General features: G+C 41.1%; 1 protein-coding gene and 1 long non-coding RNA gene across 2 annotated transcripts in view; both read left to right on the top strand.

Moving 5' to 3' along the window:
- Positions 1–1,542: 1,542 nt before the first annotated feature.
- LOC120586717 (uncharacterized) lies at positions 1,543–62,862 on the top strand. The gene is made up of 5 exons (XR_005648783.1): positions 1,543–1,845; positions 45,253–45,372; positions 46,274–46,364; positions 48,327–48,333; positions 62,851–62,862. It is a non-coding gene; the product is annotated as an uncharacterized LOC120586717 (long non-coding RNA).
- A 17,453-nt stretch (positions 62,863–80,315) lies between these two features.
- The window catches only part of MYLK (myosin light chain kinase), a 159,878-nt gene continuing 118,297 nt past the window's right edge, over positions 80,316–121,896 (top strand). Inside the window, 2 exon segments of the mRNA XM_039843215.1 lie at positions 80,316–80,483; positions 118,084–118,291. Coding sequence (XP_039699149.1) covers positions 80,319–80,483; positions 118,084–118,291 — 373 coding nt within the window. The 5' untranslated portion in view covers positions 80,316–80,318.

Raw genomic sequence — 121,896 nt, 5'->3', positions numbered from 1 at the left:
AAGTAATCTCACAGGTTAACTGTACTTCCAATATTGGAGAGACAGGTGGATACAGAGGATCACAATTTATGGGAGCAGAAATCCCCACAGGAACCAGTGCCGGGATAGAAAAAAATCTGAACTATAATAAATGAATTTATGGAAGCTCAGTGTGAACAAGTCTGACAGTTGAAAACTTCAGGGGGACCCAGACATATAAGATGAGGAGGAGCCCACACTTTTGTGTTTTACCTCCAGTAGCTCAACTTGATTCTGACAGTGAATATCAGAGAAAAGAACCAGGGCAAAAATTAGAAAACAGTAACAAATATGGTAGCTATTAATCCAACTATATCAACAATCACTTTGAACATCAGTGGTCTAAATGCACCAAATTTGACAGAGATTGTCAGAGTAGACCAAAAAACAAGACCCAATTATATGTTGTCTAAAAGAAACTCACTTTAACTATAAAGACATAAATTCAAAGTAAACGGTTGGAGAAAGATATACTATGCTAATACTAACCAGAAAAGTAGTTATATTAATTTCAGAAAGAGCAGACTTCAGAGCAATATAAGTTATCAAGGATAAGGAGGGCATTGCATAATGAAGGAGTCAATTCTTCAAGAAGTCATAACAATCCTTAACATGTATGCTCCTAACAACAGAGAGACAAAATACATGAAGCAAAAGCTGATAGAACTGCAAGAGTAAGAGATTTCATCAGCCCTGGATCTGGTTAGCCTGACAGCGGAGGTGAGTGGGAAACTCTGGTCTGAGCTCTCCAGAGACTGTCTCTATTCTTAGAGCATTCTCTCTCTGCTGTCTATAGCCTCTTCACCCCTTCTCCTTGCTTCTTGCCTCACCTTGATCTGACTGCCTCTTGGCTAAGTAGACGTAGGTCATATTTGCACGTTTAAGCATTAATAATAACTATATTAGGAATCGTCCTAAGAGCTTTACCTGCCACATTTCACTGAAACCTCACATTCCTATGGGTCACTTAGATTTCCCCCATTTTAGACATGAGAAAATAAACAGAGATCAGCAACCTGCCTAACGTTTTACTCCTAGAAAGTGACGAGTAGTATTCTCAATTGCCTACACAATTCTGTATTTCTTCATTTTCTGAACAAAATTGCACATGTTACTAATTTTGAAAGTAAACAAATTTTTCACGATACTTTGCCCCTAAAACAAAATTATACTGTATTCATTTGGGGAATCTACTCGATTATTCGTTGTTTTTGATAGCCACATCAAATAAAAAACTTAATTTAAAAGCCTACAGAGTTTTCTTAGTGCGCGTTCCTCTTTCGTCCTGTATGGAGTGGTCTTCCAGGAGGAAAAAAAAAATTAAAAATAAAAATAAAAAAATCGAGAAAACACTCTGACTGCCACTAGTCCGGTGTGTGAGGAGTTGGGGCGGTGCATGCGACGGGGTAGATGAATCCTCCTCAGGGGCCGGGTTCTGCTCTGGATTCTCAGACTGGGACTCCGGGGAGGAGCGCGGGTGGGCGTGGCGGAAAGGGCCGCAGGTCCATTCCCTGAGCGCTATGCAAATGACATGCAAATCAGCGCGTGTGAGCCGGCGTCCGCAGTTTGAGTCCGGACGTGGAGCGCCGCGCTCTCAGTCGCTTGCCTTTACGCGCGTTCGATCCGGACCCACACTTGCTCACTCTCTCGCCGGGCCGCTCACCCCCACTCGGCTCCGTTCGGTCCCGGACGCGCCTCACCGGTTCCCCGCACCGCCGGGTCGGCAGCCGGCGGCGAAGCAAGTGCTGAGCCTGCGCTGCGCGCTCGCGGCTGGGGCTCTCCCGCCTAGCGCGGTGCCTCAGCTCCCCCGCCGCCTTCGCCGCGCGGGTGAGTGAGCCCGCCCCCACGCTTTTGTCCCGGCGCCGGCCCTCCGAGGGTGGGAACTCGAGGATCGGGGGTCGGGACCCTCCCTTGGAAGCCTGCCCCTGACTCCTCTCTTGGAGAGGGCATCCTACGCGTGGCGAAGAGTTGGGGCAGGGGGCGCGTAAGGGGACGACCCCACGACTCCAGGCAGCCGGGGTTTCCTTTTGGGAGGTGAGGTGCCGGGGGACTGTGATGCGGTTGTCTCTATTTGAGCCATCGAAGGACGTACCTTTGATTTGAGGAGTGCGAATTGCCGCTAGCCCTTAAGTAAAAGAGGTGGGCTTTTCTCCCAGTTCCCCAACCCCTGGCAGGAGGACTCGGTGACGGCTGCCGTGGGGGCGGGGGCGCCACGTGAAGGCCCTCTCAGCCCAAACGTGAGACCGGGAAGGTAGGGCGGTGAAGGCGCTGGCGTGGTCTCAGGCGGAGCTGGGAGCGTCGGGAGTTGCTCTCACTCCCTGCTCCTCAAACCCCTCGCCTGCTCTGCCTCCTTCTCTTCAACTGGGGTTCCATGGTTGAAGGACCCTTGCTTGCAGATCATTACCGTTGGAAAGTTTTGGATAAACTAAGTTCCAGGTGTTGCTGTCAGTGGTTGAGGTAGAATTCCTCCCTGGAACTTGTGCTACTATCAATCTTTCAAGAGTTAAAAGGATTGAATTAAGGAGTGGCATTGTAGATACCAAGATGGGCTGCTGGGGAGAGGTTTTCTAGGATTGTTCTGGTTGGAGAGGGGAACACACCCTCTATATCATAACCTGAAGGAGAAAGGCCCAACTCCTTTGGGGCCTAGAGGGGATAAAAGTAACAGTCTATCCCCTCTAGAGAGCTGGATCAAGGTGAGACTACACCTGGACGGTGGGCTTAATGTCAGACTTCAGGCCACTGGTTTTCACCATACTTCTGAGCAAGATCAGAGTGTGTGCAATGTTCCCACCTCCTCAGTCTTTGGGAGCCTGGCCTGGAGCTTCCTCCCCGTTCCTAGTGGGGCTGTAGGTTCTTCTCTGACTTAATGCAATCCTTTTAATCAAAATGCACAAAATTATTTCCAAATGGGGAGGCTTCAGAGGACCATTTGGGGAACTCATCACACTTCAAAGCATCCAATAGTCACAATTCAAGTCTCTGGAGGGAAATGTAGGTGCTTATGGCAACCTTATTGGGTTCCTAAAAGGCATTTCAGGTTCTAGTAAAATCATTTTTGTTTTTCTCACTTTCTTTCTCTCTTCCCCTTTATCTCCCTTCTTTTCTCTTAAATTCTTGATTTTCCCTTCTGTCTTCTGTGATCCTGTTTTAATCTCTTTCCCTGCCCTGCACACTTCAGGGACTGTGGAGGGTGATGCTACTGGCATCACAGTTTCCTAGACCATTGTGGAATGTTCTTTCCCGTGCCCAGAGTGAAGTTGACCTTGGGTGGGGTGTGGCTGGACACTGGATGCTGGATTGGGTAATGGATACTCTGGGGACTTGCACAAAGCCTTTTCATCAGGATGTGTATGTCTGCCCTCAATTCACTGATGATACAAAAGGATGCTGGTCCTCAACACTATCTTGGAGAACCACTACACAGTGGTGAAGGATTTGTGCATTTGGTTTCTTTTGTGTAGTAACTGGCTAGCTGAGAAGAAAGGTAGCTGGGACCTTGGAGTAGTGTGTGTGTATGTATGTATGTATGTGTATATATATATGTGTATATATATATACACATATAAAAAATATATATATATATTTTGGTATGAGGTTTGCCAACCCTCTATCAGGAGACTTTCCTCAGGGGCCAGATCTTGGGGGACATATACAGAGCAGACTAGGCCCTTGGGAAGTTTTGGTCTTATTGGTAAGGTCAGGTGAACCCACTTGCTGCCTGAAGCTTAGACAGGTGCAGTCACTACAATGCAGGAGCCCCTGGCTAGCAGTTGCAGGGTATTCTGCTGGGAAGCTCCTCAGAAAAGGAGCCTGGCCCCAGATGGTGCTGAGGGAAGAGAGGCCCATGCAGTGCCAAAAGTGAGGGAGGAGTCTCGATCTGGCTAGGGAGGTCTTCGCCAGTCTCAGACGAATGGATTGTGAATGCTCTGGAGTCAGTGCCTACAAGAATGACACCTTGCTTTTCCCCCCAAAATATGAGTCTAGAGTCTGTGAAACAGAACTAGTTGATTTACTGGCTCTTCGTCTTTAAAGTAGGTCAGGAGGTGGCAGTTTGAGAATGCAGCCTGGCCTGTGGATAAGTGTTCAGAGACTCTATGAACATGTGGAGTCTTATTTAATATCTTTACGAGAACAACATTTCTCAGTATTCTGCATATACACAACAAGGCCACTTGAAAGCCTAACTGCCCTTCCCCCAATTCAAACCAACACACACAGGTGGGAAAATTGTTCATTCTTGTAAGCTTCCTGTCCTGTCCTTTCTGTAAATATAGTGACATTATAGAACAACCCTTAGAAAGTAACCTTTCCCAACAGAAGTCATTGTCCTCTCCCAACTAGACTATTGAGTCATTTCCTCTGACCAACAGAAGGTGCACCCGGAGGACCCAAGGTAAGACCATTTGCATGGGAAACATACAGGTGGACACTTGGGTGGCAGGTGGGCTCAGAATCAAGGAACCATCAGCCAGTAATCCAGAGTGAGGACATCACAGATGTCACTGGGATAGACTCAGTGCTATGTGACTCTGCCCTGTCCCGTCATTCCTCTACCCTCCTGCCCCACAATCACAGAAAGGTGAATGTGCTGGTCTGGGGTCTGCTATGTGAGTCACTCACCTCCACCACCTGTTCTTTTCTGCAGATGAATTCTCTGTCTCTTGAGTTTTGGCGTCATTCTTTTCTGTTTGTTTTAAGCCGAGTTGAGCAAATGCAATTTTCCTTACAATCTCAAGGTGGGTAGTAGACCTATGTGTTTGTCTCTATAGGCCAACTGCCTTGCTGTATGCACCTGATGTACCAGAGTTGCAGCTCTTGTTAAATGGACAGTGACAGCAAGGCCCAGTGGGGCTGGGCCAGGAAGAGGGCCAGTAAGAATTGCTCCCTGTTTACAGCTGGTGGCATGGATTTCCAGATGCTCACACCACCTTCTTTTTATTGTCCTTCTCTTCACTGTCCCTTGGTGTCTGAGGGTGAATGCTCACAATGGGCACTCCATTTGGGAGCTGGGGAAATTTTTGTGTAGATCCGGCTTCTCAAATTTCCCATTGTCCTCATCCCCCCCCCATTTGGTACTTCTGTCCCACCTTTCTCTTCTCTCCTATTCTCGGTTTCTGAGTGCAGAGCCCTCCGGAGACAAAGAAGCTGAATGAAGAGAGAGATTTCCTTTCTTTCAGATCTATGCTTGACTACCCCCCCCCCACCGGCCCCCCTCCGCCCTCAGCCTCTGCCCTCCGCCCGTCTGATGCTAATTTGTTAATGCAGGACCTTATGAGTTACTTCTCAATCTTTTGGGAACCAAACACCTATGAGTTTGAGCTTTCATAGTTTTGAATGCTGTTTATCTTTTTTATTTTTGGAGGTTGAGGTTTCTCGTGGAGAGTTGCTTTCCTTCAGATTTATAGCAGGAGGAAGCAGTACAAAGGTAGAATGTGATCTTTGGTGTTAAACTTGGGTTCAGAGCCATCCTGGTCACTGACTGGCTAGATTTTTGTGGGCACGTGAGTGACTTCAGTTTCCTCATCTGACAATGAGGGTGGTTATAAAAATTAAATGAATATGAACATAAATAGACACAAAAGAAAGAATAGCTATTAACTTGCGTACTAAGTAGTGTCCTCTCTGCCTATGGAATGACCTATACGTCAGCCAACAAACATTAATTATGGACCTACTCTCCATCTAACCCTGTGGAAAATTATGAAACAAAGAGTATATTCAAGAGACTTCGGGTCTATATGGGAAAACAGCTAACATGCATGAAGTAATTAGAAAACAAGGACAAGTTCTGTGGTACAGATTCAATTAGGGAATTTATGGGTGGCAAGAAATTCAGGGGCTAGAGTGGTCAGAAAAGGCCTCAAAGATGAGAATGAAGGGTGGGCATGAACAGGGCAAGAGAGAGGAAGGCAGGAACACTTAGCTCCAGTGTTCAGAACTCTCAGCTCCTCCTTTTTTGGAACCAGGTGAAACACCTTTGACCCTGCGGTGAGCTCTCAACCATGTAAGCCTGCTTGTCCTGGGGTGGTTTTCATTCTGGGCTTGTTTTCCCTCTGCTGCCTAGGATATTCCTGGAACAATTTTGTTTTAATTTTATACTAGATCAAAAATAATGAGAAGCAAATCTAGAGTGCGGGTGAAAGCGCAGTCCCTTGGAAGACTTTTGAGTTCCCAGAGCTTTGTGTGCTTTCCTCATGCTTCATGTATTGTAGCTCATTTCCCAGTTCTGGAATGGCAAGTGTTAGGGCTGCAGGAGACCAGTCCACATGACACCTGCATTATACTGAAGTGGAAACCTGGTCTAAGGGGCCAAATGATTAAGGGGCAGAGCTGGAAACAGCCAGAGTTCATATTATCCCACCCTGATGGAGGATGGTGATGGGGTGGGAAGGCCTGACATAGGCCAGAAGAATTGGTTCCATTATGTGCTCTACCTGGTTCTCCAGAGTCCTTGAAGTTTGTTCTCTTTAGTCTGAGGGTCCCTGGGGATCAGGGATGAATGTTCCTTTATCTGACCTGACTTCTGTGATCACTGCTGTCTGTCTGCCTCCAGGTACCTTGTATCTACCCATACAAATTCCACCCACCCTAAAGTCCTCGCCCCCACCTCAATACCTGTGGCTGACACTATATTCTGGGTCTGCCTTGAATCTGGAATGTACCATCCTTCACAGGAATTTTCACCTGTATGAACAGTTCGAGCTTCTGGCCATCTCCACTGACCCTGGCATGAGTGCTCTTCTCCTTTTCTAGGGCTAGACTAGATGGAGTGTCCTCTGAGGTTGTGTGAAAAACTAGGAAGAGCCCACAGTTTGGGGTCAGTTCCAGCAATGTCCAGGTTTCTCTGTGTGCATCTGTAAATGGAGAGAGGAGCCCCTTTTCCGCTTACCTGAGGAGGCTGTGGGCAGATGAACAAGTGTTCGGTTACCTTTACTTGTGATTTAGTTGTAAGGCATGGTGTCCTACTTGGCCATGAGCTCCTGAGGACAAAGGCCATGGTTCATCTTTGTGTCCTTACACTTAACTCAGTGCCTTACACACCACAGGTTCTTGGGCATCCGGTTGAAGGACTGGCTAATGGGGTGAATGGAAGTGCTCAATGAACATTCTAAGGGATTGCCCCTCTACTGCTCCATAAGAAGGTGCTTTCCACTCATCTGTCTCACTTCTCTCATTGTCTTCTTTATGCTTAGGTATAACCATTCTATTTTTTTTCTCCTGAACTTTATGCATTTTTCCTGCTAAGCACCAAGCCTGTTCATAAGAGATGTCTAAAATGGACCCATTCCTACCCTTCCCTATTAGCCAAGTTCCATTTGGTATTTTTGTATTAGTATGAAGAGTAATCATTTTCATAGTCACTTGGTTGCTGACCTTCTGGAAATGAGTATATTAATGAGGAGGCAACAGGTTGTTTCAGAGTGTGCCTGGGGAAGCACAGCCCTACCCTGCAACTTGCTTCTTATTACCAAAAGCTGTCTTCATGGTAGGGCCTCACTGTGGGCATAATACAATTAACGCAATGGCTGTTGATTTTACCCCTTTGTGCTTCAACCAGTGATATTTTAGGGAGTTCTCAGGCTTTTGTAGTGATTGGGCAGCCACTTAGGGCACCAGCTGGTGGTAGATGACCATAGCTGCTCAGCCGCTCCTCCTGTGGGTGTTCTGGTTATCCCAGACAAAGAAAGACTTGGCTTTACTTTCCATATTGCTACTGCTCTTGACCAGACCTTCGCTGGTTCACATGTGGACTAATAACTATGGCCTCTCTGTGGCACAAATATATTTTTACACTTGTTTGCTTTAACCTTAAAGCATAGTCTAATGGTGTCACTCCACCTTCAGAAACCTTCAGTGGCTCCCTGCTTCTCATTGGACAGTCAACATGAAGTTCAATGGCCTCCATATTCTGACCTTCAAACCAATAAGGCTTGTTAATTTATTGTCCCTGAACCCAGTTTACACTTCTCTGTCTCTCTGTCTTTGACTCTGAGTTTATCCTTACCTGGAATATTCTTCGCTTGGCTCTTTGACTGACAAGTCCTTTAATCCTTAAATATTTCTTCGGGGGATAAGTTGTTTCTAATACCTTTCAGACACTACCCCAAAACAGGGGCTGCCTCTGACCTCAGCTTCAAGTTCTCTTTCTCATTTGAATGTCTGAGGCAGTCTCTGTAAAATCTTTTTGATAGTGATGAGTCATATATTATTATGAATGTTTATATCTTTGTTTAGTATTTTTCATGCTAAAATTTTTATATCTACAACTATGTTGAAAAAACTTCAAGGTGAGGACATACCTAATGCCTCCATTTCCTAATAGCATGATTCCAAAATCCAAAACCCAGCTCATAATAAAGTCCCTTTGGGAACCTTGTTTGCAAAATAATTCATGCCTCCCCATTCCAGCACCTAGGTGGGCTCAGGGAATTTCTGTTTTTCACAAAGCTCCTCCTGCAGGTGTTTCCAATGCCAGCCAGATTTGAGAATCAATCTTGGTTGCTTTTTTACTAATTATTTCTTTGATTTGTGTATTAGGAAGGATTATTCAAAATTAATAGAAACCAACTCAGGCTAGTAGAAGAGAAGAAAAAGGTAATAATTGTATGGTAACAGGAGGTGACATTCCTGTATTTTCTTGATTCCAAGTTACCATAGGCTGTAAGAGTCATATCACTTTATAGTTTCTCAGGAAAAAGACCACTTCCTTTAATATACATAATTTTAGAAAAATTTCTTAATTATAATATGCTTTTATTTTTAAAATTATATACCACTTCATTATTATCAGAATCAAAATATTAAAATCCTTCTGAACTGTGTTTGTCTATCAGAATTACACATGATTTCAAGATGAAATGCTGTTTTTCATAATCTGTGTTCATGATTTTCGAATTCCTTGAATTCATCCTTAAGTTTCTGGGATAAATACTGGGTCATATATACAGTTAAAAAATATACCTTGTCGGCTTTGATTTTCTGATATTTCATTGGTTGATTTTTTTTCATTTATGGTTATATGTGAGATCAAACTATTAATTATCTTTGCTTTCCTTGGCCAATTTTGTATGTGCCCATGATTTTGACAAGTTTAGCACCTTTAGGGTTGTCAGAATAATTCAGAGGAATTCTAAGTATACCAGAGTTTTATCTTCATTTCCTTTAGGTTAAACTTAGAGAGTTCTGTTTGTTTTTCTATAAGTAAATAATGTTGCTAAAATTTAAATATCTTCTGAAAGTTAACTGGAGGCTTTGAAAAAATTATTGTTCAGTACTCAATCATGATCTGTTGCACATAAATCAGTCACACCAATTTTTCCTAGTTTTGAAGAGTCTCTGCTTTATTCTGATAAATTTGGCAGTTTCTTCTGACTTTCGATTCCGATGCTCGTCAAGTGGTAGGCACTGTTTTAGGTATACAAGTTTTCTATTAAATGCTGTATCATAATGGAATAGTTTTTTAAGACATTTTTTCTTTCTCATTCAAAAAATTGAGGTATAATTTACACATAAAAATTCACTCATTTTAGTGTACAATTCTGAGTTTTGGCAAAAATATAGTCATATAAGCACCATCACAGTCAAGATACAGAACAACTCTATCACCACCCCCATCACCAAATTGCCTCATGCACCATCGTAGTCAACTCTTCCACCAACCGAAGACCCTGAAACCACTGATCTATTTTCTGTTGCTGTGATTTTGCCTTTCTAAGAATGCCACATAAATAGAATCATATAGTAGGTAGCCTTTTTAGTTCACCTTCTCTCCTCAGCACAGTGTGCTTGAGATTCGTCCATGTTGTTGGACGCATCAGCAGGTCGTTCCCTTTTGTTGCTGAATATTATTTCATTGTGTGGATGTATTACAGTGTGTTTATTGACCAACCGAAGGATGTTTGGGTTGTTTCCAGATAGGGTGATAATGATTAATTCACTATAAATATTAATGTACAGGTACTTGAGTTAGTACCTGGAATAGTGAGATTGCCGGGTGGTATTATAAGTGTAAAATGCCAAACTATTTTTCAAAGTGACTTCTACCATTATGCATTCCCACCAGCGATGTATGAGGGTTATAGTTTTCACATCCTTGTCAGCACTAATTATGTATCAGATTTCTAAATTTTAGATATTGTAATAAGTATAGTTTTATCTAATAGGTAGAGTTTTATCTATCATTTATAGGTTTAAATTTGCATTCCAATAATGACTAATGATGTTGAGCATCTTTGTGAATTGGCTTATTTGTAATTCGTATGTTGTCTTTGGTGAAGTATCTTTTAAGTCTTTTGCCTTAGTTTTATTCAACTCTTCCCTTATAATTAAGATTTGAGATACAATTCTTTTTATATTCTAGACATGAATCCTTTATCAAGTACATGTTTGGCAAACATTTTCTCACTATTTCTCTTAAAATGTCTATTATCACAGAGCAGAAGGTTTTAATTTTAATGAAGTCCAGTTTATCAGTTTTTAAAAACGTATTCTTTTAGTGTTGAATCTAGGAAATGTTTACCTATTATGAGGTCATTAAGATTTTTTATGATACTTTCTTAATGATGTTTTATAGTTTTAGGTATTTTTAGGTCTGATTTATTTTGGGTTATTTTTTCGTACATGCCGCAAGGTATAGATAGAAGTTCTTTTTTGCATATAGAAGTCCAATTCTAGCACCAGTGAAAAGACTATTCTTTCTCTATTGAATTATTTTTGTATCATTGTTAAAAATCTATTGAGCATATATTTGTGGGTATATTTCTGACTATTCTGTTCCATTGGCTTATATGTTTATCCTTTCAGTGATTCCACACTATTTTGATTATTATGGCTTTATTGTAAGTTTCAAAATCATGTATTATGAGTTCTTAGTTCTTCCTTTTCAAAATTGTTTTGGCTATTCTAGGTCTTTGCCTTTCATATATATTTTAGATACATCTTATTGTTTTCTACGTAAAATCTTACTGGAAGTTTGGTATTGTATTGAATCTATAGATTAGTTTGGGGAGAATTGACATCTTAACAATATTGGGACTTCTAATACATAAATAAGCTATATCTCTCCATTTACTTAGATCTTTGGTTTCTTCATCAATGTTTTGTAGTTTTAGCATGTAAATATTTAACATATTTTGCTAGATTTATAGGTATGTACTTAATATTTTTGGTGCAATTGTAAATGGTACTTTTAGTAAAATTCTATTTTCCATCGTTCATTGCTAGTATTTATAAATATAATTGATTTGTTATATTAAGTGATTTAAAAAAAATAAAATCAGAGAATAAAGTAAAGCAAACTAGGTACCTACAGAATTAGAAAATTAATATAATTAGTATATAATTATTGGTACTTAACCAACAAATAAAAATATATAATTTTAAACAATTAGGAGTCTGGGATTTAAAGCTAATTTTCAGCCCTCATCTATCGCTTAATTATTTCCCTGAGGTTTTCTTTTTTAAAAATTAATTTTTATATATTAATCTTATATCTGATGACATTTTTAAACTTATTTATTAATTCTAGTAGCTTTTTGTAGCTTCTGTGGGACTTTCTACATCTATAATCATGTTATCTGCTTGATTTTTATTTTTCTTGCCTTATTGTGCTAGTGAGGATGTCCAGTATGATGATAAATAGGAGTGGTGAAAATGGACACCATTGCCTTATTTCCAATCTTGAGGGGGAAGTATTCAGTCAGATACCATTATAATTGATATTATTGGCTATTAGGTTTTTATAGATTTCCCTTATCAGGTTGAGGAAGTTCCCTTCTACTTCTGGTTTGCTAAGATTTTTTTCTTTTTTTTTTTATCATGAATGGATAATGATTTTTTTCGAGTGGGTTTTGGATCTGTTAATATGATCATATTTTTTTCTTTTGTCTGTGAGTTGGCAAACTTTTTTTTAAAGATCAAGTATCAGTCTGTTCAAGCTCTATAACAAAATACCATAAGCTGGGTAGCTTACAAACAACAGAACTTATCGCTCCAGTCCTATAGGCTGGGAAGTCCAAGATCAAGGTGCTGACATGCTCGCATTTGGGTGAGAGCCCTCTTCCTGGTTCATAGCCAGCACCTTCTCACTCTGTCTTCATGTAGCAGGAGGTGGTTAGGGATCTCTCCGGAGTCTCTTTTATTTATAAGGCACTAATCTCATTCATGAGGGCTCTACCCTCATGACTTAAGCACTTCCCAAAAGTTCCATCTCCTAATTCCATTTCTTTGCATGATAGGATTTCAATGTGAATTTTGGGAGGGCGCAAACATTCAGACCATAGCAGCCAGATAGTAAATATTATAGGCTTTGTGGGCTATAAGTCTCTTCAACTCTCCACTCAACTCTCATAAGGTCTATACTCAATGACTCAGCTCTACCGCTGCAGCATGAAAGCAACCATAGACAACACATAGATGAATAGATGTCTCTGTGTTCCATTAACTATTAACTACAAAAACAGACTGCATAGTTTGCTGACCCCTGCTTTAGTCTGTTGCTATGCTGAGTTACATTAATTGATTTTCAAATGTTTAACTAGCCATACATTCCAGGAATAAACTCTAATTGGTCATGATATATTGTTAATCTTTTTATATATTGCTGGATTCGATTTGCTATCATTTTGTCGAAGTTTTTTGTTTTTTATGCTTATGAAGGATATTGGTCTCTTTTCTTGTAATGTCTGTCTCATTTTGGTGTTAAGAGTATTGGTAGCCTCATAAAATGAGTTGAGAAATGTTTGTTTTCCTTTGCATTTGTATAAGATCATTATTCATTCCTTAAATTTTAGGTAAAATTTTCCAGTGAAGCCATTTAGAGTTTTTTTGTGTGTGGGGCGGGGTTAAATCCTTTAACAAATATAGGGCTATTCAGGTTATCTTTCTTCTTGAGTGATTTTTGATAGTTTGTGTTTTTTTGGTATTTGTCTATTTCATCTGACATGTGGGATTAATGGGCAAATGTTGTTTGTCATATTTACTTATCCTTTTAATATCTTTAGAGATTGTAGTGATGTTGCCTCTTTTATTCTTATTATTTATAGTTTGTATCTTTTTTGCTCTCCGTCATTCTGGCTAGAAGTTTACAATTTTATTGATCTTTTCAAAGGACCAGCTTTTAGTTTCATTGATTTTTCTCTGTTATGTTTCTGTTTTCAATTTTACTGGTTTCTTCTTTTTTCTTTATTATTTTTCTTATGCTTGCTTGGTTTAGTCGCCCTTCTTTTGCCTAGTTTGCTTAGATCATTGATTAGATCATTGATTTGAGACCTCCACGGCTCTCTTTTTCTGGGACAGTTGAGTTGGGAAGTGGAACATGGGGATATAGGACCAGTGTTTCTACTTCCAAGCATTTATTGAAGCTTGTGCCAGATTCTTCCAGAGAGCCCTGAGGCTTCTATTAGCAAAGGGGTGCCAGTGGGAGGGAAGAGCAGAAGTCATACCTTGGACTGCTTTTCTCCTTGGAAGGCAGTTGCCTGGTCTTCCAGTCCTTATAATCTGGCACCCTTATAGTCTACCTCCCAACCTGGTGTGTAGAACAGAGAGGAGAGGAAGTTGGAGTTGAGGCAGTTTGTGGCTGAAAAGGCTTTCTCCCAATAGTTTAGAGCAAGGGTGGGCAAATTTTATCCGAAAAGAGTAAATATTTAAAAATATTCAGCTCTGCCATGGTAGCATGAAAACAGCCATAGAGAATATGTAAATGAATGGGCACAGCTGTGTTTCAATAAAACATTATATACAAAATGGACAATAGGCTGGATTTGGCCATAGTTTGCCCAATCCGGCTTTAGTCTGTTAATGTGGTAAATTACATTGATTGATTTTCAAATGTTGAACTAGCCTTGCAATTCTTAGATAAACTCCACTTCATTTAGAGTATCTGCTCTGTACCTGAGCCCTCCTCTCTTTGCTGCTTAGCTGTGTTGTCACCGAGTTGTAAGCTTCTCAGAAGCATGACCACTATGGTACCACTTCTTATCTCCCATGAAGCATAGAATGGAAGATTGGTAAACATTTGTGCTGGATAGAAACAACTGTGCATATCCGTGGTGCCTCTGCTGAATTCCCTTTATGGTCCCCTTAAATGCCCAGAGAAAGTGGGTGTTGTGTGGAGGAGTTGGTCTCAAGTGCTGTCATTGCAAGCGCAGGCTGATCTTTCATTTTGGAGACTATTTTGGAAACATGACTTAAATTTGGTCTGTGGGGCACTGCTTTCTAATTACCCTCTCCTTTTACTGAGGGTTGTGGTTGGCACAACGGCTGCCAGGCCCAGGAACTCAGGCATCCAGATGTCAGCCCAGTGCTGGTGTTCTGAAAGGGCTCGACTGACCCCTTTCCAGGACCATGGTCTCCTTTTACAGAGGGATGTGCCTGTGTGTGGCAGAGGTGGAGCAGGATGGGCCGGGCCTGGCTGGGTCCTAAATGTGAGCACTCTTGACCTTCATGTCTGTGGTCAGCTATGTGTTACCACATAGTGCCACGGTCACATTGTGCACCAGACAGGTTTTGTATAGGCAGATTGCAGAGTCCATCTTACCTACTTTTCTTCATTGATTGTGAGAACTGGGTGTGTAGTTGATGGGATTCTTTAGGACTTTGCAGCTAACAGACTTGGGTTTGAATCCCAGCTCAACAAATTATTAGATGGGAGAAACTGGGAACTTATTTAACTACTCTGAACTTCTGTTACTCATTTCTAAAATGGAGATTTGTACAACCTCCCAGCATGTGAGGGTTACAATTAACCTGACGTACTCTCTCCTGCTTGGGAAAGATGAGAAAGGACTTTGATGCATATAAAGCAGGGAGTGGTGGGCAAGTCTATAGCGAAATGCTAAACAAATGGCAAGCATGATGGGAAAATCCATATGAAGACTAGGGTGTGGAGAGATGGTATTGGTCACCTTCTCCCTCCTCAGATATTTCTGGACTGAAGAGTAGAGAGGGTGACTCAAGGGCCAAGTCTCTGATTTTGCTCTGGAGCAAGGAGGGGCCCACTGCCAGGTCTGGGTGATGTCTTGGATTGTTTGGTTCTTTTGTCTTTTGTTATTCAGCCTGGTTCACTGGGATGGGAATGGGGTTCTTGGTTAGTAGAACTAATTGCATATTTGCCTGAGATTTGATGGTGCCAGGCCTTTAAGACCTGACAATCATGATAACCTTCCTTTATACATATATAGGTCCTCAACTGCTGGCAGAACATGTTTATATCATTCTTACAACCACCCAGTGAGCGAAGGATGAGGAGAGTCCTCTGCAAATGCCATCAGAACACCCTCAAGTCTTTGTGCGCTATCAGATCTGCGCTTTCCTATTGTTAATGTTTCAGACAGACCCCTTGGTACAGCTGTTAGGGGATGAAGCCCCTGCCTTTCTTGCAGAAAGTCAGTGAGCTAAGCATAGTGCTGCTTCCAGGGCCACTCTGCCCGTTCTCTAGAGAAATCATTCCAGGGCTTTTACTAGAGAGCTTCTAAAACTTGTTGAGGATCAAGATTTAGATAAAATTCCAATTTTGTAACCCTGAGATGATTTTCTATTATTGTACCTTAAAACAACATTAAAACACAGATCGGCTTATAATACTCCTGGTTACAAAACAGTCTTGATCCTTTACTACCTAAAAGATAAAATTCTAGCTGTTGAACTTGACATGCAAAATAGATTATAGTCAGATTCCTGCCACATAAGATAGACATTCAATGTTATCAATAAGTGGCTGTAAGTACTTTTCATTTAGCTAATGTTTTATAGTTTATGTCTTCACACATTTTGCATTTAATCTTTGTCAATCCCTTTTTATAGTCAATGGCTGAAGGCTTAGGTAAGTTATCTAGAATTTACCCAATTTAACATGGCCAGTCAAGTCACTACTTTAAGCAGAGGGCATAAAATAGAAGTCACTTGCTTCTTCTTAGCTGTGTAACCTTGAACAAGTTTCTTTTTCTCTGAAACTGGGATAATACAACTATGTCATAGGTTTTTGTGAGGCATAAACAAGATAATCCAAACAAAACCTGCCATATAGTAAGGGCTTAGGAAATGTTAAGTATTATTATGATGCTCTCTTTTAACTTTTCCACAATTAATATTTTCAGTTTTTATTCCACTATTATGAGTAACTTATTATAAATAACTGCTGTTATTTCTGTCCAAATGGTTTATTTTTTCCGTTGTGTCATTTCCTTGAATTATATACCGAGAACAGCATTAACAGGTTGAAAGGTATGATCCTCTTTTTTTGCTTTTGTTCCATATTGCAAATAGCCTTTTAGTGCAATGATTCCTGTTTAACAGGCTGCTACTAGACCCATGAGAATGATCCATCTCCTGTGGGTGGTACTTCCCTGTGACCTCTTAGCCCTTCAGAGGGCCCATCAGTCATTCTTAATGAAGATAAAAAGACCAATAAATCGTAGAATAGTTGGAGACAAACCTTATAAAATAGATTGTGTCTACAGCAAGACATTGACCAAGCTGATCAGCAAATTGTACTGACAGCTCTAGGAACGGCTGGCTTCTCACTTGCTTTCTGCAGGGTTCTGTGGGGTGTCTTTGCATGTACATTGTAAGTAGACATGAAAAAGTGGTGTTGAGGGAGGCAGGAGCTGCTTCTGAGCACTAGGATTGCAGGGACAAAGACTATATAGGGAGCGCGGGTGGCTCCAGACTTTTTATATATGAGCATGTTCTAGTTTCTTAGGGAGGCTGTAACACAACTACCATGAACTGGTGGCTTAAAACAACAGAAATTTATTTTCACAGTTCTGGAAGCTAGAAATCTGAAATCAAGGTGTTGACATGGCCCTGCTCTTCTGAAGCTCTAGGGGAGAGGATGGCAGGTGGTGTGTGTATTAGGACTTAACCATGACTTTTTGGAGAACACAATTTAACCCACAACAGAGGGGCTGAGAAGAGAAAATGGCAAGTGTCCATTTTCTCTATCACAGGCTACATTGTGGAGGGGATGTTGATGAAGATATTACGGGCAGGAGCAATGCTACTGGTGGCAAGGCTAGCTTTTGTCTAGTGTCAGTGTCGTTTCTATTCTTGGACTCTCCCACCCTACCCACCCTGGAGATTGGTCTCAGACTATGTCTAGTGACAAATGTGGAGCATCAAGTGCACCTGGCTGGGGTGATGTAGCTTAGGGAGGAAGAGCTTAGATGCTGAGGGTTTTAAACTAGAAGCCAGAGGAGAGTGAGAAGAAGAGCACAGGACTGTGCAGATACGTAGATCTCGTGCTAAGCCTTAGGTGAGCTGAAACACTATGGCTTCAGTCTCCCCACTGAAAGATAACGGGTGAGGCTGGATAGCTTCTCAGGGTTCTTCCTGCTTTGATGTCATATACTTCTTATTTGAGAGTTGACGTTTTAGAGACACCCAAGCTCCTGACCCTAAAGATCATTGTGAGTCTGGGTGAGCAGCTGACATGGGAAGGTACTTAGTTGAGGACAACCAGATGAGTCTAGTATTTTCCATCCTAGACCATTACAATAGGACTTTTTCAAGTCACCTTTTCCGTGAAGCCTTTCCTGGGTACCTTGTCTAAAGTTTCAACCCCACCCCTGACATTTCATGCCCCGGCTTTAGTTTTTCTCCATATACTTAACCCTTACCTTACATGGTTTGTATTTTACTTCCTTGTTTGTTTTCTCCACTAAGTGGTAAGCTCCTGGAAGGCAGAGATTTTCATCAATAGTAAAACAGTGACTGTCACTCAATACATATTTGTTGAATGTTGAATAAATGAAGGTATAGTAAACTTGATAAGTGGGGTAAGATTTTAGAAAGGGGTGTACCAGTTATAATCTTTAGGGGATGTCACTCTTTGTTGGCCCCAGGCCCCTAGTCCAGCCCACCCAGGGCCCTGCTGGAAGTAGCACTTTTGAAGGGACTGTTTCAGTTATCCATTGCTGGTAACAAAACACCCCCAAACTTAGCAGAATAAAACAACATTATTAAGCTCAGCATAATAATAGTTACATTTATTATGCTCAGGAGTTCTGTGGGTCAGGAATTTCAACAGGTCATGGTGGGGGTGGCTTGTAAAGATCTGAATGGCTCTGGTGACAAATGGCTAGAAACTGGAATAATTTGAAATCTTCTTCACCTACTATCTGGTACCTAGGCTGAGATGACTTGAAAGCTGGGCTCAGCTGAGACATGTGCAGCCAGCTTGCCCACATGTGACCTCTCCCTGTGGCTTGGGCTTCCTCACAGCATGGTAGCTGGGTTCCGCAAGGGATTGTCCCCAGAAAGAGTGTTTGGAGAATGAACATTCCATGAAAGCCAGGTGGAACCTATCTGGTCTTTTATTACCTCAGAAGTCACAGAGTGTCACTTTCACTGTGACAGACAGTAGTAAAAAGCCTGCCCAGATTCTAGGGAGAGGGAGCATAGATTCCCCTCTACTTTGGAGGAGGAGTGTCAAAACTTTGGGGCCATGTTTTAAAACTGCTGCATGGATCCTACTACATGCTCACCAGCCTCAATTTGGAATGACACTTGAGTGAAATGTCTGGTACTGCCACCTTCAGATCAGGACTTATTATGGTTATGACTATTTTTGTACTATACTCTCTCACGAAATGAGTTTCTTCAGGGCAGAGTCCTATCATTTTACTTCCTTTGTAGCTCATAGCAGATATCTGGCACATAATAAGTACTTAGTGAGTGAGCTAGAGAGTGAGTGAATGAATGAACAAATGAACAAAAAGGGTAGGTGCTTTCTGGGCTAGCACAGCATTGCCAAATATCTATAGGAGGCCTTGAAATTCAAACCTATCAAGGCTGAAGTTTTCTGAATTACTCTTCACTCAGTGAAAAGCATTAGTCATATGCTAAACTGCTAATACCTGCAACTTAGTTTTTGGCCACCCAGAAGTAGATTCCTGTGGAGGAGACAAGGATGTAGAGATGGGAGTTGTGTGTTGTTGTTGTGTGTTGTGTTAGAGGATAAGCAGTAATCTGATTTGACTAGCTAGGAATTTCTGTATTTCCATAGAACGAGGGTAGAATAAGGCTAAAATGTAGAGGCCTTGCTGCAGGCTGAAAGCTTAGAGGTTATTAGTTAATGGAGATTTTGCAAATATTGCTGAGCAGCACAGTTCACATAATAAAAGCTGTGAACTAGGAAGCTTGACCTGGCAGTGACATTAAGGATGGATTGAAGTGAGGGAGACACTGGAGATAAGGAAGACTGTGGGTCTGCTGTCCAAATATGAGACCTGGGCCTGGATCTGGCTGGAGATTGCAGGACTGCCAGCAAGGGGAGGGATGTGAGTGAGTGTGAAGTTAGCAGGTTTTGGAGACTATATGAGTGATGACAGAAAAGAGAGTAACGATATGACAATCTTTTTTTTTTAACTTTTTACAAATTAATTTTATTGGGGTAACATTGGTTAATACAATTACATAATTTTCAGGTGTACATTATAATTTGACAACTGTATATTCTATTGTGTGTTTACCACCCAAAGTCCAGTTTCCTTCAGCTACCATATATTTGATCCCCTTTACCCCATCTACCTCCCCGCTCCTTCCCCATTCCTTACCCTCTAGTAACCACTAGTCTGTAGTCCATGTCCATGAGTCTCTGCTTATTTGTCCTGTTAATTTGTTGCTTTTAGGTTTATATCCCACATATAAGTGATATCATGTGATTTTCAACTTTTTCTGTCTGGCTTATTTCGCTTAGCATGATTTTCTCGAAGTCCATCCATGTTGTCGCAAATGGCAGTATTTCATCTCTTCTTATAGCTGAGTAATATTCCATTGTATATATGCACTACAGCTTCTTTAGCCAATCATCTATCGTAGGACACTTTGATTGCTTTCATGTCTTGGCCACTGTGAATAATGCTGCTATGAACTTCGGTGTGCAAATATCTTTTTGATATGCGTTTTCAAGTCTTTGGGGTAAATACCCAGTAGAGGGATTGCTGGGTCATATGGCAGATCAATTCTTAGTTTTTTGAGGAGCCTCCATACTGTTTTCCATAGTGGCTGTACCAATTTGCAGTCCCACCAGCACTGTATGAGGGTTCCTTTTTCTCCGCATCCTCTCCAACATTTGTTATTACTTGTCCTGTTGAGTTTAGCTTTTCTAACAGGTGTGAGATGGTATCTCATTGTGGTTGTGATTTGCATTTCCCTAATAGCTAACAATGTTGAGCATCTTTTCATATATTTGTTGGCCATTTGTATGTCTTCTAGGGAGAAGTGTCTGTTCAGGTCCTCTGCCCATTTTTTGATTGGATCATTTGGGTTTTTTTGTTGTTATTGAGTTGTATGAGTTAGTCTAGTATGAGTTCTTTGTATATTTTGGATATTAAGCCCTTATCGGAGGTATTGCTTGCAAATATATTTTCCTATTCGGATGGTTGTCTCTTTATCTTGTTGACGATTTCTTTTGCTGAGCAGAAACTTTTTAGTTTGATGTAGTCCCATTCATTTATTTTAGCTATTACTTCCCTTGCTTTTGAGGTCAAATTCATAAAATCCTCTTTAAGTCCAAGGTCCTTGAGTTTAGTTTTTACATTTTCTTCTATGCACTGTATCGCTTCAGGTCTTATATTCAGGTCCTTAATCCATTTTGAGTTAATTTTGGTGTGTGGTGATAGACAACAGTCTAGTTTCATTCTTTTGCAGGTGGCTTTCCAGTTTTCCCAGCACCATTTACTGAAGAGGTTTTCTTTCTCCGCTGTATGTTTTTGTCTTTTTTGTCAAAAATTATTTGCCCATATAAATATGGGTTTACTTCTGGGCGATATGACAATCTTATATTGTAGGTACTGTTTTCTACAATTTTATTATGAAAAATTTTAAATATGCAGCAAAGTTGAAACAAATGTACAGTGAAAACCTAGATACCCTCCACTTAGATTCTAAAATTTACATTTTACTGTATTTGCTTTGTCACATATCTACCCATTCCTCTATTATCCATCAGATGGTCTTGTTTTCGTGGTATATTTCAAAGCAAATTGCACACATTAGTACATTTCCCCCTAAATACTTAAGCATACATACCATTAATTAGAGTTCAATGATTATTTATATTATTTTTCTTTTGAGGTAAAATTTACATACAGTGAAGTGCATGAATCTTAAGTGTACCATTGTATAACTTTTGAAAGATGCATGCACAATGCAACGCAAGTCCCTTTCAAGATTTGGACATTAACAGCATTCCAGAAAATTCCTTTACATTCCTTCCCAGTCTCTGTCCCCACTCTCCAGATTAGGCCTCTGTTCTGATTTTTAAATCGTAGAGCCATCGAGCCTTTTCTAGAACTTCATATAAATGGAATCACACAGTTTGTATATTTTGGTTTGAAGTTTCTTTCACTCAGTATGTTTCTGAGATTCATCTGTGTTGTTGTGTGTATTAGTAGTTTGTTCCTTTCTATTTCTGAAGAGTATTCCATTGTATGGCTGTACCATAGGTTTTTTTCTCCATTTATCTGTCGATGGACACTGGGCTGTTTCCATTTTTTGGCTGTTCTGAATAAAGCTGCTGTGAACATTCCTGTACAGGTTTTTTTTTGGGGGGGGGGTAGAATCTCACTGGATCATAGAATAGGTGTAGGGTTAGTTTTGTAAGAAACTACCAAAGTGGTCGTACCATTTTTATACTTTGACAAAATGTATCAGAGTCTTGTTCTGCGTCCTCATCACCTTTGGTGTTGTCAGTCTTTATAATTTTAGACATTCTGGAGGATATGTAGCAGTATCCCAAAATGGTTATAATTTACATTTTTCTAATGATTAATGATACTAAGCACTTTTTCATGTGCTTATTGACCATTTATATATCTTTAAGTGTCATTCAATAATTTTGCCCATTTAAAAATTGTTTTTTCTCTTTATTATTGAGTTTTAGGAATTCTTTATTTATTCTGAATACCACTTCTTTGTCAGCTATGTGATTTGAAAATATTTTTCCTAGTTGTCGCTTGCCTATTTTCTTAACAGTGTCTTTTGATGAACAGAAGTTTTAAATTTGACAAAATCTCATTTACCATTTTTTTGTAAGGCTATTTTTTTGTGTGTCCTAAGAAACTTTCGTTGACCCCCATATTACAAAGATCATTTCTTACGTTTTCTTTCAGCAATTTTATAGCTTTAGTTTTCTTTTTTTAATTTCTCTTTTTAAAAAATTTATTGGGTGACATTGGTTAATAAAATTATATAGGTTTCAAGTGTACAGTTCAAAAATATATCATCTATATAATGCCTTGTGTGTTCACCACCCGAAGTCAAATCTTCTGTCACCATATAGTTTTTCTGTTTAGATCTATCATCCATCTCAAATTAATTTTTGTGTATGATGTGAAGTGAGGGTCAAAATTCTTTTTTTCTTATAGATATACAGTTGTTCCTGCCCCATTTGTTGCAAAAATGCTTTCTTCCTTTCTTTTTTTTTTTTGTGTGTTACATATTGTTTTTATCCTCATTTTGCAGATGAAGAAACTGAGAGAGCTGGAGTAAGTGACTTGTTAGAGGTCCTATAGCTGGTAGAGACAGATCAGGATTTGAACTCAGAGACCATATTTTTAACCACTGTCCTCTGTTTGCTTCTCATGATGATGGCACTGAGGCTTTCAACCTGAGTATCGGGCAGCTCAGTGTAAAGCACTGGCAGAGAAGTCATGAAGGAGGATGAGTTTAATTTGAGGTTGAGTTGAGGAGCCTGTTGGATACCTGACTGGGTACATTGGGGAGAAGATAGAAAAGGAAGGGAAGACCAAGTAGGGATCTAAGCAAAGGAGGTGAGAGGCAGGGGCTGCCAAAATGTGACATGATTAAGCTCAACCTGAACTTTATCTTTTTGTTTAATGTCAAGAGATAGGTACTATGGTACAGCCAGGGTTCAGAAGAGCTCGTGGAATAGGCAAAATCCAGTTAGTCTAGATCTTTTCAGTTGAAGTAGTAAGGGTGACGTGAGCTAAAGTCATAAAGCTAGAGAAGAGAAATAGATTAAGTGCGGCAGGGAGAGTCAGCAAGCATCATGATTAGAAGGGCCTACCCTGTATCAAATAAACCTGGTATAGGTCTTAACTCAGCCCTGGAGCTCACTAACTATGTGAGCTCTAGCAGGTTACTTTGTTTCTGTGCCTCATTTTCATCATCTATAAAATGAAGGTAACACCAACCTCATTGAATTAAGTTAGACAATGGATTTAAGTCACTTAACATGGTGTCTGACATATGCTAGACTCAACAAATGGTTGAGATTCAGTATTAAAATTAAGATTCAGTATTTTAAGAATATGGCGAATACTTGGAATATAGAAGGCCCTCAGGGAAGCTTACTAAACAAACAAATGACCTCTAGAGACATAGAATTTTCCAACCTAAATTGTACAACTTGGCAGTTTTAAGAACACATGATCAGGAGGTCAGAATAAGAAGCTAGGATTTTAAACTGGAGCTGATCTCTGAATACTCAGGGTGGCACAGAAGGCAGTTTAGATGGCTGGTGCTGAGCCAACATGGCCTTAAAGACTTCCTTGGGAAGGACACGGACTGCTGGCCCAGATTCTGCATGGGGTCCCCATAGACCTGGATCTCTGCAGAGGGCAGGGAGGATGCTCCTACTGGGAGTGACAGATTGCTCCCAGACAGTGAGTAAGAGAGCACCCCTGCCTATGGAAAGGATGGCACCTTCTAGGGTGTTGTTGCCCAATAAATCACAGAAATCCATATCTGTCTCTGGTTTTGATGAATTTGCCCTGCAAGATCTAGCTGCACTTCTAGAAAAGCCAGTTTAAATGGAATTTGTGTCATTAATATTTTGAGTCCAATTCACTCCAATTATGAGCAGTAAGCAGAGTCAATCAAGTAAGTATTTGTTGAGTGTTTACTGGGGACCAGATTCTGTGCTAGGTTAAAATAGTGCCTGCCCTCCAGAAGCTCACAATCTAGTTAGGGAGATGACACAGACACAGAGATGTACGTGATAAGTACCAGATGTAGATGGCCAAACACATGAAATGGCCAGAAGATAGCTTGGGCAGAGAGTTTAAATAAATGCCTTCTACATGGGTTGTCAAATCAATGATAGGCCCTCCAGCATTCCCTTCAACCCCACCACCTCCTCCCCACAGTGGCAACAAATAACATTTGAGTGCTTACTGGGAGGGCAGCTCAGGATTAACTCATTTGCCCCTTATGATGACTCTATGAGGTGAGCTCTGTTAATATCCCTGTATTTCAGACAAGGAAATGGAGATGCCAGGAGATTTATACACAGTCATATAGCTGGAAGTGATGGTGCCAGGGTGTGAACCCAGCAGTCTCCCTCCAGAGCCTGTCTTGTTAGGCCACAGGGCCCAGCTGGCTAGTATTTTATGTCTCTCCTCTTGCAAATATAGAGCAGGTAGGAGGATTATTGACATTTTTTCACGACCTTAACATGTAATCACATAGAGTTCAACCAGTTTTTAACTAAAAATGGCCTTCTGTACATTTTGCCCTGGCACTAGTTCAGCTAAAATATTCTTAACTTCAGGAGAGGAGGCAGCAAGACTGAACCACAGTGTTTATTGACCAATTTAGACTGTCTCAGGACACAGCTTTGAGGATCAGAGCATACTATGAGTGAATATTTTAACAATCCGTGGCAAGATGACAGCATCTTGGGCTCAGACACAAGAATTATTCTCAGACAGGGCTTTTTTCAGTGTCATAAATTTAACCAGCTGGAATTCTTTTCCGTCCTATTCAACCTCCAGAAGTCAAGAATTTTGCCTTTTATTGGGAAATCTGCATTTCATTGTATAGATAGAACACTATGTCCTTGGCTCGGTGGTTCTACACTGAGCTGGGTCTTTATTTTATTGCAGGCGCTGGTGTTCTAAAGGCTCAAATACCAGCAAGTCTATTTCAAGCATGAGAGGTTGGAGACATAGCAGTACTCTGATCAAGAATGTGAGAGGCAAACCATACAGCCCAGTGCAACCCAAGCCTTGTACATGAGAGTGTGGGAAAGAACCACAGTAAAGAAGAGAGCGGTACTGCTGCTCAACTGAGTGGTTAACACCAAGCCTCTGGTTAGGTGCCCTGTGCTGGGCTTGCCAGGGCATGGGTGCTGCCATGCCCTCTGAGATGGGACTGCAGAGTTGGAAGAAGGGTGGTTTTAATCAGTACTGGAAATCTTTGTCACAATCACTGATGTCCTTCAAAATAGTCCTCTTCGGAGGGTATTACCACCTCTTATTCTAGTGATGCTGCCATTGCTCAAAACGTTTTTGGAATTTTAGTTTTAGAATAGTGTTTAATGCTCAGTACAGTTGCTTCTTTCTGAAGGAGAGTTTTGCTTTTTATTTAGCTGCATCTGAAAACATTGTTAATCATCACTTAAAAATTGATTTATGTATATGAACTTATTGATTATACTACCTACAGGAAATTACTGGTAACAGTTTGGTGCCCACACGTTACCAAAACCAGTTGTTTAAACTTTTGTCAATCTAATGGGTAAGAAATACTATCTCATTAATTTAATTTTTACTTCTCATAATATTGGGCATGTTCCATGTTTTTTGGCTATTTGTGAATTGTCTGTTTTTGTCCTTGGCTCAATTTTCTATTAAACTATTTGTCTTTTTCTTCTTAAGTTATAGAAGGTCTTTCTTTATAGGATAGTGAAAATTGGACAGTCTTTTTAAAATCTCGTGTTGTAACACAGCTTCATCTTTTGAATGTGGATTAGATTTTTGGAAATGACTGACGTGTCATGATTGAGTCAGGCTGAATTATATGTGAATTTGGTTATATAATTTAATAAATACAATTGGCACAAACATTTTTGGGGACAGGCCTGCTGACAGCTTACCTGGAGGAAACAGAATTGTGCAGGTGGACTAGAGAATAACCTACTAGCCCTGAGCATTCAGCATGACGTGGCATCAGTTAGTATCTGTTCTCTTAGAGGGAACAGAAAGTGTTGGCTAAAAGGGTGATTCTGTAAAGTGAAGGTTATTGAAAATGGCTTCTACTACACCTAACATTTATTGAGCGACTGCTATGAGTAAAATGTGCTGTGTGCCAGGAACCCTTCTGTCCTCTCCAACTGAACAGGCATTTCTTAGAAGACAATATATGGAAAGGTCAATGAGCATAACATTTTCACCAGTCAAAATATGGTGTCATAACCCAATCCCCCCAAATACTTATAACTAATGATGTACATATAGAGAGTTTAAATCCATCTTTTCTGGTTTGTACTGTGGGGCTATTTCTATAGTAGTTTAAAGTACAGCCTCTGTATCAAACTGCTTGGTTTCAAATCGTAGCTCTGACATTTATAAGCTGTGTGATTTTGTGGATACTATGAAACCTCTCTCCCTTGGTTTTCTCGTCTATAAAATTAAGATAAAAGTAGCTGTACCTCATAGGATGTTGTAAGGATTAAATGAAACAATGCACACCAAGCACTCAGCACATTTGGTTTCAGCATGGGATGGGGAGAAACATTTTGGTGAACTGAAGCCTATGGCTATTTCAAGCTATCCAAGGAATTATTAAAGAGGCCAAAAGAATGGGTGAAAAGTTAGAGCCTGTCCACAGTTCTGGGGAACCAGCTCCAATTTTCTTTTTCTTAGTACTTTGAGGTCTCTCTTACTCTGGAGACCTCTCAGTCCTTTCAAGTTCCACTCTACATTTTTCTGCCTATTATACCATCTTTAGGGCCAAGGCCAATACCACAGGATCTGGGCACCATTGCAAGTGATAAAAATAAGCTCGACAAGCAGACAGATCCCTAGAGCTGCAGCAGCAACAGCAGCGGCAGCGGCAGCGGCAGCAGCAGCAGCGGCAGCAGCAGCAGCGGCAAGAAAACTACCAAACCTCAGGGCCCTGACTGACAAGGGCCCAGAATCCAATACCACCCAAAAGTTCTTAGTGCCTGTAGTTGAGAGTTGTCGGGCTATAGCTCCAGAAGCACAAATGGCAGGATTGTGATTGAAGGTAAAAATTAGTATATACAGGCCAGGTGACAGCACTAGCATAGGCTGTTTTATGCTGGTATTGCCTCAATTTGAAAACTTAGGGTCTTTGCACATAATATTTTTTTATACCAAAAAACAGATGTCCTCAGACCAACCTGTGTGAATTTGAGAAAGCACTGATAAGGAGTTGATATTGTCATTATCAATAGATGCTCAATAAATATTCGAAATGGATGGTGTAGCTAAATAGCAAACTAGCTCTCTTAGGGTAGACTTGGCAAAAGCAAGAACAAAAATAAGTACACATGCAAAGTAGCCTGCTGGTGGTTAGCGTCTCATCCCACCTGGTGCTGAGACCAGTGTACATGCAGATGTGTTGACCCAGCGTAATGAATCAGAAAGCTTCACTAGAATTAAATGACAAAGTTTTTTATTTGAGGGTCTTAAGCAAGTGATTTGCAATTCTGGAAACACTGCCAGGCAATACCCAGAGTATTCCAAAAAAAAAAAAAAGGAAAGCTGAGAGTCTTTGTGGTAAAGGTACATTCTTGAGAAGAATCATTCTTGCATTTTTAGCTTCTTCCAGATGTCCAGTGGTGATCTTCCAGATGTCCAGTGGTCTGGACACATGAACATCCTTTCCTAGTTCTTCAGAGGGTTATCTGTAGGATTTATACATCTCCAGACATGACACACAACTGAAAAGTTCAAAAGTCCAAGTTCTCAGGCTAGTTTAAGCAAAATAAAATTGTTTTCATCATGTTTTAGTCTACTCTGATTTTTGTTAGTGACTCCATTTTGATTCTTACTCTTTTCTCAAATGAGAGATTTGTAGTGGTATTTTATATGGGAAAGTTAAGTTGAATTGTTCCAGTTGGAAGCTAAAATTTCTCCCTACGTGCTCAGAGGCAAGGAATAATCCCCTTCCGGGTCAAAGGGAAGGAAAGCTACTTCAGTGTTGTGGGTTCTCCATTTATTGGTTCCAGACTAAGTGATGTCCCTTTATTTGTCTGTTACTGAGTAAGGACAACATCATGAACACTGGAAACTCAGGTGCCCCATGACCCAATATACCAAGTTCTGTTCTGAAACAAATGGACTTGTAGTTTTGAGATATGCCACATCAAAATATTTACTCTTTCCTCTTTTCTTTCCATTTTTTCTACATAATGTTTTTAGCCTTGAATGAAGGGGAAAGATTATGTTAGTATTTTAAGTTCTTGCCAAAGTCCTCTGTTCTAGCTGGTTTGATCAGTGAATAGCTTAGATGTAAAAGAAGTTCCCAAATCTCTAGGGTAGGTGGTGGCAGAGAGCAGTGGGTCTATTTGCCTTTATCACCACACTTGCCTTTTGGAGGGAGAGGCTTTAGTGAGGTGACGATTGTTCTCTGGTTCCGGAGAGAAATAAATATTGGCATTCACAAATGATCCCCTCTCCTTTTTTTAAGTTTCATGTTGGGGGTACATGTACCTTGAGAAGGAGGACCAGGTTGTTTACATTTTGTACCTTTTTAAAACTGTCTGTGCTCCAAACTCCTGTCTCTGATGGGTGAAAAGAAAGAGAAAACAAAAAATAGATGTAAGCAGCCTCAGACATGAAGTAATGATGTCTGCAGATCATAAAAGAAGAAAATTGCAAAAAGGCGATCAGGAACTTAAGCATGTTGTACTATGGGTTGGAAGAAGGCACTAGCTGCGAAGAGTTTGGCTCCTATGAAATAAAGAGACCAAAAATGCTCCATCACAGATGTTGAGAAACCAAAGTAAGGCTTGAAGCCGGGGAATGAAGAAGAGCTCACCAAGTCGTGAAAGAAGCCCGAATGTGAGAGGGAAGAACTGTCAGCCTGCTGATTTTGACAGAAGTTGTGGGCCAAGCAAGGAAAGCAAAGACAAGCACATAGCCTCACTGCCAGGAACTAAGTCCAGCTACTTGATGGCTCTGTGACTATGGCTGCCATGTTCCCGTGGGGCTGTAACACCCAACTACTACTGCATTGGAAGCCTGGAAGGTCAAGGAGAAATGGGGGGAAGAGAGAGAGGGACAAAATAACAAAAGTCAGAAGAACACACTCAAAAGGAGCTTACAAGTCTAAATATTACAGCAAAAACTATCCTGAAGATTCTAGGCTCCCTTTCAGTAGTGTCATGAAAAAAACAAGGATGCCCTCTCTCACTACTTATATTCAGCATTGTGCAGAAGGTTCTAGCTAATGCAATAAGACAAGAAACATGATGTGAATATTAGCAAGAAAGATGAAAATGTTCTTATTTGCATATAATGTGATTATTTGCATATAATATGATTAAGTGGAGAATATATATTAAGAGCTTGTAAATTTCCCTAGACACAAAATTAACATATCAAAATCCTGTTCACCAGTAATAACCAATTAGAAGAAAGGATCCCATTTTTAATAGTAATAAAAGCCTCAAGATACTTAGAAGTACTCACTAAAAAATGAACAAGGATATTTTTAGAGAAAATTAACAATATTGAAATAAAATACCCTAAATAAATGGAGAAAAAGCCTGTGTTCATGAACTGGAAGACTCATTATAAAGATGCCAGTTCTCCCTAATTACCTTATAAAATAAATGCACTTCCAAGCATGATGATGATGTGGAGTATCAGAATCATTTACTGCTTAAAGGAGTGTTAATCAGCATAACAGCTTTAGAAAACCATTTGGTTACACCTTTTAACCCAGAATTGCACTCCTAGATGGAGAATCTTTCTTGTGTACATCAGCAGACATACATTAAAATGTTTATTGTAGCAAAAAATAGGAAACAGTCTAAATGTTCCTTAGTAGGATAATAGATAACCGTGGCACACTCATAGAAAAAAATACTATACATATTATATATAGCAATAAAAAGAATTATAGCTATATTTCTTAACACATTGCAAAAACAATGTTGAATGAAAGAAGCAAGTGATGGATATGAAAAGAATACTATTTATATAAGTTTTAAAGCCTTGAGAACAATACTATATAACGTTATTGTCCTTTTAGGATTCCGTGCAAACATGCCTGGGAATGATAAACAATGAATTTATGACGGTGGTTACCTCTAGGGAGAAAGGAAAAGGCATGAAAATGGGAAGAGAGGGTTCATGAAGAGTCTTAAGTGTATCTGATGTTCTTTTTAATAAAGATCTGTTTGTCCCTAATTTAGAAATCTTTCACCATTAAATGATGTTTTACCCTAAATATAATGAAGTGTCCTGGATTGGATCCTGGAACAGAAAAAGGACATTAGTGGAAAAACTGGTGAAATCCAAAGAAAGTCTGGAATTTAGTAAATAGTAATGTGCCGATGTTGGTTTCTTAGTTTTGACAAATATACCATGGTAATGTAAGAAATTAACATTAGAGGAAATTGGATAAAGGAGCTCTCTGTATCATCTTAGCAACTTTCCCAAAAATCTAAAGTTATTCCCAAATAAAGCATTTATTTTAAAAGTGGGCGTTGAGTTTTATTTTTTTAATGGCCCTCACAGGTATTTCCCCCAATCCCCACTCTCCTCACTGACTACCTAGACCTCTGTCCCTGTGTGGTTTCATTCCTGACAGGTCTTTGTAGTCAGTCCTTCTTGGGTTTAATGCTTCTGGTCTGCTTGTGTCCTGCACATCTATCTGCCCAGCTTTAGAATACTCCTAGAGGGCAAGATTAGTTTCTCTGCAAAATCCAATTTATTCTAATTTCATGGGTTGTTTGATATTCAGCTAAGGTTCAGAGATCTTAGAGCAGGAAAGGACCCGATTAGAGCACTCTTACCGCTCCCTTTAGCTCTGGGGAGGGGTCTGGGACTGGAGATTGACTTAATTACCAATGGCCAGTGATGTAATCAATCATGTCTACGTAATGAAGCCTCCATAAAAACCCAAAGGGCGGGGTTTGAAGAGTTTCTGGATTGGTAAACAAGAATCCATCTATGTGCTGGGGGTGGGGTGCACACTAAGCTTCTGTGGTTGGGATTCTCCTGGACATAATCCTAGCATCTCTTCATCCAGCTGTTCATTTGTGTTCCTTGATATCCTTTGTAATAAACCATTAATCAAGTAAATATTTCCCTGAGTTCTGTCAGTTGTCCTGGCCAAAAAAAAAACAAACAAATGCAAGGAGGGTATTATGGGAACCTCTGATTTATAGCCGGTTAATCAGAAGCACAGGTGACAACCTGAACTTTGGATTGGCATCTGAAGTTGGTGCCATGTGACACTATCTCCAAGTAGTGTCAGAATTGAGTTGAATTGCAGGACAGCCAGCTGGTGTCTGAGAATTGCTCAGTTTGAGGAAAACCTACACATATTTGATGACCGGAAGTGGAGTGTTATTGTAGAGAAAAACAAAGGGGAGTTTTCCCTTTACACCTGTTATAGGAAGCCAGGGCTGACTCTAAGAACTTATGATTAAGGAAGACCCCTCTGAAGGCAGGGAGGATAAATTCCCCAGAGCTGACTGCTACTCCTTAGAACAGTCGGAGCTGGGAATGACGTAGAACATGAGCCAAGACAGAACAACAGCCTGGAACAGGCTGAGTAGAGATTCAGGGGTTGCGAGAGGGGGGAGTATCAGGCCTGCCAGGGCTACAAGCCACTACAGATTCTTTCCTCTGGAAGAGAAAACGTCACCTAGATTGGCTCCCCATTTCTCCTACCCCTCATTCCTCTGTCTCATTCCTGCTATAGGGCTCGCGCCTGCTAGTCTTCCCGGGGATGCCTCCCTAAAACCAAGGTCCTCACTTTGTTTAGTTGGTGTGGAAGAGGCTCATGTGACTGAAGAAAACTCCTCAGGACTTAATTGAGGTGATGTGGATAAAAGTAAACTGTAAATCACTATGTAAATGTGGTTGGCTGAACAGAGTGTAAACCTGGGAGGTTTGTGGGGGCAAAGAGGAAAAGTGTCTCTTAAGAGAAATCTCCCAGGAGAATATGAGATTAGTTGAGGTTCAGTGAATTCCTTTGTTGGTAACTCAAGAAGCATATTCGAAGGGATAAGCCCCCTCACTTAGAGCAGAGCATCCCAGACTTGTCACCATAGTAACAATGCTCAAACAGAGGCTTAAAAACCAGAAAACACCAGGTCAGAGGGACTCCTTTGGAGCCATGATTCTCCAGTAGAGGACTCAGTTATTATGTGCTATGGAGCAGAGGGGGCAGGGAGTTTGAATAGTTTCCCTTCCTTCCTGTCTCTTGCTGTGGGGCTTTTGTTTTGGATTTTCTCTCTGGATTGATGTAGCTTTTGGAAAGAGGTGCCTCCCTGCAGAAGGAACTAGTCTTCATTAAAATCTGTGTCAAAGTTGGAGGCACTAACAATGAACTATCCAAAAAGGAAATTAAAATAATCTTATTTACAATAGATTCAAACAGGATAAAATACTTAGGAATAAATTTAACCAAGGACATGAAAGGCCCATACACTGAAATCTGTAAGACTTTGATGAATGGAATTAAAGAGGACACAAATAAATGGAAAGATATCTAGTGTTCATGGATTAGAAAAATTAATATTGTTTAAATGTTCATAGTACCCAAAGTGATCTATAGATTCAATGCAATTTCTACCTAAGTTCCAATGGCATTGTTCATAGAAATAGAAAAACAATTTAAAAACTTTTATGGAACCACAAAAGATCCCAAATAGCCAAAGCATTCATGAGAAAGAAGATCAAAGCTGGAAGCATCACACTTCCTGATTTCAAACTATATTACAAAGCTTTAGCAATCAAAACAGTACTGGCATAAAAACCGATAGATAAAGAGAAAAGAATAGAGAGCCCAGAAATATACCTACACATATACAGTCAACTAATCTTTGCTCAGGGACCAGAATACACAATGGAGAAAAGAGAGTCTCTTCAATAAATGGTGTTGGGAAAACTGGATATCTACCTGCAAAAGAATGAAACTGGACCCTTATCTTACCCTATACAGAAAAATCAAATAAAAATGAATTAAAGACTTAAACATAAGACCCCAAACTAAAACTACTAGAAGAAAACATAGGACAAAAATCTCCTTGACGTTGGTCTTGGCAATGATTTTTTGGATATGATGCCAAAAACTCAGGCAACAAAAGCAAAAATAAACAAGTGAAATTACATCAAACTAAAAAAAAGCTTTTGCACAGCAGAGGAAACGATCAACAAAATGAAAAGGCAGCCTATGGAATGGGAGAAAATATTTCCAAACCAGATATTTAATAAGGGATTAATATCTAAAATATATAAGGAACTCATACAACATAAAAGCAAAAAACAAAACTCCAAAATAATCTGATAAAATATGAGTAAACATTTTTATGAAGGTGACATCCAAATACCCAATGGGTATATGAAAAGGTGTTCATTTTAACTAATCATCAGGGAAATGCAAATCAAAATATCACCTAACATTGGTAGGAATAGCTATTATCAAAAGATCAGAGATAACCAATGCTGGTGAGGGTGTGGAGCAAAGGGAACCCCTGTGCACTGTTGGTAAGGATGTAAGTTGGTGCAGCCATTATGGAAAACAGTATAGAGGCTCCTCAAAAAAATTAAAAATAGAACTACCATATGGTCCAGCAATCTCACATCTGGGTATATATCCAAAGGAAATGGAATCAGTATCTGGAAGAGATGTCTGCATTCCCATGTTCACTGCAGCATTATTCATAACAGCAAAGATGTGGAAACAACCGAAGTGTTGGTTGATGGATGAATGGATAAAGCAAATGCGATACACACACATACACATGGCACACACACACACACAGTGGAATGTTATCCAGCTATTTAAAAGGAGGGAATCCTGCCGTTTGTGACAACATGGATGACCCTAGATGAAATAAGCCAGACAAAGAAACATAAACAGTACAATCTTGCTTATATGTGGAATCTAAAAAAGCTAAAGTCATAGAATGAAACAGTAGAATGGTGGTTGCCAAGGGCTGAAGGTGGGGGTGGGGGGTGGGGGTGGGAAAATGCAAAGATGTTGGTCAAAGGATACCAACGTTTAATTATAAGATGAATAAGTTCTGGAGACCTAATGTACATACAGTCTGATGACTAAAATTTAATAACACTTTACACTTGAAATTTGCTAAGAGTAGATCTTATGTGTTCTCACCACACATGCACAAAAGTAACTATGTGAGATGACATATGTGTTGATGAATTTGATTGTGGTAATCCTTTCGCAATGTGTGCATATATCAAATCATCACATTGTACACCGTAAAAAATAAAAGAAGCTTGGAGGCATCTCTCTTTTCCAGGCCCTCTTCTTTCTTATGTATACTGTTCACCTGCCATTTTGGAACTTCACAGAGTTCTTTGTAAAGCCAGTCATACTTGCTTCTATGCCTGTTAGAACATGGATCTATTTGTAGAAAGCCATGCATATTCTCCTCCTTGTCCTGCCCCTTAGCTCAGAAGGACCAGCTTTTCCTTCCTACCTTACAGGGGAAAGATAACAGAGCCTTACAACCAGACTAACCTCTGGAATATGGTCACTTGGCTTGTCTGGCCTCTTTAAGCTGCACCTGAATTTTCAAGGACTAATTTAGAGAGAGGATCGTTTCTCATGATTGTTTCTCATGTTCTTCATGTCTTCCTGTTCCTTTGACATCTATCTGGTCTGCAACTCTGCTTTGATAGTTTTGTTTCTAGACTTGGGCCTGCTTTCACCCTTGGGCTTGCTTTGACACTGAAAGTTGACCTGTTGGATCACCAATGGAGGGATGGTAAGGAGTGTCTGGGTTCTGTCACTCATCCTGGTCTCAGATCCTTCCCTGATGAGCCATGTTCTTCTCCCACCACAGTACCCCAAGACCATGCTCTAAACACCACTGAGCCCTCTGTCTTCAGTATCAGAGTTTGTAGGTTTTACGCTGCCAGAACCAACATGGTGTCTGGCCCAGCAGCATATTGGGAGCCAGCCAAATCTGTGTTAGGCTACGTCCTGTCTTAAGGCACTAGTGGTCTATTGATAGAGGTGACACTAGAATGTAAGCTCTTAAAAGGAAGGATGTTTGTCTGCTTTGTTCATTGATGTATCCCCTGTGCTTAGAACAGTGATTGGTATTTAAGTGTTTAATAAAAATGTATTAAATTAATGAATAGACACAACCTCCATATATAATATATAAGGAGATGAGCACAAAAATGAATAGGGGAGTTTCAGAGGAATGAGGTATTGACAGAGGAAAACAAAAGACAAATTGATCTTTTTTATTAATGTCGACTATATGATTCTTTGGAATTTGTCGAGACTTGCATTATGGTCTCTTGCAGGTTAAATTTTGAAAATATTTCCTGTGTGCTTGAAAAATATAATTCATATTTTGTAATTATCTGATATAAGGCCCTGTATGTGTCTATTAGATCAAGTTTTGTTGCCCATGATAAACTTGGGTGCTTTCACACAAATTATTGTGGGATTGAATTAAATTGAGCAGAATTAGCCTGATTCTGAGCTGTTGTATTTGGATTGCTGTTACTGGACACTTGTTCCTAAAACTAATGCTGAGTATATTCTCTATGCCTTTATCTCATTTCTGTTAGCATTTTGTAGTGATTGTCTTTCCTGATTAATTATATTAAAATCTGTTTTGTCTGATATTATTTTTGCTGCTCCAATTCTCCAATGGTTAGTTTTTGCCTGACATATTTTTCATATTTTCCCATTTGTTTCTTTCGACCTCTTTGTGTGCTTTAGGTTCATCTTGTGAAAAGCATATAAGTGTCATATGTATATATTTCAACACTTCTCTCAATAATTGATAAAACAGGTATACAGAAAATAAGTAAAGATATAGAAGAGTTGAACACAACTCTCAACCAGCTTGACTAACTTAACACTACACCCAACAAGGCAGAATACTCAGAATTGTTTTCAAGTGTGCATGAAACATTCACCAGGATAGAACATATTCTGGGCCACCAAACAAATCTGAATCAATGTGTGTGTGTGTGTGTGTGTGTGTGTGTGTGTGTGTGTGTGTGTGTGTGTGTCTCCCTGTCTGTGGCTCTCTCTCAAATATCACGTGTATATGTATATATGTGTGTATATGTGTGTATATATATATGTATATATGTATACACACACACACACACATATATATACATATATATAAAATTTGGTTCATTTATATTTATTGTGATTTCCTATGCAATTGGAATTATTTGGAGTTGGAGTGATATGAATGTACAGGAATGGAAGAATTGTTGATAGCCATCATGGAAGACAATCTACCACAACAGTGTACCAAAAGATAACTAATCAATGTCAGTTCTCCTTTCCAACCCCTTCCTACAGTCTCCGCCTAGTGCATATTTAGATAATTTAAGTTGATTTTTGTCTGATTAGCTCTTTGAGTATAAATGCTGTGTCCTCCTGATGACATTCTTAACACCACCCCCCAACCTCCAGCATTTTGACCATGCATGTGATACTTAAAGGAACTGATTGCAGGGAGTTAAAGAGAGAGGGTGTGGAAAGGAAATTGGCAAGAGGTGTTGATGACTCATTGAAAACATTAGAGTGGAAAGGAAGGCTAGATATAGGGTGGTAGTTGGAAAGAGCAGTATGTCTAATTGTGGGTCTTTTTCAAGAGGGAGTGTCTGGAGGCAGAGAAAAAGAAACTGACAGAAAGGGAATGGTTGAAGATATTAATAGGGCAAGGAGTAATCTATCACTTACCTGCCTCTGTAATATGGTAGCAGGGAGAGAGAAATATACAGAAAGAAATGTTTGTACTATAGCAATACATATTTCTACTAAATTACCAGTATAAGCTATATAAAAATAGGCAATATGATTTTTAAAATCTATGAGTCTCATACTCCCTTATTTGGCTCTTAATAAACATTAGTTAAGCCAACTGGATTTTCTTTTTCTATTCTTTCTTACCACTAGAAAGAACTTTCAGTGTCATCGAGTTCATGTTCTTTACAGCATCACTAACAAATAGCTGTCTAGGACATTTTGAACACTTGTGGTTTTAAGAAACTTACCACCTCAAATGGGAAACAGCTGCTTTTGCCTAGAGGTCTGATAATAACGAGGCTCTTCTTTTATTGAATAGAAATCTGCCTAAACGTAACCATCTCTCTCTGGAACAAGTATATCATGAATGTAATTCCATTATATGTTTGAAGACTCTGTCATCTACCTGTCCCCTCATACTCCATCTTCTAACATCACCTGAGACATTTCTCATGAGAGGACTTCTGGATTCCTCAGGAAGCTTTTACCTTTTTTTTTTTTTTTTTGGCAAGGTATTCTAGTGCTTTGTGTTCTGACTAAAGCAGTTGCTCAGAACCATAAATGAAAATTGAATTTTGTCAAATGCTTTTTTTGTTGCTGCATCTAACAAAATGATTATATAGTTTTTCTTTTTTAGTCAGTCGATATGATGAATTACACTGATTTTTAAATGTTGAACCAGCCCTAAATTTCAAGTATAATCCCCACATGGTAATGATGTATTTTATATATATATTTGATTTACTAATATTTTGTTAAGGATTTTCGTGTTTATGATCATGAGAAATATTGGTCTGTGGTTTTCTTGTAATGGCAATGCCTTTAATTATATCCAGTAAAATTTTATTAATTTAGGTTATCTATTTCTTCTTGATTTAGTTTTGGTAGTTTGTGCCTTTTAAGGAATTTATCTAGTTCATCTAAGTTGTCAGATTTATGAGAATAAAAGAGTTCCAATCAAGATGGCGAAGCAAGTAAACGCTATGCTTCCCTCCTCCCATGACCACATTAAAATCACAACTAAATTATAGAATAATCAACCTGGAGAACTATCTGAAGACTAGCTGAGCGAAAGTCCTATAACTAAGGATATAAAGAAGCAGCCAGGTGGAGACTGGTAGGAAGGACAGGGACACGAAATGAGTTGGCTCCAAACTCATGTATGGCAGTTGAGAATTAAGAAGGATATTTCAGCTGCAGTGATCCCCCCTAAAGAGCGAGGGTTCCCAGCCCCTCACCGGGCTTACCCTAGCCTGGAGCACCAGTGCTGAAAAGTAGAGCCCCAGCAACATCCAGCTTGAAAATCAGTGGGGATTTCATCTGTACAGGTGAAGCAGAGGATCAAATCAGTGATTTAGAAGACAAGGTATTAAAAAACACCCAATAAGAATAGCAAAAAGGAAAAAGAATTTTTTTAAAAATAAGGATAGTTTAAGGGACCTCTGGGGCATATCAAGGGTGACATTTGCCTCATAGGGGTACCAGAAGTAGAAGAGAGAGCAAGGGATTGAGAACCTAGTTGAAGAAATAATGACTGAAAATTTCCCTAATCTAGTGACAGAAATAGACATACAAGTCCAGGAAGTGCAGAGTCTCAAAAAGATGAACCCGAAGAGGCCCACACCTAGGCACAACATAATTAAAATGTCAAAGGTTAAAGACAAACAGAATGTTAAAAGCAGCAAATGAAAAGCAGTTAGTTACCTACAAGGGAGCTCCAATAAGACTGTCAGCTGATTTCTCAACAGAAACTTTGCAGCCAGAAGGGACAGACATGAAATATTTAAAGTGATGAAAAGCAAAGACCTATAACCAAGACAACTCTACTCAGAAAGGCTATCATTTAGAATCAAATAAAGAGCTTCCCAGACAAGATATAAAGGACACTAAACCAGTATCACAAGAAATGTTAAAGAGACTTCTTTAAGAAGGAGGAGGAGAAAGAACATAAATATGAATAATAAAATGGCAATAATTATGTACCTATCAATAATCACTTTAAATGTAAATGGATTAAATGTTCCAATCAAAAGACATACATAGCTGAATGGATAAAAAAACAAGACCCATATATATGCTATCTATAAGAGACCCACTTCAGATTGAAAGACATACACAGACTAAAAGTAAAGTGATAGAAAATGATATTTCATACAAATGAAAACAACAAAAAAGCTAAAGTAGAAAAACTTGTATCAGACAAAATAGACTTTAAAACAGAGGCTATAATAGACAAAGAAAGACATTCCATAATGATAAAGGGATCAATTCAACAAGAGGATATAACCTTTGTAAACATTTATGTACCAAACAGGAGCACCTAAATATGTAATGCAAATTTTGATGGACATAAAGGGAGAGATTGCCAGTAATACAGTCATAGTAGGGGCTTTAACAGCCCATTGACACCAACAGACAGAACTTCCAGACAGAAATCAACAAGGAAATAGCATCCTTAAATGACATACTAGACTAGAGGGATTTAAATGATATTTTTAAAGAATTTCAACCAAAGGCAGCAGAATATACATTCCTTTCAAGTGCACATGGAACATTTTCCAGGATAGGCTACATGTTAGGCCACAAAACAAGTCTCAATAAATCTCAGAAGACTGAAATCATATCAAGAGTCTTCTTCAGCCACAATTGTATGAAACTAGAAATCAATTACAAGGAAAAAAAAACTGGAAAAGACACAAACACATGGAGGCTAAATAATATGCTACTAAATAATGAATGGGTTAAAAATGAGATCAAGGGAGAAATCAAAAGACAACTTGAGACAAATGAAAATGAAAACACAATTACCCCAAATCTATGGGGCACAGAGAAAGTAATCCAAAGAATGAAATTCATAGCGATACAGGCCTACCTCAAGAAACAAGAAAAATCTCAAACAATCTAACCTTACACCTAAAGGAACTAGAAAAAGAATAGCAATCAAAGCCCAAAGTGGGTAGAAGGAAGGAAATAATAAAGATCCAAGTAGAAATAAACAAAATAGAGTCTAAAAAAAAGTACAAAAGATTAGTGAAACCAAGAGCTGGTTCTTTGAAAAGATAAAATTGATAAATGTTTAATCTCATCAAGACTCATCAAGAAAAAAGAAGACCCAAATAAAATCAGAAATGAAAGAGGAGAAATGACAACTGACACCAAAGAAATACAAAAGATTATAAGAAAACACTACGAACTGTAATATGCCAACAAATTGGATAATCTGGAAGAAGTGGATAAATTCCCAGAAACATACAATCTTCCAAAGCTGAATCAAGAAGAAACAGAAAACCTGAACAGACCAATTACTACTTACAAAAAGGAATAAGTAATCAAAAAACTCCCAACAAACAAAAGTCCTGGACCGGATAACTTCACAGGTGAATTTTACCGAACTTTCAAAGAATTAACACCTATTCATTTTGAACTATTCCAAAAATTCAAGAAGAAAGAAGGCTCTGAAGCTCATTTATGAGACCAGCGGTATTCTGATTCCAAAACCAGACAAATATATTACAAAAAAAAGAAAACTATAGGCCAATATCCCTTGATGAACATAGATGCAAAAATCTTCAACAAAATATTAGCAAACCAAATTCAGCAATACATTAAAAAGATCAGACACCATGATCAAGTCGGATTTATTCTTGAGATGCAAGATTGGTTCAATATCCACAAATCAATTAGTGTGATAATGCCACATAAGCAAAATGAAGGCTAAAAATCGTAGTAAGTGCAGGAAAAGCGTTTGACAAAATCCAGCATCTATTTATGATTAAAAAAATACTCTCAGCAAAATGGGAATAGAGGGAACATACCTCAACATAATAAAGGCCATATATGACAAACCCATAGCTAATAGTATTTTCATTAAGATCAGAAATAAGAATTTTCACTTTCACCACTTTTATTCAGCATAGTATTGGAAGTCCTAGCTACAGCAATCAGACGAGAAAAAGAAAGAAAAGGTATCCAAATGGGAAAGGAAGAAGTAAAACTCATTATTTTCAGATGACATGATACTATATAGAGAGAACACTAAAAATTCTATCAAAAACTATTAGAACTGATAAATAAATTCAGTAAAGTAGCAGGATATAAAATTAGTAGTCAGAAATTGGTTGCATTTTTATACAATAACTAACTATAAGAAAAAGAAATTAAGAAAACAATCCCAACTACAATTTCATAAAAAAAAAAATAGGAATAAAATTAACCAAGGAAGTTAGAGAACTGTACTTGGAAAATTATAAAACATTGAAGAAAGAAATTGAAAAAGATACAAGTAAATGGAAACATACCATGCTCATGGATAGGAAGAATTAACGTCATTAAAATGTTCATACTACTCAAAGCAATCTATAGATTCAGTACAATCCCTATCAAAATACAGATGACATTTTTTACAGAACTAGAACAAATTATTCTAAAATTTATGTAGAGCCATAAAAGATCCCAAAATAGCCACAGCAAATCTTGGAAAGAAGAGCAAAGTTGGAAGTATCATGCTACCTGATATCAAATATACTACAAAGCTATAGTAATCAAAATGATATGGTACCAGCATAAAAACAGACACATAGACCAATGGAAAAAAATAGAGAGCCCAGAAATAAATGCATACCTATATAGTCAGTTAATCTATGATAGAGGAAGCAAGAATATAGAATTGGGTAAGGACAATCTCTTTAAAAAGTGGTGTTGGGAAAACATATATGCAAAAAAAGATTAAACCAGACCACTTTCTTATATATCATAGTCAAATATACACTCAAAATGGACTAAAGACTTAAATGTAAGACCCAAAACCATAAAACTCCCAGAAGAAAACATAAGCAGTAAACTCTCTGACATTACTGTTAATAATATTTTTTTCTGATGTATCTTCTTGGGCAAGAGAAACAAGCAAGCAAACAAACAAATGGGATGACATCAAACTACAATGTTTTTATTTCTATCACTCTTTTTAAAATTTATTATGGTGACATTGATTATCAAAATCCAATAAGTTTCAAGTGTACAACTTAACAATGAGTCATATACACACACACACACACACACACACACACATATGTGTATATATATATATATGTTTACCGCCCATAGTTAGAAATATGCTTACTGCCAACACAATTTTTTAACAAACTAAATGCTCCAATGATATAAGTAAAAATAAATCAAATCTTATTCTATAATTAAACAAAAATTAATCAAGAAAAAATAAAAATAATATGTTTTTGCAAGCGAAGGAAACCAACAAAATGAAAAGTCAACCTAGCGAATGGGAGAAGATATTCACCAATGATATATCCGATAAGGGGTTAATATCTAAATAAAGAATTCATACAACTACACACACACACACACACACACACACACACACACCACACACACACAACAAATCTGATTAAAAATGAACAGAAGACATGAATAGATATTTCTCCAAGGAGGCCTATGGATGGCCAATAGACATGAAAAGATGTTCTGTGTCACTAATCATCAGAGAAATGCAAATTAAAACCACAAGGAGATATCACCTCATACCTGTCAGAATGGCTATTATCAATAAATCAACAAACAAGCGTTGGCAAGAATGTGGTGTAAAGGGAACCCTCATGCACTGTTGATGGGATTACAGATTGGTGCAGCCACTATGGAAAACAGTGTGGAGGTCCCTCAAAGAAAGACAAATAGAAGTACCTTATGACCCAGCAATTCCACTTCTGAGTATTTATCCAAAGAAATCCAAAACACTAATTTGAAAAAAATATATGTACCCCTATGTTCATTGCAGCATTATTTACAATAGCCAAGATATGGAAGCACCTTAAGTGTCCATCAACAGATGATTGAATAAAGAAGAGGTGGTACATTTATACAATGGAATATTACTTGACCATAAAAGAGAATGAAATCTTAACCATCTGTGATAACATGTATGGACCTAGAGGGTATTGTGCTAAGTGAATAAGTCAGAGAAAGACAAAGACCATATGATCTCATATATGGAATCTAAAGAACAAAATAAATGAACAAACAAAACAGAAACAGACTCATAGATGGAACAAACTAATGGTTACTAGATGGCAGAGAGTTGGGGGGCTGGGTGAAAAAGTAAAGGGATAAGAAGTACAAATTGGTAGTTACAAAATAGTCACAGAATATAAAGGACAGCATAGGAAATACAGTCAATAATATTATAATAACTATATAGTGCCAGGTGAGTACTAGACTTATCAGGAAAATCACTTCCTAAATTATGTCTAACCATTATGCTGTACACCTGAAACTAATATAAAATAATATTGAATGTCAGCTGTAATTGAAAAAAATTATGGGCCTAGAATCATTAATAATATTTATTTATCTTTTTAATGTCGGTGGGACATTAGTAATATCTCCTCTTTCATTCCTGACAATTTTAATTTGCATCTTTTTTCCCCCTCTGATCAGTCTGGGAATAGACTCATCAATTTTATTGATCTCTTCAAAGAACAAACTTTGTTTTTTCCTCTTTAAATTTCATTGATTTCTGCTTTTATCTTTGTTATTTCCTTCTGATTGATTTAGATTTAATTTGTTCTTTTTGTAATTTTCTAAAGCATAAGGTTAAACCATTCATTTGAGCTTTTCTTCTTTTTCTAATATTAGCATTTAATGGTATAAATTTCCTCCTAACCTTTAGCTGCTTTAGCTGCATCTCCCTAAATTTAAAACATAACGTTTTCATATCATTCAATTTGAAATGTATTTTAATATTCTTGTGACTTCCTCTTTGATGAATAAGTTATTTAAAAGTATACTGTTTAGCCTCTAAATATTTGAGGAATTTTTCAGATATCTTCCTGTTATGAACTTCTATTTTAATTTTATTATGGTCCTAGAACATCTCTATATGATTTTATTTTTTAATTGATTCAAGTGTGTTTGGCAGCCCAGAATATGGTTTATCTTGGCGAATGTTTTATTTGCACTTGAAAAGAATGTGTATTCTGTCTTGTTTGGTGTAGTGTCAATTCAATTGAATTGGTTGATAGTGATGTTCAGCTCTTCTATACCCTTACTTATTTTCTATATTCTTGTTTTATCGATTAACATAAGAGGAGTGAATTTACCTAGTTATCCTTTCAGTTCTAAGAGTTTTTGAATAATATATTTTGGGTCTTTGTTGTTAGGTACATACACATTTAAGAGTGTTATACTTAGTGGCCTTTTTTTTTTCATCTCTTTTGTTCTTTTTATCTTCTTTTTCTGCCTGCCTCTATATTGAGAGTCTTTATTATTTTATTATTATGTACTTTATTATTTATATATGTTTTTAAAAATTATAGTGTTTGTTCTAGGGCTTACAACATGCATCTTTAAGCAGTCTACCTTCAAATAATAATGTGACATTTCACGTATGGCATAAAAACCTTAGAACATTATACTCTAATTTCTTCCCTCCCAATTTTTATACTGTTGTTGTCATATATTTATTTATATATATCCTACAAACCCACAATACATTGCTACTATTTTTACTTTAAACAGTCAATTATCTTTTAGAGCAATTAAGAAAAAATTTTAATGTCTTTTATATTTACTTCATTTTAACCATTTCAGAGATTTTAGTTTATTTATATCCAAGTTCTGTCTGGTATATTCCTTTTTCCTGAATAACTAATTTGAACAGTTCTTATAGTCCAAGTCTACTGGTATTGAATTCGCACAGGTTTCATTTATTTTAAAAAGTTCTTATTTCCCTTTTGTTTTCAAGAGATATTTTCATGAGTGTGGAATTCTGGGTTGATTTTTTTTTTAAAGATGTTTTCAAGATATCGTTTTGTTGTTTTCTGGTTTGCATCATTTCAAATGAGAAAAGTGCTTGTACTGATCTTTCTTCCTCTGTAACATGTTTCTCTCTGTCTCTGACTGCCTTTAAGATTTTCAGCAGTTTGAATATGATATGTCTAGATATGTTTGTTTGTTTTGTTCTTTTTGGAATTCTCTGGACTTCTTGGACCCATGATTTGATGTATTTCATAAGTTTTAGAAAACTCTTGGATATTATTTCTTCTTCCTTAATCTGTTTCTTCTCTTTCTAGGATTCCAATTACACATATGCTAGACCATTTGATAGTTTCAATAGCTCTTAGCTGCTTTATTCTTCTCACTCCCCACAATTTTTCTTTCTGTTTTGGTTTGGACCAATTTGGTAACCTGTCTTTAAGATCACTGATATTGTTTCTTCAGTTGTGTTGAGTCTGTTGACTAGTCTATTGAAGTATCCTTCGCCCATAGAAACAGAAAGTAGATTGGTGGTTGCCTAGAGCTGGAAGACTTGGGAATTATGGGCAGTGACTGTGGATGGGCACAGGATTTCTTTTGGGATAATGAAAATGTTCTAAAATGCACTGAGGTGATGTCTTCACAACTCTGTGGCTATACTAAAAAAATTGTACATGTTAAATGGGCGAATTATATGGTATGTGAATTATATCTCAATAAAGCTGTTATTAAAAAGAAACCTTCACACTTTAGGTTCAAAGGCTACATTGATGAAAACCTGGCAGGAATCAAAGAAGGACAAGACATCTTACTGATAGTGCTGAAGGACACAACAAAAAGTAATTCTGAAGGAAATGCTACTATAACAAACTGGTAGAGGATAAACATTATATATATTCTTGTATTCTGTGTTATATATGTGAGTGTTGAAAACTGACTTGTATTAAATGTTCCTAGCTAGTTCCTGTCTTTATCTTTTCATATATTTTGTTAACTTTTATAAATCGAATGCAATTTAGCATCCTCAGTCTTAAAGATAAAAACTTTCAAAGTCCTCTTGTTTGTTTGAATTCTCTCCAGTGTTCAAGCTCCCCTCTGCTGTGTATGTTGCTTAAGATACCTGACCCACTGGGTGCTGGTGTTATCTGGTAATGTTAGTGTTGGATTTTAATGACCTGAGAGTTTCTTTCTGTGATAAGACAACATTCATGTCAGGCCTGTGGAGAGTTATTCAAACCAAGAATTTTAGGACCATTTCCCTACTGGGGGGCGTCACTAAGAAATCCACAAGAATTATATGATGGCCAAGCAGATGCTCCTTCCTTGCAGGGAAGATGTGCATAACTCTGAGGTGTTGAATGTTCCCAGACGTCCTCTAGGGGATTCTTGATGTTTCCGATGTGGAAAAATCCTTGAAATACATAAAGTGAAAAAGCAAGATATGGAACAGTTTAAATAATATGTTATCATTTGTATTTAAGTTAAAGTGGGGATAAAAAAGTGTTTATAACATATCCCTAGAAGACGCTGGTAACATAGCTGACTCTGAGGAAGGGAAGTTGGAGCTGGGTACCTAGGAACAAGGGCAGATGAAAGACCTTTTACTGCACACCCCTTTGTATCATTTGAATTTTGAACCATGTATATGTGTTGGCTATTCAAAGAGAAATACAAATTAAATTAAAAACAAACGCTTTCTAGGATGATTAATCAAACATGAGACTTAGATTGGCCTCTGATAATTTATTCTTCTTTCTCATTTCTCCTTACTTAGGTCTTCCCTCTTCAAGCTCTCCACCTCTGATCATTTGCCAGCAACATCTCCCTACTTCTCAGAGTCTGGAGAAGGTCTAACAAGTTCTCAGGTGCTGCTAGTTGGGAACCACTGCTCTAGACTAAAATAGTTTCTCCTGTGATATGTTGATATGCAGTTTTGGTATCCCAGCTGTGTCCTCATTTACATATATGAAGAAATAAGAAATAGGAGAGGTCAGTTCTTTCCAGGGATATACTTACAGCTCACCATTGTCCAGCTCTCGGTCTAGCCAAGAGTACCCATCAGGCCCCAACCTCTTCATAAGATGATATACATGTCACTACCAACATGACTTACACATTAGAAGCCTGGCATTCCCCCTTCATCTGTATTTCCCAGAGCAGACATTCTTGTGATCACTGCTGTCAACTCTCTGTGAAGACTTAATTGGTATTTAAGATCAGGCATTAGAAGAGTCTGCTAATTAGTGATTCCTCTTCCAGTGTTTCTCAACAGGGGCACTATTAGCATTTTAAACGAGACAGTTTTTTATAATGAACATTCTGTTTAATGTAGGATATTAAGCATCTTTGCCCACTTCTTCTGTCCTCATTCATTATGATAATCAGTAATCTCACTGCACCTCCCAGTACTGCCCCTCCTCCCACCTTTCTGTCCCCCGCCTTCTCCACAGAGTGAGTGGTGAGGGCAGCACAGCTTTCCACTGAGGACCACTGTGTCTTGTGTTTAGCAGCCAGACTTCTGCCCAAGCCACATTGCTTTAGCTCCCTGCAAAAATCCCGAGTCATATTTTTAACATTTTCCTTGCTTTTATTAAATGTTGATATTGAAAGACGACCGAATTGTGAACATTTCTTTGTGAAAACCCTATGGGCAGAATTGTCCATCGTGATGTTCAGTCCTCTCTGTAGGGATTAGCACTGGAGGGTTCTATTTCTGATGAAGTGGTTTTACATCCTTGACTGGCAAGGAGAATTATGTGACCCACCCTGTTTGTTTTTTTGCCATGAATGTTAGGGAACTTTGGGATAGATGTAATGCTTGATAGGGTTGCAAAGTTAAGGGGTGCAAAGTTAGCTTACATTTTGCAAGTGTGTGATCAGTTTTTATACAGTTTGAATTATTAAATAATCAACAGCTTACTTTTACATTTCCTTGTGAGTAACTTCAAGTCTTCATAGTAGAAGTCCTTGGTACAGGTTGAGTTATGAAAGGATTATAGGCAGGAGTGGCCTAATCAGCCAGGCAAAAGAACAAACATAATGGAGTGGTCAGGGCTTTGTGTGGGCACAGGACCGGTTGTGGGCCTAAAGCACAAGAGGAACAGCAGGCAAGGAGGCTCCTCTTGCTGGCAGCTGGTGGAAGGGTAACTGGTAAGGATGAGGTGCCAGGTGTGCTTAAGCTGGAGGTAGAGTCAAGATGAAGGAACTCAGAGCCAAAGGTATGCCTGAGTCCTCACCAAGGGTAAAGAATCCTTGAAGAGGGTGGCAGCAGATGGGCCGAGCTTGGTAGGTCAGGAGAAGTTCTGCTGGGACTGACTGACTTAGCCCACAAAAGACACAGGAACTGTTACTTATAGAAATTCCATCTTGCTTCAGCTCCCATTGGTCGTGTGGCCAGATTCCCAGAAACAGCTGGGAGCAGACGATCTGGCATTTTGGGATCAGCTTTCTGCTGAAGCTCCAGGTGGAAAAGAACATCTAGCTGTGGACTGTACTATGGTGGGGATTCCACCCCATCCCACCCCACCTCTGAGGGCCCAGTCACTCCCATTTCCTCGTCAAAGTATGCATCAAGGTGTGGGGGAACCATCATCCTAGACCGAGGGGCTCCACCCTCAAGTCTCCTGTTTGATTTAAGAGATGTATAAGGACCTTTTGTTCTGAATGTCTTTCTGCTGAAATTCCATCATACGAGTTGATCTCCTTCGTATTAATTTGTAAACTAACCTTTAGTTTTGTAATTTGTAAACCTTTAGTTTACAAATTAATAGTTTTCCTGGAAGGGTAGCACATAGAGAGCTCAGAGACAGGTCATTTGTACCTTTGAGAGAATGGGTTTACTATTTACCATAAGCATTTATTCCCTGCTGAAGAAGTATGTGAAATCTGCTGCTGGAGGGAAACAGAAGTTTCTGAAGGGAGAAGGGGTGAACTGCAGGAGCCGGGGCCAGGCTGAGGAGTGGGCCCTGTGGGCTGCCTGAGAGGGGTTCTGGGGGGCAGGAGATGTGGGCTGGGCTCTAGGGCAGTGGGGCGGGGAGGTGTTGGTCACTCACTTCTGAGGACAGTTCTATCCCAAGTGTGGGCATTTTCTTCCTGTCAGCTCCTCCTTCTCCTGGCTCTGTCACTAAAGCAGGGCCCCTGATTGCCCAGGAGCCAGCTCTCTCCAGGGGCCCCAATAGCCACCTACCTGCTCTACAACCTTCCTCTCTCACCCGTGTCAGGGCCTCTCAGCTCCACCTTTCTTGATTCTCCCATATCTGTCTTCTGTGAAAGAAGAAACACCTCATTCTTTTTCTCCTTGTAATTATTGTCCTAAACTCTAAACCTATAACCCCTTAAACACGGCAATAAAAGCAACTCTTGGCTCTGGGACATTTCCATGTTTTCACGCAGTCTCTCTGAGTGATGTGCTCCTCCCAGCTGCTCCCACCCCCTTTTGCATGTCTGTCCCTGGCTTGGCTTTCCTTTCCTCCTTCCCACCAGGCACCAGCCAGGTGGTTCCCAAATTGGCTGCCTCTGCTGCAGTTCAGAACAACTTCAGTAGCTACCTGGCTGAGGGCTCCCCGGGCCCACAGGGAGGCAGACTTCTTTCCTTGTCCTCCCAGCCCAGTTGCCACAACAAACAGAGGAGGAGACGGTGAATGAGCAGTTTAAACTATGCTGTCGACCATTCCTCCTCAGTCTGCCCTGAGGAGGCTGCAGGGAAGGGAGCTGTGTGTCTTCCTGGGCTCCGGGAGAGACTGGTGCCCCCAAGGTGAGATGATACCTGGCCAGGTGCCCAGGCAGATGGGGTTGAAGTCAGCATGCTTTAGCATTATCTGTTGACATTGGTTTAGCTGGTCAGAATTCTAGAACTGGTGTTGGCGGGAACTGTCATTGGAGCTAGCCAGGAAACCAGGGTGATTAAGTGCCTACTGGATGCCCTGGCCTGTGCTAGAAACTGTTCATGCTGTCAAACTTTGGTACCCTATCCCTCCAAAGTGGCCAAAAACGTCCTCCTGCTGTTCTAGGAGGCTGCTCTGATGAATTCTATTTTGTTTTTATTTCCTTTGACTTTGCGGTTCCTTAATAAGCAAACATTGTCGGGGCTGCTGCACAGGTGGAATTCTGTGCTAATTATGGAACCAAGTGATTACAGGTCCTGACCAAGAGCTCCCATGGTCCCTTCTTTACAAACGTGGTCATCTTCACTCTGTTCATTGAAAGCAACGTTGAGTGAGTCTGTTTAACAGAGATGATACCTTCTGTGGGCAGCTATACAATAATATTCTCAATAATATTTCAAAACTGTGAGTGATCTTTTGGGATTTCATATGTGTAATTTAGGGGCAGGGGTCCATTACTTTCCGCAGCTTTAGCTAGTGAGGAAGATGGTTATTCTCTGCCACCCTCGGCCGTCTTCCTAGGGTTTTACAATTAACAGCACTTCGGGGGTCCTCGGCCAGTGTCATCTTGGAGGTAATCTGTTCACTCTCATGGCAAAGGAGACTGACAGGGTCACAGCCAGTTCCAGTTAAACAAAGAAAATGAGGAAGAGGAGGGGAAAGAGGAATTAGTGAAAGGAAGCATGGCCTGTGATTTTATAACACTGATTATTTCCCGCATGGTTCTAAAGCTTCTTTGAACTATGGCCCCAATCTTTTCACTTCAGTGAGAAAATAGCTTTTAGACTACTTTGAAAGACAAAACTAAATATGTAGGTTCTGCTATTCGTTAAGAAAATCAATCCTGTAACTTTAAAGGAATTTTTTAAAAGAGACTATGAGGTTGAACTCTAAAGTGGCTGATAAAGGGAAAAAGCAGTGTTCTATTACTGTCTGAAAAAAATGTAAAACCTGTGGCTGGGATGGGAGGCACTATTTTGGGATTCAAGTCGGGCTAGATCAAAGCGAACACTATATATATATATATGAACACGGTTCCCTTGAAAGGCAAAACCTTAAGGCACTTTGACATTTTGAAGCACCAGAGGCAGAACTAAGGATGTAAACATTAATGCAGGTCTCTTTGATTTAAAGGCAGGTTTGCCTTGGCTAAAATCAGGGTGAAGGCAGAACCTCTGGTGCTGAGGAGTAGGCAATGCAAGAAGCTCTTTCTGTGTGGTTACCAACTTTATGCTTATGACAGAAATTTGCAATGAGGAAAAGAAGACAGTCAAATTTCCGTTGTAAACCTAGAGCAGATGGGACTGCAGAAATCATCCAGTACTCTTTTCCCTTCTTGATGAGTAAACAGGGCCTCTTGAGCAAAGCAATAGCAACACATCTGTCAGTGAAGAAGTGGTTTAAAACTCGGTGCCCTTCTCTAGAGTCCCTTAAAGTCTGAGCTGATGGGCCACTCACAGATGATGCATGAACTTTTAGCAAGATAAGCTTCTTTTTTTCATTGATTTTCTAAAAAATGTATTTATTTTAGTTTCAAGTATACAGTATATTGGTTAGACATCTATATAGTTCATAAAACGATCCCCCCAATTGCTCCCTCTCCAACCCTCCACCTAGCCAACATATTAATGCTAACTGCATTCCCTATGCTGTACTCCCCATCCCCATGACCATCCATCAGCTACTAATTTGTACTTCTTTAACCCTTCACCCCATTCTCCCAGTCCCCCAACCCTCCTCCTCTCTGTCTGTCACCAAATTGTCCACTATATTTGTGAGTCTGTTTTTGATTAGTTTGTTCTTTTTATTCCTTAGATTCTGCATATAAGTGAAATCATATAGTGTTTATCTGTCTCTGACTTAAATACCTTCTAGGTCCATCAAAGCAATATCTTTTTCTATCCCCTTCCTTTTAGGCTCTGTGTGTCTCTTAATCTGAAGTGAGTCTTATAGGCAACAAGCACGGGTCTTGTTTTCCTGTCCATTCATCCACTCTGTCTTTTGGTTGGAGCACTTAATTCTTTTCCATTTGAGGTACTTATTGATAGGAATGTAGACGTTACCATTCTTTATTCCTATTTTTGATACATGATTTTTCTTCTTAAAGAAGTCCCTCCAGCATTTCCTGTAATACTGGCTTGGTGGTAATAAATTCCTTTAGCTGATTTTTGTCTGGGAAACTTTATCTGTCCTTCAACTCTAAATGATAGCTTTGCTGGATAAAGTATTCTCCATTGTAGATCCTGGGTCTTCATCACATCAAATATTTTGTGCCAAGGCCTTCTGTCCTGCATAGTTTCTTTTGAGAAATCAGCTGCTGGTCTCATGGGTGTTCACTTATAAGTAACTATTTCTTTTTCCCTTGCTTATAATATTCTTTCTTTGTATTTAACCTTTGGCATTTTAATTATGATATGTCTTGGTGTGGTCCTCTTTGGGTTCCTGTCTTTTGGGATTCTCTGAGCTTCCTGGGGTTTTATGTCTATTTCCTTCACCAGGTTGGAGACGTTTTCCATCATTATTTTTTCAAACAGCTGTTCAGCATCTTGTTTTCCGTCAGGTACGCCGATCAGATGGATATTTTGACCTTTAATAGTGTCTCATATGCTCTTTAAATTATTTTTATAGTCTTGGCATCTTTTTTCTTGCCATTCTGATTGAGTGTCCTTGGCTTTCCCATCTTCTAGATGGGTCATTTGATCCTTTTCTTCATTCAGTTTGTATTCCTTTGTTTACTCCATTTAACATACTTCTTATCTCAGATAATGTGTTCTTCTTTTCAGACTGGTTCCCTTTTATAATTTCCATTTCCATTTTTATGTTTTTTATCTCTTTGTTGAAGTTCTTGCTGAATTAATCTACACTTACCAAAAGTTCATTGAGCATCTTTATAACCAGTGTTTTGAACTCTGTATCTATTAGATTACTAAACTCCATAATATCTGGATCTCTGTTCTGTTCTCTCATATGGTTTCTGCTCTTTGTCTTCCCATTTTGGCTGCTTTTCTGTGTCTTTTTCTATGTACTAAGCAAAGCTCCTAAGTCTCTTGGTCTCATTAGTGTGAATTTGTGAAATAGGTGTCCAGTGGCACAGTCCTGAGAGGGGTTCAGCTGCAGGCCAGGTTTAGCCTAAGCCTCTGTTCCTCTGGGGCCACCTGTTAAGATTCAGCAAACAATCCACAGATGCTATTCTTATAGTTGCCTCAAGAGGCCACACCAGAAACCGAGGCCAGCTGCCACCAGTGTGAGTCTAGGCACTGTTCAGCAAGGAGCACCTGACTTGCTGAAGGTATACCTGGATGTGGCTTGGATGGGGCTGCGAGTTGGGGTAGGCAGGGTTTTGGGGAATCCTCTGGGCAGAGCAACATCTGTTATCCAGTTTGATGACATCTTGGCTATTGTGGTGCTGTGTCTGCGCACTGGGAGGGGTGAGAGCTCAACAGGAAACAATAGATACCACCGGCACTTCTGTACAGAGCAAGTCTCACCTCGGCCCTCACTCCAATAATGTCTCCCTGTAAGGTCCTGGTGCCTCCTGCGCACAGCTGAATTGGCCCTAGTGCTCAAAGTAAGCAAGTCCGTCACCGTGAAAATTCACTAACAGACGCGGCCCCTTTAAGAGGCGTCTGCTGCTGCCACAGCCTCCATCTCACTGAGCCACTGGAGACGGGGCAGCCTCGCATCCTCGCCCGGTCCTACCTTCTGCCATTGCATGGTGATTTCTTGGATTTCTCCCTAATTGTATGGATTGTTCATCTAGATCCCAGGCGATTTTTCCTTTCTGCTTGCCCCTTGTTTCCGTCACAACTTTGATTTGATCGCCAGAGGGATGAAAAGAGCGTCTGTCATCTATACCATTTTTTTTCCCTCCAAGACACACTTCTTGATAGACTTCTCAACAAAGCAAGTAATCTTTAGTCCCATCCACACACTTTCTTCAGATATGCTGCTGGAAAATCCCTTATTTGAATTCCATGTCCTAATGATGTTCATTCTGCTTTTGTTAAAATTTTCAACAATAAATGGTGATACTATATCACATCAAATTATATATACTTAGGCTTTATTGTGATTCTTCTTTTCTAGTGAAAGCACATATTTTAGAAAGCTTTATGTTGCATGATATGTAACTCGTAATTAAGTCTGAGGTTTAGTCATACAGTAGTTCCCCCTTATCCACGGTTTTGCTTTCTGTGGTTTCGGTTACTCATGGTCAACTGCAGTCTGAAAATATTAAATGGAAAATTCTAGAAATAAACAATTTATAAGTTTTAAATTGCACACCATTCTGAATAGCATGATGAAATCTCATGCCGTCCTGCTCCATCCTGCCGGGGATATGAATCATCCCTTTGTCTAACGTGTCCACATTGTATATGCTTCCCCACCTGGTAGTCAATGAGTAGCCATCTCAGTTATCAGATCAACAATTGCTGTATTGCAGTGCTTTTGTTCAAGTAACCCTTATTTTACATAATAATGACCTCAAAGTATACGTTTAGTGATCCTGGCAATTCAGATATGCCAAGGAGAAGCTGTAAAGTGCTTCCTTTACATGACAGGGATAAAACATTGTATATATAGGGTTCAGTACTATCAGTGGTTTCAAGCATCCACTGGGGGTCTTGGAATGTATCCCCCATGGATAAGAGGACACTACCGTATTTGTTTAAAAGTTAGGAATCAGGGCCTTGATCAGTATTGTAACCATCCCTAACATTATTGTTTCTATGAGAAATTCAGTCCTCTTTCCCCAAAAAAGAATGTAATCCATGTCGATGTGGTTAACATTGATCTGATTATGTATCAGACGTGACATTCATTTATTCACCATATATTCCTTGAGTGATGCATGAGGCAAATCCCTTGCTCTCATGTAATTTTCTTATAGTGAGAGAGGAAGACAGTGATGCCTGGCATTGATTTTAATGTGCAGGAAAACAGAACTGGGAAGATTGGGCCTGGGAAGATTGAGGTAGAGAATTATTTAATATAGGCTCATCAAGTAGTCAAGGCGGGCCTCTTTGTGGAGGTGAGATGTGGGCAGAGAACAGAATGAAGTGAAGGAGTGAGTCTTGAGAAGATCTGGAGGAAGAACTCTATTCAAGGCAGAAAAACTGGCCACTGCAAAGGCTCTGAAGCAGGAGTAAACATGGTGTGATTGGAAGAACAGCGAGCACTAAAGTGGAAGGTGAGGAACAGCATGATAGCAAGCGAGTTTGGAGCACTAGGCAGGGCTGGGTGAGGTAGGGCCTTATAGGCTATAGTAAGGAGTTTGGATTTTATTCCATGTATAATGTGCATTCATTGGAGGGTTGAATTGGGATGTGTCATGATCTGACTGCTGTGTAGAGAACTGACAAGAATGGAAACAGGAAGGCAGTTAGGAAGAAAAAGAGGAGAGTACGGTATCCCAGAAACCAAGGAAAAAACATCTTTCCAGAAGGAGGGGGTGATTAACTGTGCCAGTGAAGCTGAGAGTATTTATATACATTATCAAGCTGGAAATAGTGTCATCTTGATGATTTCCTGGTCTCTTATGTGCTCTTGGGCCTTGTCTTTCCCTGTTAGACCGGAACTTACTGAAGCCATGGATTATTTCAGCATTCTTCTGCTTGTACTTGGAGCCACTCAAAGCTGTGTTTTAACCACCTATTGGCAAAGCTCTGCTGTATGGAGGTTGAGGCCTTAGGGAACACTTTCTTGTAGGGACTCTGTTTGGAGTTGTCCATCACTGGGGCCATGGGGATACAGTTAATGAGAAAGGGGCAAGACCAGTCCTCCTCTAGACAAAGAGGATAGTGAAATCCTAACTCTGAGTAGAAAGAGTTGGATGGCAGAGGAGAAGACAGATGGGAGGAGCGAAGGAAGCACAGAAGTTTCTCTTTGTTAATTGTTCCCAATTTAGGGAACTGTTAACCCCTTAAATGTAGTCTTACAGCACCAACCTGAGGAAGGAAGGCACCGAAGAGTCAGTATGAGCTCTTTGAATGGTCTTTGATCGATGTCACATTTAGATTTTCTACTTTCCATCTCTGCAAAGTATATATGGCCCCTGATGTGGCTGAAGACAGATAGAGGAGCCCCTCATGGCTTCCCTCGTAGGTACCTGACTCAGGACCACTAGTTCAGGTCTTGGCCAAAAGCAAAGTCCAAATGGGACCCATGTCTGCGGAGGAATTCTATAGGCAGTGCTTCAGGACAGTCATAGTCTCTTTGGGGTTGGGGTGAGGACTCAGGCTTGAAGGTCTGGCCATCTCTGACTGGGGGGACTGTCTGTAGTGGAACAGCCATGAAAATTCCTAAGGGCTGGGCACACTGAGAGTTAATCTGCATGGGGAGAGAGATGAGTTTTTTGGCAGTCGGGAGTCTGAGATAGGGTTTGGATTCTGCCCCGTCTCTTACACAGATTTGGTGAAACCAGAGGACCCATACGATTATAGGAAAGCAAAGGAATAGTCTCTGGTTGGGGCACCATGAGAACTTTGAAGAGATGGAAAAAGTCATCTTTAGGAGGCAGGACCAGAAATTGAGAGCCCTTACAGCACAAAGGAGACACTGAGTGTGGCATGTGGGTGATTCCTGGTCCTACAGAGTTGAAGCTGGTGATAAGCCTGCAAGCCAAGTGTTTATCACCTGGAGTTATTCTGGGAACCCAATTACTAAACTTTTCCATGATCCCCGATCATGAGGCCTGATAAAGCCTAAGCTTACTGCTAAAACTATGTTAAGATAAAAGCTGTTTTTATTCATTTGACATCCATTAAGCCATCACAGATTAATTATTTTTCAAAAGAAAGAAAACTGTGCCATAGTTCTGCAAGTAACTTATGACCAGATGTTGAGGTCTTGGGATAGCCTGTCGTGCTTAAAAATATTGTAAGAAATTTTCAGACAGTAAAATCTAAAAATAAACCCCCCCAAATTAAAAAGATGAATAAGAGAAAAGCATTGTAGTTGAAGAGATTTATTGGCTTATTTATTTTTATTTATTTTTGAAAAGAATCATAAGTTATGACTTAATACCAGATGCTGAGATCTAGATATACAGTTTTATAGTGGAGAGGATTAATTATAAAATGCAAGAAAGTATCCAAGGAAGAAAACTATGAGAATCACTGGTAGTTTAGCTGAATAGTCAGTGGGTATCTACAAGTTAGAGTTTATCATACACATGAATCTTTGATCTGAAAATGAATGATGGCGGTAGTGGCAGTGACAGGGGACAGTGGTAAAGATCATGTCCCACTAACCCATGGTGTCTAAGGAAGATTTTGAACCACTGACAGCTTTTATATCCACCAGCTTACCACTAAGCTGCCTGGGATATGTTGAAATTGTATTGGGTGAGTTGAAATCATATTTCATAACATTATCCCTGACTGTGTTTCTTTCTTTCTTAGTGCCTGAGGTGAGTCTAGAGCACATCCATGACAGTGTTTGTACTCTCTGCCGCCATTCACACAGCTACCTTCTCAGATCTTGGCTTGCTCTGGTTTACAGCTTTAGTGGTTCTAGGGCAGATTGCCCAGAAGGACACGGATGTTTCTAACTATACCAGCTGGAGTCCTGACGACCTTTAGCCATGTCATATCCATCATGTCATGTATCTCTATCTTTTTGGGGGTTGGAAGTGGTTAGTATGAGAGGCCTGCTCAATGCTCTCAGTGAAGGGTGAAGAGAGATAGTGAAGAGCATCCTAGGATGATGATAGAAATTATAGTTCTCTTACCCACAAATCAAATGAAGGTAGAAGCTTGTCATGAGTTTTATACAATACAAACCCAGTGCCTGATACTATGAGTGAGAATCTAGATTAAGACAGAGGGTCTACCTGGTCTGGTGGCAGAAATGAGTAGAATGGGAGGGAAGACTATGGCCTGTGCATCTCAGAAAAGAGAACTTGAAAGAGGGACCTTCAAGTTCAAAAGGTGTCTTCCCCCCAAAAAAAAGCTTTAGAAGGACCTTAAATGAATGGGATCGTCTATTAAAATCAAAAAGGTGAACATCAACATGAATAAATAAGGAAATAAGGAGAAATCCTTCACTTAGAATTTTTTTAAAAATCAGCTAAATATGAATAGAATGTGATGAAGATTGATGACCGTTTAAGAGAAGGACTGTGTGTGTTTTGCTACCATCTCTTCTCTAGTTTGTTGTTAATAACTGTGGAAGTTCTGAGATTTTACCTGCTTACAAGCTAATGAGTTAACCTGCTACAGTTTCATGAATGCTGGCAGAAGATAAGACTCATGGGTTAGGGAAAAAGGACTTTTTGATTCACAACAACAGTGACCAGGGCATCAGCATTTTCTCTCATTGGTTCTATGAGCTCCAGTCCCCATAAGATGATGCAGAAAGCCACATGGCATCTGCACACACAATAAAGAGAAATCCTGAGCTTAGGGAACTCAAATGTTTTATAATGGACAGTAAATATGCCTGCACTTTACTCCAAAGGGAGATAATATTTCTCTCTTCTAAGGTTGTTTATGATACAAATATTCTTGAAAAGATAATCTGGAACAAAGGCAGTCAGTGCTTCTACTTGCAAGATGTGCAGAACTATGGGAGACCCATGAAGAATGGCTCTCAACTGTGGCACCAATACAAAGCTAAAGGAAACTAATGTTTATTGCCTCCTTGTTATGCACCAACCACTCACCAGGAGACTTCTTGGTTCCTTACCTCATCAAAGCTCAGAGGTGGCATTGTTGTTTTATCAGTAAAGAATGTGGTGAGTAATGAAACTGTAATATGCAGTTGCAAGATTTCTGTAGGTATTGCATACTTCTTATATGCTAAACATTGTGCTAAAAAAAAAAAAAAAGCTAAAACTTAATTAGATGCTTATCAGATCCCAGGCACAGTTCTAAGAGTTTGCCATGAATTGATGTATGTAATTCTCATGACTAAGATTATCAAGTGCTCATTAGGAAACAGCACAGTGAGTAATGGGATTGGGATCCAGACCTGTGCATTTAACCACTGTACTCCTGTGTTCTTTTTTTCAGTCCTCAGAATCACACCAAGGGGGACATGGTGAAACCAGTGTATGCCCAGAAGATGTGGAAGGGTTTGGAAAAAACACCAAGTAGGAATAGTTGAAAGGGCCAAGTATGTTTAGTATGCAGAAGGATAAAGGATAAATGATGACTGTCTTCAAATATTTGTAGGTATGTTTTATGGAGTAGAGTTTGTTATATGTGACCCTGATTAGGGAGAAGCATATCATGGCTCAAAACATGGTGGAATGGGCTACTTGTGATGATGGGAGCTTCCTTTTGCAAGATTTTCTGGATGATTAAATTTTGGGATGCCCTGGCTGGGATCTGTCAAGGGCCCCACAATAGCCCCTCTGTTTCCATTCTCTACAGAAGCTGTATGATAGAGGAGGATAGATAGCCCTATTGAGGTGCTCTAGACCTTTCCTAAGAGAGCAGACCCTGCTAATCACACTGACTTCCCCCGCCATCCTTTCCTGTCCCCTCTCTGAGGAATCTCTACTGTCAGATGTGCCCAGAGAAGGTTCCTGCATGAGTGAGGGGAATGTCCTAACTCTGCGACATTGGCCCACCCTGCAGGGGCTGAAGGAATTCAGCTTAGCTGCATCCCCATTCCTGCAGCTTGTGGCACTTGTAGGCCTACTCTGTCTCATCAAGGGTCCCACCAGGATCTTGGTTAAATCCTGCCTCTAATCCTGATAGATTTGGTCTTATCCCTGCTGCCAGCCTATACTCACCAGTTCATGGCTTGCCTAGCCCTGGCAGTTGTCCACACACACACACCAGGCCCTCTATTGCCCCGTTTCGGACAGAACGAGATTCCTCTATTGGATAGGAGGTTAAATTAGTAGATCTCCATGTCTCTTAACTGTATCTGTGGTTCTATGATTCACTCTTTCCTTGTCTATAGTCTAACACTTTAAAAAGCAAGTGGAAACAGGTGCTTGGGTCCAGCTCTACTCTGTAAGGACCTGGCTGTGGCCCCATGGTCATTCCCCTGGCTTTGGGCAGCTCCAGTCCCGAGCAGAGCAGGTCTGGTCCAGATGCAGTCCAGGGAGGAACCCTGGGAAGGTGGGAAAATGAATTTGGGAGATGGTGAAGAATAGGAGTGGTGGCAACTGGTTTAATGGCATCTGTTCTACTCAGCCAGAAACATCTTTTATTGGAAGCCAAAGACTCCCTAAATGTGGTCTCAATTAGCCTGTGCATATCTTTAAAATAATTACATTCTCATCAAAGGGTTTTAGAGAGTGATGTTTAGCCCAAAGTAAAGGGCACGATCAGGATCTGATCCCGAAATAATGCCTCTGCTATCCCAGATGTCAGGAGTACTAAAAATATACTTAAAACTCTGAGGAATTCTTGGTTTATTGGACCCATCTCTTTTCTCATCCTCCCTCCAGAAAGTGAGAGAGTGAAGAAGTGAGCCAAAAATCTTTAATTATCCAATCTGCTGACATTATTTTATCTGCACCACTGATATTAAATCTGTGCAGCATTCCATTTCAATCACAGAGCTAAGAGCAACTTCTACAAATTTGGGCCTTTGTCCTTCTGCTGGTTGTGGCCAATGTTGTTTTTCTATCCCACCTCACCCTTTTCAGACTTCTTCAATTCCAAAGCTCTCTGTGGCACTTAAATTACCTGTCTGTGGAATGTCCATACTTCAGGAAAGTTTCTGAACTGTGTATGTTTATCCTCAGTTCCACAATCTTCAACTCATCCAGGCCATTTATGGTTGAGTTCTGGCATATGCTCAGCATTGGAGAAACCTGGGTTTGACAGGAACATTTTTGCCAAATTTCTATGACTGATATAAATGAAATCCTATCATTTTAATCATTGATATCAGTGGAGAAGGAAGAGAAACTCTGGCTAGTTTTTTTCTTTTTTTTCCTTCCTATACAAATTTAATTTTCTCTGTTAAATCCTTAGTTTTCTGGCCAGTGAAATGACTCTTCAGTTTCAGTTGGGTTTAATGTTGACACATAGTCACCTCTTAGCTGGTTTTTTTTTTTAGCACCCGTTTGATGCTGTTGTCATTGCTACAACTAGGTTCATTTATTGTGGGCTTTTTGATGCGCCAAGCACTATGTTGAGGGCTTCAATCTTCATAGCATCTTGTGGCAGGTATTATTACCATCCTTCCTGTTTGACAAGTGAGGATGCAGGCTAAGAGAGACGAAAGAATTTGCTGAAGGTCCTGGAGCAGAGCTGGGATTGGAAGCCAGACAGTGTGGGGCCTCCATACTGCCCACAGGCCCCTGCTGTATGTGCAACAAATGTCCCCACTAATCCTCCGGAAAGTGTTGGTGTCTTTATGAAACCCTGTCCTCAGAAAATATGTGCAGGACACTCTTCCATGGAGATATAAAGATATATAAATCTGAGTTCCCCCAGAGGACACTATGGCTGAAGAGAAAAAGCTGCCATAGTTGGAGCTCAAGATCTGGGTGGGGGCTCTGTTTTCTTTCTGGCTCAGCCTACTGATAGTGATGCTATTGGCTGGAAATGCCTGGAGACACTCACCTGGGTCCCATCTCCTCTGTGGTGAGCCCTCACAGACATTTTCCCAACCTGAGCAATGTTGTGCCTGAACCAACCCTTGTGGTTCTTAAGATTTCACCATTCATCAAAAACTATCCACCCAAGCAACAACTGTCTGGGAACTTAGAAAATATAAGGTTTATTACTCACAGGTCCTGGTGGGTACGTTGCATGCCTAGGACCACACAGCAAGGTTGAGGGTGAAGAGAAAGAAGGAAAGAGGTGGGGACAATTGCAAGCTCAGACCTGGAATTCTACTTTTATTGGGATGGAAGGTGAGGTGCCTAGGGATTCATGGTAAACTCTTTATTGGTGAATATAAAACATAAGAGCAGCAATTAAAGTACCGGAAGAAAAAAGCAAGTGGTTAAACTGGTCAGTTATCTAAGACAACCAGAGTTCTCTAAAGACAAGGCAACTTCATGGGTGAGGTAGCCTGCATCTTTTTCTAGTCCTAAGGCTGGCAATGTATTTGAGATGGATCCCTTTGAAGTGGGTGACCTGACAATCAAAAGCTTAACGTTAGGAGCTCATGTTACAATGAAAATTGCTCATTGTCAAGGTTCACTCAACAGGTACCTTTGTCTGTTGTGTTCACTGTTGTGTCTCCTGGAGTCTAGCAGTCTAGTACCTGGCAGGTAGTGAGCTCTCAAAAATATGTGATAAGTGAACTAATTAAACAAAGCCATGACATTTTTATAAACATGTGAAGGAATACATTAATTCCAAAAATTCTGAAGGACATCAACTGAAATTAAAGGATAGCCTTTAAAACTACGTTCATTGAGCTATATGGAAAAGTCTATGCGTTGTCCTCATTTTTCGTATTTTATCATGGATTGGTGGAAGCTTTGTTCTGGATGGGTGCTTGTGAACCCATGTCACAGATCCTACTGGGAAGGTCTTACAGAAGAGGAAATCTTGAGTTAAGAACAGGACTTGGCCAGGTGGGAGAGATTGCTGAAGGCATTTCAGAGCTACCCACTGGCAGGATTATGCAGGAGAGGGCAGAAGGCCTGAAGTTTTACTTGATAATAGCAGTTGTTTTGAACTTCATGACTCCTTAGTATTGGATCCTTTCCTGTCTTGCTCAACATTTGCCTTACTTCCCAACTTTGCCTAACTTAGTCAGAAATTTAAGTGCACACATCCCTTCTAACTGTGCAGAAATCCCAGACCTGTTTCTTGCCTGAGACTTGGTCCCAGATCAAGGAGCTCAAGCTCAAACTGAGCTAAGGAAGGAAAGTAAAGCATCTGGGGAGCCATGAGTTGGCCCCAGGTAGTAGAAATCGAGAAGACCTAAATTCAAGAGCTTTAAAAATTCCATGTACTTTGACTCAGTAATCAAAATTCTTGAAATATATCCTGGGGAAATGATCTAGAATGAAGGGAAAGCTGCGTTCATGAAACTGTAACTTGCGATGTTGTTTTAGTGGAATTGGAAGCAACCTAAATGGTAAATAACAGGGGCATAATTGAGTAAATTATGGTTTATCTACTTGATGGAATATTATAGAGTCATTAAAAATGAGACTTATGAAGAGTGTTCTGTAACCAGGAAAAAGTTTGTGGTTTAGCCTGAAGTAAGAAAATAAAGGCAATGATATGTGTATATATAATTTTGTTTTTAAAAGTACATATATTGAAAAAGACTAGAAAATATGTATATAGAAAATGATAGTATTTATGTTAGGAAAAAAACTCATTTGTAATCTTCATAACAAACCAAACTTTCAGCAAATGTTGTTTATAAACAATGACAAAAGAGGATGGAACAAGGGAACTGGCATGAGTTCAAAGTTCATGCAAAGAATCAGCAACCAAGACACTGTTTAGAAAAGGAGCAAGGCCACACATGAGAACATGTCCAGATATAACCCAGTGTGTGAAGTAACGTAACAGTTCCCTGGACTGAGGGCATGTGAAGCACATGCTTGTCCAGAATAGGGTGAATGTGGCCAGGGAAGACATCTTTGAAGTCACATCTTATGTCTAGACTTAGGAAGACTGTGGAAGTGACTAGGGTGACCATATATACATCCTGGTTCCTCTGGACAATCCCAGCATAAATATTAATAGGGCCCCTCATCATTCTCAGGAGTCTTGGTTTGGATAATATGTCATATGGTCACACTAGTTATTGAAAAGGGAGGAGGAGGACATTCTAGGTTGAGGGCATTTGCCTTGCTGGTTGCCTCTAGCACTTAAGAGCTGGTGAATTAAGATTCTCTATTGCTGAGGTAGGCCTAGGCTGATGGAGAAGTGACCCAGGGACAACATGTGAATGTATCTCTGCTTCTCAATTAGTTATAGGATAATCCAGGAGGTTATGCCAGAGTTACCCCAGCACGTGGATAGAGTTCGTATTTCACTCTAACTTAGGAGCATCTCTTTTCCTTGCATCTTTCCTCACCTATCTCACAAATCCAATACATGACCATTACCATTTTTAATGAGCAGAAGCAGCAAGAGTAGACAACTTACCAGCTAAGCTTTTTCCCTATTTGTGTACCTGGGAACAGGGGTCCAACCCCTGGACTGGGGACTGGTACAGGTCTGTGGCCTGTTAGGAACCGGACCGCACAGCAGGAAGTGAGCAGCGGGCCAGGGAGCAAAGCTTCATCTGTATTTGCAGCCACTCCCCAGCGCTAGCATCACCACCTCAGCTCCACCTCAGATCATCAGGCATTAGAATCTCATAGGAGCACCGGTCTCTGGTGCCAAAAAAGTTGAGGACCACTGCCTGGGGGCATTTCTCCCTAGAGAAGTTCTTGACTTTTAATAGAAAAGCCCACATACGGCTAATGTAGAAATACATTCAAATGGTGGAATATGGTAACTTTAAGCAGATAGGGACTTGGCCTGGGTTGGCTCTGTTTACTTCTTGGTATCTGCCCTCTGTTTTGTTCGTTCTGTCAAGACTGGCCTATTGGGAACCATGTTACTGAATAGCCCACCAAGTTGATCATCTGTGAGTCAGCCTGGGAGCTGAGCCCAGATTCAACTTCAAGAAAAGTAGGGTGTGATTGTGCCCATGGGAGGATTGGTCTGACCCTGATGCCTGCTTGGACATCATGAGACTGGGAGAGAGGAGGCATAGGACCTTCTTTAGGCAGTGTGTCCTAATAGTCTCAGCTCAGAGCGGGTTCCAGTCAACAGAGAAGCCAGGCAGATGCAGCTCACTCTACATTTGAGCAAACAGATAAGTTCTTCCAGGATTACCAAAGTGAAAAGATATCTAGACTTTTTGTAGATGTTTTGTCCTATTGTTTGGTTGAGGGTCATAGGTGGTGAGTGTGGGAGTAAGCTCTCTTTGGCTTTTCCTGGACTTAAGCAAGAAATTGCTTTCAGGCCCCTGGATACTATTTTGACTCTCTAGTTAAGACATAAAGAGAAAAGCGTTACCTCACTTAAGAGAGAGAGCCCTCTGCTTTGGAGGCCAGGCCATATGCAGACTTGCCAGGAACCTTCTAGCTAAGGGAGGACACCGGCACAAGTATGCATTCATGCCAAATTGCACTTCCCATTGTGGTCCAGTGGGGAAAGAACTTTTTAATGGACGAGGGGGAGGGGGTTGGGTACCATTGTGAAAGCTTAAATTGAATGGTGTATGCAAGACAGTTCTGATCTTTCTCTCGTTTCATCATAGCCATACCACAGAGAACAGGAGCTGTCAGTAGTGAGGTCCAGTTTTTCACCTGAGATGGACAGAATCTGAGAAGGACAATGCCAGGGAGACAGAACCCAGCCCTGAGTAGTAGGTATGGGGTGAGCAGAGTCGATGACAAAAGTTCTTCAGTATAATGTCCTAAATCGCCCCCCACCATCAAACCCTGGAATCTAGGAAGTCCCAGGGGTGAGAGTAAAACTGATTCATTACATTAAGCATTAGTAATAAAAGCTCCATATGATAGCATTTTGTTAAATGTTACGTAACAGTTAGAAATGGAATTTAGTAATTAGAAGTGCATTATTAATTTAATAGACGTAGTTGGTATAGATAAACACATTAAGTATTCCTTTTTTGGTCTAATCACCCGCACCTGGAGAGGCCTTGCTGATTGGCTGCTGTGCCCACTGGATAGAAGCTTACCTAAATTGCCTAGAAGAAAAAGTTCTAACAACTCGAATGGCCATTTCACAGCTTCGCAGTGATGATAAACAACATACTTTTCTTCAGAGTCCCATACCATCTTTGTTACTGTGAGAGAGAGAGAACATTAGACACCCAATAAATACCAAGACCACACAACCCTCTGGGCTGAATGCCAGAAAATGGACTGCTGCTTTTGTGTTGGCTGTGTGTCCTGAGCAGGGTGCAGAATTGCTTGGATCAGGAGTGGAAAAAACATGAAGGGTTTAAGGGCCTGTGAACAGGCCAGTGCTCCAGAAGCTGTTTTATTTCCAATCCCACTTTTCTGGTCCCTGGGTTTCTATTATTTTCTTCTCTAATCTGGCCTCTTCAAAAAGATTTTAAATCCCTTTTCCTCAAGGTCTGTGCTCCTCTGGCCCATTGTTAGCCCAGCTCATACTTGGGAGTGGCCCACTGATCTTCCTACTGGCCTACATCAGCCTGCACTTCCCTCTCTGGCAGCCGATGGTGCCTCCTGTGGGGGAAATCTTTCCTCCACGTGTAAGTGACCCTCTGTTTCTCAGAGAAGGTTGGGAGGGATAAGTGCTCTCTCCTACCCATTGGGAGCCAGTTGAACTAACACTTCTGAGCACAGGTTCCTGTCTCCAGAAGGTCAGTAACCTTTTGCTGTGTTCCTGCTGATAACAGTGCTTGCCCACGCCTGAAATTGGGGCCCAGAGGCCCAGGCTTCAGACCCAAGGATGCCCCATTCACTTGTGGCACTGAAGGGCTGCAGTTGAACTCTTCACCCAGAGAGTGGCCACTTCAACTGGAAAGGAAAAGTAGGGGCAGGTGTGGGAGAGCAATAGGGTGTAAGGGAGGGCGATCATGGAAGCAAATGGAGACGACTGGCAGAGTGAGGTCCAGAAGTAAGGTGTGCATCCTCACTCTTCCTACAGTGCTAATGTCATTGTACTGGGAAGATATGATGTTCACCACATTCTGTTTAACCTCTCACCTTATTTATGCTTGCAGTGGTCCTTGTAGGTGTTCAGTAAACACACAGCGATAAGTGTATGGACAGTCTGTGCATTCTGACCCTTAGGCTGAGTTCTTCCTGCTCTACTGGGAAGACAGACTTGATAAACCTGGCTTGATTGGCATACATGATCAAAATGGAAACCAAGGATAATGTAAATATTCTAAATAGTCAAGAGAGAGTTGCATCTTCTCAGCATGCTTTTGTCTAGCCATGGAGTAGATATTTTTGATAAACATCAGTAGCCTAGGGAGTTGGGATCTAGAAGAAGATTCTTATAGATGCAAACCACAGGGTGAATGAACTTCTGGAATTCCCTTGCTAAGAGGGATGCGTATGCTTGTGGCTGTGGCTTTTGGCTACTACTGTACATGTTCTGCTTCCTGGAGTACAAATCTTAGCTAATTACTAGCAGACTAGGTAATAACTTCAGAACCGGAAGCGACTAACAATTGTCAAATGAGTTTTCTTAACGGCCCTGTCCAGCTATCTGGCAAGAGGTTAAAAGTAGCTTGATTGAGCTGCTGTCTGCAGACCAAAGTTTGTGAGGGCCCCCACAGGTTCTAGGGCTTACAGAAGCTGACTGGATGTATACATCAGATTATAAATTGATATATCCAAGGGGGTTTTCTAATCCTAAAGAGGTTAAGACACTTCCCCAGGACCCACTGTTAGCAGATTCTTTCCCTAAAATTCAGTGGTTCTGTCCTTAAGCTGGGTCCTTCTCTCTGGGCCTCAGTTTTCTTATCTATAGACTGAGAAGGTGAGCTAAGGCCCCCTTAGGTTCTGTGGCTGTGTGTAATATAGTGACAGAGCCAGGATAAAACACCAGGACCTTGGACTCTGACCCAATCCCAGCTCCTCCCCGTGGCATCTCTGATAGTGTGATGTTGTTCCCAAGGGTCTGAATGTTGGAGTCAGAGACCTGGATTCAAATCTAGCTGATAAGAAGTCGCTATTATTGTTAGCTCTGTGACCTTGGATATATTGCTCAACTTCCGAGTCTTTTCTTCATTTTTTCAAATAAAAATAATACCTATCTTATAGAATTGCTTTGAAAAGGAAAGTTAACTTAGGTAAAATCCCCCAGTATAGTACCTGGCCCCCAGTAAGCAGTCAATAAATGGGTTGTTTTTATTAGCAACAGTATATATTGTGGTTCACAGTCATTTCATTCATCTGGAACTGAGGTTACCTTTCTGTGAGACAGGAAGGTTGAATAGGACCAGTGCTTCTCTGACTTTGCCATCCCCAAGGGAAGTGGAGGAAGAAGTACATTTTGCGGGTAGGGGCTTGAATTGTAGCCTGAAGCAGCTTGCAGAAAGCATAGCATTCTTTCGATGTCCTATAGTTATTTGTAAAATCTACTCATAGTTCTATTCAGCTGTCATTCTATACAATAATGTGACTTTAATATTAAAATGCTTCCTCCAAATCTTTGAGTATACTTGATGTTCCAGGATGAGGTGGCCTCAAGTATCCCCAAAGAGCACATAGGTACACCCCTCTGGGGATGGAAGTGGGATTGTATCATTTCTTAGGCCCCTTCCAGCCCTGATATTTCATGTTCCTATGGTGAGTTAGTCTCCTCTGCAAAGGACCTGAGGGTGGTACCCAAGAATCCTGAAGGAACCTTGGAGAGGCAGGCTCCCCTGTGACCTTCTCCTAAGGACTGGAGAGTGCTAGGCAGGGGTGCAACCAGCAAAAGGGATGCAGCCTCTTGGAGTGAAGAATGAGGAAGCTGAGAAGGAGCAGGGCTGTGTCTGAGCTTGACTTTTGGCCTTTGGGCTGATAAACCTGGCTGGGCTGGGCTGGAAGCTTTTCACCACCCCAGGTGAGTTCTAGGAAACACTAAGCCATTGTTTCTCATCCACAGCTAGAGGCTGCCCTAGGACTAGGCCCTTATATCATGAGAGGGAAGGTGAGGGCAAGGGGTGAACTACATGTGGAAACATAGGGCTTGTCACACAGCCAAGGCATCCTCCCGTCAGTTCTGATAGAGCTCGCAAGGCTGAGGTCTGGGGTTGTGCCCAGCCAGTGGGAGGAGAGTTGAGGGGAGCCTGGAGAAGAGCAGCAAGCTTTGGGGGAAAACAGAGATTTCTGGCCCTTGAATGGGAAGAGAGAGCATCTCTGTGTAGGGGGAGAGGTATATCTATTGATGGTGGTGGTGAGCCTGCATAAATTTGCTAGAGATTAGCCAGTATGCATGGCCTTCCCTTTAGGCCCGAATGATTGAAATGAAGTCATCTATTTGTTAGGACAAATATAAGGGACTTTCCCTGGCCTAAGGATTGACTACATTAGTCAAATTTGTACCCATGTACCCATCAGATATTTCAGTAAAAGCTAAGGGAAGATTAAACTGTTGTTATGCTGGAAGTTTCCTGTTGGGCATGGTATTAATATAATTATATTGCACATATCTTGCTAAATCCTTCCTGCATATGTTACCAAATTAAGCCAAGATTTGGAGTAAAAAGGACTGGATTCTAATTGACTTGGTTTTTGAGCCTCAGATTTGCCATCAATAAAATGGGGTTATAACATATCTCAATATGTTGTGAAGAGGAGTAAGATCTTGACTGGGAAAACATTTCATAAGTTATCAGTAGCTCCATGTTAATTTTTTAATAAAAACCCTTTTGGTAGCATTCTCTAAGAGCATTGATTGCTATTCTAGGCCCTCCACAGCCTAGTCTCAATTAGTTTGATGACGATCTCTGAAAACTCCCCGTGGCCGGTGCTTTCCCAGATGAATTCCCTTGCTCTTAGACATACAGCACCAAATGCCCAACCCAGCTCAGCTTCCTACTGCAGGGCTCACCAGCTCAGATGGTTGTGGCCCTTTCTCTGTGCCTTGCAAACTTCAGAGATCTCTGCCCCACTAGATCCACTCTGGGCCCCTGTGTAAAATAAGGATGTTGGACTAGATGATTTCCGTTCCCTTCCAGCCTCTACATTCTGTGATCCAGGTATATTCCATTATGCTAACATTAATAATTTGGGAGGGTGAGAGCAATGCATGTTGTCTAGCCAATGACAAGTAACTGATAAAAAGAAGTCAACAGAAGAGAGTGAATTAGTAATCTACTCTTTATGATAGAGCAATATTTATAGCAATATTTAAATGAACTAGAATATCTAAGTGAAATGTGATACCTCTGATTCTTCAGCATAATTGACTGTTATCAGAGAGTTACCATTTATTGAATGCTTGCTATATGCCAGGCATTGTTAGAAATTCATATTATAGTTGCAATGTATTGGATATTCTGAGTGACTACTTTGTGTTAGATACTTCAGTTGCCTCTAATCTCCATACAAAGAGCCATGCAAAGCAGATTTACGGGTGGGAAAATTGAGGTTTAGAGAGATTAAGTATATCACCCAAGGTCATCTGGCTGGTAAGTGGCAGAGGCAGGTTTACATTCAGGCATGCCTAACTACAAAGCCTGTGATTGAATCTCTCATTGGAGTCCACTGGCTGGCCATCACCACCTAATTTAGTCTTAGATTGTCAATATATTGTCGCTAGTGTCCTAGGACTGGTGGTTACTCCAGCTCTGGGCTTGACCCTAAAGTAGGGATTGGTTCCCTCTTTCTCCAGCTGAGGTGACCAACCTGAAAATCACACCTGGGAAAATTGCATTAAAAACACCCCTCTTCCAGCAGGTTAGAGACTCCCTCCTTATTCCCCTTCTGTGTGGACCTGCTCTCTTATCTCAGTGCTGACCAAGAATGGAAGGAAACTAGAAATATATAACATTATTTGCCAGGCCTTTGGCTTTAGCCAGAGAAACAGATCGTGTTGGTAGGAGTAATTAGAAAACAACTACAAACTCAAATTTCAAATCCAGGAGCCTGTAGGAGTAAATAAATCAGGTTAGCTGTGACTTGTTTTCTTGTGCTGTGTCATAGAGGGGAGGATTTGCAAAAGAAGTATCTTCAGGCCTCTCATTAAGGGAAGCTTGAATGAGCCATGACATGCTAGTGCCAGGTGGGTGTGGGCCCCAGGAGGTCCAGAAGGAACTGTGGAGCTTGTGGCTGAAGATAGCCTTCAAACTCAGCCTTTTCTTATCAGTGTCCCACATCTCTGCAGCCCCTTCTAGTCAGGTGCTTCCTGCTCCCCCTTTCTTTGGAAGACATCTTCCAGCCCAATGCCTGAGGCTCTCATGTGGAAAGGCAAGACTCTCACAGAATTGTCTTCCTCTTCCCTCTCCTCAAATCATCCAGGCATTAGTCTAGCCACAGAGCTAATGTTTTCCCAGAAGAAACAGGCCACAGGAAGCTGGTATCTCCCTTAAACCGTATGGAGAGAAGCAAGGACCACGTTCCGTAGCCAGGCCTATGTGAGCTTTGCTCACAGTTCAGCTGCATCTGTGTTCTCAGAATCTAAGGGGCCTCCCAGCACAGGAACCTCCAGGCCTGTCCCTTCAGTTCATCAACATAGGGCCAGCTTCCCCCTAAAAAGCAGAGGGGCATTGTGTGCTTCAGATGACTCAGAAGGGGTGGGACATTCCAATCTGGAACTAGAGAAGCTGCTCAGAGTCCCTTTCAGGGCATGGTGTGATCAGCAGAATCATGAGGCTCCTTTCTTTCCTGGGCCTTCTTTTTCAAAGTTTTCCTAGGCTTCTCTAAAGACTTGGAGGGCAGGGGCAGGGCAGATCATGGCAGACTCCCTCTCTCTCTCATTTCTAGATCTCTCCTCAGCCCTCTGACACAACAGCACACCCATACCCTATGGGCTGCCCAAACCCACTTGCTAGCCCTCCCACCTGCTCCTCGTTTCCCAAGATTCGTGTTTCTAAATAACTGGGGGAGGGAGAAGGATAAAGTAATAGAAAGAAAATGAATATATTCCATTTACTGAATGATACTCTCCATTGATTTTGCTATTAATATTTGCTGCTCTGCTAAGGGATTAAATGAGGCAAGTCACCTCAAATACTTACTTCGATGTCTGGCACATAGTAAGTGCTCACTAAACAGTAGCTATTATTGGTTGTCTCTTTTTCTCCTTTTTTTTCCTGGAGTTTCCCCCTCAGCAATTTCAGCCCCAGCCCCTCTGTAGGCAGACCTGGGGGCTGGCCAGAGGGCTGAGAAGTTAGAGTAACTTCATAGGTGCCTGCTATAAGCACTGGCTCAGTCTTCAGCATCTTCATGGCCTATCCTGGGGTCTCACAGTTGTACGTTGAGGATCAGGTACACCTGCCTGATTTGGCTGTCAGGCCTGTGATACCCTGTATGGTGCCCTCCCCCTCCGCCCCCCGCCCCACCCCGAGCAGAAATCTGTGGTAGGAGGGCTTTACCTCCTCCCTGGTGTCCTCCAGTATCGTGTTCCAGCTCTGGGCTTGTCTCCCCGTTGCTGGACACTTTCTTACGCGCCCAGGGGTTCTATGGAGAGCTGGCAGCAGTTCTGGAGACAAAGGGGCACTAGGGCAAGAAAGGTCCAGAGAGGCCCTTCAGGCCATGTAGAGGAGACTAGAGAAGGGAAGTGACTTTCTTAAGGTCACACAGCAGGTTAGGGTACAGCCATAGTAAGCACTAGAGTCGCTGACTCTTCTGTGCTGTTTTACCCTCTGGTACTGCCTTCTGATTTCTCCTGTGCTGGCCTGCTCCTCAGCCAAGGCAGCTTCTCTCCTCTGAGCCGACAGAAATCTTAAAAGAGCAACATTAACAACATCAGCCATGATGGATTGAGCACTTATTCTGTGCCAGTGACTGGAATGGGGCTGCTTTTTATGCACACTGCCGACCCTCATGGCCACCCTGTAGATGGGGGACGGGTGGGTGATATTAATAGCAGCCCCATTTTACAGATTAGCAGCTAAGACTTTCAGAGATGGTCACTTACCTCAGGCAACATAGTTTAGCAGGGGAGAACACAGCTTCTGACGGCAGAGCAGACTTTCTCGCTGCCCTGACCTGAGTACTCACAGTGGTCACTTCATAGAGTTTAAAAAACTAGGCACAATTGGTATGGCTTAGCAGACTGGAGGAAGGAGGCCTGGTGTTTGAGAAAGGGATCCAGATATATACACTTGTGACCCCAAACTTCCTTCTACAGGGATGATACCTGATAATGAAGTTAGTGAACTCTAGGATTATTGCTAGATTGTGCATTTTGCTAATTTAATTATAATCAGGGTTTCTGGCTTTGATTTCTCCTTGCATGTGACTTTTATTGCCGAAAGCTTCTCTCAGCCTGTTCTTGTTAAATCTCAAATTAAGCAAGAACCCCAACAGGAAGAAAGCAGCTCCAGGAGACCAGGCCTCTCTCGTTCACACTGTGTGTGTGGTTGGGTGTGTTTATTTGATTTGATCTATGTGTATGTGTCCCTTTTGAGGAAATTTAAAAATAACTTTCTGCCAAAGATGTGGGCACTCAGGGTTGTGTCGCTGAGCAGACGTCCTTCTCCCACCCGCGGTCTGCTGCTCTGCCGATGTGGCCTGGCTGACGTGGGCAGCTCATCTGCCTGCAGAGGCCCAGCCCCTCCTTTAATGTGTTTTCCAAGAGGAAAGGCCCATGAAGCCATGGGGAGGATGCCTGGTACTCAGGGAAGAACTCAGCTGTGGGAGACAGAGCAGGCTGGCTTCATATGATTTCACTTGGGAACCTAGGGACCTGGACTGAGTTGCTCAGGGATGCCAGCAGGAAACACAGAGTATGCCCAGGGTAGAGCATTGTTATGCACATTTTATACACAGGAAGACTGAGAAGCAAAGAATAGAAAGAACGGACGAATTACATGCCACGTTATAGCTAGACTGGCACCCATGCATCTAGAACCAAATACCTGTATGCCCCAGAGGGGTAGTAGATATTTTATTGTTGTGACTTGTTCACCCACTGCTTTCCCTATGTCCTCTTTCTAACATTCACAAGGTTCCCTATCCAACAAAATTAAGTGGTGTCATAGTTTGGAAATGATTTTTATGTTTTTTTTTTTTTTAATTTTTTTTTTGTTTTAGCCCAAATGTCTATTCATTAATATGTTCCACAAATATCTTTTGAGAATTTACTAGGTGCTCCTCAGTATTCTAGGCATTGGGATATGGTAGTGAGCGAAACACACAGGACCTGTGACTTGGTGGAGCTTGTGTTCCAGTGAGGGAGACAGGGGTTAATCATATAACCACCAAACTGCACACACGTCTGCCAACTATGATGTGTGCGACGAACACAGCATAAGGGATTTGGTGCATGTTTCAAACATGGGACCCGGCCCAACGTCGTTGGGGCCAGAAGTCTTTGTTGAGTGTGTCTAATCATCCATTTTGTAGTTGGGCAGTTGTTAAGTTTTCGTTTTTGAGCCTAAGTATAGGAACTTTAAATTTGTGCTTTTAAACATTTTCTCAAGCTCTGGTCTCTTTTGCTGATCTTTCAGGAGTCTGTTTAACATCCGGCATGTTAGCTGTTCCCACTCGCTTAGTGTAACCCACAGGTTTGATGAATACACCTTTCATGGTTTTATCCAAATCATTTTCCTCAGTTCCATCCAATTTAAAATGACTTTCCAGTTTTGTTGCCCACTACCAGAGACCTCTGACTAGGAAGACTTAGACTCAGATTCATCTCCATTCCTCAGTGATGAACAGCATTGTTTTTTGGATTTATTTCTTTCTTATTAGCCACTAAAATATTCAAAATATCTACCATCTGCAAGCTCTTCCAGAATCTGAGATGTACATTCAGTTTTAGCCAAGGATTTAATTGACTTAATGGCGTTCTCTTCATCAGTGTCTGTCTCAGGCTTCAAATCTCTCTGGTCCACATTTGTTCAACCATTCTCTTTGGAAGAAAAAATGGAATCAAATTAGGTGTTGATTCACCCTCTTCTCCACCCGTCCCTCAAAGCTGCACACCATTACTCCTATAAAACCACTTTTCTCTTTCCACTTACGTATTTTAAGGAGAACAGAAGTGAAAGCAGATGACAGGGAGAGTAGGGGAATGGGCTAAAGCAACGATTATCAAAATGTGCCCTGTCCCAAGGTGTGAGTTGCATGAGAGATTCCTCTGGAATTATGGAAATTGTTCCGACCCCTGGAAGAGAGTTACTGGGCTGGGCATCACCTTATTACCACATTTTAGAAGTATGCTCCAGGGACCTCTCCTGAGGCTCGCCAGGGACCTCTCCTAAGGCTCGCCAGGGGTCAGGACCAGCGCTATTGGATCCTGTGCATGATGTGAACACAGTCTGTGGAGGCTAGTTCAAATCTCAGCCCAGATTCCTTAAGACAATTGCAGTCTGGAGTTCCCCCATCCATCTGCTCTCTGGGCTTGCCTCCCACTCAAGGGATCATAAATGGGGCTTCCTCAATTTAAGGAGAAAGAAGCTGGGTCTCAGGACACAAATGTCCCACGAGACCTGGATGGTGATCCTAGGCTAGATGTGCCAAGGGGTGAGTAGTGTTCCAGGCCAGATGTGGAGTTGAGAGTGTGCCAAGCTCAGCTCTCTGCTTGACAGCGTCCTCCCTTTGCTCCACACTCAGATTGGAATCTGCAGCTCTGTAAAAACCCATGAGCTTCCACCTTTGGTTTCCCCGGGACTCCATTGACAGCCTCTGCAGCTGGCAGCCAAGGGTTTCAAAGGTCACCCCAGCTGGGCGGATTAGAACAACAGATCTCCCTGACAGGGTGAAGCTGACTGCCCAGCGGAAGGCAAGTTGCAACATCTGCGAGCAAAGTCAAACTCTCCTTAACTTTTTCAGTCTGGCTCTGGGCTCAGTGGCGTCCCTGTCTCTCCTTCCCTTTCCTCCTTCTTTGAAGGACCTTGGTTGGACAGGAATCTCTGCAGTACAGTGTGGTAAAGCGTGGCTGCCCAGGCGTCTTGACTCATGTGAGAGTTGCCACGGTAAGGCATGTCCGTTCTCTGGTGTGTGGCCCTGCCCCACTCTTTGCTCCTGTGCATCACAGCAAGTCAGCCTGGCACAGCCCACAGCTGAGGAACAGCCACCCAAGGATTAGGCGATTAGGGAATTTGTCAGGATTTGAGTGCGCTGCTGAGAGAGGATTAGATGGGGAGAGCTAAACTGTCATTGCCTGGGGTGTTTGCACCTGGGTGGTTTGTTGCGGCTGACATGTGCTGTGGCTGGTTGGTGGGTTCACTGCTGGCAGCCAGGCTTCCAGTACAGATCCTGCCAGGAGCCCTTTCCTGTAGGGAAGGCATGGTATTTCCAGAATGCCTTGCTGAGGGATCAGGTGCTTAAAGACTGGATCATTTAAAATGTATGCACTTTGTGTAGGGAAGGGGACAGCTGGTTTCTCTAAACTTGTTCTGCCATATTTGATCCTTGATTTTTAATTTTTTTCTGAGTCTTTTTTGCCTCAGAGTTGCACTCTGTTTGGGCCATAGTTGAAAGTATTCCTTTCTGGGTTCAAGACACAATTAAAATCCTTCTGATCAAATTAAAGTCAAATTAATTTAGTGCTGCTTTGAATGATTAATACATTTTTTTACTTGTGGAAACCTTATTTGGAGGGGAACCTTGGCCCAAGTGTTGTGTGTGTGTGTGTGTGCGTGTGTGTGTGTGTGTGTGTGTGTGTTGAGGGACAGGAGGGCTTCTTCCAGTTCTCAGACCACTGCTCTTTTTAACCCTTTCTTCCATTTTTTTCTCTTCTCTGGCCTTTGATTTGGGTGTAAGTGGCATTGAATGAACTCCCCTATTTGGTATGTTTGAATCCAGCCACTGCTGAGTGCTGCTCTGCTGATAGAAAATATTGTGGAAGTTCCTCAGCCCTCTGGTGTGCTCAGTGGGAATGTGGTCACCAGGCTAAACAAGAGATTAGGAGGGACAAGGATGGTTTGGTTTGATTTTTTTCCTTCCTTCCTTCCTTCCTTTCTTCCTTCCTTCCTTCCTTCCTTCCTTCCTTCCCTTCCTTCCTTCCTTCTCCCTTCCTCCCTCCCTCCCTCCTCCCTCCTCCCTCCCTCCCTTCCCTCCTTCCTTCTTTCCTTCCTTCCTTTTTCTTTTCTTTTTTACTTTTTCTTTCTTTTTTCCTTTTGATAGAGCATTATAAATATGTCAGTAACCATTAATTGGCAGTGTAGACAGAATTTGTTTATGTTGCTGATGGCAGTGGGCAGGGCGATGGGCTGAGTAGAGCTGTTTGGTATGTCTGGCCGATTAGGACTGGGCTCTGGTCCTGCTTGTATGGTAGTTAAATACCTGCCCTCCACAACTGCCTTTCAGGGGACTGGATGTTTATGGCTATATGGACTTGCCTATTCTGTTTCTAACCATAAAGCCAGACCTTCCCGAGGGATGGATGACTTCTGTCTTCTGTGTTCTTGAGGCCAGGCATGTTCCTTTTGATGATAGTATCTGGGGCTTTCAGAAGGTTTGGATGGATCTCAGAAGGTCTCGGATCAAGAGGATTTGTAGAGAAGGTCCTAGGCCTGATGTCACTACTCCTAGTTTCCAGCTCCCCAGAAAGCAGAGGTGGAAGAGATTTGTGTTTTCCAAAGCCAGGCCTGAGAACAGAAGGGGAGTTGTGTTCCATGCCCCCTGCCTTCCTCTCTGCAACTCCTAATATTTCTCTCTACAATAGACTGCCTACGGCATCTGCCTTTACCGGGAATAGCAGGAAATGTCTCATCTGGGTCATGGGGCCTTCCAGGAAGTCCACAGGGTATGACTGCAATCAGCCTATGCTTTGGTTTCTTCTGAGCTATATGACCCTGGGCAAGTATAGTTGGCTTTCTGAGCCCTGGTGTCCTGCATAGTCAGAACTGCCTTGCAAGATATGGCAACCAAATGAGATTAGTGCCCAGAACAATGTCACAGGCACACACCCTGCCCATTAAATGGTGCTGCTAGAAAGGACCCGACAAGTCCTTCTTTCCCACCTTTTCACAGAGTTCTGCCATCCTACCACTGTTATACAGTAATCTCACTCAGCTACCCTTGCCCTGAAGATAATTGGGCTGGCTTGAGGGTCTTGTTGTCTTTGGTGAAAAGAGTCTAGGTCCTGTAGGGTGAGGAAAATGGTTTTCCTTTGGGAGCTGGATGATGATGTTGACAGATACTACTTATTAATCCCTTTTATGCTGTACTATGTGTTTTATATGCACTCTCATTCAAATCTTACCTTCAATCTTGTGAGGTTGATATTATCATTCCCATTTTACAGAAAAGGAGACTGAGGCCAAAAGAGTTGAACTAACTTGCCCAGCTCACAACTGGAAAGTAGCAGTGCCCGGGGATTTATGGCAGGGTCTGACCGACCCTTGTGATACCTGCCCCCATCTCCACCCTGCTCCTTGTGCTGTCAGCACAGAGTGTATCTGTCACCTCACTTTAGTGGCAGTGGTGGAGGGCAGAGGAACCAGTGTCCCCTCTGGGGTATGGTCCTAGGTAGCTCTACAGGATGTAGGAACCCCATTTCTTCCCTACCCATGTTACCACATTTACCACACACGCGTGACTGTTTACTGCTATATCCCTAGCACCCAGCTTGACACGTAGTAGATGTTCAATAAACATATTTTAATTGAGTGAATGAATATATCCTGATTCTTGCCATTAAAATGATATCACGATTACTTTGAAGTAGTTCTGCAAACACACTGATATAAATATGGCACCATGCTAATCGTTGAATCTAGGTGATATGTATTTGAGGTGCTCCTTTTATCATCCTTTCTACTCCTCTGTATGTTTGAAATTTTCTATAATAAAACTTATTTTTAGTTTAAAATTTTCATATTATTAAACTATCATTATTTTCCTTGTAAGTATATACTCAAATAACTGCCTGATAGTCCGTTGTATTTAACTTTAGATATTTAATTTTTTTATTCTGTTTCTATTTAACTGGATTATTTTTCTATTTCTTTTGCTATAAATAATGTGATTAGCTTTCATATATATAAATTTTGGCTGCATCTCTGATTGTTTCTCAATCATACATCTTCAAATGCAGGACTACTGGGGGAAAAGGTGGACATTTTGTTCAGACTCTTTTTGCCAAGTTGCTTTCTAGAAAGATCATATCATATTCTCTTGGGTGGGTATGAGTGTGTCTATCTCACTACATCTCACTGCCATTTTATGTTATCTTCCTTTTCAAATGTCAGTTGGGTTAGTTTTTTAAAGATAATAGCTCATTCTTAATTTGCATTCTTGGGTTCTTATTGTGGCTAGGCAATGTCTATTTGTTTAATGGTCTTTTGTCTTCTGTGAACCAACCATCTAAGGCATAGCTTCTGCCCATTTACCTGTCAGGCAGTTTTCTTCTTATATGTAAAGTGTCCTAGTTATTTGTTTTTGTTGCAAACATTCTGTATCAGATTCTTATCCATCTTTTACTGTTCTCAGTGATATATTCTGACAGAGAAAAATCTTAATTTTTATTTATGTGGTAGCAGCTCTTGACTTTCTCTTGTGTTACCCCAACCTCATGCCCCCTTCCCACCAGCCAACTCTGACTGCTTGCAGGAAGTGAACCGGCACAGTGGTTAAGAATAGGGGCTCTTGTGCCAGATGCCTGGGTTCAAGTGCCAGCTAGCTCTGACCCCTACTAAATGCTATAACCTTGAGCAAATTTCTTAATCTCACTGCACCTTGGTTTCTAATCCATAAAACAGGGATGATGTGATTATCTGTCTCAGAGTGTTGTGCAGAGAAAATGAGCTAATATTTATAAAGTGCTTAGAATAGTTCCTGGTGTATAGTACTGCTACATAAGTTTTGTTTTCATTGTTACCTACTGCACTGAAACTGTGAGTCTTATCATTTGGAAAGGATTTTGTTTGCAAAGCTAATCAGTGAAAGAGAAAGCTGGATTTTTTCAGGCAGGGATGTGCCCCGTTACAAACAAATCTAGGTTTTTGTTGTGTTAACTTGAACTTCAAAATATTATCTCCAATTTATTTTTGTTAGATGTTATTAAATTTAAGCAAACTAATTACATGCCTCACGTACCACAGTTTACTTGTGGCAGCTTACCCCACTCACAGTGTGGGATTTAAGTGTGTGACTGAAGAGCCCAAGAAAGTGAACAGAAAAATAAAAACTAGGAATACTGTTCCTCTTCAGTGTAGCAGATGTTTTTTGCATGCCTGCAATAGACCAGTCACCATGGATTTCATAGAGGATAAGACATGGTCTCCAGCCTGGAGCCATCTTTGCCTTGTGAGGCTTTTACCTGGACTTGGAACCTGGAACAGGAATCTTACGATGTATTCTAATGTGGCCACGGATGTCCAGTGACCTTGGTTGGGATCTGACACTCAGCTTCTCTCAACTGCTGCCTGTTTGCCAAGTCTCTTTCTCCAGCTTTTCCTGTGGATTTTGGGGAGCTCCCCCTAACCTCCATTTTTCTAACAGATCCCATCTCTGTTTATGAGAGCCAGAGTCAGTTTCTGTAGTTTGCAACCAAGAACTCAGATTCATACCTGTTACTGATTCTACTTCCACAGTCCTGAGGAAATCCCTTTGTCACAGCTAACCTTGCCAGTCCCCATCGACATCTTGTCTATTCCCAATTGGGCCCTGGACCAGGAGTCAGGAACCTGAGGTATTCTTGCCAGTGATGCCATCATTTTGCTTTTTCTCTTTGGGCAAGTGACTTACCCTCTCTGGGCCTCAATTATAAATGGAAGAATTAGCCTAGATAATCTTAAAACACTCTCTTCTCTGAAGTTCTGTGACCTTTGAGGCTTTTCAAAATTTGATCCCCAGAGGTAGGATGTCCTCTCTAGACCTTGCTTCTTTCCCTTCATTCAACCACACACAATCACTTCACCTCGGATCCTTGCCGTATTAAATCCCAAACTACTTTCTTTCTTGGAGTATGGATCCTGTTTTTCTTTAGCCCGTGAGCTCTCACAGTTCAGGGAAAAGCAGCTTTTATTTTCTACTACAAGTGCCTAATTTAGATGTTGATTCTGAAGGATCAATGACTAATAAATACTGATTTTAGATACCATTGTAAAAACTCTGAGGACCATTTTGTTTCTCTGTTCTTGCCCCAGTTAACCCTTTTCTAGAAATTCTCCATGGGGATTTGGGGAGGTTGGGGCATGGCCCTGGGAGCTGGCATCTGGGGCTGGCTGGGCCTCACCCTGGCAGCCTTGCGTGTGGAGGACACAGAGCCTCTCGTTCTCAGAGAGGAGCTCCAGGCGGACCCTAACCTAATAGGTACTTACTCCCTGTAAAACCCACAACACTGGGGCCCAGACAGCACACTGGGCCCACTGCTGCCTGAGGGGAAATGGGGTTGTACTTTTTGTTTCATCTGACCTGGACTTCCTTCTTCTTTGCAGACCATGGGGGATGTGAAGCTGGCTTCCTCGACACACGTTTCTAAAACCTCCTTCAGTATGGATCCCTCGAGAGCTGGCTCCATGCCCCTGACCGAGGCCCCAGCTTTCATTTTGCCCCCTAGGAACCTCTGCATCAAAGAAGGAGCCACTGCCAAGTTTGAAGGGAGGGTAAGAAGCACAGCTGGACGGGAGGTTTGGGGGAGATGGGAGGAGATCGGCACTCCTTCTTGAGCCTTTTCCTCAGCAGGCTGGATCTGGTAGAGGACCTGGTTTGTTTTGGACCCACATATAAAATGAATATATACCACTTGCCCTATTTCTTTTGTTTATGGTTGATTTTGGTCTGTGTTGGAAAACTTGGGGATGGGGAGGGACACTGGAATATTTTGCTATTATTATAGGTTATGGCTGGGTACGTGCTACCTGATTATAGAAGAAGAAGATGTGGGCTGGTGGCAGGAAGCATACAGCTCGGGTTTAAATATGTGCCCTCAAATATGGACAGTTGAGAACTGACTATAATTTTCTTTCACTTCCTCCCTGGAAGGAGTGTTTAGTTAACTAACCTCCTTGTGTATCCACTTGATACACCCAGAGCGGTGGGATTAGATATAAGACTTTTTATCAGTTCTGTCACTTTTCGCTAATGAGCATTGTTCTCTTGCTCTTACAAGGGCTCCATTTCTTCTTCTGCAAATGGTCATGATAATACCTTGTCCACCTTGTATTAGAAAGGTGAAGAAGATGGGAACAGTGAAGACTAGCTGTCCGAATATCCGATGTTAGGCCCAATTGGAAAGAGTTTTAGTAAGCTGCTGGCTCAGACCACTAGAAAGTCAAATCGTCAAGTTGACATGGAGAGCCGTGCGGAAGTTGGGGGAGGGGTGCAGGTGATATTTGTCCTGGGATTAAACATGGCGGATCTACCCCAGGCAATGCTTTAGAAGCTAGAGGGCTTTGATCTGAGCAAAAGACAACTGAGGTAATGAGGAATTCGTAGGTTGCACTATGAATCTGCAGTTGACCCTTGAACATCACGAGTTTGAACTGTGCAGGTACATTTATACATGGATATTTTCAACAAATATACAATCAGCCCTCCTTATCCCTGGGTTTTGCATCTGCAGATTTAACCAACCATGGGTCAAAAATAGTATTTTTGATTCGCAGCTGAGAATCCACAGATACAGAGGGCTAAATACAATTATACACAGGTTTTCAACTGTTTGGGGGGTTGGTGCCCCTAACTCCTACATTGTTCAAGGGTTGACTGTTCAATTCAAGAGCAGGCCTCTGAAAGCTTGTAGAAGGAAGAGGTTGAACACATCACTCTTCCCGGATGACACTGGTCCTTGCTTTTGTTTAAGTGCCAGATTTGGCTGGGTGCTCATCTGGAGAGTGTGCAGGGGCTGCTGCTTTGAAATGGCCTGGGGCTGCACTGCACTATGTGCTTGACACTCGCCTGTCTAGTTAAGACTCTTTGCTGGTAGATGCGACATATCTTTTACCTGAAGAAGATTGTGGTGATGGTGCTGAGGGATCTGTTTCTTCTCTCTGGGTACTACCCTGATGAGGGTTCTTTTCTGTTACCCTGACTGTAGTCCCCCGTTCCCACTGCTGGCAGGAAAGAAGCAACAGGAAGAATCCCTGGGAGCTTAGAAATGGTTTAGATAGCTGTAGAAAGGACTGAAGTGCTGATACATGCTTTAACATGGATGAACGCTGAAAACATCGTACTAAGTGAAAGAAGCTGGACACAAAAGGCCACATGTTGAATGATTCCATGTATGTGAAATGTCCAGAATAGACAAACATATGGAGATAGAAGGTAGATTACTAGTTGCCAGGGCCTAGGGAGGAGCAGAGAATGCTAATTGGTACAGGGTTCCTTTGGTGGAATGATGAAAATGTTCTGAAATCAGATAGTGACAATGGTTGCACAACTTTGCAAATACATTATAAAACATTGAATTTACACTTAAAATTAAAAATTAAAAATGAACTTTTAAAAAATGGCTTAGCAAAATTGATCTCATCTCCATACCCACCCTCCCTCCCTCTACCCCTGAGAGATGACCTCCTTCCTCAATTCTGACAGACATGGGAAGGAGGAGATGAATTTGCTTCCTTACAGCATGATGATGCACTTGCTTCCTTTGCTGACTTTGGAGGTCACCAGGGAGCCATTCCTTTGAGTTATTTGATTTAGAACCTTCGCAGAATGAGTACTGGCCCAGGAGTCAGCACACTGGAGTTCTTTGTTGCTCGTCATTCTCTGGTTGTCAGGTCATACCTTCTAAGGACCTAGGTTTTCTTATTTGAGAAGAAACAACCAGTCGCTTCTATATTTCTGGCCTAAAGGGATGTGAAAAGAAAATGAGTTGAAAAATAAAATGGTAAAAGCACTTTATAAAGTTAAAAGTATAGTAATACAGTATGTTTTTAATAAAGTGAAATTCACATAACATAAATGTAAGCATCTTAAAGTAAAAAATTCAATGGCATTTAATGCATTCACGATGTTGACTGCATTATTCTTAAAGTATAGCATTCTCTATGTAAAATTTTTATTTTGTTTTTTATTTTGATGAAAATTTATATAGTTGACATCGTATATTACATGAGAACTATATGTCAAAATGAATGTGCTCCTTAAAAGTCAACCTGCAGAGCTACTTTACCACTTACCACCTGACTGGAATTAACCCAGAACAACACTTTGGCAGCATGCTGCTACACCGTGAATACAGAAGGAAGACTACTCCAGAGAGATTTTAGATAGTATCTGGCTCCATCTCAAACTTGAAGAAAGAGAGGTAGAGGCAGAGGCTGTCATAGAAAGTGTTTTGTAAACTAGCATGCTGCAAGTGTGTATTAGTACTATAGCAAAGGACACAAAGGGAAGTTTTGCATCAGGGCAAGGCTACCTCAGATGATTATAGAATGAGGAAGCTGATTGTTTTGATCAGGGGTTTTCCTGATATGGTGCCCTCAGAGAAGGGAAGAGTACGGTAGTGTTAACCTGAAGTGACATGGGCTTTGAGTTGCTAGTTATAAAAGACTGGGTTCCAAAGGAGTCGCCCACTGAGCATGGCCAGGGGTTCTCTGCCTCCAATGCATGATAGGCTTCATTGCTTCAGCCACTTGATTCTGCCTGCAGCTGACTTCTCCCTTCAGGTCCTGGGACACATCCTGTTTCAGATGCTCATTCTGCAGCAAACCAGTCCCAGGTCAGTCTTGCAGAGGCCTCAGGACTTCAGCTCTTCAGTAACTGGGCTCTTGCAGAATCTCTTACAAATGAGTGATTTTAAAATAAAGCCTTCAGGCTACATTTTTGGCCTAGGCTGATGTCCACTGCAGCCAGCAGGAATCCTTTTCTTTCTTATAGTAGTCTTTATTTAAAGTTGCTACCAACAGCTTGAGCCTTGACTGGGTGTGGAGGGTACTAGGATGTCTCAGCTTCTTCTGAGGTGGCACAGCAACCCTCCCATCACTGTAGAAACTATATGGACACCACACATGTGAGAAAGTTATAAATGTTTGTTTCCTACTGCCTCCTGAAGCTGGTAATTAGAAGTTGGTTTAAACTTGTGCTTTCTGTTTTTATTCCTGAAAGAGGTAAAAACTGTTGCCTGCCCTGCCCCCCCATTTCCTTTTTATGCCTATTTTTAGGCCGAGGACTTAATGAACCCCTTCCTCCAATAAAGCCTCTCTTTCTAGCAAGAAGACTTGGGTGACATTTAGGTGGGACCACAGGTGGCCCTTGTGGTTCATGTCTTTTTCTGAGAAGCCCCAAACTATGAAATGTTCGACTCTGTGGATCTCAGTCTCTCACATCAACTAAGGTTTTTCTAGTACGTGGTAGATACTTTGGATAGCCAACACATAACCCGTTATAATCCTCTTTACCCTTACACTTTTCACTCTAGAGGACACTGTAGAGACTTCCGTTGAAGCTAATGGTGTCACAGAGACACATTCTGGCTGAAGTCTGTTAGGGATTTTCTGGGAAAGTTCTTGCTTTTCTGATAAAAAAAAAAAAAGTTATCACTGCTGCTCCCTGCCTTGAATGTAGATGTGATGTCTGGTGCTCAGGCAGCCATCTTAAAACCATGAGGCAGTAAACCAGAACACTAAAGATTGGTTGGGGTGGATGTGAATGGAGATATAGTAGTGGAGGTAGCATAAAGACCAGCAGCTAAAAGACAAAAGTCCTAAGGCTTAAAGACTTTCCCAGATATGATCTTTGGCTGAGATTATTCACACAGGAAATTTTACAAAAAAAAATATTCCTAACTGATAAACATCTAATAAGATACATGTGGAGATATCGTCCCTATGGAAATAAATTGGGGAGAAGACATAGCACAGAGAAGAACTAAAAAACTCTCATACCCTTACCAAATCTACCAACAGTGAGGGGAATACCTTATTCTGAGTTGAATGTGGTCCTGCAGTTAAAGCATTCTAGAAGAATTTGTTCTTTCTTGGCTGTGGGCATCTGGCATGAACCAACAGGGTCTAGGGTTTCTGAGAGGAAGTCAACCATGTAGGGCAAGTAGTAAGTTAATGTCATTATAGAACACCTATTTGATCAAGTTCATTAATTAGGCTGAAACTATCCTCCTCTTTTGGCTCTGACAGCCTAAACCTTGAGGAGATTATATTTTCAGGAACTCATAAAACTTTGACTCTGTATCTCATAAATACCACCTTTAGACCCAGGCAACCTGTTCTAGCCCATGTCTTAGAAACCCCTGTTTCCTCATCTGGCTGTACCTTCGCCTCAGAGCATGGGCTTGGGTACTCAAGGGATATGCCCACTGGAACCATACTACTCCCCATGTTCTGGACACCCAACACCCCAGAATTCTTTACCAAATGGTACTGAGCCCACTTCCAAGGCCTGTGTGGGCTTCTTCCCAGGAGATGTTATTAGGCCTGAGTGGGGTGGTCAAGGGGCACCTGTTTGCTTGGGGAGATGAGAATGTAGTTGAAACTTGGACATGGGGCTTTGTTGTCCACCTATATGTGTAGGAGAACTCCCACAGTGCAGGATGCAACTAGGACGGAAAGAGTAGTACGTCGCACTGTGCCACTGCCTGGCGAGCACTGCTGGGCCACGGGCAGGCCTCCATGTATTGATAGCCAGGGCCCCACAAATGTCAGGGGCTGACTGGAGCTCTTGCAGCTGTTCTATTGCCCATGCAGGTGGCTGAAGTATCAATGGGCTCCTCCCCCACCACCACCACAGTCAAGTATGAAAGGAGCGAGATGGTGGGAAAAATACTGAAATTACTGGAGATATCTTCCCCTCTGCCCTGGAATTCATTCTTATCAGAAAAAACAAACATGGTGATAGGTCCTGGCTGTTCGGTGAATCAAATGAGCTGATACTTCAGTGTCTCTTGAAAAGTACAGCCCAAATGAGGTTTCAGTACAGGCTGAGATACTCGGTGTTTACTGGCATGAGCTTCACAATCAAGAGCTAGCCGGGCCTCATCAAGGCATGTTTATGTTTAAGTCATGGAAGATAGAGGAAAGGAACATGAGAAAACCTGACTCATGAAAGCCAGAATCATTCCTCAATTTCTACTTTGCCAATAGTAGTATCCTTCCCCTGAATAACTTCTTCCCAGTTCACTTCTAACTCAAAAGCACTCAACCACTTTGAGAAATTTGAAAAGTATCTGGTCTGCTTTCTGTCCTCAGAGGAGTCTTAATGGTGTGTGGTTCTGGAGAAAAATATGTGCATAAAAGCAGTAGGATATGACAATGTATATAATTGGATGCTTAAATAGTTCAATAAATAGTTTGTATTATAGGAATTTATAGGTGATTAAGATAAGGCTAGAGTGGCTTGAAAACTGGTTTCCTGCTTCTTGATATCTCTCTTTCCAATTTGTCCTTCCTACTGCTACTTAAGTGATCTTCCTAAAATGCCCTTTGCCTATGTCATCCCCCTCATAATATCCTTGAACCTCAAAGTGCTTCAGCACTGCCTAAAAAGGCCTTTTACAATCAGCTCCTAGCTCTCCAGCATTGTCCAGCTCTGCTCACCCAGCCCACACATATATAATAGATACTTTGTTCTGATAACACTTTTGTTGAGAAAAGGTAAACAAAAATATTTTATCTTCCCTATCAATTTGGGGTTAAGAATGAGGCAGAGTATAATAGGAAGAGAACAAGTATTTGCTGATGCCCTCTTGGGGCCAGGCATGTAAACTTAGTCATTTTATCTTCATGGTAAGGTAGCTTTATCTTTATTTTTTGTAGAGGAAAAAACCAGGTCCTCAAAGTAATTACAGAACTTTCTAAGTTCACATCAGTAAGTGATAGAAGCAGTTCTTCAGGATCCAAATCTTGTATTCCTCACACTGTATGATACTACCACTTTCACATATCCATCTGGTTCCTTGAACTCGTGGCTGTTTCTTATTTATCACAATGCCCACCACATGGTGAGTGCACAATAAACATTTGGTTACCCCGAGAACCAAGATGGTAAGTAGGGTCTAAGACTCTAGACCTCTTGCCAGTCAAGTTCGTAGGGTTTGGTCCCATGCTTCTTATAGTGGCTTATCTCCCCTTACCCCATCCCCACTCCCTGCCCTCACTGTTGCCTGCCACATGCCTGCATCCCTTTCCTCCAGCTATGTCTTAATCTAGAATGCCCTTCCATCTCTCCATTCTGTCCAGCCATAAGGTCCAATTTAAATTCTACCTCTTTCAGGCTACTTTCCTTAAGTATATATATATTTTTAAAGCATTTTATTAGAGGAGAGAGGAGCCATGGTAATAGGATGTGGAATATTCCCAATAATCACATAAGGTCATTCATGAGTAATAACCACAGGAAAGAGCTGACTGCTTTGGCCTTTTTAAAACGTATTATTCATTAGTCATCTCTGTGCCTATAACTTTGTTATAAAGAAAAAATGATTTAAAGGTTAAATGATTTTTAAAACAAAAATGCGAATAATGTAAAAAAGTTCCTTGCCTTTACCCTTACTTCTACTCTCCAGAGGTAGCCACTGTCAGCAATTTGGATATCCTTCCAGAAATGATCTATGCAAATATAAGCACATATACATGATCTCTCTCGCTCTCTCTACACACACACACACACACACACACACACACACACACACACACACACGTACGTGGACCTACATACACATACTGATCTGCAACTTGATTTTTTTACTTAACATCTTTTGGCATTTTTTTTTCACATGAGCACTTAGGTCTACCTCATAGATCTAATCTTCTAAGCTTTCTAACCCTTGATTGCTCCCTCCTCTGTTACATATATTATAGGAATTATATAATTCCTATACTTACATATATGACTCATTTTTACTTTTTATCAGTTTATAATTTTATTAGTTATTGTTTATTGTCTTGTTTCCTCTATGAGAATGAGTTGTTCCAGGTCTAGAGCTACATTATCCAATAGGATAGCCCTTAGCCACATATGACTATTTAAATTTAAGTTAAAATTAATTAAAATTAAAAATTTACTTCCTCAGCCACAGTAGCCACATTTTAAGTGCTTAATAGCCACATGTGACTAATGGCTACTGTGTTGGGCAGCACAGATTATTGAACATTTCTGTCATCACATAAAGTGCTATTGGGCAGGGCTGATCGAGACTACTCATATATTTGATTCAGTTCCCATATACCAGAGAGCCATAGCTAGAAGATATGTTTAAAATAGTTATTCCATTCACAATAGAAATAAGACATTGAACTCTTGAAAATTTACTAAAAGCACAATATTCATTTGAAGAAAAATGTAATCTCTCGATGAAAGAATCTTAGTCTTCCATTTTTATTGAAGAATGGTACTCTTGGTGTCCCAGCAAGCTTGAATGTGCTCCCCAAATTTCCATAGCCGTCTGTTCCAGAAACTCTCATGGCAAGGATGCTGGTGGCAAGCTGCTCATGTATCACAGTTCCTGAAGTATTCGAAGGAAAAGCAGCGGGATAGGAAATGATAGGACAAGTATTGTTGAAACTACAATTGTCAACAGTTGGTGGCCACTTCTAGTTCAAAATGCCAGACTGAACAGACTTATTAACTCTTCTTCCTTCCCATGCACTGAAATGAACCTAAAGTGTTAAAAAGAATGAATTCAGAGCTGCACCGAGAACAGGAGAGAGGACTAGTAGATGAGAGATGGATATCAAAGGGATGAAAGGGATGGAAGACCCACACCAGCTACCTATGTTTGAAAACTAATTCTTTAATAATAGGTTGTGAACAGTTAATTCATGGCCACATGATATTTGAAAAAAATATTCGTACAATATAATATTGCTATCAAGAAAATTCTTGTTCCATTTTTTAAATCAATCCATAGACAAAGCTCAAAGCTGTTAAGTTATAGTTACAGAACAGAAAGTAAACTCTGTAAGCTTTAGCAAGCCAAAAGTAAAGGAATGGTAAGGTAGAGGTGGGAAAAGAAAGGAAGAGAAAACTATAAGGATGCCAATGTCTTCATCTTACAGAGTGGAAATGAGGAGATACCATCTAAAAACAGATGATCAAATAACAGAAGTTTGAGTATATTACTTAAAACCATAATGACAGAGGTCAAAACTGGTCAGCTCATTGGCCATATTTGGTACACAGACCTTTTGTCTTTGGCCAGTGGTGGTCTCAAAAAATTTGAGCTAAAATTTACAAAAGACATGCTTATACATTCAATTCATTTCTGAATGGCTTTTCTCAAAAAATAAGATCTGGCAACATTTCCATGTGGCGACAGTTGGTCAATGAGTACTACCCCTGCATCTAAGCATGTCTCTGCCAGGTTGCTATAGTTCCCCCCATTCCTAGTCATCACCCCACACATGGGCAAGCATCTGTGGCCAGTGTTGACTGCTTTTTCTCAAACTATGTCCATATAAATAGTGGGAGAGCAAAAGATGGGTAGGAGGGCCTTGTGACATTTCTTGTCCCTGCCCACTTTTTATACTTTAGTATCCTGCCAGACACTGTAGGCATTTGAATTTGTCATCTTACCATCAATGTCCAATAGAAGATCAGAAAATTCAAAACAGGGGCGGTGAGAGGGGGGCAGTGTAAGTCAGCAAAATTCCTTGTAACTCATAGCAGGAATCCACTAAGCTTTGTCTAAATTCTTAAATCAAGAAATAGATACAGAGTATATTATCTAGAATTACAGATTTTAATAATAAGAATAAAAAGATGATTTCAATGGTTATATCTGGGCAATGATACTATTGCAAGGAAGGGAAGAGTAAGAGGGAAAGGAACCTTTTACTATTTTATTATGCCCTCAACTTTCCCCTTTTACTTTATATACATTCTTCTTGCTTGAATTTTTTAACAATAGATAGGAATTAATTCTGTTTTTTTTTTAAGTACAATAAAATTGCCTGTAAAAATGCTTGACATATCTATCTGAGTTCAGTGTCCAGATTGTATTTAATAAATGGTCAAATACGAATTCATGATTTACATTGAAAGAAATGTAGACAAAATCTGGGCATGGAAGAATATATAGAACTGCATCAAAATATGTGACACGACACTGCAAGCAATTAAACATGTGGAGATTAAAATACCTTTAAAGTACTGAAAAACTAGCAAAATAAAAGATGCCAGGGGCACACTTGTGGGGCTTTGAGGAAACAGGTAAAGGTTTCCTTTGTGGGAGCTCTGATTATTGATTCAGCCTTTCTGAGGCTCACATTGGCAGAATGTTACAGGGACGATAAAATCCTTGATATGTTTTGCCAAGAATTCTGCTTTTTACTCTATAACTTAACTCTTAAAGGAGAAGAACAAAAGTAGTTGGTACAAAAATGTTCAGAGCACTATGTAAAATAACAAGAAAGAAACTAGCTTGTACTCAAAAGGAGATAATTAAACAAACCCATCAATATGGCAGATATTACATAATCACATACTGGTCATTCTGGGAGCTACGTTCATAAATGGAAATGTGTGTGAATTAATATGAAGTGGAAAGAGAAGCAGAGCAAGAACGCTGTGTATGGTCTGATCACCACCGCATGAAAGCATCAGTGTGTTCACTACCAAAAATTAGAAGAGGATATGGAACCATGTAAATAGATTTTTTTTTGTTTCAAATTATTTAAATGTTTTAATACTGGGAAAGCAAAAAGATGGACAGGAAGTTCCTCATGACATTTCTTGTTTCTGCCCACTTTCTATAACCACCAGGGAAGAAAGAGAAGGCTGGTACTGTCTAGATGCATCTATCTCTCTAGTAATAAGACCTTTAGGCTCCCATTATTTTAGCATGTTTTCAATCATCTTGACTGTCTGCCTTGAAGTGGAAATAAAGTTGTGTGGCAAAATAAACATTGAGCGACGGAGACAGCAGTGTAGGCTTTTCTTTCTCTAGTGGTAGCTCCCGGTTGCCCGAAGGACAAGGTATGAAGTGCCAGGTTTGGCATTCATCAATGTGCATATACATAGGCATGGGAGATGTTATCAAGATCTGGCTTATTTTTTCACATAGATACAATTTTTGCAGAACCCAAGATGTTCACATTCTTTGTAAAATGCAACTTCTTCCCAACTTTAAATGAAATTAATAATTAGGCACTACTTTCTTAAAAGTTGGCCAATACAAGTTGAGTTTCCTCTGTGCTCTGGATAATGGGACAACAAATAAAACTAAAATGCGATTGCCAACATCAGCAATCTTGCAACTAATGGATTATCAATTTTGGTAACAAAATTAAACTTTTCCTCCTCTCCGAAGCCTTTTCTAGCTCTTTTATCCCATTGTATTCTTTTGCCACATTCTAGGAGGATTCTGTTCTGCACTAGACAATTTAGAATTTAATTAGATGATTAATATAACATGTGGAAAGAACACTGGACTGGGGTTCTAGTTCCTACAAAGTTGCCTTAGAACTTTTGACAAGCCACTAAACTTCCCTGAGTCTCCGATTTCATATAAAAATAGTGATTTAGATGATCTTTAAGGCCCTTTGTGATCTGGAATTCTGTGGTTTATATATTTTAGTATGCATTCCTTATTTCACATGTCAGATTTAAAAAAAAAAATGCTTCTCAGTCCCAGCTCCTGGTAGAGCCCACTAAAAAGAGATTATTTGTTCAATCTGTGAATTTTCAAAATTTTAATCTCTTGCATTGTTAAAAAAAAAAAGTAATGTTCTGCTTTTATTTAAGGTAGACTTCAAGTGTTTGGATTTGATTCATTCAGCCAATGTTTTTTAAGCACTTTATCACAAGCCAGGAACTATTAGTTGTTTAGGACTGGATGTGTCTAAGAGGACTGTACCATCATTTGTGAGGACTTTAGTATTCAGGAGCTATAAATCAGGATGGGAATTGGACCAAATGATCTTAACAGTTGTTCCCATCTTTAATATTTTATTATTTTATTCCATTCCAATATCTTGGTGTTGGAATTTTCTTTGTATTTTGTTCTCATCACATCTTATTTTAAATAATGTACCCTACATTTGTGTAGCATTTTATAGTGTACAAAGCTTTCTATGTTTGTAGGAGGGTAGAAAGTGCTAATTACCCTGTCTCTCATTTTTAAGCACTTGGGGAAAGATAGGCAGAATTAAATGAAGTGAAATGTATGAACAGAGGCCCAGTCACTCCCAGAGCACAGTGCTCTCAGGGAGAACTAGATTGAAGAATGAGGCCGGGCTTCCAGTCACTTTCCCTGAGTTAAATCTGCCTATCCACTAGTGGGCAGTGGAGCTGAAAAATGCCTGGCCTCATTTGAGGGGTGAGATCCCACCCATGGGACTGAGCTCACCTGCCAGGGCTCCCAGGAGCTTCTCCCTCAGGCTCTTCCAGCCTTCATCTGCTGCGAGGTTCTTCTTTGAGCACTTCTCAGCCCAGACACCCTCCGTGGTTTTGAGTCCAGGCTCCTTGCCTGTCATTTAGTGTTCTCCACAGTTCAAGCCAGTCCCCTGGACCAGTGCTCTACCCAACTGCCTAAAACCTGGGCCCCACTATCCCTGAGCAGGTCTTGGGCTTTGCCTTTCTTACTTCCGTCATCTTTCTGCCTGGAGTCTGGGCCCCAAAACCACCCGGGCTCTTCTAAATGTCACTTCTACCAGAGAGCCTATCCTGCTACTCTTTGCCAGTTATGGTCGCCTCCCTTCTGAATCCTGAATCACCTAAGGTTTATACTGTATTATCTTTGGCTTTATGTCTGGTTATTTATGTATTTATCACTGGAATGAGAGCCCCTGAAGGGCAACTTCATACTCATTCTTGGGTTCTCCGCAGAATCTAGGACGGTGCCCTGCCCGTGGTAGATTTTCAGTAAGGCCTAGTTGGATCGTAGCTGACAAGAATGAATTTAAATACACTGCAGTCAGCTGGGTGAGGCTAAAATGCTGTCCTTGGCAAATTTCTTTGCTTGACAATTTGCTGTTCATCGTAGGGGGTGAGCTGCTCTTAGGACCAATGGTGTGACACTAGGAGGGCTGGCCTGGCAGTCGTGTGCCTGGGTCTTTCCCTCTAACTTGCTCTGACCAAGAGGCTTTAGTTTCCTCATCTATAAATTAGGAGGTCAGACCAGATGACTCTGATGCCTCTTCCTGCTCTAACATTCCATGACTCCATAAAAATAAAAAATTTAAACAAGATTTTGGTTTTATTAGTGCCCACCAGCTGACCCCAGTGCTACATGAAGTTGTGACACTCAGGAAGGTTGATTTGAATGGGTGGTTTACAGGTTAATTCAGTTCAGCAAACATTAGCTACATGCAGGATGTATACCTGGGATAAAAAGGTGACAGAGAGGACCAAGAGACTATGCCTGCATTCAAGGGATTCACATTCTCAAACAGCCAAGACTATGAACTCACCCCTCCGCACCCATTACACACACACACCAGCCTTTAGTGCTGCAATGATGTCTGGGAAGGTAGGACGTGAGTTCTGACATTACATGTCAGACCTAATGGCTCCTTCAGGTTCAATTCCTGGCCCCTGTCTACTTAAGAACACTCTGAAACGAAAGTAGTTGGGGACACAGTGATGGTGAATAGATAGATACCTGTGTCCTGACAGAGCTGGCTGGTGAGGATAAGAAATAGACCTGCTCATTTTCTCTCGTTTGGTGACATGCTAGGTCCCTGAGCAACTACTCAAAGACAGCAGTCCCCAACCTTTTTGCTACCAGGGACCGGTGAGAATCTAATGCCTGATGATCTGAGGTGGAGCTGAGGTGGTGATACTAGCACTGGCGAGTGGCTGCAGATACAGATGAAGCTGCAAATACAGATGAAGCTTCGCTCGTCCACCCACTGCTTACCTCCTGCTGTGTGGCTCAGTTCCTAACAGGCCACAGATCTGGTACAGGTCTGCGGCTCAGGGGTTAGGGACCCCTGCTTTAAGAGAGGCACGTTTGTTCCTCTCAGAAACTCCAGCAGGATTTAAGACAGGCCAAGGTGATGGGAACAGGGTGGGGGCCTGGGAGGGAGGGTTGTCTGTGAAGTGTGAAGGACTTGGCTCACAAGGCCCCTAAGCCCTGGGAAGCCTGACAGGGAAGTGAAAAATGAGCCTGGAAGAGTTGGAGCCAGGAAGGCAAGGAAAAAGCAAATCAAATCTGGATCCTGATTTAAAAGGCATTAGACTGAAGGGAGCCAGGCACCTGAACATACTTTCCACAGCCTGTCATGCTGGGCTTGCATCATCCATGAGCAGTGAGGGAAATTGAGGCCACTCGGGGTAGACAGCACCGCATTAAATGTCATACTCTGTTGGGCCAGAGAACGAGGAGACCTGCCACAATTAAGTCCAGAAAGAATAGAGGAGGCACTGATTTCTGGAAGCTGTGAACATAATGACCTAATGCTGGTCAGTCCCACACACATATAATGAAAACTGGTACTTGATTAATGACTTATCTGAGGCAAAGCTTTTCTATAATAAAGTCAAACCAATCACAAATCCACCCTTACCCCTTCATTTTTAGCAAATAGAGTGTGACTCTTTGGAGTTTGGAGTGCGATCTGGACACCTAGGTGCCTGAGTCATTAATGGAGACACTATGCAGAGAATGTCTCTCACAGTGAGGCCCATCAGAATCCACTGGGGTGCTTGTGGCTTCTCACCTCAGACCCACTGGGGTGAGACCAAGGAATCTGCATTTGCACACACCATTCCTACACAGGTTATTCTGTAAGCCACTAAATGGAGACTGTTGGTCTCGAAGGATGGAACGAAGGTCACAGTTGGAGGTTTCACTGCACGTGAGGGACTACGTGGGAATGGCTGAGGCAGTGGAAGGGGGTGAGACTGGACTTCTGCATCTTGTGTAATTTTACTTCTGGGGACGATGTGTCTGACAACCTCATTTCAGAAGAAGGTGTTCCCTTTATCAATGGGCCGCTCAAGAATGCGATTGATTTGTATAGGTCAGTGGTTCTCAAAAGTATACTTGGCATCTGTTTATGTACTAGATGTATATTTATACATATGCTTTATACATAGCAGGTAAGAGTTTTTGCCCCCTCCTCCTGAATCAATTTTCACCCCCTTAGGGGTGACATTACCACATATAGGGTAAATATCATAATGCTTAGAATCCTCTCCTGGGGCGGAAGTGAGGGATCAGAAAGAACAAAGGAACGATATGGTAGGAAATAATGATACGAAATCAGAACAGCATACAGAAATGAGTGCTGCACAGTCATGTATCATTGCTAGAGGTAGGCTACAAATTCGACTATAAGCTTCCTGAAAATCTTGATCAGGTACAAGAACCATTTTATCCTTAAAAAGTAAACCCTTTTGCTCAGGAGATGCAATCACAGGACAAAACTAGTGAGAGTTCTCCAGATGGTATGTATGTACCTGTGGATTTGTACCCATTTCCTGTGCTACCTAGATTTAAAGACAGCAAGAGATGCTATTGGGACAGAAGAGTGGAAGACTCTGATCTGTCATTGTTATCTGCTCTGCGATCTTCTCCTCAACAGAACACCACTGTTGTCTGCCCTTCTTTGTTCATAAACTGACTCAGGCCCCTGCCAGTTTTTCCTCATCTCATCTTCTTTGTGGCCCTAAGAACTCTGTTCTATATTCAGTCATGTTCCCTGAACCTCTCAGTGCCTACAGCCAGGTGAGAAGCGTGATCTTTCCAAAGTTTCAGGGATGGAAGTGGGAGTAGGGAGATGGGACTCTACCTGTGGCGGAAGGTGGGTAAATGCTTCCAGGAGGCCTAGTTCACCTTGACTTAGGAAGCAGTGACCAGCCCTATGCTTATAAACATGTGCTTGCCAGAGCTCAAATGGTCATAAAATGTCAGGGCAGGGAACCAAGAACCTCTGAGCTGTGGGGGGTGGAAAGAAGAGTAGAAACAGTACAGGCTATGCAGCCAGGAGATCTAGGTTTGAATTTCTTCTACCCGGTTCGCTAAGCTCCACAGGTGAGCCGAATATAATAATTCTTACTTTATAGCAATATTGGGGGAGGGACGTTTTATGTAGCAGAAGTGCACTAGTATATAGAAGTTGCCTATAATAAAATGGTAGACATGTTAGTAATAAGAAAGGATCTCTGATCTATTTATAACACCACTTTTAAATTTTTACTTTAATATTTTAAAATAAAAATACATTGTGCTATTTAAGAAGCTTAGAAAAGAAAAAAGAGAAAAAAGGTTAAAACTATCCATAGTTCTATTTTGCTATATAGTCACTATTTTAATTTCGTTTCATAGTTCTGTCTCGTGTTTCTTTGCTAAGCTGGGGGTTTCTTTTGCTATCAGTTTAGGGATAACTGCAGTATTTTTAGGGGTAGGGTGGCTTGCTGGAAGATGGCAGGCTTGGAGTCTGGCTTGATTTGAATTCATCCATATCCTTTACTAGCTGTGACCTTGAGTTAATTTGCCTAGTTACTCTCTGAGTCACTTTCCTATCTATAAAATAGATTACCTATATTATGGCATTATTTAAATGAAGTCTCTTTACTACATATGTAATATAATAAGTGCTCAGTAACTTTCAGTCAAAATTAAAATTGTTCATACCATTTTGAATCTTGCTTTTTTTCATCCAGCATATCATTTTTCAAATCACTCTGTAAATATAATTTTAATGGTTTAATTGAATATTCTATTAAATTTGATATGCTACCATTTACTGAATCATTCCTCTATTTGTAATTATTTAGGTGGTTTTCAGTATTTCCATTTATGAATTAGATTCTGATGAATATATTTATATAGGAAGGTTTAAATTCCATATTTAATATTATTTCCTTGGGATCAATTAGTTTATATTGCAGGGATTACTAGAACAAAGGCTTTGGGTATTTTTAAACTTGAGTGCTTTCCTCCCACTACCATCAGTAAGGGATGAGATGTAGCACCAATTATCATGACCCATTCGCTCCCCAATCTGTGAGCTCTGTGCGATCTTACATCTTGGAGCACCCCTCCATTAGCTTCTTCCTGCCTTGACTTGGCTTACAGTCTGATTATTCCCTTTATCTGCCAATCTGCTCTCCAAACTGAAATCCTTCACTAGACCTCAGTGTACATCTTCCCTCCAGCTTAACCTCCTGGTGCCAACTTCTTTGTCCTAGTGTCAGACACCAAGTTTCATGCTGAGAGATTCCTCTAATCACATAGGATCAAGTTTCGAATGACAATTTGCTCTTCTTTTTCTCTTCTTTAAACATCAGGTCTTGGGCCACATAGTCATTAATTTTAATCTTTCCATTTGAATCATATCCTTATTCAGAGTGTATTTATCAATTTGTCTTCATTTGGTCTCAGATGAGGAGCCCTTATATGTGGATACTATCTTCCCCGATAGAGAGGGAGCTTCCTAAGGTAGGGGCCATGCCTGTTGTACTGATTCTAACATAGGTGTGCAATAGATACTGGACCAGGTCCTGTGGGATGCGAAACACCGAGCACTCAGTGCTTATTCACTAAGCACTGATGCAGCCTGATCGAGTTGATAAAATGTATGCACACAGTTTCACTTAACTTACACTTGTTTTATAAGATCTATGTTGAATCTGTCTTCTCTATCTCCTCTCTAAGAGTAGGTGCTTCCTGAGTGGAGACTAGTCCTTAATCATCTTTTTATCTCCTACGAATATCTAGCACAGTACAGAGAAATGTGCTCTGTCAGCCTTTGTTGAATGAGTGAATGAACAAACACTAGTGAACAAGAACCTATGCTCTATGGTCAGAGATTAAATACTATAAAATGTGTGACGAAGGTATAAACAAGAAGCAGTCAGAAGACTTCATGGAGAAGGTGGAATCCATCCTCGGCTATTCTAGGAGTCACTGATTTGTTCAATTACAAAATAAGGATGTAGTACTTAACCTATAATCTTGAGAATGCCCCCTGATGGGCACTGGCAAAATATCTTGCCAAAAAGACTAGATATCTTTTATACATCTGGAAATTTTTTGCTCACGATCCTGTTTGACTTCTCTGAAAGGCTGTAATAGAAAAAGCATGAATTTGGGGACCTTGTACAAATTACTTCTCTGAGCTTTATTTTTCTTTCCCATAAAATTAGCATAGTAATGCTGACCTTCTAAGGCTACTGAGAGGATTAAATGAAATGATGTACATAATGTGGAGTGTTTGTAGTGAGGCCAGATGTCCAACCCCTCCATCCTAGTGCAGCAGGAAGAAGAGCTGTAAGTGCCTTGGGGGCCTGTGCCGTGGTCTCCGTTGACCCTGCAAAAGTGTTGTAACCCCTGACTGACCTGCTTGTAGGTTGCTTAGGAGAGGAGCGGAGAAGTGACAGGAAAAAGGTTTCATGTGCAGTTCATGAGTTAAGAGAATATTACTTAATTGTGGGTTTGATGGAAAACATTCTATGAGGTTGGTTCAGATCTTTCCAGAGGTCTGCCAGCAACCTCAGAAGTGGAGCCTTATTGAAAACAGCTGGGAGGAGGTTGGCGCCCAGCTGCTCTCTGCTTTTCCATGCCCCAGAGCTGTCTCACTCTATGGACAGAGCTCAGCCTCAGGACTCTGCCAAGGACCTGGCAGCCTCAGCTGGGGACTGGCGGGGACTCTGCCCAGCGCCAACCTCCATCACAAAGGTTGAAAGTAGTTAAACCTGAGAGAGTATTTGGCCAGAGCTGCCAGTCGGTATTTCTTTTAGGGCTTGGAGCTAACCTCTGACAAGTACTTGCAGGATGAGTTAACCAATACAAGATTCTCTGGGCAGGGGTACAGGCCGCCAGCTGGGCGAGTGATGATGAGCTCCATTGTCCTTTGACGTCCTCTTTGCAGTCCTGCTGGTGGGCACCAGTAGGGAACGGGGACACTGCTGAGCACATTCACTCAAAAGCCTTACCACCTCGTGCTGCAAAGGGCCTTCCGTGGAGCATTGACTGCTAACTCTGCTACAGCTGAAGCCCATTTATTCTTGTTCCCATTGGTCCCAAGCTATGCCCCCATTTCAGCTGAATTTTCTTACAGACAAGTATGGCATGCCATTCCCTCAGTCTTCCTTTCTGAGAGGGATTTCTCTTTTTTAATTTACTTTCATAAAAACGTGCTCATAGCAAATTTACATAATTTGAACTTCAGTAAGTTAAGATTTAAAAAAATAAAATATGTTCATTGTAAAAAAAAATTGGAAATACAGAAGTCTAGAAAACAATCCCACCACCCAAAGTTGACAACTATTTATATTTTGATAGATTTCTTTTTAATTTTTCCTTTTATAACAGAAAGAAAGTATATGATTGTTAAATATCATATATTGCATATTAAATGACTATACTTTATCAGCTGTCTTTTTACTTAATATTTACTGAACATTTTCTCATATGCAAGATTATTATCTTAGTCGTATAGTATTTTATCTTATTGTTTTACTATAATTATTTTAAATAGACTATGTTTTAGACATTTAGATTTCTAACATTTGATCTTTTAAAGAACTTAAACTTACATCCTTCATTATGGAAACTTTGATAATTCCTAAGGCAGATGTTAGACATTTTAACCTTTTTAAGTCTTTTGATAGCTGTTTCCAAATTGTTAAGATAGCCATGTAAGATTAATATTACTGTACTACCTTATAGGTAAGAAAGATGAAGTTTGAATTGTTACCCTTGCATCAGCAATGTTTAAGAATTTGTAATCACTAGTCATCTCTAAGCACTACTAATCGCTTTACCTATTAAATTAACAAACTTTAATGAAAGATCACATTTTATTTTACATTTGCTGGATTACTTTTAAATTAAACATTTTTTATGTTTGTCCATCTCATGAACTTATTCATATCCTATACTTCTTTCTTTAAGTGTTCCTTTTATTTAGTCATATAAACTTTTTATATATTAAGAACTTTCACTTTTGTTTTTTACATATAATTCAAATATTTTTAGTTTGTTTACCTTCTAATTTTGATCAAAATAATTTTACTTTTGTACAAAAACAAGAATTTTAAATTTAAGTAGTTTCTGCCATTGGTGTCACGCTTGGAATCTCTAAGATTATATCTGCATTTCTTCTAACTTATTTTACTTTTAATATTTTAATCAAAACAGATGTTTCTATGTAGAATTTGAGGTAGGAATCCTAAATATGATTCCTCCCCCAAATTATTCATATTTCCTAAATAATCTATCTTTTCCCATTTGTTTGAAGTCACTTTTATCATGTAATAAAGTCTTATGTATAGAGTTTGTTTTTCTGGGCTGTCTTATTAATCAATATGTATATTCCTGTATCAGAATCAAAGTGGTTTTAATTATTGTAGCTTTTTACCGTTTCTATATCTAATAGTATAATCCCACTGATTACGTTTAATCCAAGAACAAAGTATTTCTCTTTATTTATTCGAGACTTCTCATATTGAAATTTTTATTATATGAAACCTTCAAAGCTTTTAAATTTATTCCTAGATGAAGTGTATGTGTGTATATATGCCTTTTCTACCTGGTAATAGCTACTAGATATGAAAATAGTTTTATGTTTTGGGTAGTTAGATTATAACTAGCTAAAGCTAATATCAGAAGTATATCCATAGCCTTTAACGCTTTTATTATTGAACAAAAATACTGAAAATTAATGAACCAAGCATTCAACTCACAAAATCAAAGAATAGAACAAACCAATGGAAAGCAAGAGCAAGATATTTATATAAAAGCAGAAATGAGTTCATTACAAGGTAGAAAAACTAATAAATAAATTTAAGGACTAGTCTTAGAAATAGGAAATGGGGAAACCTAACCTGGGCAATCAAAGAAAACATAAAATTTTGAAATGAGGTGCTAACCATTTATCTGGAGTTGATAAAAATGAGATTTTTGGGTTCAACTCTGATAATATATTTGGACATCTTAAAATAAATAGATTTTTTTCTAAGAAAATAGCAACTGCCAAAATTCACTTAAAAAGAAATCGAAAAACCTGAAAAGTTTCATGGAAGAAACCGGAAAGATGAGGAAATACTTCCTGAAAATGTGCTGGATCCAGATAGTTTTGTGGGTAAGTTCATTAAACCCTTCAAAACATTATTCCAAGCTCTGCATTTTTAGCACAAAGGTCACTTATAGTATAAGTGAAATATTTCTTTTATGTTCTCTCTCATCTTTATGCATTCAGTTCTGTTAAGTTTTTAGAAAACTAGGGTTTGGCTTGGAAGGCATCTTTGATAGTTTCAGGGCTTCCCTTGACAAAAACCCAGCCAGATGGTCCTCCAGCCTCTTTATGAACACTTCTGAGGATGAGAGTCTTCTGTGTTATACTTGATCCCTTTGCTTGTTGAGGCATTGTTATCCTTCCTTATATGAGTCTAAATCTGCCTCCTGAGATTTTGGACCAATTCATCCCTGTTCTGTCTTCTAGAACTATGCAAAATATAGACTCTTTACATAAGAGCTCTTTATATATTTGAAGACAGAAATGTCCTCCTTTTGATGTGCTTTATTCCAGACTAAATATACTTACTTCTATCAGTTAGACTTTTGTCCTTCAGTAAACATATTTTGAGTACCTGCAAGGTGCCAGTTGGGCAATGAGCTTGTCATCACCTTACAGATCATGCACCTCTTCATCAGTACCCTGTTAACATGAGGCACCGGTGCCTGGAAGCATTCTGTCTCTGGTGGTCAGACAGAATGGGACTGCCCTCTCCTTGTTCAGATACTATGTTCAGCTTAAGATTTAATAATGTTTAGGAGACTCTTACCCAGCTCCTTTTACACATGAGCTGCCACCCACTCTGATTTTGTCTAGTTGATGATTCAGAACCTTCAGGAAACTTGTTCTTTCCTAAGTTTCTTTTTATTTGGAACTTTGTTCTTTAGAATGTTGATTCTGTTAACCAACATGTTATACCCTCAGTATTGATGCTAACTTTAGTTCTCAAGTAAATAAAAATGTTAATGTAAAGGAAAAATATGGAGTTCTGGGACCTACCAGAGAGGACCATGTTATTAATTTAAAAATACTTATCAATCACTTGCTATGTGCCAAGCAGAGTGCTGAGAGTTGGTGAGCTAAATTATTGTTGTTCCTTCCACAGACAGTTACAGTCTAGTGTTATGAGACAGGTGAGAGTAATAGTGTATACAGATGAATTATAAACTGTGATGAGACCCACAGAAGGAAGAAATGCAAGGTGCCATGACAGCATAACAGCAGATTTAGTTTGGTAAATCAAGAAAGGTATCTCTGAAATGATACTTGAGCTGAGACATAAAGATTGGTGAGGAGAGACATCACTCAACCATCCACTCAGTGAATGTAAATTTAGTAGCCATGATGGGCATGGAGAGAACTTCAAAATAGGTGTAATGTCTGGTTCCCCCTCTCGAATAACTCATAGTCTTGTAAGGAGTTGTGCCAAATATGTCTGGAATAAACAAATGCATAGCCTGTGTTACTGGTATAGATACTGTCATCTCAGATTATTGTGAGCCATTGTGATTTAAAATATTCTCATTTTTTCCAGTACAGTCATCCAAATAGCCTTAGAGTTCTAATATTTTGATGTTCAGACTTTTATAACACCAACTCCTTGTACCTGGAGGCTGCCTATAAATCTCTTGTTAGATAATATGTCCTGATTTTTTTTTTTTTATGGAAAATATTGTCACTGTGCTTGCTGTAGGGCAGAAAGAAATATGTAAGTTGATGTAATGGTGATTAGTTGTCCCACATTTTCTGGGGCAGGCCTGATTTCAAATGGTCTGCACTATGATCAGATAAATGTCTGCTAGTTTTAAAAATGTGGTCACTTTAGACAGTAGTATAAGTGCTGAAACTTGGGAGGTCGGAGAGATCAGAGGGTACTAGATAACTGGGGAGGCTCTGTGTGTGTGGTGAGGTTGTGGGGGTGGGGGGTGGACGGTGAGTGGTCCTGGAGGTGTGGGCAGGGAGGGGAAGGGTGTAGCATCTCAGACTTGCTCCTTGCTTGGTTCCACTAGCCATGCACATTTCTAGGGTATCTATCTATTCACCTAGCGGTGTATGGTGAGGGTTTTTAAAAGAGACAAAATTAGGAGGAGAAATCTGAGATATGACACATCCTGTGGACAAATAGAAATAGAACTACAACGATCTCCTTTTGCAGCAGGGAAATAAGTGAAAATAGTTTGTACTGGCATTTGGTCCTGACTTTAGGATATTTTTTTCAGCTTTATAAGTAGATGCTACCTATTTAGAGATGGAGCTCTCTTCCCAGTACCCAATATGCAGGTATGTTTAGAAACTAGGTCTTTTTGTGGCTAGGAGACAGGAGCAAATGTGGCCTGAACCCCGAGTGGTGATAAAGGTCTTTGCCATAGAGAGGGCCTGGGTGAGTCATATGGGTCAGTGTTCCCCTTGTTCCACCAGTCTTCCCTTCAGGTGACTCAGCTGAGCAGTCAGAGCTTTTTCACCTGTATCCATGGCTTGCACATCTGCTCTGGTGGCAGACCCTGCCAGGGGCAGTGAAATCAGTTCGAAAGAAGTCGAGGGCCAAGCAGCATTGGCTTTTCCCACTTCTCCCTGTCCAGCAAAAGGAAGAGAAACCACCAACCTTGTAAATAGGACCCTGGCCCTGGGCTCATCTATGAGGCTCATAAGACAGGATAAACATTGCTCTCATACATACTTGAGTCCTCCCGCTGAAAATGAAGGGCTCTTGGGCCCCAGGCATGCTCGTTCTTTCTGGGCTGCATACTGGCCTGGCTTTCTTTGGCTTCTGGAGCAAGAACCCCCTGACCTGCTCAGGCTGTGTCAGGCAACAGTGTCAGTGAAGCAGCTACTGTGGGAAGTTGTTGCGAGGAGGCAGGGGCTGTTTCTGGCATTCCTAGAGTCTAGGGGCTCCCTGAGAAGGTGAGTGATGGCGGTAGAAGGAATTATGCTTTTCTAGGATAAAATGGGCTCTCTAGGGTTGTAACAAATTTACAGACCCTTCCAGTACCCAACCTAGAGCTGATTCTTTTTAACCACACAAAACAAAGTATGAACCAGGCCATTTCTCAGGAGCTACCAGCGCCAATCTCAACAGCTTGTTCCAATGAAGGCACCATTTTCCCCTAGGAATTGCTTCTCCCTGCCACTTCCTGACACTTCCCATGGGACTGACATCCACCCACTCTTACCTCTTTCTTACCGCTCAGGCCCGGAGGTGACTGTAGTTGACTTGCTTAATTTGGTAAAGACCCTCCTACTTAGGGCAACCCTGGTGCCTGCCAGCACATCCACTCATTTTTAACAGCTCAGGCTGCACCTGGAATTCTCTGAGCTGGGTGGTCTGAGCAGTTATCCACACTGAGGCCAAGGCCGGACCCCACCAACAGGCTTCTCAACCCCGATTAGTAACATGACCTTTTATCTAACAGTGGCACTTATTTAATTTCTTATAGTTTTCTGTGACTAGAAAAGGAGAGCCAATGCCCTGGCTTTTTGCAGACTGCCTGTTTACGCTGCTCCTTTCATTAAGGATATTCTAGGAAGTGAGGAGAAGGGCTGGCGATTCAGGCTGTAAAGCTCCCAATGAAAAACTCTTGAGCTTCTGCTGTAGCAATCTGAGAAATGGACTGGTTTCGAATTACCTCTACCAGCCAGGGGTTGGTCAGGCAGAAGTAGGCTCCACTGACCCTGCACATGTGGCTTTGGGTCGTGAGGAGGCACCCCAGCCTTCTAGCCAATGACTGTAGCTACCATTTGTGGGGCTGGCCTCCACTCAGGATGAAGATGCTCTGTGCCAGCTCAGCTGGGCCCCAGCCCCCATGGATGCCTGAGGATCACATAGTTGAAAGAGACATTGGCAGGAGAGGGAAAGGAAAGTTTGAGTTTTATTTTTACTAAATAACTGGGCAGCTTTTCCCTCCATTTTTCCAGATGCTTCTTCAGAAAAGAAATTTCAATGGCTTAGACTGGGAAGTCTAAATCTGCTTTAAATGTCTGCTTTGCACCAGGACTCAAACCCCTTTGGCATTCCCCTGCCCCCAACACCCCGCCAACAAACACTCTGAGAAGCACCATATGCCTAGGCTTGCTCACCAAAGGACCTTATTTGTGGGTGTCTGGCATTATATTCTTTCTTCTGTCCCCTGGGGCCCTGCCCTAAAATTCCTGAACAATAGCTTGTGTAAGAACTATACTGTGTGGAACTAAATTGGCAGGAGCAGTATATCAGGCAGAAGTGGCCAAGGAAAGCTGTTCTGCTGAGCCTGGAACTGTCTGTGGAGAGAGATTGGAGTAGAGGAGGGTGTCCCAGGGCTCCTCCTGGCTGTACTTGTACTGCCCTGGCCTGGAATTCTTCTGGGTTCACCTCTCCTTGAGCCCATCCCAGTGTAGGGTCCCTAAGCAGTGACATAAGGTCAGCTGAGCTACTGGGAACCATCTCTTGTCTAGTCCAACTTGAGTAGTTGGTTCTTACAAAGCCAGTCCTCTCAGTCATGCCAGCCCAGCTCCCTTGGGGCAGAGCGCTATAGTGTGAGGTGACCTTGGATTCCTGCTCAGCTTGGGTCCTAGCTCATCTCCCAATAACACCCTGCTAAGCTCCTCCCCACCCTCCTCTGTGGTCCTACAGCACTAACTATGTGCTTTGGTGGATAGCATACTCCTGTCATCCAGCAGACTGGAGGCCACTTCAGCATAGAGAACCTGCTGTCTCCATCTTATTTCTTGGCCCAGAGAGATGGCCTATGTGGCAGTAGTACAGTGGACAAGGACAAAGTGAGGAAATAGGCAAGGGTCAGGTGAACCATGGTAATTGGATTTTATTCTTAGTGCAATAAGAAGCCATTGGAAAATTTTTAAATAGAAAAGCAACTTTGGTCCAGTTTACAGTTTTTCAAACTTTTTTTTCCTTGATTTTAATACTTAAAGCTATTGTGCTAAGGACAGTGTAGTATTTGGCAAAGGGATAAACATACAGATCATTGAAACAGAATTCAGAAATAGATTCATATATATATGGCTCACTGATTTTTTATTATGTCAACTATATATAGCATAAAACTGACCATTTTGACCATGTTTAAGTATACAGTTCAGTGATATTAAGTACATTCACATTGTGCGACTATCACCACCACACATTTCCCAAGCTGTTTTCATCCTACAAAACTGAAACTCTGTACCCATTAAACAGTAACTCCCCTTTACCCCTCTTTCCAGCCCCCGGAAACCACCATTCTACTTTCTGTTTCCATGAATTTACTACTCTAGATACCTCACATAAGTAGAATTATACAGTATTTATCCTTTTGTTACTGGCTCATATCACCCAGCATGATGTTATCAAAGTTCATTCATGTTGTACAATGTGTCAGAATTTCCTTCCTTTTTAAGGTTGAACAATATTCTATGGTATGTATATACCACATTTTCTTATCTGTTCATATGTTGATAGACACTTGGTTTGCTTCCCCCTTTTGGCTTTTGTCAATAATGCTGCTATGAACATGGATGTACAAATACCTCTTTTAATCCCTGCTTTCAGTTCTTTGAAATATATACCCAGAAGTAGAATTGTTAGATCATATGGTAAGTCTTTGTTTAAGTTTTCAGGAAACATCATACTGTTTTCTACAGCAGCTGAACCATTTCACATTCTCTCCAACAGCGCACAGGGATTCCAGTTTCTCTACATCCTTGCCAACATTTGGTATTTTCTGTTTTCTTTTTCATAATAAGCATCTTTAAAATTAGTTTTTATAAAAAGAAAATGAAAACTTATAAACCCATGAGGACAGATAGGAGAGAGACAGAAGCAGGTGAGCGATGTCAACAAATTGATGGACAATAGAAAGTGAATAGATGATTGGCTGAGTTGGGTTTTAGCTTTCAATGTTGTGCTATACCTGTGGTGAGGAGAATGGGCAACAAGAAAAGTAAGCCTGCTTGTGCCAGAAAATGCTTGAAAAGGCTGAGGAATTGGAAATATCAAGTAATTTCGAAGCCTGGGTTGTGGACTGAAGCTGAAAACTGGAGGATTGGCAAAAAGTGTGTGTAATAGGAGCAGTTAGGCCCCAGGTCCCCTTCTGTAATAGAGGCAGATGGGCTCCAGATCCCCTTCCGTACTCCATGTGCCAGGCCACAAATCCTCCCCAACACCCAGAAGGATAGAAGGCTCTCTGTAAGGAGACCGAAACTGACCAGTTCTCAATTTTTGGACACAAGGCACAGCTGCAGGTAGGATTGAGGTGTTGTACTCGAAAGGGAGAGGGGCTAGGTGAAAGTCGGCATTTTGAAGTGAGACCCTTTATGGTCTTCCCTCACTCAGAGTCCTAAATGCTTATAGACAGACTTAATTACTATGTTCCCACTCTCACCACCAAAGCAGGAAATTGGAAGATTCCTCTTTGTGGAATCTGATCATCTCAAGAGAGAAAATCACAGATACTGATAGCTGAAGGTTTTTACGCATTTGCTCTACTGGGAGGTCCAACAAGCTGACAAGACCTCACCTGTGTGTGTGGAACTTTTAATTTATTTACTCACATATATGAAAACCCAGTGAAGAATCATCAGATGTTCAAGGGAAGCCTTTGTTATGAGAGAGACAAAAAGAACCAAAAAAAAAAAAAAAAAAGGAATAAGAAAGAACCAAGTAGAAACAGAAGACTACAGAGAACAGAAAAATTCAAAGAAATTTTATCTCACCTGAGAAATAAGATGTTGCTTCCACTAAATAAGAAGATTATTCAAAACAGTTTTGAAAAACTTAAAAAGGATTTTTTGAAGTTAATGATAGACAAAATAATAACTAACTTCAAAAGACTGGTTTGAGATAAAGTCGGGGAAATTTCCCAGAGAGAACAAAAAGATAGTGGTGGAAAAGAAGTGAGAAAAGAAATATAGAGAGTCAGTCTAGTGGAGCTAATATCCAACTCATAAGAGTTCCATGAAGAGAACATAGTGAAAAACAGTGGAGAAATAAATTGTCAAAGCACAAAAACTTTTCAAAATTGAAAGACATGCATTGCCAGTGAAAAGACTTATTTCCAAGGGTCCAACCCAATGAATGAACAAAGACCCACACCAAGGCAAATCATCATGAAATTTTAGAGTATCAGGAATAAAAAGAAGATTCTAAACGTTTGAAAGGAAAACACACACACACACACACACACACACACACGCACGCACGCACAAATCAGAGGTGAAGGATCAGCATGGCGTTGTACCTCTTAGCAGCAACACTAGATGCCAGAAGCATTTTCTTAAATGACATGAAGTAATGCCTTCAAAATTCTGAAGAAAGAAAAAGATTTTCCATCTATAATTTTGTTCTTAGACATACTGTAAGTTGGTTATAAAGAGAGAATATTGACACTTTCAGAAATGACAGATTAAAATTTAACCTTCTATCTGTTCATTGTTAAGAAATCACTGGAGGAGGACATGTTCAACAAAAATGGTGGCATACACCAAGAAATTTCTAAGAGGATGGTGAAAGAAAGTTCCTGTGTCAAGCCTAGAAAGCATCAGTTTAGATTAGAGGAAGATAATAGAATGTTCCAGGAGGGATATTTGATAAGTTTATTTGACCATTACTGAGAAGAATTTTATAGTTCTCTTGAGAAGTTGGGGTCCTTTAAAAAATTAAGCACACCAAAAATATGATAGTTATTAATTCCAGGAAAAATTTAAAGTTCCAGAAATTTAATTGCAATACTATGTAGCTTTGACATAAAAACTGCGATGTAATTATTAGGGGGGTGGGTAGGAGAAAGGTTTATGTGGGGGATGGTGGTGAAGATTTGAAAGCTAAAAGCTCATATTCTATACAGAGAAGTTAAGAAATATGTCTCAAATTAAACAATAAAATAGTAGTTGTGTAAGACTGTTGTTTAGAAATATGGAAGAAAATACCAGGAAAAAAATAGCTAAAGGAGTTGAAGACAGTTGTCTCAAAGAAATAGAAATTTGGGGTGAGATGGGTGGAACAGAGTCCTGCTTTTGTTGTTATTGTTGTTGTTAATGATTTATAGTACCAGTTGACATTTTGACCATGTACATGTATTGCCTTGGTGAGAATAAAAACAATTTAAGAAAACATACTTGATTGTGCTTTTCAAACTGGTGGGCAATCAGACACTGACACTGCACAAGGAGGAACTTTTGACTCCTTTTCTGTTACGATTCTCTGTGTGTCTCAGCATTCCTTTGGGCACCTGGGGCCTGGGGAGATCATTCTGCCTTAAAGTAGCAAACTCACATGGCTGCTGTCTGTCCTGTGTGCCAGGTATTTCCCGACACTGTCCCAGAGTCACTCAGGCAGTTTGAGGGGTCCTACTTCCAAAACCCCACCTGCTCACACCCCCTCCCTCGCATCCTGCCTCCTGGGAGAGTCCAAGCAGAATGCCTGCTTTGTGCAGTGACATGTGCGCGTGGAGCAGGTGCTGGATCACAGGGCAGCCTGGAGAGACCAAAAATCAGAAATTAAGCCACACGGGCCAAATCGAGATGTTCTCGGGTTGTTGAGACCTTTGGGTCACTTTTGCCCACCTCTGCTTTTAAACAGAATTACCTCATATTCTCAGAGAGTCCTCATAGGCCAGGACCTTCCCAGTACAATCTGTGACCAGTTTCAGAGTCTTGTGGTATCTGGGCTCTGCCGTTTGAGGAGACAGGAGGTATTGCCAAATGGTCTGTGTGTTGTTTGAGGCGGAGCCCTCTGTTCTTTCCCTTCTGCTAGTGAGGTATGTCTCTTTCTCTCTCCAAATCCAACTGTGACTGACTAGGAACTCCAGACTTGTTCCCTAAGATTTATTTCCTTCCTGAAACTCACCCATGCCCTTGAAATTCCAGGGCTGCATTAGTCAGTGAGGCAGAAATCAAGAGGATGGTCTCTGTCTCAAAGGTGCGCATGATGTTACAGGAGTGGAATGACAGTACAGTCAAAACTACAGACTGGATATTTGTTTTAAAACGTGCTTTACAATGTTACATAAAAACAATGATCATTTTTCTTATGGAGTTTACTCTTTAAGTAAAAATAATAAGCCAGTTCAGCCAAGGTAGAGGTTGTTCTCAAACTGTTAGGTTTTTATCGAAGAGCGTGATGCCTTGAAGTTGTCTATAAGAATATAAGTTGTGTAAGATGAGGCCTAGCAAGCCCAGAAGTTCATAAGTACTCATATTTCTTGGGGAACAAACAGTTTCATGCTGTTAACAAACCTGGTTGCTGAATGGATTCCAGGGTACCTTATTATAAAGAGTTATTGATTTTGAAGACAAGAGGATCTAACCTTTAGAGTTTCTTAATGTGCTAGTGTACATGTGCTGTGTCATTCAATCATAAATTTTTCCATGGAAGTGGGTACTGGTTTCATCCCATCTTACAGTTGTGTAAACTGAGGGCCAGATAAATTAAGTAACTTGCCCAAGGTCAGGCAACTGGTGGTTGTTGCAGCCAGCATCTACACACAAGTCTGTCTTGATCCCAGAGGCCATATACCTTCCTGAATTAGTAAGGACTCTTTTCTGCATGTGACAGAAATTAACTCCATCTGGGTTGAGCCAAGGAGATGTATTATTTCCTCATGTGACTGAGTGGATCTGGAGCCCACCACAGCTCTGTCAGGCAGTGCCTCTATCTCTCTTCTTCTTCACTGTGTACGTGACATCTTATTTTGCAAATGGCTTCCTCTTCTTGAGTGGGGGCAAGAAAATAAGGGGCAAAGATGAGAGAAGATGGCTGCAGAGAGCTTCAGGCTTACATCTTTCCAGCTTGGGATCCCTGTGAAAAGAGACAATTTTGTCTCCCTTTATTCTTATTTGAAATTATAGTGAAGAGCTCTGATTGGTAGGCTTGGTTCATATGCCCATTTTTGGAGACACAAGCACTTTGGCCAGGAGGCAGTTGACTGCTCGCATCCCTACCAGACGCTCACTGCGGTATATAGATAGAAAGGGGGCTATTCCTCAAAGGAGGGGTTATGGAGATGAAGAACCCTGGGGAAGGTGGGCAGGAGATCCTGAGCAAAGTAAACAAACAAACAAACAAACAAAAAACAAGCCACAGCACTAATTTGTTAAACCTCTACAATGCCATTCGCCTCTTCTTAATATTTTAATATACTTGAGAGTGTATCTTAACTTGGTAGTGAAATGAGAGAGTAAGCTCCAGGGCCAGCCTCACCAACAGATGTGTCCTTGAGAGGGAGTAAGCCAGAACCCCAGGACTTTGTGTGGAGAGGTTCCCAGTAAGGCTGGGATCCCACAGCCATCCCAGAGGAACTGGGAGTTCAAACAGAAGGACACTTGTTTTTATATGAAAACTATGAATTGGGGAGAACTAAGAAAACATCGATATGAGAGGTTCACTATTAAACAATTAGAATTCTGTTTCTTTATTGGACTGCTTCAAAGGCTTGTAGGTGCTTGCATTATTAAAAGGGAATCAAAAAGTTGCATGCATGGTTAAGCTCGATTTAGCTAAAAGGAAATAGATCTTTTTTTTTTTCGAAAGATTCAAAAGATGAGGTGCAACCCAAGTCTGCCAAGCTACAGCCTGCCTCGTGTTATTAGTGGGAGAAATCAGAAGTTCTCAGATTTGCAGATGCCGGGGTGTGGCGAAGTCTGTGTCTTGGGCTATAGGAAAAGAAAACTTGCCCTAGAAAATAAGAGCGGCTGATCACAAAGAGAGACTTTCATCATCTGTCCCCAAAGACCCACGTGGCATTTGCTGGACCATTTTGAGGAATGATTCTCTACATCTGATTTTATTTTTCATGGAACCACTTTTGCCCTCACTGTTTCACAACTTGGACCAGCGACAGGGAGCATCCAGCAGTTTAAGCCTCTCACTAATTGCTGTTTTTAGCTGGTATGATCTCTTCCTGATGGATTCTGTGGGTTCACTTAAGGCTTTTGACGGTTGGCAACGGGATTATTCAAAGCCTTAATTAAGTTCCTGCCCGTCCAATAGGCCATGTGCCAGTTGCTGACACAGACATAGACACAGGCCCCTAAGCTTGGTCATGCCATGCCCATGGTTCACCCTTCACTCTTCACTCTCATACTATATCCATGATGTAAGTTTTATAGGCATTTTTTTGTGGTCTAATTTGGGGTGTTAATGTTTTAATTCTTCTTTCTGTACTCCCATGTCCATTTGTTATTTGGGTGAACTTATACTTGGAGATGGAGCAGAGGATTCTTTGTCAACTAATTCCTCAGCACCATTGGTTTATTTCCTGTTATTTTTCAGTTTTCAAATCACCGCCCTATTCTAGTCATTTGTCATGGAAGAAGCTGCCTTGAAACAGGGGTGAGAGTTCAGAGCAATGTGCTATAGGCAGGCAGGGAGGCGGTTATAAGCATATAGACAGTCATGTTGCAGGATCAGCTTTGTCCAGTTTGGGGGAGATGGCTAACAGGTTTCCTTAATGTCCCATCCTCCAGGCTCAGCCTTTCCCAGCATCGATTCAGTCACTCAACAAGATTCAAATAAATACTTATTGACAACCCCTTCACTCTATTGTGCCTGGCGCTAAGGATTTTCAGCTCACTGCTGACATTTACTTTGTGTATCTTCCCAACTCCCCAGTGTCCTGCTGTGCGGCCTCAGCTCAGTCCTGCTTTCTCTCCTTCTGGTCTCCCTCCATCCCTGATGTGGACAGAGCCTCAGTTGCAGCCCCTGCCTAGCTATGCACTGTAGCCGTGTGGGCTTGCAGTGAGCATACAGGGACAGGCCTACCGAGGAACAAAAGACATGTTGTAGGAGATCATCAAAAACAGCAAAACTACCCCCTTTCTACCGTTCATTGAGCTAAGAAGAGGGCAGATGTGTTGCTCTGAGTCTTGCAGGGGTTATGGAGATGGAGAACCCTGGGCTCAGGCTCCAGCAGCCTGACCTAGGCAACTTAGATTGACTGAAAGCCCTTCATACAAGAGACTTAGTGCCCTTAAGAATGTTTCACTTTTAAGTCATTAAGTAAATCTCAAGACAGCACCAGATTCTGAATAACTGTCCCTCAAGTATGACAGGTAGATGGAATGCAGCAGGGAGCAGCTGCCTGCCTGCCTCCCAGCTTTCTCTTCACCAACACATGCAGAACGAGCCCCCATTCCTTTTAGAGGCCCTTTGAGGCCATAAAGGTTTTTGAGGACATTTTATAGCGCTGGAACACAGTTTTACTATTTTAAATTATTATAGGGGTTATGGTTACTATATATTTATTTTTATGACAAGTTGTCGGTTATGCCCTTGATTTATTTGAACCCGGGCTTTTGTTCAAGAACACAACCTCCAATTAAACGTGGTTACTGTGGCAAAAACATGATTGTCTTTAGAATGACCCTCTTTGGGGCTGTTTCCAAAAACTCATTATGGTGAAAAGTGAGGGCTGCCTATTCACGTTCATGAGCATTTCTCCTTGTGGTCACTTGGTTTTCCCATATGGAGGATTAGAGGGGACTAAGGCTGTGGGCTGGACCTGGAGGAGACTGGAGGCAGAGGAAAGATGCTTCCTGTGGAAGCTAAATGGGTCACTGTTTAGAACCATATTACTTCAGAGATGAGAGGGACCTTAGATATCAAGAGCTGTTTTCTCTTCAATGAAAAGAAGAATGACAACTTGAAGAGTCCAGGAAGTCACACCAGACCCAGGACTCAGGCCCCGGCTCTCACACTGTCCTTTCTGTACCCCACTGACTTTCTAAGGGTGTCCTGGGCACGTGCATAGCACCAATCCTGTCTATCTTAGACTCTTGGGTATTTCATCTGTAACAGAAATACAGACTAGGTCGCTTAAGCAACAGAAATTTATTTCTCACAGTTCTGAAGTCTGGGAAGTCCAAAATCAAGGCACTAGTAGATTCGAAGTCTGATAAGGTCCCACTTTCTTGTTCATAGATGGCTGTCTTCTCACTGTGTTCTCACACAGCGAAGGGGTGAGGGAGCTCTCTAGGTTCCCTTTCACAAGGGCACTAATCCCATTCATGAAGGCTCTACTCTGATGTCCTAATCACCTCCTGAAGGTCTCATCCTAATACCTCCTAATAACCATCACACTGGGTTTCAACATATGAATTTGGGAAGAACACAAACATTCAGTCTATAGTACTGTCCGGTCACTCTAAGAAAATAGCCCAATACTTGCTTATGGCACAGCCATGTCTTTTGTGAGCCTTTTGACTTTTTCTCAAAGTGGAGAATAGATAGTGCTTTAACCTAGAAAAGATTTAAGGTGTATTAGAGATAGACAATTATCAATGCTTTGGGTTCTATGGTATTTGTCTTGCCAAAAACATGAGTTTATAATGAAGCACAGAGAGACAGCCACTCAACTTGGAGACCAATATTGTGGTCCCAGATTTGCCCTTTAATCTGCCATGTGAGATCACTGGCAAATCACCAACTTCTCCAGGCCTCTTTCCTCAGCTCTCTGGGCTTAATAATGATTGGCTTTGTGTACTGTCACAGATGCTGTTGGTGCCCTACCCAGAACCCCTTCACCAGGGGGGTACACCTATTCTCAGCTGCTGTATTGGCTAAAGGTTCATGGACAGGGTTCCCTGAATCCCTATTTCAGGTTCTGCTTCTGGAGAGGCCAACCTGAGACACCTCCTGTTATGGTGTGAACGATTCTGAGACCCACGGAGCCAATTGAGATTAATTATGAGCCTTTATTAGCCGGCTGGCGACTGACTCTACCACACAGGGTTAGAGGAGATGAGCCCGAGCTTTCAGAGGAGGCAGCTTGATAAAGCTTAAGACCATATCTTGGTGGTCTCCTGAACAAGCAAGCAGATTACAGAAGTGGAAGTTGGCCGTTAGCATATCTTTACCCAGAACAACACCCTTAATTAACAAGTAAATGGATTACAGAAGCAGACATTCGCCATATCTTATACAATACACTTCCTAAACCACACACAAGCAAGTAGGACAACTTCTGGTATCTAAAGATATTTCTTCCCTGTAGCTGACTTAGCTAGTTGGCTCACTTGAAAATATTCCACCCTTAACACTCCCTAAAAGTGTTGGCCCTCTAAAAACTAAAGTATCAATGGGTTTTTAATATGATCTTGGACCATGCTATAAAAATCCTAGCTGTGGCTTTTTGGCTGAAGGCCTATGATGAAGGCAGATAAGGTACCCAGGGAGGGCAGGGCTGTTGTTATGCATCCCAAGGATGTGAACCCAGGTTTCTCTTCCTTCCCCGCCCAGGAGCCCAGGATAGTGAGCAGGCAGTAAAAATGGGTTTACTTGAAGTCGAATAAATTTTAGGTAATGTTAAGTAGTGGTTGAACAAGTTTTTCCCATATCGGGAGGATAAGAACTCGAGCTGCAAATCATTCAGACCTTGGAACAGCAAGGTCACAGGAATTCCTGCCTTTGCTTCAGATGCAAGGTATACAAAAGTCTAATTGCAAACTGCAACTTTCTGAGTGGAGTCCGTTTAAACTTATTTAAAAATCTCTGGATATTTATTTTAATAGGACACTTCGGAGGTAAATTTGGGGTGTGTGTGCGTGCACATATGCGTGTGTGTGTGTGTGTGTGTGTGTAGAAAAACGAGAGGAAAATTGAAAGAGAAAGAGGGACTTGTGTCCCTGAGGTCTGGAACACTTGCAGTGTCCCAAGTTAATCATTGATGCCTCAGGGTGTGATGGCCACCAGAGTTGGTACTGCTGCAGGGGGCCAGAGTACTTGCTAATGGAATGCTAAGGATGCCTTTGTGCAGTTAATGATTTATCTGTGCCTGGTTACAGTGCTCTGCACTCCCTTTCTCTGAAGCTCACAGAGGCTTGCATGATCATCTCCTGGAAGTTAGGTTGGCCCTGCCTGAGAGAAAATAATGATGATTTACAAATTCACTATATTTCCAGATACCCCAGGGGTTTCCTTCTGTAGGAAAGAGTTTCTTTCCTTAGTTGTTTCCTGAAAATATGCTTTAACAGAAAAGAATCATGCTTTAACAGAGTAATTGTTATCTGGCTTTCCTTTGCATGAACTTTTGTGCCAAGATAGTGCCACAAGATGACATGATTTTATATCGGTACACAACATCTGTCACCTTCAGACATGCATGATATTGATTTGTGTAGCGTTTTATTTCCATTGCTAGAGTTAAGTACCTTGAAAGCCTCCACAAGTTAATGAATGTTTGTGCCATACATTCATTATGTAGACACACTAATATAAAAAGAACACATTTTCATTTAAATTGTTTTTCTGTTTTACAAAACTCAGGTGTATTATTTGCAGAACTATCAGAAAATAATAGGAAAAGAGAGACCCAGAGACAACCACTGTTACCACTTGCTTATTTTAATAGATGTGAGACCTTATCTGACCACTAATGTGGTCCTCATCAACCTAAGACGGGACACGTGTGTTTTGACGAAGCTGCAATGACTTTAGATATTGTCTGCTTCTGGGGGAAGTGACTTCAGAATCTAAGCATTCCCTCACAGGTTCTAAATCTCTGTCATAAGTATAGTTTAGATTTTGATAAGGATTTTTGTTAATTTTCAGAAATTATAAATAAGATGGTTAGTATTGATTTGGAGGGGCTGTTTCTTTTTCATTGAGATCCGACTACGAATTAGTGAAGATGGGAGGCAAGTCTTGTGAGATTTATTAACTGACACAGAAGGGGTGACGGAGAATAATCAAAGGAGATTGTTTACTTTGAGGATTTTCCCTGTGATTCTAGGCTTCCTTTCCTAGGAAGATATCTGCATCCTGGCTACTGAGAAACAGTTTCTAAGGATGAGGTAGGGGCTGGACACCTGGGAAGGGAAGTGAGCACAGCCTAAGGATGATGGCTTAGTTTGGCACAGTTCTTTCTTTCTTAGCTGTTTATGGAATTAACTATGTTAGGATGCACAGGTGTGCATACATATGCCACTTCCACTCCCCCTTTCTCCCACATGCTGATATAGCATCCTCTGTGACCTTACTGGAGTGGGGGTGGGGGGGAGCAGTTGAGAGAAGGATTATTGCTATAGGTCATTGAAGGCTTTCATTGTGAATGCAATTTGGGGTCGTCCAGCGAATTTTGGTTTTGCTTCATCTGTGTCCATTCTCTCTTGTTATAGAATGTATACATGGATAAAAGCTATTGCTACCACTGTTTTATAATGCAAACAACTTCTTTCTCAAGAGGTTCCTGTGACATCTTCTGTTCATTTCCAGTGCTAAAGTCCCCTGTTCTGGGTCCCAGGCTGTGTATTGATGGACCAGTCTGAGCCCTGCTCCTCCAAAGACAAGTTCATTCTGAAGGTCCTGTTGAGTTTCAGGAGTTTGAGGGCCCTTGGGGAACTTTTTCTTTGAAACTCGAAGTGTTTGCTTTTCTTGGAATTTCTCTCTCTGCATTTCCTCTTCTTTTGGGAAACATCTCTCTGAGCAAGTCGCTATGAAGCTCAGATACATCAATTACTTGGAAAAGTGCTTAACACCTAGCACTCAACAGAGGTTAGCTACTTACTATTATTAGAGAAAGAGCAGTCTAGAGCAACATTGCCCAACGGAAACACCAAACAAGGCACATAGTTGTAATTTTCTAGTAGCCACATTAAAAAAGTAAAAAGAAACAGGTGAAATTAATTTTAACAATATACTTTATTTAACCCAACATGTCAAAAATACTATCTTTTCAATACATAATCAATATTATTAAATTATTGAGAAATTTTACATTCTTTTTTCATGCTATTTTCAAAATCCATTTTATAATTTACACTTACAGTGCCACTCAGGATAAGCCAAATTTCAAGTGCTCCTCCACCACGTGTGGCTAGTGGCTGCCATACTGGACAGCTCAGGTCTAGAACCTTCCCACTCCAGGTGAGTTCTGGGAACCAGCAGCATCAGCATCATCTGAGAGCTTGTCCAAACTACAGAATCTCAGGCCCAACCCCAGACTTACAGAAGCAGAATGGACGTTTTAACAAGATATTCATTTGCATGGTAGAGGAGGAAACACTGGTCTAGACCCTGTCCACACCCTGGGGTTCTGATTTACCTGGCCCAAGGTATGGCCTGGGCACTCGTGTTTTTTAAAGCTCCCCCAGGTGATTCTAATATGCAACTAGGCTTAGAGTCATTTGTGTAGTGGGCTCAAGAGCCAGGATGCCTGACTCTGCCATATTCTACCTTCAAGACCTCAGGAAATCTACCCAAACTCTCTGTGCCTCAATTTTCTCATCTCAGAAATGGAGATGAAAGTAGCATCTGCTTCAAGGGTTGTTATGAGGATTAAATGAGTTAACGTATGTAAAACACTCAGAACAGTACCTAGCACATGGGAGATACTCCTTAAATATAAGCTCTCACCCTTTCTTCTTTTCCTTGAAGGTCCGGGGATACCCAGAGCCCCAAGTGATGTGGCACAGAAATGGGCAACCCATCACCAGTGGAGGCCGCTTCCGGCTGGATTGTGGTATCCGGGGGAGTTTCAGCCTTGTGATTCATTCTGTCCATGAGGAAGACAAAGGAAAGTATACCTGCGAAGCCACCAATGGTAGTGGTGCCCGCCAGGTGACAGTGGAGTTGACAGTAGAAGGTGAGTCCCAGGAGGCCAGAGCCTTGGTGGGAGGCTCTGGCCTGCAGCTCCTGCTCCAGCTCCTGCTCCATCTCCTGCTCTTTTGGGAGAGGAACTCACAGGAGAAAGTACACCTATTCCTAAACTCAGGACCTTTTACTCTGATGGGGGAATGTGGTCCCTGCAAACAAGGGAGGCGTCCCAGGAGACAGTGTTTGTCAAACCACACATCACCTCACTTTCCTGCTCCATTCTTCCTATGGCTTCCCTTCACACTGAGGCAGAGATCAGACTCCATACGAAGCCTTGCCCAGTCCGGCCCCTGCCTGGCTCTCCAGACCGTCTCCTACCACCCTTTGCCTGCTCACTCCACTGTGGTCACATTGGCTCTGCTCTTCCCAGAGTAAGGCCTCGGGGCCTTCACACTGCTGTTCCAATCTAAAGGAAGAGCTCTTTCCACAGCCCTTCACCTGATGCAGACCCTCACTTGCTTCAGGTATCTGCTCAAATGCCTCCTCCTCAGAGAACCCTTTCTGACCACCTCATCTCCAGGACTCTCCATCTTCTCACTCCACCCGAATCTTTTCCTCTAGGATTCATCACTGCCTTACATCCTATTTTCTCCTCCTTCCCTCACCACTAAATGGAAGCTCTAGGAGGAGAGGGACTTAATCCTGTTTACTGCTGTATCTCCAGGATCCAGAAAACCTCCTGGCTTACGATAGATGCTGAAATATTTAGAGAATGAATGAACAGTATTTATTACCATTATAAAGTAATACATGCTCATTACAAAAAAAATTTTCGTAAAACTCAAGAATATATAGGATATAAACACTAATTAGTTGTCTTTTTTCTCTTTTGTACTTAAAAAGAATTCTATTAATCTTATTAACTTTAACTTCTAGGAAGAACATTTGACTGTAAGTAGAACTCTCTTTTGCTGCGAGCATATCCCCCACATGCTGAAGCTACTTCACTGGTGAAGATATTCCCAGTTCAGGCTACTGGTTGATGATTAAAGGCCTGATGTCTGAAAAAACATGGGCATTTTTTCAGACCCTCGGAAGGATGACAAGGTTCCCTCAAACCTTCTAGGCCTGTCTAATGGCTTAGAAATCAGAGGGTCAGACTCTCTTTCACCTCTCTCAGAAGATAGTCCTCCCAACCTGGTTTTCAGGGGACACTATGTGAGGATTAAGGCAGCCAGGGAAGGCTGCAGAAGGGTGTGAGGTGTACTTGGGCCAGTGTTTGCCCTCTTTCCTTACATCATGGAAGGACAGACGGGCTGTTTCACAGAACAGAATATGCGTAATTTGGATAGTTTCCTTAAATTCTTCAAAACTGAGTGACTTGTTCCTTTTAATGATCTTCAAGTGCCTGTGGGCTGGGGCATTCCAGATGGAAAGTGGGCCCTGATTAGAGTCTCTGAATGGCCCTTATCTAGGCCAATTATACACTTTTCAATGCCCAAATTTTAAGCTAAGGCCCACGAATAAAAATTACTTTAGTATTAGTCGGTTTGGGCTGCCATAATAGACTGTGTGGCTTAAGTAACAGAAATTTATTCTTTCACAGTTCTGGAGCCTGGAAGCCCAAGATCAAGGTCCAGCAGTGTTTGGTTTCTGGTGAAGGCTCTCTTGGCTTGCAGATAACCACCTTTTTGCTGTGTCCTTACATGGTGGAGAGAGAGAGAAGTGTCTCTTCCTCTTCTTTTAAGGGCACCAACCCTATTGGATTAGGATTCCACCCTTATGACATCACTGAACCTTTATCACTTCCTCACAGGCCCTGTCTTCATATACAGTCATACTGCGGTTTAGGGCTTCAACATATGTATTTGAGTGGGGACACTACAATTCGGTCTATAACACCCCTTTTCTGATTTTCTGTTTGGAGCTAGGGAAACAGGGAATTATGAGTCAGAGGGCCAAGGTTCTGATCTTGACTTTTATTAATCAGATGTATGACTTGAAACTTCTAGACCTCTGATTCTGCAGAATAAAAGGTTTGAATTCAGAGGTCTCTACAGCCTGAGCTAGCTCTGGGAGTATAGGGAGGCATGTAAACCCAGGTAATATGAAACCCTTTTTTCAAGTCCCGTCATTGAGGAAGTTAAATCTAATGTCTTAACTAAGCAGAAAAAATTTTACTATGTCATGGTACTCAGGGCAGGGGGCAGGAAACAATGAGAAAAGGCTGAGGATCTCAACCCTGACCTATCCCCTTTGGTTTTAATTTGGGGAGACTCAGGCCCAGGCCATTTAAGATATTGTGTGTCTTCTAACCCTAGGGGATAGAATGGCCTAAAGGCTGTGGCCTATTTAAATGTGAATGGCCCTGTCTATATTCTGATCCTGCATCAAAAGCCAGTTTTAGCCAATGTGTGGTTTGGGGCCACCTCATAGACCATTGGCCTGGAAGGATGCACTCTGGTCTCTTCTACTATAAATAAGTTGTTGACTGTGTCAGGCTGGCCCAAACTCTTACAAAGGGAATCTAGCAGCCCACCTGCCTTCCCTCCAACTCTCTGTGCTATGCTTCTTAGTTGGAAAGAGCAGAGGTCCTGGAATTAAGAGAGTAATTCATATGTAGAACATTTTGAGCCTCTAGTGGTCAAGTTTAGAAGGTGGTGTTGTCAGATGGTCTTCGATTTTAACTCCACTAATTTCTAACTGGGGAAATTAACCTTTCAGAGTCTTATTTCCTTTTCTGTAAGCTGGAGCTAATGGCTGCCCTTTGGGTTGTGTAAGGATCAGTGCAGCACTGGCAAAGAGTAGGCACCAGTAAGTGGCAGCCTTGTAATATTTGAACTGCTGTATTAACATCCAGTGGGAAATCCTTGCGTGGAGAGTAGAGGAAAAGCTTCTTCATCTGATTTCCAGTTTGTAACCAGGGCCACGAAACATGCACTATCCGCCACGAGGACAGTGCCTTAATGACAAGACCACTCATGACCTTATGCAATGTGATGCAGACCTAGTCTGAGACCTGGACAGGCTCCCTGAAGCCAGCCCTGACACTCACCTACATCCAGAGGGCTGGTCACAGAGGCCAGAAAGAAAGACATAGTGCCTATGTCTTTAGCAAGAAAAAGACATAGTGCCTACCCTCTGGGAGCTTTCTCTCTAATGGAGGGGTGAGTGGTGCTGGGCAGTCACATCCGCACAGTGAATCTAGGGCGTGGGGTGGAATGAAGAGTGGTGCTCTCTTCTGTTCCCTTCCCCAGTTAGTCACCAAATCCTGCCATGCCATCTCCCACACAGTTCTCATTTGTCCCCACTGCCACCACCCTGGTCCCAGCTGCCCTCAGTAGTACGGTTTCTGCTCTCTACACCCCCATGAAACCACTGTCCTATAATCTAAGACTCCCGACAATTTGAGAGAGAGAAAAGGTCAGGAGGCAATCCACCTAGAATGTGGCAGCAGAAGGGAGAATGATCCCAGGCCATGGGATTTAAGAGAGAAGAGTGGCCCTAATAACCTCTAACTATACTGGTGCCATGGGCACCATCATTCTTGGGTGATTTTGAATTCATATGAAATGCTTCCATGTCATCTTTATTGCTACTACCTTTTTTCAGGGACAGATTTTTCGAATCGCTTTTATTTTCACATTGGGTTGG

This window comes from Pteropus medius, unplaced genomic scaffold (assembly GCF_902729225.1).
Source record: "Pteropus medius unplaced genomic scaffold, Ma_sr-lr_union100, whole genome shotgun sequence".
In the NCBI taxonomy this organism is placed as follows: Eukaryota; Metazoa; Chordata; class Mammalia; order Chiroptera; family Pteropodidae; genus Pteropus; species Pteropus medius.
This window is presented reverse-complemented; position numbering and strand designations above follow the sequence as displayed.